The sequence below is a fragment of the Pistacia vera genome, unplaced genomic scaffold (assembly GCF_008641045.1).
Source record: "Pistacia vera cultivar Batoury unplaced genomic scaffold, PisVer_v2 Contig350, whole genome shotgun sequence".
Taxonomy (NCBI): domain Eukaryota; kingdom Viridiplantae; phylum Streptophyta; class Magnoliopsida; order Sapindales; family Anacardiaceae; genus Pistacia; species Pistacia vera.
The window spans coordinates 384,537-528,715 of record NW_022196169.1 but is presented as its reverse complement, the minus strand read 5'-3'; the positions used below and the strand labels follow the sequence as shown (position 1 = coordinate 528,715).

At 35.9% G+C, this 144,179-nt stretch overlaps 10 protein-coding genes and 1 pseudogene across 12 annotated transcripts; 6 read left to right on the top strand and 5 right to left on the bottom strand.

Moving 5' to 3' along the window:
• Positions 1-6,594: 6,594 nt before the first annotated feature.
• LOC116139402 lies at positions 6,595-10,758 on the bottom strand (annotated as a pseudogene).
• Positions 10,759-15,732: 4,974 nt separating this feature from the next.
• On the bottom strand, positions 15,733-16,340 carry LOC116139414 (dirigent protein 22-like). Its single transcript, XM_031425091.1, has one exon. It carries the CDS (start codon positions 16,338-16,340, stop codon positions 15,765-15,767), a length of 576 nt encoding a protein of 191 aa, XP_031280951.1. The 3' UTR covers positions 15,733-15,764.
• A 36,574-nt stretch (positions 16,341-52,914) lies between these two features.
• Positions 52,915-53,769, bottom strand: LOC116139388 (dirigent protein 22-like). The gene has a single exon (XM_031425068.1). It carries the CDS (start codon positions 53,565-53,567, stop codon positions 52,956-52,958), a length of 612 nt encoding a protein of 203 aa, XP_031280928.1. The 5' UTR covers positions 53,568-53,769; the 3' UTR covers positions 52,915-52,955.
• Positions 53,770-59,271: 5,502 nt separating this feature from the next.
• Positions 59,272-60,723, top strand: LOC116139378 (transmembrane protein 45B-like). Its single transcript, XM_031425057.1, has one exon. It carries the CDS (start codon positions 59,433-59,435, stop codon positions 60,378-60,380), a length of 948 nt encoding a protein of 315 aa, XP_031280917.1. The 5' UTR covers positions 59,272-59,432; the 3' UTR covers positions 60,381-60,723.
• A 14,241-nt stretch (positions 60,724-74,964) lies between these two features.
• Positions 74,965-77,216, top strand: LOC116139401 (E3 ubiquitin-protein ligase BRE1-like 2). The gene is made up of 5 exons (XM_031425080.1): positions 74,965-75,173; positions 76,180-76,341; positions 76,446-76,533; positions 76,655-76,885; positions 77,041-77,216. Exons 1-5 carry the CDS (start codon positions 75,060-75,062, stop codon positions 77,214-77,216), a joined length of 771 nt encoding a protein of 256 aa, XP_031280940.1. The 5' UTR covers positions 74,965-75,059.
• A 3,102-nt stretch (positions 77,217-80,318) lies between these two features.
• Positions 80,319-81,210, top strand: LOC116139415 (metallothiol transferase FosB-like). The gene is made up of 3 exons (XM_031425092.1): positions 80,319-80,595; positions 80,696-80,801; positions 80,900-81,210. Exons 1-3 carry the CDS (start codon positions 80,441-80,443, stop codon positions 81,146-81,148), a joined length of 510 nt encoding a protein of 169 aa, XP_031280952.1. The 5' UTR covers positions 80,319-80,440; the 3' UTR covers positions 81,149-81,210.
• Positions 81,211-82,501: 1,291 nt separating this feature from the next.
• On the top strand, positions 82,502-92,292 carry LOC116139400. Its single transcript, XM_031425079.1, has 4 exons — positions 82,502-82,664; positions 85,569-85,666; positions 86,317-86,582; positions 92,109-92,292. Exons 1-4 carry the CDS (start codon positions 82,502-82,504, stop codon positions 92,290-92,292), a joined length of 711 nt encoding a protein of 236 aa, XP_031280939.1.
• An 11,622-nt stretch (positions 92,293-103,914) lies between these two features.
• Positions 103,915-113,104, top strand: LOC116139412 (E3 ubiquitin-protein ligase BRE1-like 2). Of its 3 annotated transcripts, XM_031425088.1 has the most exons (19): positions 103,915-104,102; positions 105,109-105,270; positions 105,375-105,462; positions 105,584-105,814; positions 105,970-106,137; positions 107,037-107,236; positions 107,349-107,432; positions 107,553-107,672; positions 107,757-107,943; positions 108,020-108,180; positions 109,096-109,167; positions 109,688-109,764; positions 110,119-110,313; positions 111,382-111,454; positions 111,651-111,737; positions 111,860-111,997; positions 112,088-112,290; positions 112,592-112,754; positions 112,911-113,104. In XM_031425088.1, exons 1-19 carry the CDS (start codon positions 103,989-103,991, stop codon positions 113,040-113,042), a joined length of 2,655 nt encoding a protein of 884 aa, XP_031280948.1. In that variant the 5' UTR covers positions 103,915-103,988; the 3' UTR covers positions 113,043-113,104. The 3 variants fall into 3 exon arrangements, with proteins under 3 accessions (XP_031280948.1, XP_031280949.1, XP_031280950.1); XM_031425089.1 differs by lacking the exons at positions 103,915-104,102; positions 105,109-105,270; positions 105,375-105,462 and having other exon boundaries at positions 105,679-105,837; XM_031425090.1 differs by lacking the exons at positions 103,915-104,102; positions 105,109-105,270; positions 105,375-105,462 and having other exon boundaries at positions 105,679-105,884.
• Positions 113,105-114,400: 1,296 nt separating this feature from the next.
• LOC116139399 lies at positions 114,401-118,084 on the top strand. The gene is given in 6 exon segments (XM_031425078.1): positions 114,401-114,416; positions 115,444-115,546; positions 115,616-115,653; positions 115,656-115,691; positions 117,335-117,507; positions 117,621-118,084. Coding segments are annotated over 6 exon segments (561 nt in total). The 3' UTR covers positions 117,816-118,084.
• Positions 118,085-118,964: 880 nt separating this feature from the next.
• LOC116139359 (branchpoint-bridging protein) lies at positions 118,965-124,220 on the bottom strand. Its single transcript, XM_031425036.1, is given in 10 exon segments — positions 118,965-120,789; positions 120,941-121,072; positions 121,265-121,318; positions 121,467-121,544; positions 122,264-122,346; positions 122,437-122,476; positions 122,589-122,714; positions 123,882-123,986; positions 123,989-124,050; positions 124,053-124,220. Coding segments are annotated over 10 exon segments (2,373 nt in total). The 5' UTR covers positions 124,150-124,220; the 3' UTR covers positions 118,965-119,193.
• A 1,397-nt stretch (positions 124,221-125,617) lies between these two features.
• LOC116139428 (GPI mannosyltransferase 2) lies at positions 125,618-129,909 on the bottom strand. Its single transcript, XM_031425103.1, has 8 exons — positions 129,454-129,909; positions 128,867-128,972; positions 128,695-128,787; positions 128,190-128,385; positions 127,779-127,957; positions 127,032-127,282; positions 126,733-126,905; positions 125,618-126,185 (listed from the first exon to the last, which is right to left on the bottom strand). The coding sequence occupies exons 1-8, from the start codon at positions 129,776-129,778 to the stop codon at positions 126,018-126,020; spliced, it is 1,491 nt and encodes a 496-aa protein (XP_031280963.1). The 5' UTR covers positions 129,779-129,909; the 3' UTR covers positions 125,618-126,017.
• Positions 129,910-144,179: the final 14,270 nt, after the last annotated feature.

Below are 144,179 nucleotides of genomic sequence, written 5' to 3'. Positions count from 1 at the left end.
AATAACAAACCAAACGCACCCAATATTATATCTTTGGGTGGAATATGACAAAAGTGTTTGTGTAATGAATCATTTAAAATGTGTAATTGTTGCATGCCCCAAACTTTTGATAAAATTACCACATGCACATATAAACTTTTGATAAAATTGTTTATATTCATGCATTTAAATAATTGTTTATTATATTTGGTATGACTGATTTAATATTTATTTATGTGATGGATGGATATTAGATTAGAGGGTTGATCATGAGTGCTATTTAGTTTTCAAAATATTCAAAAGGGTTTGTAATATTCTTCTATTAAATGGCTTATAATAATTAAATTTTATTTATTCATTTATTTTAATCAGGCTTGCGTGCCTAAGATCCAATTTGTAATTGAATCGGTTGGACGGAAACCCGAAGAGCATTTGGATGATGACTCGATTGAAGATATAACATTAGGCTAAATAGTTTACCTTTAGGATGTATTTTCGAAAAGCCCCATGGTCAACCCACATGCTTTAATTTGTGCATATATGTGATATGTATGGCACGTTTGTTAAACATGGCATGTTAAAATTAACTAAAGTTAAATCTAAATCTCCCCAATTAAAATTATTAAATCCAAGTCTCCCATTATGAGATAACTAAATTCTTTAATATAAATTTCAATGTCCCAAGATTTCTATTATGTGAAGAATATGATCTTTACATCATAGAATTAAGTTGATCTTATTCTTGGATGGATAATTTCATTTTGACCAAGATTTCTATTACGTGAGGACATAGTGAAAATGTCATATTAAGAAAGTATAATGATTCGGATTTAACTAGCCTAGGGTACCAAGATTTTCATTATGTGAGGTATTCGAAGCTAGGACAAGGAATATGGATAAAATCTTATATGGTGATATAAAAGGAAAATAGTTTTTTTTTACTTATTAAACTTAATTGACCAAGATTTATATTATGTGAGGTGAATTGAATTTAATAAGAAATTGATTTCCCACTAAGAAATTTAATCCAACAAAAATTTTTGGGTCTTATCTAAGGGAGTGTAGGACTCAAATAAAATAGTGGGAGCTAATTTGATTATACAATAAAAAGTTTTAAAAGATTACAAGACATTAATAAAATTATTTTTATTTGCAGTTTCATCTTAAAATTGTGATATCTAATAAAAAATGGTCAACAAGTGTGAATATGAATCAATAAAAATATTCGCGGAATAAAACTTATCAATACAAGTAAAACAAAATGATGAGTTTATCAAAACAATGTTCAATAAATAAACTCAAAAACAGAAAAATGATAGGGTTAATGTTAATGCAATTGACCAATAAATATACCCAAATGAACAATAAATGCAATCAACTTAAAAGCAATAAATATGAACAATGAATGAATGAACAAGTGTAATAAGTTGAGAGAGAGGAAAAAAAAAAAAGCTCAAAAATTTATAGTGGTTCAGAGCTATATCCACAAGCCTCCTACATCCACTTTTTCAAGGCAACCTCATTGAAGTTCCACTAGAATCGGATTCGCCAAATGCAATAGTTTTATAGGATTTTGTCACACACACTTAGATTTACAAGATTGCATCTAGTTTTACAGGATTTCACCACTAAAGAATGATTCAAAGTGTTTTGTGAATGATTGCCTCTTCAATGTAGGCTTGTACACACAATAACAATAAATGAACTCTCAAAGGTTTACAAGATGAGTACAAGTGAGAGTATAGGATTTGGATCTTGAGCTCTAGGGATTATATGAAAATGTTTTCTGATTTAGTACAACTCTTCTCTCTCATATTACCTAAAAACGTCGAGCTTTTATAACCCTAAAAAGATTAGCAGTTGCAGAATTTAATGCAGTTTTGATAAAGTTTGCAAAACCCATAGGAATAGTCGTTCCTGACACAATGATCATATTTTGTCAGATCTATGTTAACTAGAATGGTTGTTCCACCACACCGTATGATTGTGCAAGGACAATGCATGATCATTCCACCACACCGAACGATCACATCCAAATGCTTTTCCAAATCCACTTAATTTTCCATAAGCGTGAATGGCTTATTGGAATGATGTCGTGCAAAACTCTTCAGATACGAACGGTCATTCCACCATAAGGAACAGTTGTTCCAATTTTGAACTTTGGGTTTTGACTTTGACCTTTGAAACGAAGTCAAGAGTGCAAAGGATTATGAATTTGAATTATCTTGACTTTTTGACTTGAGCGAATGGTCTTGCGGGATGGTCATGCAAATGTCACACATTTTGATGAACGACTATGAGAAACGATGTCGTGCGAAACTGCACATTCATCTAGGCAACTTTCTTCTATAGAACGGTCATGCCATGCTTGCTCACGGTCGTACCATTGCAGAAATTTGCTTATGCATGGTCATACCACCTGATAAACTTGTTTTATTTTGGTTATGGCTTGTGTCATACCTTAACATGTTATGGTTAGTGTTCAATCAATTTTTTGGATAGTTTTGGCACATCAAAGCACATAAGAGGTCAACAATCACAAAAAAAAAAAAAAAAATGGGTACAATTTGTGGTCCCAATGACAATTTCATCTTCCTAAATCCTAACCTATAATTTAACCTTAAACTTTCAAAATAAAAAAAATACAAATATAAAATGTATTAGTATTACCTACCAAATTGAAGAAAAAAAGGGTTTGTTGGTTTGATAGGTGGGAGAAAACTACATTTGTGTGGATTAAGAATTAGAAATTTAGGAAAAAATTTGAAACCTAGGTTGTTGTGTCAGTTATGGGCAATACAGAAAGAACGGGTCTAAGAAGTAGAGAAAGAGGAGTTTAGTTTTGATAGCCTAAAAAGAAAAATTAGAGTTTAACTTATTTGATGGATTAGAGTTTTTTTTTGTAATTTATTTTTCGTTAGTATTTGATGGATTGGAGAAAGAGGAGTTTATTTTAATTAGTATTTAGAAAGTCGTTACGATCTTATATGAAAAGAAATATGTTTAATCTTTGGGTTTATAAAGTTGGTTAAACAATTTTATTAAAAAATTTATTTAGCAAGTATTTTTCCAAACGCAATAATATTTTTTTAATTAATATTTGGAAGAGGATGAAATATTACGACCCCATATTGGAAAGAAATAGGTAGAAATAATAAAGATACGTTGAATAAATATCTAAACCCTAAAAATTTAATAGCAGTTACACTTAGAAAATCGGTGCCTACTTATATTTTATTGGGTGCATGTAGTCTACCACCTAAAACATTTTCATTTGTTTTACCTTAGCACTAAACATAAATATAATGGTAATTAATTATCATTTTTTGAATAATAGGCAAAGACTTTAATATATGGAAAATATATATATTAGTTTACAGCAAAATTTATGAAATTAAGAGAAGTAGGTAAAGAGCTTCTAATCAATCACTTAATTGATAGGCTTTTATTGTGAGTGGACTTAAAAAAAGTCTTGCCAATTAATAGTGGGTGGTAGCGACTTCTAGAATTGGTGACGGATTATTAATTATTATGCCTCACTTCCCTTGAGGTTTGCATTTCCCTGTGACACACCACAAGTTTAAAATAGCATCCCTAACCACCCCTCAGATTTCAAATTTTCTTTTAAACCTTCCCTCTCCATTGTTTACTAACAGAATTTGTTAGGTTTATTGTATTTTGCTTAATATGGGTGGGCAAAAGTGCCCGACCAACCGAAAAAATTTGGGTTGGACCGAGTTCTCGAACAAATCAAGTTAAAGATATATATATTATTTACCCATGATTCCACTAAAATAATAATAACAATAATAAATACGATTTATTTTTAATTTTTTATAAAAAAAACTATACTAAACCTATATCTTTAGGAGTTTTTTATTATCTATATATTTAGGGGGTTTTAGAGTACTTTTACCTTTAGGAAAATACAATAAACTGAATAGATTCTAGGGGTGAGCATGAGTAGCAGGTAGAACCGGAACCTACGGGTAGAACCGAAACTGAAATTGGAACCTACTTGGAACTGACACTGTGCGGGTAGGTTCCCTTTTTTTTTTTTTTTTTTTTAACCGATACTGTGCGGTTCTGGTACCGGTTCCTACATGTGGAGGAACCAGAACCTGGAAAAAAGAACCTGTAGCAGGTACCCGGCTTGGATCCTGCTTGGAACCTGCAGCGGGTATCTTGTTTTGGAACTTGGGCTGAAATTAAATATCTGTAAATAATGGGGGGTCCATGTAATTTTACAAATAAAAAAATTTAAAATGGAAAAAGTTAATTTTTACAATAACCTAATTAAATAAATATACAATTATACTTATTACATATAAACTACACCATATAAAAAACTTTAATATATTAATATTAAAGTTTTAATTAATTAAGTGTATAATTAGAATTAGGACCAATTAAAAGAATTATTTTTGAATAAAATAGTATATTTAATTGAATAATAATTTAATATTTAGTTATTTACTTCAATTATCAAGTTCTAAGTATATCATTATATTATAGTTAAATGATTACTTAATTATTATCATTTATAACATTACATTAGCAATTTAGTATATTACTTAATTAAATAATTAAAATTTTAATTAATTATAACATTACTTTAGATTATAATAATTACTTATTAATTATAACATTACATTATAACAAATGATTACTATTAATTATAACATTTCATTATAAATATTAGTACAATACTTAATTAATGATTAGAAATTTAATTAATTATAATATTACATTAAAGATTTATAATATGTTCTCAAATTTATTGTAACATTAATTTAGTATGATCACATAATTAAATGATTATTATAATTATGACATTATATTATAAACATTAGTAATTTACTACATTAGCACAATACTTGATAAATTATAGAAATTTAATTAATTAAACATTAATTATAAATTTATAGTATGATACTTAATTAGTTATAATATTAGTGTTATAAACAAATGATACTTAATTAAATAATTACTTAATTAATTATAACATTCATTATAAACACTAGTCATACTTAATTAAATTATTGAAATTTAATTAATTATAATTATATTACTTAATTAATAATATTATTTACCCCTAATTCAACTAAAATAAAAATAATAATAAATACAATTTACTTTTATTTTTTATAAAGATAAATATAGTAAACCTATATTCTTAGGGGTTTTTGTTATCTATTAATTAAGTGTTATTACTTTTACCTTAAGGAATACACAATCTAATGATTCTATTAAGCATATGGTGAAGAGGGAGGTCTAAGGGGGTTAGAAATCCCACATTCCCTTCAAGTTGGTGCGTAGATGTCCACAAAGTCTAACTTGTCTAAAATTGTGAGAAATATGTTTGAGATAGCCGCCAGTGTGATCCTTTGATCGAATCTTGGGCATTGACATCTACGCACCAACTTGAGGAAGAGTGTTGAGATTTCTTGTATATTTTTTTAATATTACATAATCTCCTATTTTTGTAGTTTTATGATACTCATAATGTTTATGATATCCTGTAATTTCCTATATGTCAGTTGTTGTAATGAAATAATTAGGAGATTCGTAGATCGTATCTCCCCTATAACTAGCCTATAACCTGTGTAAATCAGTGAATTGAAATATCCAATTCTCAACCAAACATGTTCCTCCCTAGATTAGACGGGTAACCATTATATCCGTTATATTTTCTTATGTAAAAAAAAATTCCTAACCATTAACAATCCAAATTCTTCTCTTGCGCAGCTAATGCATAAAACCCTTAGCCTTCCCCACCAATTTCGAGCTCAATTTGTGACCTTTTGTTAAGGGATCATCAATCATGTTGACTGTGCGAAAAGGGTCAATGAATGCAAAGGCGGCGACACACTTTGACACTTTCACGGCAATGCCAATCCAAGTGAAAATGGCTAAGTTTTTCTTTCTTGAGGTTGAAGAGCTTCATGTCTAGGGTTTTTGCATAACCATAACTCCCTCTGGAGACAAAGGCAATTGCAAAAATTGAAAGGAGTAAGAAGAGGAGATTTGGAAGATGAAATTGGAAGAATTTTGGCCATTCCGAGTTGTGACATTTTTTTTATTAGAATGATAGGGATATAAATAGAGAGAACTATGTAAATTAATAAAAATATAAAACTGCTTGGTGATTATTTATTACTAGTCTTATGAGTCATGAACTTTTTATATAAGTGGTTGAGAAGTTTTTTGAGATTTAGCATATACAATTTATCTAAATAATGAGTATTGTTTTGGAGAAATGAATCTTATTGATTTTCTACAGAGATTTTGACTAAATTAGGGCCGACTTCTAAGTCCAAAAATTAGGTAGAATTTTGTCTGTTAAGTTATTTAAATTTTTTTTTAGAAAATACTTAAAATTAGATTGTATTGGAATAAAACTTTATTATATATTAATAAATCCAAATTCTAAAACATATTTTTTTATTACAAGTTAACAGGTACAGCACAAGGGCTACTTAATTAGCTTATTAAAACAATCAAAGGAAGCTAAAACATAACTCAAAACTAATTGAATAACAATTAATAAATGGAAGCTAGCAATTAAATAATTAAAATTCAAAATTAAGATAGCATCTATAAATAATTAATTAATCAAATGTAACACATATAATTGTACTCAACCACTGCATCTCCGTGTCATATCATTTTGGCTAGTGCTAGCATGAACATAACCTCTAGCATATCGAAAAAGTCCGCTACCTCCGATCACTGGCATCTCTCTAACGTCAGAAAACACCTTATTCCCCTAAAATCGTGATCGTGCTACCATATATTTCCCTTCCATAAAAACAAAATTCATAACCATCATCAATCCAAATTCCTCTTGTGCACGGATGCAATACATCCCTGGAGCCTTCCCCACCAATTTTGAGCTCAATTCGGGCCCTTCCGTTAAGGGATCATCGATCATGCTGATTGCGCCGAAAAGAGTCGAAAATTTGTAGGCGACGACACCACTTTCACCGCGGAAGGGTTCTTGCCACTGTAGGTTCATGCCAGAAGAGGCGAAAAATGGCTAAGCTTTTCTTCTTGAGGTTGTAGAGCTTCCTGTCTAAGGTTCTTGCAAACCATAACTCTCTCCGGCGCACAAAGGTGATTGTAAAAAATGAAAGGATGAAGAAGAGGGAGAGTTGGGAAGATGAAATTGGAAGAACTTGGCCATGGCGATCACTCTAGTTGTGACAATTTTTTACTCTGGCTGGTTATGAATATTTATAGTGGGAAAAGCATGCAAATTAAATTAAAAAAATAATGTTTGTTGATTATTATTTATATATATATAGTGGCCCTAGTAGGTGGAATTTGTTTTTTTTTTTTTTTTTAGTATATATAATAAATTAGAGGCCGACTTCTAAGTCAAAAAATTAGGTAGAATTTTGTCTGTTTAGGTTATTTGAATATTTTTAGAAATCGAATTTTTGCCTCAAATTTATTTTTTTGTATTTATTTATTTTAATTGAACCTTTTTAAAGCTTGGCAGAGTAAATATAAATATATATTTAAAAATACATCAATAGATTTATTAAAAATATATTTTACAGGTAATAGAAAGCATTGAAATAACTATTAAAATTTATATATAAATATCATTCATATATATTACTAGAAGATTATCATATTATCTTATATCTCGACCGTTGGATTTCCCATTAACTAATTGTAAATAACTTTTTATATTATTTAAAAAAGCTTCGTATATAAAATATTTATGCCCTACCAACAAAATTACACTACATTCAATTTGATAAAGGGAAGATTCTCTAATTATTTTTTTAACTTTTTCAATAATTTATTTAAAAAAATTGGCCCATACTGTTTTTTAGGCTTAGGGGTTGTTTGTTTTCTGGTAAGTCTGAATAATCTTGTAATTTATTGAAGCATTGTGGAAAATTCCAAATAGAGTGCGAACCAGTTTATTGGATTTGGTGGCCTAATTCATTAATTTGAGACCCTACTCACTATTTCATTCAACTAATTAAATGCCAATAGGTTGGTTAATCACATCAAATAAAGGGTTTGAGTGGTTCATGTAACAAAGCTTCTTAAATAATTTGGTGAAGAAATAATAAATAATAATAACAATAATTAATAAACATAGGTGCAAATTAATAATATTGAAGAGGACAGGTTAAATTAATAATTTAATGTAATCAATATTTCAATTGGGATTACCTAGCAAAAAAATTGAGTAAAATATTTTTTGTATATGACCAAAGCTCTTTTTTTTTTTTTTTTTTTTAATTTTTTTATTGGGTTTATAAATATGAGGTTTAATAAAACCTTCGTTTTCAAGTTACTTGTTTATTATTCTTTGGAGTATACCTACTCTATTGTTTTTCACTTTTTTGTAATTTATTACTCGAATAGTTTGTCTTTTTCTCGGGTTTTTTATTGTTCTATGCACCTAGTTTTATTTAATAAAATAGTTAGGCCTGCATATAAATTTTTTTTTTTTTTAAATGCTTTTCATAACAAAAGCATAAAATATATATAATTAAAATTGAATAATGATGGGTCAATATTGGAATCTTTGCTTTTTAAAAATGGTATAGGGGATTGTTGTTATTCAATCACACCTCAAGGAAAAAAAATGTTGATTAACTCATTAATAAATTAATTAATAATGCTAAACATAACTCAATTGTTCAATCTCTTGAGGCCGTATCAAACTTATAAGGCTAAGTGTTGGTTTGTGGATCAGAAACGGATGGAATGAAGGTATTATGAATGAAAATCATTGGTATGAAATTATTATGAATTAGTAAAGTGAGATTACTTTGTTTACTTGTAACAAAGAACGTTGATGGAATAGAAAACATTTTGTTACTTTTGGACAAAAATGCCCTTAATTTATTTTATTTAAATATAAAATATAAAATTTCAAAATATTTAAGATGAAAAAAAATAAAATTATTTTTAAAATTTTTAAACCTGTCAATGCCGATCAAAATGGTCGACTGACACATAAACTATTAAAAGCAGCTGATCCGTCGATCTAGGTGATGACCATTATTTATGTATACCATTAAAAAGGATAAACAAAGTAAACAATTAATAGAAGCTACTTTAATTATTTCGAGAAGAAAATAATTATAATATTAGTAGTAGGTTTCCATTTTGTTTAATCTTTACTTTAGTATTATTCGTTTTTTGAAGATTAGAATTAATTGGGCATTCAATCACGTGAATTCCTTATAGCGTGTTCGGAATGTTGTATTGGACAGCACAAAATCACCGTCCAGCACTATTCTTTTTATATCTTTTTAGCTGGTGTTTGGTGGCCTACAGCACTGTTTAATGCTCCGAAGAGCACGGGAAGGCCCAAATGATACCTGTGGTCCAAATAAGACCGGTGGGGCGCAACAAGTCCATTTTAAGACTGCATTTGATGTAACGCACTAAGCAATTATGGTGTAACACCGAATGAAATTTATAATTAATTATAAATAAATATAATTATTTTAATAAATAAATCATTTAAATATTTAAAAAATAGTGATTGTAATAATTATTTAAATAATAAATAAAAAATATCTAAAAGTGTCTCATTGAATGACCAGACGCTTATGGCTGGCAACGATGCCCATTATAATTTTGATGGTGCTTCTAAGGACATCATTAATATAACTAGATAACTCTGTTGGCGATTGCTTGATGATGTTAAGCGGGGAGCCTATCAGCAATCACATTTCGCCCAAAAAGGCTTTTATATATAATTAATTAATTAGATTGATATCAAAATGGAATGTGTGGGGTCAAAACTCACATGGGCCTCTATCAGGCCCAAACCTACATCTTCTATCACTAAGCCCTGAGGATACGGTCCAAAATGGGCTTCATCAACAGCCCACCACAAGCTGAGCCTCAGAAACAAGGTAAGTAGGATTCATCATCTTCGGGTCTATCCTGATCCATCCAAGATTACGTATCTTGGATGAGTTAAGACTCTTGCTACTAATGAGGCAAGTGAATCGAGGTTTTCTTGTTTCACTAGATCTCCTCCTATGTGGATTCTGAATCCTACTGGGATACGAACATCCCACAACTACTATATAAACAGGGGTTATCGCACTGTTTGGGCATCCAACATTACACCTTCTAACCCTATAGTTCCCACACTCTTGAGAGCTATACCCTGACTCTGTGGTCTTAGTCCACTACTAAGCTACTAGTAATCATTCTTTTCCCTTAACCCCTACTAAAAAGCATTCATTATCTCTACTGACTTGAGTGTTGGAGTGCCTATGGCAAACACCACCCTAATGTTTTTTGTTCGCTTCACCCAAGTTCCTTTGTGTGTGTGCAAGTGTAGCAAATTATCGAAGACCTCAACCTCATAGGATTAGGCCATACTTCCGTAACCCGGTAATCGTAGATTTTGACATCTACAGTTTGGGGCCCACCATAGGGCCTTTGGCAATCAACATTCCCTTGACATTCTACTCCACAAGGGAATCAATATGACTGAGACGACAGACAATGCTCTTACAGATCTCTCGGCGAAAATCGAGGCTTTAACAGCCATGATACAATAGAATTCATATAAGGTGGCAGCACTAGAGGCTGAGAATGCAAGCATCCGTGCTAAAAATCAAACTCTACGAGAGCAAGTAAACAAGTTTTACTCACTCGATTTCACTCATGATCAGATGCCCGAGAATCGCTTTCACGTCCCGATGAGCTCCATGCAGAACCTGTCAACCCCAGACCCCAGAAGCTTGAATAGAGATCCGCAATCATCCCACATCCAATCATCTTTAACGGATGGCTCGACCTTGAACGCAACCGACCCATCCTAACAAACACCTTACCCAACTGATCCACCACTCACACTTGACCCTATTGCTTAGACAATCCCAATCCCACAATTGCAAACATCAGCCACCATCAGCAACCCTACCCAATCTGTCATGACTGACAACCCGCACCCGCGAACCTTACTAGGCTCGACTCTCCCTCACGGGTCGAGTGGACAATACCATGCTCAACAAACCCATTCTGGTATGATTCATCTCCACAGCTCGAGCCATCCTCTGAGTACACCCCTAATCATCCATGCCAGCCAAAACAACTGTTCGATCACACTAGGATCGACTAACCCGAAGGGGTGACTGAATACACCAGCCTCCAGCCGAACTACCCTAGAACACATCCCTAATCCACACCCTATAACATGACTCGTCTGGGAGGACCGACTAGATCGCAAGCGCACAATCAGAGTGTCGACTTTCAACTATTAGCCACATGCACCCCTCTTGAGCAAATATTGGCGAATATGGAGGCCATAATGAGGCACATACTGGGAGTGCCCACACCTACCAAAAAGAGCCTACCCTACAATTACGCAGATTCACCTTTTTTGGATTCAATTGCCTTGGCTGAGATGCCACCTAAATTCACTATTCCTAACATGAAGCCATATGATGGGACGATCGACCCAGATGTGTTAATAGGCCGATTTGGCCATGTGTTGTTTATGTGTGAGGACAAGTGATAGTCAAGATTGGATCCGTTGACTTGGTATAGATTGATATCAAGTTCCTATACAAATGTCAAGATACATTTGAAAAGGGAAATCTCTGTCTGTGGTATACAAAATGTTACATGAAAGGTTGTTTCATGGTGACACGTTCCGTATGTATTGTATTAAAATTAAGATAAGGATTTTGACATACCATGAATCCATTCTTAATTGGGATTAGATAACGGAAGGATTTGATTATACAACGTGTATGATTGTAAAAGGTTCGTTGAAGTATATCTTCATTCTAGTTCTTGCAAATCCATAACTCTCTCCGGCACAAAGGTATTGTGAAAAAATGAAAGGATGAGAAGAGGGAGAGTTGGGAAGATGAAATTGGAAGAACTTGGCCATGGCGATCACTCTAGTTGTGACAATTTTTTACTCTGGCTGGTTATGAATATTTATAGTGGGAAAAGCATGCAAATTAAATTAAAAAAATAATGTTTGTTGATTATTATTATATATATATAGTGGCCCTAGTAGTGGAATTGTTTTTTTTTTTTTTTTTTAGTATATATAATAAATTAGGGCCGACTTCTAAGTCAAAAATTAGGTAGAATTTTGTCTGTTTAGGTTATTTTGAATATTTTTAGAAATCGAATTTTTGCCTCAAATTTATTTTTTTGTATTTATTTATTTATTGAACCTTTTTTAAAGCTTGGCAGAGTAAATATAAATATATATATTAAAAATACATCAATAGATTTATTAAAAATATATTTTACAGTAATAGAAAGATTGAAATAATATTAAAATTATATATAAATATCATTCATATATATTACTAGAAGTTAATCATATACTTATATTCTCGACCGTTGGATTTCCCATTAACTAATTGTAATAACTTTTTATATATTATTAAAAAAGCTTCGTATAAAATATTTATGCCCTACCAACACAATTACACTACATTCAATTGTAAAGGGAAATTCCTCTAATTATTTTTTACTTTTTCAATAATTATTTAAAATTGGCCCATACTGTTTTTTAGGCTTAGGGTTGTTTGTTTGCTGGTAAGTCTGAATAATCTTGTAATTTATTGAAGCATTGTGGAAAATTCCATAGAGTGCGAACCAGTTTATTGGTTTTTGGCCTAATTCATTATTTGAGACCCTACTCACTATTCATTCAACTAATAAATGCATAGGTTGGTTAATCACATCAAATAAGGTTTTTGAGTGGTTCATGTAACAAAGCTTCTTAATAATTTGGTGAAGAATATAATAATAAAAAATAACAATATAATAACATAGGTGCAAATTAATAATATTGAAGAGGACAGGTTAATTAAAATTTATGTAATCATATTTCAATGGGATTACCTAGCAAAAAAATGAGTAAAATATTTTTTTGTATATGACCAAAGCTCTTTTTTTTTTTTTTTTTTTTTTTTAATTTTTTTATTGGGTTTATAAATATGAGGTTTAATAAACTTCGTTTTCAATTACTTGTTTATTATTCTTGGAGTATACCTACTCTATTGTTTTTCACTTTTTTGTAATTTATTACTCGAATAGTTTGTCTTTTCTCGGGTTTTTTATGTGTTCTAGCACCTAGTTTTATTTAATAAAATATTTAGGCCTGCATATAATTTTTTTTTTTTTAAATGCTTTCATACAAAAGCATAATATATATAATTAAAATGAATAATGATGGGTCAATATTGGAATCTTGCTTTTTTAAAATGGATAGGGGATTGTTATTCAATCACCGCCTCAAGGAAAAAAATTGTTGATAACTCATTAATAATTAATTAATAATGCTAAACATAACTCAATTGTTCAATCTCTTGAGGCCGTATCAAACTTATAAGCTAAGTGTTGGTTTGTGGATCAGAAACGGATGGAATGAAGGTATTATGAATGAAATCATTGGTATGAAATTATTATGAATTAGTAAAGTGAGATTACTTTGTTTACTTTAACAAGAACGTTGATGGAATAGAAACATTTGTGTACTTTTGGATAAAAATGCTCTTAATTTATTTTATTTAATATAAAATTTCAAAATATTTAAGATGAAAAAAATAAAATTATTTTTAAAAATTTTTAAACCTGTCAATGTCGATCGAAACAGTCGACTGACACTAAATGATTAAAGGCAGCCAATCTGTCAATCCAAGTGATGACCATTATTATTTATACCATTAAAAGGATAATAAAGTAACATTTAATAGAAGCTACTTTAATCATTGGGGAGCAAATAATTATAATATTAGTAGTAGGTTTCCATTTTTGTTTAATCTTTACTTTAGTATTATTCGTTTTTGAAGATTAGAATTATTGGGCATTCAATCACGTGAATCCTTATAGCGTGTTCGGAATGTTTTATTGCCAGCACAAAATCACCGTCCAGCACTATTCTTTTTATATCTTTTTAGCTGGTGTTTGGGTGCCTACGCACTGTTTAATTACTACATTAGCACAATACTTGATTAAATTATTAGAAATTTAATTAATTATAACATTAAATTATAAATTTATAGTATGATTACTTAATTAGTTATAATATTATGTTATAAACAAATGATTACTTAATTAAATAATTACTTAATTAATTATAACATTTCATTATAAACACTAGTACAATACTTAATTAAATTATTAGAAATTTAATTAATTATAATATTATATTACTTAATTAATATATATTATTTACCCCTAATTCAACTAAAATAAAAAATAATAATAAATACAATTTACTTTTAATTTTTATAAAGATAAATATAGTAAACCTATATGCTTTAGGGGTTTTTGTTATCTATATAATTAAGTGTTATTACTTTTACCTTAAGGAAAATACAACAAATCTAATAGATTCTATTAAGCATATGGTGAAGAGGGGAGGTCTAAGGGGAGGTTAGAAATCCCAACATTCCTCTTCAAGTTGGTGCGTAGATGTCACACATGTCTAACTTGTCTAAAAGTTGTGAGAAAATATGTTTGGAGATAGCCGCCAGTGGATCCTTTGATCGAATCTTGGGCAATTGACATCTACGCACCAACTTGAGGAAGAGTGTTGAGATTTCTTGTATATTTTTTTAATATTACATAATCTCCTATTTTTGTTAGTTTTATGATACTCATAATGTTTATGATATCCTGTAATTTCCTAATTATGTCAGTATGTTGTAATTGAAATAATTAGGAGATTCTGTAGATCGTATCTCCCCTATAACTAGCCTATAACTCTGTGTAAATCAGTGAATTGAAATATCCAATTCTTCAACCAAACATGTTCCTCCCTAGAATTATGACGGGTAACCATTATTATTACCGTTATATTTTCCTTATGTAAAAAAAAAATTCATAACCATTAACAATCCAAATTCTTCTTCTTGCGCAGCTAATGCATAAAACCCTTAGCCTTCCCCACCAATTTCGAGCTCAATTTGTGACCTTTTGTTAAGGGATCATCAATCATGTTGACTGTGCGAAAAGGGTCAATGAATGCAAAGGCGGCGACACCACTTTGACACTTTCACGGCAATGCCAATCCAAGTGAAAATGGCTAAGTTTTTTCTTTCTTGAGGTTGAAGAGCTTCATGTCTAGGGTTTTTGCATAACCATAACTCCCTCTGGAGACAAAGGCAATTGCGAAAATTGAAAGGAGTAAGAAGATGGAGATTTGGGAAGATGAAATTGGAAGTATTTTGGCCATTCCGAGTTGTGACATTTTTTTTATATAGAATGATTAGGGATATAAATAGAGAGAACTATGTAAATTAATAAAAATATAAAACTGCTTGGTGATTAATTTATTACATAGTCTTATGAGTCATGACATTTTTATATAAGTGGTTGAGAAGTTGTTTTGAGATTTAGCATATACAATTTATCTAAATAATGAGTATTGTTTTGGAGAAATGAATCTTATTGATTTTTCTACAGAGATTTTGACTAAATTAGAGGCCGACTTCTAAGTCCAAAAATTAGGTAGAATTTTGTCTGTTTAAGTTATTTAAATTTTTTTTTTTTAGAAAAATACTTAAATTAGATTGTATTGGAATAAACGTTTATTATATATTAATAAATCCAAATTCTAAAACATATTTTTTTTATTACAAAGTTAACAGGTAACAGCACAAGGGCTACTTAATTAGCTTATTAAAATCAATCAAAAGGAAGCTAAAACATAACTCAAAACTAATTGAATAACAATTAATAAATTGAAGCTAGCAATTAAATAATTAAAATGTCAAAATTAAGATAGCATCTATTAAATAATTAATTAATCAATAATGTAACACATATATATTGTACTCAACCACTGCATCTCCGGTGGTCATATCATTTTTGCTAGTGCTAGCATGAACATAACCTCTAGCATATCGAAAAAGTCCGCTGCCTCCGATCACTGGCATCTCTCTAACATCGGAAAACACCTTATTCCTCCCTAAAATCGTGATCGTGCTACCATTATATTTCCCTTCCATAAAAACAAAATTCATAACCATCATCAATCCAAATTCCTCTTGTGCAGCTGATGCATACATCCCTTGAGCCTTCCCCACCAATTTTGAGCTCAATTCGGGCCCTTCCGTTAAGGGATCATCGATCATGCTGATTGCGCCGAAAAGAGTCGAAGAATTTGTAGGCGACGACACCACTTTCACCGCGGAAGGGTTCTTGCCACTGTAGGTGTCATGCCAGAAGAGGCGAAAATGGCTAAGCTTTTCTTTCTTGAGGTTGTAGAGCTTCCTGTCTAAGGTTCTTGCAAAGCCATAACTCTCTCCTGACACAAGGTGATTGAAAATGAAAGGATGAAGAAGATGGAGAGTTGGAAGATAAATTGGAAGAACTTTGGCCATGGCGATCACTCTAGTTGTGACAATTTTTTACTTGGCGGGTTATGATTATAGAGAGAAAAGAATGCAAATTAAATTAAAAAATATGTTTGTTGATATATATATATATATATATATATATATATATATCCTTAAGTATGTGGGAATTTGTTTTTTTTTTTTTTAGTAATATAATAAATTAGAGGCCGACTTCTAAGTCAAAAAATTAGGTAGAATTTTGTCTGTTTAAGTTATTTTGAATATTTTAGAAATCGAAGTTTTTGCCTCAATTTTTTATTCTGTATTATTTTATTTTAATTGAACCTTTTTAAAGCTTGGCAGAGTAATATAAATAGATTATTTTAAAAATACACAATAGATTTAATTAAAAAATATTTTACAGTAAATAGAAAGATTGAAATAAAATTAAAATTATATATAAATATCAATATCATTCATATATATTACTAAAGTTATCATATATCTTATATCTCGACCGTTGGATTTCCCCATTAACTAATTGTAAATAACTTTTTATATTATTTAAAAAAGCTTCGTATATAAAATATTTATGTCCTACCAACAAAATTACACTACATTCAATTTGATAAAGGGAAGATTCCCTAATTATTTTTTTAACTTTTTCAATAATTTATTAAAAAAAAATTGGCCCATACTGTCGTTTAGGCTTGGGGGTTGTTTGTTTTCTGGTAAGTCTGAATAATCTTGTAATTTATTGAAGCATTGTGGAAAATTCCAAATAGAGTGTGAGCCAGTTTATTGGATTTGGTGGCCTAATTCATTAATTTGAGACCCTACTCACTATTTCATTCAGCTAATTAAATGCCAATAGGTTGGTTAATCACATCAAATAAAGGGTTTGAGTGGTTCATGTAACAAACTTCTTAAATAAGTTGGTGAAGAAATAACAAATTAATAAAAAAATAATTAATAAACATAGGTGCAAATTAATAATATTGAAGAGGACAGGTTAAATTAATAATTTAATGTAATCAATATTTCAATTGGGATTACCAAGCAGAAAAATTGAGTAAAATATTTTTTATATATGACCAAAGCTCATTTTTTTTTTTTTTTTTTATTGGGTTTATAAATATGAGGTTTAATAAAACCTTCGTTTTCAAGTTACTTGTTTATTATTATTTGGAGTATACCTACCCTATTGTTTTTCACTTTTTTGTAATTTATTACTCGAATAGTTTGTCTTTTTCTCGGGTTTTTTATTGTTCTATGCACCTAGTTTTATTTAATAAAATAGTTAGGCCTGCATATAAATTTTTTTTTTTTTTAAATGCTTTTCATAACAAAAGCATAAAATATATATAATTAAAATTGAATAATGATGGGTCAATATTGGAATCTTTGCTTTTTAAAAATGGTATAGGGGATTGTTGTTATTCAATCACACCTCAAGGAAAAAAAATGTTGATTAACTCATTAATAAATTAATTAATAATGCTAAACATAACTCAATTGTTCAATCTCTTGAGGCCGTATCAAACTTATAAGGCTAAGTGTTGGTTTGTGGATCAGAAACGGATGGAATGAAGGTATTATGAATGAAAATCATTGGTATGAAATTATTATGAATTAGTAAAGTGAGATTACTTTGTTTACTTGTAACAAAGAACGTTGATGGAATAGAAAACATTTTGTTACTTTTGGACAAAAATGCCCTTAATTTATTTTATTTAAATATAAAATATAAAATTTCAAAATATTTAAGATGAAAAAAAATAAAATTATTTTTAAAATTTTTAAACCTGTCAATGCCGATCAAAATGGTCGACTGACACATAAACTATTAAAAGCAGCTGATCCGTCGATCTAGGTGATGACCATTATTTATGTATACCATTAAAAAGGATAAACAAAGTAAACAATTAATAGAAGCTACTTTAATTATTTCGAGAAGAAAATAATTATAATATTAGTAGTAGGTTTCCATTTTGTTTAATCTTTACTTTAGTATTATTCGTTTTTTGAAGATTAGAATTAATTGGGCATTCAATCACGTGAATTCCTTATAGCGTGTTCGGAATGTTGTATTGGACAGCACAAAATCACCGTCCAGCACTATTCTTTTTATATCTTTTTAGCTGGTGTTTGGTGGCCTACAGCACTGTTTAATGCTCCGAAGAGCACGGGAAGGCCCAAATGATACCTGTGGTCCAAATAAGACCGGTGGGGCGCAACAAGTCCATTTTAAGACTGCATTTGATGTAACGCACTAAGCAATTATGGTGTAACACCGAATGAAATTTATAATTAATTATAAATAAATATAATTATTTTAATAAATAAATCATTTAAATGTTTAAAAAATAGTGATTGTAATAATTATTTAAATAATAAATAAAAAATATCTAAAAGTGTCTCATTGAATGACCAGACGCTTATTGCTGGCAACGATGCCCGTTACAATTTTGATGGTGCTTCTAAGGACATCATTAATATAATTAGATAACTCTGTTGGCGATTGCTTGATGATGTTAAGCGGGCAGGCTATCAGCAATTACATTTCGCCAAAAAAGCTTATATATATAATTAATTAATTAGATTGATATCAAAATGGAATGTGTGGGGGTCAAAACTCACCTGGGCCTCTATCAGGCCCAAGCCTACATCTTCTATCACTAAGGCCCGAGGATATGGTCCAACCCTGGTTGGGCCAACGCTGAATTCCATGACTTGGGCCCAAACCCAGCATCCTACCAAAATGGGCTTCGTCAACAGCCCACCACAGGCTGAGCCTCTAAAACAAGGTAAGTAGGATTCATCATCTTCGGGTCTATCCTGATCCATCCAAGATTCTGTATCTTGGATGAGTTAGGACTCTTGCTACTAATGAGGCAAGTGAATCGAGGTTTTCCTGTTTCATTAGATCTCCTCCTATGTGGATTCCGAATCTTACTGGGATACGAGCATCCCACAACTACTATATAAATAGGGGTTATCTGTAACGCCCACTTTGAGGTATGTCATTTATACAAGCTTATTGGCCCTTAATGTTGTTCGTTTGTCCTTGGTTAAGTTTGTATATTGTGAATAATGCATGGTTGCCCTGAATTTGGTGAAGGATTGGTGAAATTAGTGAATTACAGACTTCGCCGGGGCGAAGAATAAGCCTTGCCACAGCGACATACGCTCTGTAATTTTTCACCGAGGCGAAGATGGGCGAAGAGCTGGCTGAATTTCTTGGGAAGTTTCTAGAGGATTTTTCCATAGGGGTAAAGTGACCATTCTACCCCTAATTAGTAGGAAAAGTGGGGAGTGAAAAGTAAGAAAATTTCATAGAGAATGCATTGGAAATGGGGGTGTATTTGTAAAGAATTAAAGGGCAAAGATGAAATTTCTAAGAAAGTATAAAGGTAAAATGGGAAAGAATGTGTATTTATATGAGATATTAAGGGTAGTTTTACAAACCCTCCCATTCTCTACACCCCACACACCACTTCCACTCTCCATTTCTCTCATCTTTTCATCAAATTCCCAAGGAAGATTTAAGGGCTTTTGGTTGGATTTTGACAGAGATTTGATCCTAAGCATCGAAAGGTAATGATTTTTATTATAAATATGAGATTGATTTGTGTAAGTGTTGAATTCTTATAAAGTTTATGCTTAGGGTTTGAGAGAAGGAATAAGTCTACCAAAGATAGAGAGATTCTTGTGGACTTACTCAAGCACAAGGTAAGTAAATTCAACCCAAGCTAAGCTTCAAGTAATCAATTTGTGTAGAGATTTTATATGCATGTATATGCTTATAATTTTGAGATTGATTGTTGAGAATGATGTTTTTGATGAGTAGATGGCTTTTGATGAATAGATTTAAGCCAGAATGAGAAAGAATAAGAAAGAAGAAGAATAAGAATGAGAAAGCATGAGCAAGCAAGAAAAGAAAAGAAAGAAAAGAAAAGAGAGAGCAAGAAAGAAAGGAAGAAACATAGAGGAAGAAAAGAAACATAATAAGAAAAAGAAAAGAAGAAAAGAAAATGCATTTCTTTGCATTACTGCATGTGCGTCTCATCCATGCATGTTACCATGATTTCCATCATGGTTAGTGAGAATAAGAAAGAAAGAAAGAATAGTGAGAATAAAAAAGAATAGAGAGAATTAGAAAGAAAGAAAGAACAAAGAAAGTTAGAATGGAAGAACTGTGAGAAGTAGAAACAGTGAAAGAAAAGAGAAAGAACAAGTAAGAATGAAGAAGAAAAAGAATAAAGTAAGGAAAGAACTCACGAGTAAGTTGTGGGGATGTAAGATTAGAGGATTTACTTACTGAGCAATTAGTGCTCACCCTGTTGTTTCTTCTTGTTTTGCTGGAAATAGGTGAGAACCGGTCGGATGGACGTTGAGAAGCGGAGAGACATGGCATTACTGTCCATTGTTATCAAAGTTCTTGTATATGTTATTTTGCTATGTACAGAATAATATGTTATGAGTAAAGAATTATATGTTAAATAAAGAAAAATTTTGGGCCCATTATTTTTATGTTTTTCATAGTATAATTTCCGAGTATACTAGTTAAGAAAGAAGTTATTACATTATCGCACTGTTTGGGCATCCAACATTACACTTTCTAACCCTATAGTTCCCACACTATTGAGAGCTATACCCCAACTCCGTGGTCTTAGTTCACTACTAAGCTACTGGTAATCCTTCTTTTCCCTTAACCCCCACTAAAAAGCATTCATTATCTCTACTGACTTGAGCGTCGAAGTGCCTACGGCAAACACCACCCCGATGTTTTCCATTCGCTTCACGCTGGTTCTTTTATGTGTGTGCAAGTGCGGCAAATTGTTGGTGGCCTCAACCTCATAGGTCAGACCCTACTTCCGCAACTGTAAATTTTGATGTCTACAGTTTGGCGCCCACCATGGGGCTTTGGCAATCAGCATTCCCTCGACACTCTGCACCACAAGGGAATCAATCATGATTGAGACGACAAACAATGCTCCTACGGATCTCTCGGTGAAAATCGAGGCTTTAACGGCCATGATGCAGCAGAATTCAGATAAGGAGGCAGCACTAGAGGTTGAGAATGCAAGCATCCGTGCTAAAAATCAAACTCTACGAGAGCAAGTAAACCAGTTTTACTCACTCGACTTAACTCATGATCAGATGCCCAGGAATCGTTTTCACTTCCCGATGAGCTCCATGCAGAACCTGTCAACCCCAGACCCCAGAAGCTCGAATAGAGATCCGTAATCATCCCACATCCAGTCATCTTTAACAGATGTCTCGACCTTGAATGCAGTCGACCTATCCTCACAAACACCTTACCCAACTGATCCACCACTCACACTCGACCCCATTGCTCAGACAATCCCAATCCCACAATTGCAAACATCAGCCACCATCAGCAACCCTACCCAATCTGTCATGACCGACAACCCACACCCGAGAAACCTTACTAGGCTCAGCTCTCCCTCACGAGTTGAGTGGACAATACCATGCTTAACAAACCCATCCTGGTATGATTCATCTCCACAGCTTAAGCCATCCTCCGAGTACACCCCTAATCATCCATGCCGGCCAAAATAACCGTTCGGTCACACTAGGATCAACTCAACCGAAGGGGTGACTGAATACCCCAGTGGTGTGCTGTCGTAGGCAACCAAGATTAATAACCTTTCTAACCTAACTACTAAACTGTAAATAGGGTAAGGAAGGGTCGATCCCACGAAGAGTGTCTAGCCGATTTTCGATGATGTGAACAAGGTTGGGGGGGTTTGAGTGAAACAGAAAACAGTCTTAGCAAAAATCAAAACAAAAACAATTTAAATCAAAATCAATTAATATAACAAAACTTGGTCTCAGACAACATCCGCCATCGGAATCTTACAACTGATCATTGATGCAAAATTAAATCAATCCATACCTGAATATTCACCGTTGGAACTAATTTCCTATCTCTCCTTAATTTTAATTAATCAGGAAACAAACTATCCTAATTAATCTTACCCCTAAACAACCCTAGACAAGCGCTCAAGATTTAATCTAGTGGTAGCCTTAAGAATTAGAGAGATCGATGAAGCTAAACAACACAAACACAAGCGGTTGTATTTAATTTAGTTGAATGTTCTTCGAAAGGTTACTAATTCCTGACATAGCAAATTACTAACCCTATTTGCTTCACAAGTTGGAGGGATCAGACAATTACGGATTTGATATCAAACTTAGCAGTAGATTTCAACAAATAATACACTAGTAGGCCTCCTAGTAATTAAATGCATCAATCATGAAAATATGCACAGAATAACATTCAATATTCAACCATGAATTTAACACTAAAAACAGAAAGATCTCACAGTTTATTTGATTCCGAGGTTTCCGTTTCCTTCGACCAAGTTAGAAAAGTTCTAGCCGCTCATGGCCATCACAAAAACTCAAGTGAAAGAAAATTCCAGAGAAGAAAAGAGAGAGAGGCGTGGTCCCTAAAACCTAATCTGATCTCCCTTTTAAAATTCAATTTTAGAATTCGAATCCCACTCAATCTCCTAAAAGAAATATTCTCCTATCCTAAAATAACATTAATCCTAATTTAATTCTAATTGGAAATAAAATAAAATAGAGTCCTAATAAAATAGGAAAGTGGTGTTTCTAGCTGTAATTTTCGTGCAGCATGTATGTCTTCAAAACATGCAATAATAGACTGACTTGCATAACAAGTCAGGACGCTCCAAGACGTCGGCAATGCAGGTGCGTCAACTTCAAGCTCTATTATAACCTTTATTCAGTCAGTATCTCTAAATACTCAAAATATTAAAGTTGTAGATCTCTTTCTTAGTGTTCCACAGCATTTTGAATCATCTCAATCGGAGCTTTGATGAGAGAATTATGCTCAGAATACGAAGTAGTGGTGAAACTGTCCGAATTCCCCTAATTAATTCCGTTTTTCAATTAACACCTCCATTTGCTTCCTAAACCAAAATAAAGTAATAATCAGTACAATTAGGAAACAAATACGTATAAAAGACTAAATATTAAGGGGTTTAAATATGACATTTTGCATTCCCATCACCCAGCCTTTAGCCGAACTACCCTGGAACACATCCCCAATAAACACCCTATAACATGACTCCACTAGGAGGACAGACTGGATCGCAGGCACACAATCAGAGTGTTGACTTTCAACTATTAGCCACAGGCAGCCCTCTCGAGCAAATATTGGCAAAGAAATTGGCGAATATGGAGGCCATAATGAGGCGCACACTAGGAGTGCCCACCACTACCAAAAAGAGCCTACCTTACAGCTACGCAGATTCACCTTTTGTGGATTCAATTGCCCTCGTTGAGATACCACCTAAATTCACCATTCCTAACATGAAGCTATATGATAGGATGATCGACCCAGATGATCACATAGCCTCATATAAACAGCGGATGTTCGCCACCTCTATACCAAGGGATCTTAAGGAAGCCTGCATGTGCAGGAGCTTTGGTTCCAGCCTCTCACAACCGGCCTTATAGTGGTACACAAATATCACCAACAACACCATAAGTTCATTTGCCTAAGCGGTCAAACCTTTGTTGAACAATTTGCCAACAGCAAAAAACTAGAGAAGCTGTCCACCGATTTGTACCGAGTGTACCAAAGGAGGGGCAAGCCATTGCAAGAATATGTTAGCTACTTCAATAAGGAGAAGATCTCAATCCCTTCTTGCAATCCCAAGAGTGCAGTAGACGCGTTTAAGAAAAGGCTCATTCCTAACGAAGAACTATACAAGGAACTCACCAAGCTCAGTTGTAACACAATGGAGGATGCACTAGCTTGGGTGGTGATCTAGATCAAATGGGAAGAAGATGAAGCCAACCGGATGTAGCATAACCGCTACGATGATCGTCACCAGAAGCGCGACGATAGGCACCTAAAAGCTCGCCCTTATGAGTTGCGTAACCCCACTCAACCATGCAGTGCCCCTTACAACAAGAAACCATATGACAGGCGGCCCGCCCGAACAGGCAACCATGTAGTTACGCTCCGTTCAAAGTTTCAGAGTACAACCTCAACATTAAGCCCACCTAGCTGGTAGCAATCATGAAATGTATGGGGTTGACTGTTAAGTGGTCGACGAAGTTAGATCCCGATGCCAAGAGAGACACTACCAAGTGGTGTGAATTCCAGAATAATCATGGACACAACACAGTTGATTGTATCACCTTGAGACTTGAGGTCACGGCATTACTGAAGAGAGGGCACCTGAGAGATCTACTAACTGACAAAGGGAAGTAGACCATGAATCAAAGAAACAACAAAGAGCGATCACCCCCTCCCAAGGATCCAAAACCCAAAGGCTTCTGCAATGTCATATCCAGGGATTCAGTAATTAGCAAAGTTAGCTATTCATTAGCAAAGAGACATGCCCAAGCCATGCACCACTAAGAAGTTCATTCGATTCATCCACCCTTACAGGCTCCATCAAAACAAGTGATCCAGTTTGAAGATGATGACCCTGTCACCCTGACTGCCATGCATCATGATGCCCTAGTGATCAGCCTTCAGATCGCTAAGATCCTCGTCAGGAGAATTTTTGTAGATGGAGGATTGTTGGCCAACATACTCTTCGTAAAAGCAGTGAAGGCGATAGGATTAGATGAAGCTGACATAAACAGGCACCTAACCATCCTGATCAGGTTCAGTTCAAAGCAGAAGCACACTATTGGAGCGATTGTTCTACTAGTATATGCATGTGGTGTGAATTGCCAGACAATCTTCCTGGTCCTTGACTATCCTTCCCCCTACAATATCATCATAGGTCAATGCTAGATCCACAATATGAGAGTTGTTCCATCAGACAATCAGGTTCCCCACCAAATGGGGCATGACTGAAATCAGGGGTGGCGCCAAGGCTTCCAGGGAGTGCTACAAGAATGTCTTCAAAAGTAAGTCCCAAACTTTATAGCAATTACAGTCAGGTCCAACTTCCAGAGCTGATCCAGATGAACCATCAATTGAGGAGTTGGACAAGGTATAGATACATCCAGACCATCCCGAAAGGAAGACTCAAATTGGGTCCCGACTGAGTCTAGCAATTATAGAACAATTGATCGAATTCCTATAACAGAACAACGACTGTTTCGCCTGGTCCTATTCAAATATGGTAGGGATCAATCCTAACGCAATCGTCCACCAACTCCAAGTGGACCCCAATCATCCCCCGATAAAATAAAAGAGAAGGAAATTCGCCCCGGAGAGGAACCAAGTTATCAATAAGGAGGTTGAGAAGCTGTTACCCAATGGGCTGGTATAAGAAGTGCACTATCCATAATGGCTACCAAATGCAGTGGTGGTCAAGAAAAAGAGTGGAAAATGGAGGGTCTGCATAGACTTCACTGACCTAAATAAAGCATGCCCGAAAGACTCATTCCCCCTCCCCCATATCGACATGTTGGTTGATACTATGGCAGGACATGAGCTGCTCAGCTTTATGGATGCCTTCTTGGGCTACAACCAGATCATAATGCATCTAAATGACCAAGATAAGATAGCCTTCATCACCGAGAGAGGACATACTGCTACAAAGTGATGCCTTTCGACTCAAGAAAGTAGGGGCAATCTATCAGCGGCTGGTAAATAAGATGTTTGCCGAATAATTTGGAGACACGATGAAGGTGTACATAGACAATATGCTCATCAAATCCTTAATGGTTGAGCAACATCTTGATCACCTGAGCCAAACATTCTCAGTACTCAGGAAATATAACATGAAGTTCAACCCTGCTAAATGCTTATTCGGGGTCTCATCAAAGAAGTTCTTAGGCTACATGGTGACTCAACGTGGAATAGAGGCAAACCTTGATCAAATCCAAGTTGTGTTGGACATAACTTCTCCCACAAACATCAAAGATGTCCAGCGTCTGGCTAGGTCAGTAGCTACCTTAAGTAGATTCATATCTCGTTTGGCCGAAAAATGCCACTTATTCTTCACCACACTCAAGAAATCAAAAGAGTTTGAATGGATCCCAGCCTGTGAAGAAGCCCTATAACAACTGAAAAGGTACTTAACTTTACCCCCTCTTCTCTCTAAACCCCTCACAGGGGAAACACTTTACACATACTTGGCTGTCTCTGAAATGGCAGTCTTAGCCGTACTAGTCAGAGGGGAGAAGAGGAAGCAATTACCTGTGTATTATGTAAAAAAGTCGCTCCTTGATACGGAGACCCAATATAGCCAACTAGAGAAGTTAGCCTTGTCACTCATCCATGCCTCCAAAAAGCTTCACCCATACTTCTAATGCCACTTCATAGTCGTTCTCACCACCTTCCCACTTAAGAAGATCTTCCACAAATCAGAGCTATCAAGACGGCTCACCCAATGGACGGTTGAGCTAAGCGAATTTGATGTCCTACTAACCTTGAACAGCCGTCAAATCCCAAGCACTGGCCGATTTTATAACGGACTTCACACCCAATAACTCCGTCCAAGCAGAAAAAAAGTTGTTGTGCATGACAAATGTCAGATCCTGTAAGTGGACTCTCTCAGTTGACAAATCCAATAATTCGAACGAGAGCGACCTAGTCATCGTGCTGATCACGCCAAAGGGAAACATCTCAATTGGTGGTTAATTAGCTCCAAGGAACATACCAAGCCCGAGATTCGAAGATGAATACATACCTCAACATAGTAAGAGAGCTTTAGTCTTCCTTCGAAGAATTTGCAATCACGTAGGTATCGAGAACGGAGAATGCCCATGCAGACACCCTAGCCAACCTCGGATCAACTTTTCAAGGATCATCTTCAGTAACCATCCCTCTTCTCTTTCTACAATGGTCAATAGACTAGAAAGATCCCTAGATAGAAGACACTCACACCCTCAGAGATGTGTCAGAAGTGTTAAACATTAGCTTGTTCGATTCATGGATGACTCCAATTGTCCAGTACTTAGTGAATGATGAACTTCCTCCTCACAAGAACGAAGCCCGCCAACTCAGAGCCAAGGCTGCTAGGTTCACAATCTATGAAGGTCAACTGTTGAAAAACTCCTTTTCCAACCCTCATCTCAAATGCTTCACTCTGGAGCAAGCCAAATATGTCTTCAATGAGATACATGAAGGCGAGTGCGGGAATCATGCTAGAGGACGCAGTTTTGCCTACTGCATTGCTAAAGTAGATGCCCTAGAGCCAATCAATTATTGTAGAATTGACTCTTTGTAATAATGTTCATTAATCAATAAAAGACATTTTATTCTATATCGCATAAATCATTATTATTGTAATATGTATTGATATGTGTCCCTAGAATGGTAGAACCGTGACGAGGGTATCAAGTGTTTCAAATCTTGATAGTGAGAACCATATGAGCACATATGGTGGCCATTCTAGAAACATCCGTAGCCCCACTATTATTCTGAAGTAAGGGCACAGATAATACAGTAAGGCTATCATAGTGTTGAATGACCCTGTCGAAAGGCAGTGACTGATCTCACTTGTCAAGGTTGTTTGATGACAGCTTGGTGCAACACATGGGTGCTTGCTGTAGGCAAGTTCACTAGACTGACCCACCAGAGGATTCCATATGGATGGTAACCCTAGTGTCTATGGAACAAATCCTCTAACGAATGGTGGTGTATGTAATCCTTAGACTTGAGATCACCGGAGTGCCTTGTGCACCGATTGATATAGTTTGACACTAGCCTAACGCAATTTTTTTCAAAGCTGTCAATACAGTGGTGATTGGCTGCATCAAGGAGTGTATCAAGACTATGGTGGATAGACAGAGGATTCATCACTCTCGGCTACGGGAGAAGTTATCTCACACGTAATTTAGTAAATGGCAATGATACTAAAATTGTGGCCATAGTGGGATTGAGTTGTTGCTTTATCCAGTTTATAATACAGGTCATTGATCCAGTAACTGAATACACAATATCGAGAGTAACCGAAGGTTGACACTATTTCTATGCCTCGGTCTCGTCGAGATAACAGATGATAAAAGGATCGAATTGTACGGTAACCATATCGTTGACAGGTAGCTACTTTGTTGAATCTGAATCTATCGGGTGGCCATGATGCCTTGCTAGGGGCCAATCTTGGTCTGTGTGCAGTGAGATGATTAATTGGTGTTAATCGCGATACTACACACTGCCGATATGATGAGGAGCCTATGGGTCACACACAGAGAAGATAATTTAAGAGCCAGGAAGTTAGAAGGGTGTTTTTGTCTTTTTGGGCGAAAGGGTGTTTTGGTAATTTCACAGTGCAATTAAATTTACTGAGGTCATAGCCTTTATTTAATTTGTTAGAAAAAATAAATAAGTGAAATTACGTTTAAATATGTGTTCGCATATATTTAATTAAATTATCATTATTGTTAAATGTTAATATATATATTAAATATATATTAATTGATTTTAATTGAGATAATGATGAATTAAAATAAATATCTAATTGGGAGTGTTTGGAAACAAGGGGTGTTTGGCTTGGAGCCAAGCCTATTCCATATGGGAATAGGGCAATTAAACTTTACTATAAAAGAAAAAGGTTATTTGAAAAAGGCAAGAGTTTTTTATTACACTCATTCATTGAAAAGGAGAAAAACCTCCAGCCCCTAAAACATTCTCCCACGCCAGTTTTAGTTTTTTATTGAAAATCAAATACTCTTCATTTCCTTCTTTGTTCTTAAGGCTAAAGAGGATCTAGCAAATCCCTCTTTAGTTTCTTGCGATTATCTTCGTGTGGACTATGTCGGTTCGACCCTACACTTGGGTCGGTAGCAAAATACGTTCAGATACAAAGTTAAAGGAGCCTCCAAACGTGCATATGATTCCTTAAAACTCTAAACTATTTTCTGTAGATTCTTGTTTTGATATAAACTGTAAATTTGTGCCCTGATCTTGGTTCTATGGAACAATCCGTTTTGTTATTAATTTTTGTTTTCCGCTGCCTCAATAGATCATTTCCTAATAGTGGTATCAGAGCTTAGGGTACCAGATTTTACAGTTTTATGTGGATGGTTGAATACATGTATTTGATTGATAATATGTTGCCATAAAGAATCTGCATAAAATCTGTCTTAAAAGCATGTTTTAAGAAATCAATTAATCGATTAATTTTAATTTGTTGATGATCTTCAAGTTTGGTATATTGGGTGATGGATTTTTGTTGAAATCAGTGTGTATGATTGATTGCAAAATCCGTTTGGTGTGTTTTTGGTTACTGTTTGAACTGATCCGGAGCTACAGATCAGTGCACGCTCGCCGCAGCGATATAACCCATCATCGCAGTGTGTGTGTGTGGTGTTCACGCTGATTACGAAATCAGCGCTCGGTGCGCCAATATAAACCATCGCTGCAGCAATCGTCCTTAGGACGAGCGCTGTGCAAAATCAACGCTAGCCGCAACGATATAACCCATCGCCGCGGCGATCGCACATAGAGCATGAACGTCAAGTTAACTAGCACACGCTGTGGCGATCTAACTCATCACAGTAGCGAGCGCACTTCCGAGTGTGTAGGGGCCATATTGTAAAGTTTTCAAAACTTTTGGACCAAATTATAAATCTGTAAATTGTCAAGGGGTAATTATAATTAACCCACCAATTTCAAAAATTGATTGTTTTTTAAATGTATGCTATGTACTTGTTTGTATATTGTATGGTGCCCGGTACATGAGCCTTAGACCTATGGTGAATGTTTTAAAATTTTTGGGTATGTATGGTTGTAATTTATTAAATAGGGCCTGCGTGTCCTGCCTTTCTCCTCTTCTCAATGTACATTCTCTTCTCATCTCACTCCCCTCGAATGTAAATCGAGGTTTCTAAATTTATTGATGTAAATAATTTTGTATAATTATTCTTATTGTAAATTTAGAATGATGTTTTTGTAATGTACTTAAAAACGAAGCAAAGGACGAGGCAACCATACTTGAAGACTCAAGATATTTATTACAGGACCCCTAGGTGACCCACCGATTCCTCTAAGCTCGAGGAAATCAGTTTTAGTTAGGCCATGTACTGGCACGTTTTAATATTTTGTTTAGAATGCATGATAAGGTTGAATGTTCAATAACATGCCAAACAATGTCATTCTAACAAAGATAATAATTTGGTGAGACATTAAATAACAAACCCTCAATTAAAGGATATTAAGTTACGTAAGCCTTCCATCACCATGGTTTTAATCAAACCACTGTTCGTCGAAACCTTGTTTGCCAAAGCGAAGGGTACAGTTCTACCAGTGGCAGGTTAAAATGCATTGGAGTTTTCCTTAATGGGGATGGGTCGACTTAAAATGACGGTTTTGCTTGTTCATCAAAGCAAAGGTTGATAAATGCGTCATAGGCATAGTAGAGCAGTACACATATTGTGTGTACATAGTGATATGTAGTGTCCACTCTACTGATACTGAGAATCACACTTGAAGACGATGGCATGTAGTGTCCATTGGACTGTGTGATTGGCTTGTTGGCTTTTTTACATTTGAGGTTGATAGTAGGAGCTATCAACTGGTGTGGATTAAGTTTGTTGGCCTACCTAATCAACTCATTTTGGCTTGTTTGCCAAAGTGAAGGTTTGAAATGTGCAGGATCTCGGTCCACTAGGAAAGTCAACGGGCTTTCTCAAGTTAATAGTGAGGGCTATTAACTTGAGTAAAATAGTGGGAGCATCATTTAATAAAAGACCATATTAAATAATAATGAACATGGTAATAACGGTTACTTATTTTGCACTTGTAGATTCACTTAAAATTGAGCAAAATAACCCCAACATCGCTGTGACAAATCATCGAACTGGGAGAAAAATGGAATGGTGAAGATTTCGTTGACTGGTATAGAAGTATGAACAATATACTTTAGTCAAGCGATAGATTATACACCATTGAGCAAGCTCTATCACCAGAGTCTGCTGATAGTTCTATCCATGAGACTAGGTATGTATATATGAAGCATACACATGATGCAAAAGCAGAAATGACTAGATACATTGTGCTTGCATCAATGGCACCATTACTGCGACAACAGTGGCAAAAAATGGATTTAGCTTCTATTCTTCATTTTCTTCATAGAAATGAGAAGCATATGGTGTCTCGGTCGTTATTCAGATGTAGGATGGAAGAGGGTACCAAAATTGGCGATCATATACTCAAGTTGACCGAGTATATGAATAAGCTTGAGATTTTGGGATGTGGACTTAATGAAGGTTTAATGATAAACCTGATATTACAGTCTTTGCCAAATTCTTATTCTCAATTTGTCTATGACTTTATTGAGGAAGATAAGAAGAACACCCTTTCCGAGCTTCTGGATTTGTTGAAGGCTACTGAGTCAGGCATGAAAATGTCTAAAACATTGACGCTGGTTGAAGCTAGCTCAAGTGAAAAGGAAAGGGCTCAGAAGTCATTGGAAAGAATTGTTACAGAAAGGAAAGGCGTTTGTCCTCACTGTGGGAATCCCAACCACTGGAGGAAACATTACAAGGCATTCCTAGCAAGTGGCAAGAAGAATGTTACTTCTTCGTCAGGTAAGTTTTTTAGATCAACTTATCATGTTAACATCTTGGGTTATTAACACAAGATATGGTTCTCACATTTGATTGATGTGTAGGGACTAAGACAGAGTAAATTGCTAGCTGAGGGAGAGGTGGACCTACCAGTTGGAAATGATGCACGTGCTACTACATTTGCTGTAGGATCTTATCGTCTGATTTAGCCGATGGGCTTGTTTCTTAGAACTCGTGGATTATTATGATTTTTCTTCAATTTCTAGAAATTATATTTCTATGTCCACTTAGGATAAATGAGAGTATTAGTTTATTAATGGATAATTGTCCTTAAGTGTAAATAATATTCTTTATAGAAATGTTTCATAATAATATGTTCTAAAGAAAGACAATAAGGATAATCTCAAAATAACAATTATGCCAACTTTGGCAAGTTGAGCTAAACATACCTGAAGGAATGTGCGATAATATTACAACTCACCCCTCCTTATACACCCCAACACAATGGAGTGTCAGAAAGGAGGAACATGACCTTACTTGACATGGTTAGGTCCATGATGAGTTTTAGTGATTTACCTGCATCGTTTTGGGGTTATGCCCTAGAGACTGCGACTCACGTTTTGAACTGTGTGACATCAAAGTCTGTAGATAAGACTCCATATGAACTATGGAGTGGGCGAAAGCCCAACTTGTCTTATCTAAGGATTTAGGGTTACGAAGCTTATGTTAAGAAATTGATTTGAACAAGCTGGGCCCAAAATCCTGTAAATGTATATTTGTGGGGTATCCAAAGGAGACCAAAGGATACTATTTCTACCACCTAGAAGAGTGCAAAATTTTTATTGCTTGATCTGGTGTCTTCCTAGAAAAGGAATATTTTCTAAGAAATACTAGTGGGAGAAAAGTATAACTTGATGAAGTTTTAGAACCACAAGATATATTAGACGAAGGACGGGATGATGTGCCACTAAAGGTGGTTGAACATCAAAATGAGGTTACTCCACAACTTGTGGATCAAAGTGAACCACCTCAGGTAGCACAGGAGCTACGTAGATCTGGGAGAGTACGCCATGAGCCCCGAGAGATACGATTATCTTGTGACTCAATATGGTGATGTACTAGTCTACCAAGACGATGAACCTAGAACCTACGAAGACGCTATATCGGATCCAGATTCTGTTAAATGGCTTGAAACCATGAAATCTGAGATGGACTCCATGTACCAGAACCAAGTGTGGTCTCTGGTGGAACCACTTGAAGGGGTAAAACCCATAGGGTGTAAATGGGTCTTCAAGAAGAAGACTGACATGGATGGCAATGTGTATACTTATAAAGCACGACTAGTTGCCAAAGGTTTCAAACAAATTCATGGCATTGACTATGAAAAAACCTTTTTGTCGGTTGCCATGATTAAATCCATCTGGATTGTGCTTGCGACTGCTACATATCATGACTATGAGATTTGGTAAATGGATGTCAAAACAGCTTTCCTGAATGAAAACCTTGAGGAGGATGTGTATATGACATAACTTGATGGTTTCATTCTTGATAGGCAAGCTAATAGGGTATGCAAGTTGCAGAGATCCATTTATGGACTCAAGTAAGCTTCAAGGAGCTAGAACATTCATTTTGATGAAGCCGTAAAAGAATTCGGTTTTATCAAGAATAAGATGAGCCTTGTGTTTACAAGAAAGTGAGCGAAAGCGTAATAGTATTCCTAGTGTTGTATGTCGATGACATACTTCTGATCGGGAATGATATACCGAAATTGTAGTCGGTAAAGACTTGGTTATCCAAGTGCTTCTCCATGAAGGACTTAGGGGAAGTAGCCTACATCCTTGGAATAAAGATCTATCATGATAGATCACGTAGGTTGCTTGGCCTAAGTCAGAGTACATATATTGACAAGGTACTAAAAAGATTCAGTATGGAAGAATCCAAGAAGAGATTTCTTTTAATGTCACATGGTGTTTATCTCTCTAAGGAATTGTGTCCTAGAACACAAGATGAGAGAGATAGGATGAAAAGGATCTCATATGCATTAGTAATTGGATCCATCATGTATGTCATGCTATGTACTCAGATTGATGTCTCATGTGCTTTAAGCACTTGTAGTAGATATCAATCGGATCCAAGTGAGCGTCATTGGATGGCTGTCAAGAATATTCTTAAGTACCTGAAGAGGACTAAGGATATGTTCTTGGTTTATAGAGGGGAAGATGAGCTCACTGTAAGAGGATAAAGTGATGCTAGTTTCCAAACAGACAAAGATGATTATCGATCGCAATCAGGTTTTGTATTTTGTCTCAATGGTGGTGCAATGAGTTGGAAGAGCTCTAAGCAAAGCATTATAGCATACTCTACAATGGAGGCTGAGTATATTGCATTGTTAGTTGCGGCCAAGGAGGCATTCTAGATTAAGAAGTTTGTTACTGAACTTGGTGTGGTTCCACGATTGTTGATCCTATAGAAACCTATTATGACAACAATGGAGCAATTGCTCAAGCCAGGGAACCACGGTCTCATCAGAAGTCTAGACACATACTCAGACGATTCCATCTCATCAGAGAGATGGTTGAGAGGAAAGACGTGCAGATTAGTAAAGTGCATACTAACGACAATCTCGCAGATCCACTGACAAAGCCTCTGTCGCAGCCGAAGCATGAAAGACACTTGAGATCATTTGGTATTAAATACATGAATGATTGGCTATAGTGCAAGTGGGAGATTGTTAGAGTAGATGCCCTAGAGCTAATCAATTATTGTAGAATTGACTCTTTATAATAATGTTCATTAATCAATAAAAGGCATTTTATTCTATATCGCGTAAATCATTATTATTGCAATATGTATTGATATATGTCCTTAGAATGGTAGAACCGTGACAAGGGTATCAAGTATTTCAAATCTTGATAGTGAGAACCCTATGAGCACATATGGTGGCCATTCTAGAAACGTCCGTAGCCCCAGTATTATTCTGAAGTAAGGGCACAGATAATACGGTAAGGCTATCATAGTGTTGAACGACCCTGTCGAAAGGCAGTGACTGATCTCACTTGTCAAGGTTGTTTGGTGACAACCTGGTGCAACACATGGGTGCTTGTTGTAGGCGATTACACCACAGCAAGTTCACTGGACTGACCCACCAGAGGATTCCATATGGATGGTAACCCCAGTGTCTATGGAACAAATCCTCTAACGAATGGTGGTGCATGTGATCCTTAGACTTGAGATCACCGGAGCGCCTTGTGCACCGATTGGTGTAGTTTGACACTAGCCTAACGCAGTTCTTTTCAGAGCTGTCAATACGGTGGTGATTGGCTGCATCAAGGAGTGTATCAAGACTATGGTGGATTGACAGAGGATTCATCACTCCCGGGTACGGGAGAAAGTTATCTCACGGCGCAATTCAGTATATGGCAATGACACTAAAACTGTGGCCACAGTGGGATTGAGTTGTTGCTCTATCCAGTTTATAATACGGGTCATTGGTCCAGAAACTGAATAAATAATATCGAGAGTAACCGAAGGTTGACACTATTTCTATGCCTTCGTCTCGTCGAGATAACGTATGATGAAAGGATCGAATTGCACGGTAACCATATCGTTGACAGGTAGCTACTTTGCTGAATCCGAATCTATCGGGTGGCCATGATGCCTTGCTAGGGGCCAATCTTGGTCTGTGTATTAGTGAGACGATTAATTGGTGTTAATCGCAATACTATACACTGCCGATATGATGAGGAGCCTAAGGGTCACACACATAGAAGACAATTTAAGATGCAAGAAGAAAGAAGGGCGTTTTCGTCTTTTAAGGCGAAAGGGTATTTTGGTAATTTCACAGTGCAATTAAATTTGCTGAGGTCGTAGCCTTTATTTAATTTGTTAGAAAAATTAAATAAGTGAAATTACGTTTAAATATGTGTTCGCATATATTTAAATAAATTATCATTATTGTTAAATGTTAATATATATATTAAATATATATTAATTGATTTTAATTGAGATAATGATGAATTAAAATAAATATCTAATTGGGAGTGTTTGGAAACAAGGGGTGTTTGGCTTGGAGCCAAGCTTATTCCATATGGGAATAAGGCAATTAAACTTTACTATAAAAGAAAAAGGTTAATTGAAAAAGGCAAGAGTTTTTCATTACACTCATTCATTGAAAAGGAGAAAAACCTCCAGCCCCTAAAACATTCTCCCACGCCAGTTTTAGTTTTTTATTGAAAATCAAATACTCTTCATTTCCTTCTTTGTTCTTAAGGCTAAAGAGGATCTAGCAAATCCCTCTTTAGTTCCTTGCGATTATCTTCGTGTGGACTACGTCGGTTCGACCCTACACTTGGGTCGGTAGCAAAATACGTTCAGATACAAAGTTAGAGGAGCCTTCAAACGTGCATATGATTCCTTAAAACTCTAAACTATTTTCTATAGATTCTTGTTTTGATATAAACTGTAAATTTGTGCCCTGATCTTGGTTCTATGGAACGATCTGTGTTGTTATTAATTTTTGTTTTCCGTTGCCTCAATGGATCATTTCCTAACACGCTTGATCACAACCAGTTATTACTGGCCTACCATAAGAGCTGATTCAACAGCCTACATCAAAGAGTGTGATAGCTACCAAAGGTTTACCAATGTCTCACACCTCCCTCCCGAAAGACTTAATTCAATCCTTACTCCCTGGTCGTTCATGAAGTGGGGTATAGACATAGTCGGTAAACTCCCAACCGCACCGGGGCAACGAGTATACATGCTGGCGATCACCGACTACTTTACCAAGTGGATAGAAGCCAAAACATTCGCCCAGGTGTAAGACAGAGAAGTGAAGGGATTCATCTGGAAGAACGCGATATGTTGATTCGACATACTGAAGGAGTTGGTTACTAATAATGGGTCCCAGTTCATCGGTTTAAGGTTCAGGGATTTCTGTGATGTGTGGGGCACAAAGTTGAGCTTTTTAACACCCTGCAATCCTCAATCAAACGGGCAAGCAGAGTCTTCAAACAAAACGATTATTCAGACACTCAAGAAGCGCCTCCAGAAAGCTAAGGGAGCCTAGGCAGATAACTACCTAGAGTGTTATGGTCTTAACGAACTACTACCCGCTTATCCATTAGAAAGACCCCCTTTTCACTGACATACGGCTCTGAGGCTGTCATCCTGGCCGAGGTGTCTATCCCCTCAACTAGGCTCCAATGGACATATTAGTAAACCAATGATGAGAATCTTTGTCATAACCTAGACACCATTGACGAACTTAGGGAGCAGGCTCGAATCAAGACCGTCATATATCAACAACGAGTTGCTCAACATTACAACCGAAATGTCTGAGTGAGAACTTTCAAAGAAGGGGACCGGGTGCTTTGAAAAGTTTTTCAAACACCAGGGAAATCAACCCCAGGAAGCTCGGCCCCAATTGGGAATGCCCCTACAAGATAACCAAAGCAGTGGGCAAAGGCATCGACAAACTTTAAAATCCTGAGGGTAAAGACATCAGCAATAGTTGGAATGTCGTCCATCTCAAACGATACTACTTTTAACATTCTGTTTTTATGTTCCCTTTTTGTTTAGTTAGTTTTTTTTTTTTTTTTTTTTTTTTTTTTTTTTAAAGTGAGTGGGTCTATCCACCTCCTATCCAGTCATTCAACCTTTCAGCCAGTATCAATAAAAGTGCTATTCAGCGTGCAAATTTATTCAAGTCCAATGGATTTAAATCAACTCAGTTGCGAGGCCCGATTTACATTGATAGTCAGTCACACCGATAAGGCCTCGGCACTTACATCGACAAATCTGTTCAACTCCAATGGATTTACATCGATTTGGTTGCAAGGCCTGATTTATATCGACAGTCGGTCACACCAATAGGGCCTTAGCACTTACATCGAGAAATTCATTCAACTCCAATGGATTTACATCAACTCGGTTGCGAGACCCAGTTTACATCGACAGTTGGTCACACCAACAAGGCCTCGGCACTATGCATCTACAAATTTATTCAACTCTAATGGATTTACATCGACTCGGTTATGAGGCTCGGTTTATATCAACGGTCAGTCACACCAACAAGGCCTCGGCACTTCAACAAATCTATTTAACATCAATGGATTTACATCGACTTGGCTGCAAGGCCCGTTTTACGTTGACAGTTGGTCACACCGATAGGGCTCGGCACTTACATCGACAAATCCATTTAACTTCGATGGATTCAAATTAACTCGGATGCGAGGCCTGGATCACATTGATGGTCGGTCACACCAACAGGGCCTTGGCACTTAACATCTACAATTTTTTTCTACAAATGATTTGTATTGACTCGCTCGAGAGGCTTGAACTACATTAGCAGTCAGACACGCCGACCAGGCCTCACACACGTAGCACCAACTAAGTTATTAGACTCAAATCAGTACCCAGCCGACCATGCTGACCAAGCCTCATAACAATTATGTTCATGTCTATTAATTTACATCTATGGAGCCGTAATGGCTTTCATAAATGGTCGACATGGTTAACCAAAGTTCGAAACACGAATTGCATTGACTTACAACAACAGGCAGCCAGGCTAACCCAATCTTTGGGCACATACACCAAGGTATTCGGGCACTCACCCCAATCATTCAGATTCCTAAAAAATCAAAAATATTCTAAGCATGCAAAAAAACATGGTAATATAAGGAAACCAGAACACTCAATAAAAAGATGAACAAAAACCAGTCTATTTAAAGTTCGGAGCTTGATCGGCAAAGATTTACATAAACAAAAGTAAACAAGGTGCCACACACCCGAAAAGTCTCAAGACAATTGGAAATTACACAAAAACTAAGGGTCAACATGACCCGTTTGATCCTCTTGGGTCGACTGATCTCATGTCGGCCTGACTTCTTTTTCCTCATCAGTCGATCCACCGACAATGGCCGCACCTTTGGTAGACTCAATCAAACCCCCCAAAGTCTTCTTCTGATCTTGAAAAACTTATGTTTGCTCTTTCGGATCGGAGTTGACTTGACCACCATCTATTCAGTCATCAGCATCGGCTACTCTAACTTCTATCTCCTCCCAAAGCTCGATGTTGCCATCAGAATCCCAATACGAGGTGTTCCCGTCCTTATATTCTTTCATCAACTCGGCACGGGCCTTGATCATAACATCATTTGCAATGGATTTGCAACACTTTCATACTATGGCCGACTCTTCCTCCTTTCAGACAGCTCTTTCCTCGCATCGGAGAGCGCCTTCTCAGCTTCAGCTAATGCCCTCTTCAATTCAGGTGAGTCTGACTCGATCTGCTTCTACTTGGCTAGACTCTCCTTAGCACTCTTCAATGCCTGAGCCTCCTAGTTCCTTAAACCAGTGTTCGACTTGGTTAACTCCTAGATCCGCATGTCCTGAGCGACTGCGACCTTCTTCAAATAAAGTATATCGCTTAGCGCCTGCAAGAAATCCTGGGTGTTAGTTCCATAACTTAGCAGAAAAATGATAGAAATTGGAAGGTACATGAAGCTTTTGAGTCACTGCCCACTCGGTCGCAACAGTCCCCCCCATCTGGTTCAGTCGAGCCTCGTTGGCCGACAATAGGAATGACTCAGCCAGGCTACACATCCTAACTGCATCGGAGTAAACTGAGGCCATATTGGGAAGGGTGATTGTGACCTTTTCATCTTCATCAAAAAGAACTCTCTTAGACGATCCGGCTCTAGCCAACAACTAACCCACTATAGGAGTCAATTTGGTATGCTAACCTTGAGTCTACTCAAGGCCGACTGCCTCTTCCTCTTCCTCTTGGCCTTACATCGCGTAGCCACATCATTCACATCTGGGATATCCCCTCCAGGTTCCTCATCAGCCTCTCTATAATGGCAAACTCCTCATGTGTTAATAAATGAATAAACGAGTGGCCGAATAAAATATGATTGTTGTAGCTGGTCAATCGCATGTGCCAATATTACTTCGACGAGGGGAAGGGGTTACCTCTTTGAATAGCTTCCACTCCAGCCCACAGGTGACTCATCTTTAGGTTGGACTCTTTTAAGATCACCCTCCAATCCCTCTGTTCCTTTGGAATGGTAAGGACTTGTCTTGTCATCACATCAAGGCTGTTTGCGCTCTGTTTAGCTCGATTGAAGTCGGGATCTATAAAAGACAAAGAGAATAAGACTTAATAATCACAAGTATCAAGCAAGAATCAGTCTCTCACCCGTGGCTTTCCATGTGTACGAGATCTCCCCCAGGACCTTTCGCCGAATATAGCCTCGCCTTTCATGAAGAAGAACTACTCCTTCTTGTTTTTATTGCTCGATCTCAAGTTTGTCACCAAGTGGAGTCGGTCATACCTAAGGGTGATTGAGTATCTACCATTCTCTCAGTCATGCTCTTTCAGATAATAGGAGTATAAGAATTCATGCAGACCAAACATGACTCGGTTCTAGACGCACAAAACCTCCAAGCATAACAGCGGCCTCTAAGAGTTCGGCATGATCTATTTTGGCATGAGCATAAAGTGGTTCAATACTTCCCACTTAAGACGAGGTATGGGTAAATGCAATCCTTCATGGAACCATATCTCATACGCACTCACCCATCCCTTAGCTTCCCAGTTGACACGTTCATAACTCTTTGGGATCCTGATCTCCACTGAACTAAGGATGTAGTATTGCATCCGAATCTGCCACTGGTCATTCTCCTTAAGCAAAGACGGATAGTCAACACCTAGGATCCCACTGCCCTGTTAACTAGGCTCCTCTACCGAGCCACTGCTGATTGAAACATCACTCTCAAAGCCTCTTGACTTATCCTCCATTCCCCACTCGTCCTTTGCCAATCCAAATTGTCGCCATTCAACTTAGCAGCATCACCCGGTTAAGAGATGGCTACGTTCACCCCTCTAGGAATACCTACTAGGACATCGTTTGCTTCTAGAATTACGACCATGGTGGGGGCCTGCTCGTACTCGCCTCTCGCGTCCATCTCCATATAAGCCTCCTCACTCGACTCAAATTGCGGCATCGAGTGATGATTCAAACAACTCCCAATGTTCGACTCGGTCTAGGAGACCGACAGGATGACCAAAGAAAACTTAATGACACCCAACTAACGTTTCACTCTGCTAAAAAAATGACACCAAGATGAGCTGAATGGATTCTTAAGTAAGTCGACTTCGTCTCCCCGCACCCGATGAAAACTAAAAAATCTGGGAATCACAAGAAAAAACTAATTTCGCCAGAAATTACGAATTCACCAAACGTTGACCAAAAAACTCACCAAATCCCACACTGTTTGTTACACTCCTAGGGCCTATTAGACTCAGTTCCTTGAGAAAATAAAAAACCAAAGAACTGGAGAAGAACACGAAATCTCAAAACTTCTCCAAAAACTATCCTAAACAAGCCAAAGTTTTTCCCCAAGAACACAAGGAATTGAAAAAACAGGAGAACAAACTTAGATTTGAAGAGGAATAGAGATTTTACCGTGAACCGAGGAAGGATTCGCCTGAAGTGCTATCGCGATGAAATTTTTTTGAGTAAGCTGAAAAGGAAAAAAATTCAAATGCTGAAAACAAAATGAAAAAAATGAAAGGGCATCTGAGGGATTTATCCCTCGTCTGCACACCCATCCTACTAGAGTAATCACGTGGTTCCTAGCCATTGGGCGCGTCCTTTTGTATTCCCTCTCAAAAAATGAGAAACTGATTTCTATCATACACGTGTCGCATGGCAGAGTTGCCCCAAGATCCGTGATCTTCATTCTCCCACTCAAACTCGGTGAAACCCTACAGTATACACGTCCCGCTACCAAAGTGCCACCAAATCACTCAAGCAAGACTTCCCTTATCCAGACGAACCGATCCCACCTCAATACCTTATGCACAAACTATACAAACATTCGATCCTACTAGCCAGCTGAATACTATCAAGGGACGCATCTCGTGCCCTATCACTCGACCCAGTCAGCTGAATGAGCGCAGCTACTAGGACCGCACCCCATATCCTAACACTCGATTCAGTCAGCCGAATGGAGTCAATTGCACCAACGCATGAGGTTAAAACTAGTGGAAGCATTCTACATCTCGCCAAGGCGCCACACACCCGCTTGATAAAGAGAGCACTCATTCACCCAGACAAACTTCCTATCAGCATGATTAACCTTCTACTGGACCAACTACTCTTTAAGCTAAACACTTTTTAGCTTAGAGAGTGAGGGGTTAACTATGGGGGTCAAAACTCACCTAGGCCTCTATCATGCCCAGGCCTACATCTTCTATCACTAAGGCCCAAGGATACGGTCCAACCCTGGTTAGGCCAACGCCGAATTTCGTGACTTAGGCCCAAACCCAACATCTTTCTAGAATGGGCTTCGTCAACAGCCCACCACAGGCTGAGCCTCCGAAACAAGGTAAGTAGGATTCATCTGTTAGAATATGTGCCCTAGAGCCAATCAATTATTGAGGAATTGACCCTTCGTAATAATGTTTATTAATCAATAAAATGCATTATCTACTATATCATGTAAACCATAGTTGTATGTGTTGATATATGTCATTAGAATGATAGACCCATGACAAGGGTATCAAGTGTTTCAAATCTTCATAGTGAGAACCCTATGAGGACATATGGTGGTCATTCTAGAAACTTCTATAGCCCTAGTATTGATCTAACCAAGGGCACAAATAATACGATAAGGCTATCATAGTGTTAAACAACCCTGTCGAAAGGCAGTGACTGATCTCACTTGTCAAGGTTGTTTGGTGACAACCAGGTGCAACAATGGGTGCTTGCAATAGGCAAGTTCACTAGACTGACCCACCAGAGGATTCCATATAAATGGTAACCCTAGTGTCTATAAAACAAATCCTCTAACGAATAGTGGTGCATGTGATCCTTAGACTTGAGATCATCGAAGAACCTTTTGCACCGATTGATGTAGTTTGACACTGGCTACATCGAGGAGTGTATCAAGACCATGGTGGATCGACAGAGGATTCATCACTCCCTGGTACAGGAGAAATTATCTCACGGCGCAATTTAGTTAATGACAATGATAGTAATTATGTGATCACGGTGGGATTGAGTTGTTGCTCAATCCAATTCATTATTCTGGTCATTGGTCTAGTAACTGAATACAAATATATCGAGAGTAACTGAGGTTGACACTATTTATATGCCACAGTCTCGATGAGATAACAGATGATGAAAGGATTTGATTGTACGGTAACCATATCGTTGACAGGTAGCTGCTTCACTGAATCCGAATCTATCGGGTGGCCATGATGTCTTGCTAGGGGCCAATCTTAGTATATGTGTAGTGAGATGATTAATTTGTGTTAATCGCGATACTACACACTATTGGTATGATGAGGAGCCTACGGGTCACACACATAGAAGATAATTTAAGAATCGGTTTGTGAGAAAGGCGTTTTCGTCTTTTTAAGCGAAGGGTATTTTGGTAATTTCATAGTGCAATTAAATTTGCTGAGGTTGTTGCCTTTATTTAATTTGATATTAAAATTAAATAAGTGAGATTATATTTAAATATGTGTACGCATATATTTAAATGAATTATTGTTATTGTTAAATGTTAATATATTTTATATATATATTAATTGAATTTAATTGAAATAATAATAATAAAACTAAAAATATCTAAATGGGGTTGTTTGGACGTGAGGGCAGTTTGGGTTGTTGCCTAAGCGTATTCCTAACTGGAATAAGGTTTCACGTGCATTATATAAGTGCATGTGTTCTATGAATTAAAGAACACTTTTCATTAAGTCATTTGATATTCATTGATTGAAAAGCTCCAGCTCCTTTCTCTCTACCCCACGCCACTTTATTTTTATTGAATCAAATTTATTTCATTCTTGTTCTTGATTCTTAAGTCTAAAAAGGATTTAGCAAATCCTTCTTTAGTTCTTCGGGTTATCTTCGTGTGGACTACCGCTGGTTCAATTCTACTTTGAATTGGTAGCGAACCCAATTAGAGACAAGTTCGAAGGAGCCTCCAAACATGCGTGTGAACTCTAATCTTTACTCTGATCGTTCATATTACTGCAGAATGTTTGATTTAACATATTATCTGTAATATATGTATCCTGATCTTGGCTAAAAATGGAATCGATCACTGTTTTATTTTTGTTTTCCGCTACCATGGCTTTAGATCGTTTCCTAACAGTGGTATCAAAGCCTAGGATACCAGATTTACAATATGATGTTTATTCGATAACATGTATTTGATTGATAACATGTTGATTTGTTAAATCTGTATAAATTATGCTCAGAGAGCATGTTCTGAGAAATCAATTGATTCAATATACTTGATTAATTAATTTGTTGATGATCTAAAAGATTGGTAAATTAGGAATTGGACTTTTGTTAAGATCAGATCATGAGATTGATTGCAAAATCTGTTTGGCGTATTTTTATGTTGCTAGTTGAACTGATTCGTTACAAATCAGTGCACACTCGCCATAGTGATATAGCCCATCACCGCGATGATCATTGTTTCGTCGTACGCGTTGATTGATAAATCAACGCTCGCCGCGGTGATATAACCCAACTTGAGGACTGACGAAATGCGCGCCTGCCACGGCGATATAACACATCGTCGTGGTGATCGCACATTGACGCGTGTGTGGCAATGACCAACGCATGCCGCGGCAATATAACCTATCGCCGCAACTAGCATACTTTCAAGTGTGCTGAGGCCAAAGTGAAAAGTTTTAGAAATTTTGGACCAAACGTAGGTCTGCAAATTGTCAGAGGGTAATTAATAATTCACCCACCCAATTCAAAAATTGATTGTTTTTTAATGTATGCCATATACTTGTTTGTATATTGCATGGTGTCCGGTACATGAGCCTTAGACCTATGGTGAATGTTTTAAAATTTTTGGGTATGTATGGTTGTAATTTTTAAATAGGGTCTGCATGTCCTTCCTTTCTCCCCTTCTCGATGTACATTCTTTTCTCATCTCATTCCCCTCGAATGTAAATCGAGGTTTCTAAATTTATTGATGTAAAGATTTTTTGTATAATTACTTTCACTGTAAATTTAGAATGATGCTTTGTAATTACTTGAAGATGGATCAAGGAAGAGACAATCATACTTGAAGACTCAAGATTTTATTATAGGATCCCTAGGTGACCTACCGATTCCTCTAGGCTCGAGGAAATCGGTTTTAGTTGGGCCATGTACAAGCACGTTTAATATTTTGTTTAGAATGCATGCTAAGGTTGAATGTTCAATAACATGTCAAACAATGTCATTCTAACAAATATAATAATCTGGTGAGACATTAAATAAAACCCTCAATTAAAGTATATTAAGTCACGTATGCCTTCTATCACCATGGTTTTAATCAAACCACTGTTTGTCAGAACCTTGTTTGCCAAAGCGAAGGGTACATTTCTACCAGTAGGAAGTTAAAATTCATTGGAGTTTTCCTTAATAGTAATGGGTCGACTTAAAATGACTATTTTACTTGTTCACCAAAGCGAAGGTTGATAAACGAGTCATAGGCAAAGTAGAGAAGTACACTTAATAAGTGTACGTGGAGACATGGAGTGTCCACTCTACTGATACTGAGAATCACACTTGAGGACAATGGCTAAGCCATTGGATTGTGTGATTGGCTTGTTGACTTCTTCACATTTAAGGTTGATAGTGGGAGCTATCAACTAGTGTGGATTAAGTTTGTTGGCCTACCTAATCAACCCATTTTGGCTTGTTCGCCAAAGCGAAGGTTTGAAATGAGCTAGATGGGATCTCAGTTCACTAGGAAAGCCAATGTGCTTTCCCAAGTTAATAAGGAGGGCTATTGACTTGAGGAAAATAGTGGGAGCGATTGTTTAATAAAATGCCTTATTAAATAATAAAAATAAACATTGTAATAACGGTTACTTATTTTGCACTTTTAGATTCACTTAAAATTAAGCAAAATGATCCCAACATCACTACAACAAATCATCAAACTGGGAGAGAAATGGAATGGTGGGAATTTTGTTGACTAGTATAGAAGTATAAGTGATATACGTCAGTCAAGCGATAGATTATACACCATGGAGTAGGCCTTGTCTCCAAAGTATGCTGATAGTTCTATCCATGAGACTAGGTATGTATATGTGAAGCATACACACGATGTGAAAGCATAAATGACAAGATACATTATGCTTGCATCAATGACACCATTACTAAGACAACAGTGCCATAAAATGGATTTAGCTTCTATTCTTCATTTTCTTTAATGAAACGAAAGTATATGGTGTCTCAGTCGTTATTTAGATGTAGGATGGAAGAGGGTACCAAAATTGGCTATCATATACTCAAATTGACTGAGTATATGAACAAGCTTGAGATTTTGGGATGTGGACTAAATGAGGGTTCAGCGATAAACCTCATATTACAGTCTTTTCTTATTCTCAATTTATCTATGATTTCATTAAGGATGATAAGAAGAACACCCTTTTTGAGCTTCTAGATATGTTAAAGGCTACTGAGTTAGGCATTAAAATGTCAAACGTTGACATTGGTTGAAGCCAGCTCAAGTGAGAAGGTAAGGGCTTAGAAGTCATTGGAAAGAACTGTTGCAGAAAGGAAAAGAGTCTGTCCTCACTGCGAGAATCCCAGCTACTAGAGGAAACATTGCAAGGCCTTCCTAGCAAAAGGGAAAAAGAATATTACTTCTTTATCATGAATGTTTTTTAGATTAACTTCTCTTGTTAACATCTTGGGTTATTGACACAAGATGTGGTACTCACATTTGATTGATGTGCGGGGACTACAGTAGAGTAGATTGATGGATCAAAGTGAACCACCTCAGGTAGCACAGGAGCTATATAGATCTAGGAGAATACGTCATGAGTTTGACAGATATGATTTTCTCGTTACTCAACGTAGTGATGTATTGGTCTACTAAGACAATGAACCCAGAACCTACGATAAAGCTGTATTAAATCTAGATTCCATTAAATGGTTTAAAGCCATAAAATCTGAGATGGACTTCATGTACCAGAACCAGTCATGGTTTTCTAGTGGATTCACCTGAAGGGGTAAAACTCATAGGTTGTAAATGGGTCTTCAAGAAGAAGATTGACATGGATGGCAAGGTGCATACATATAAAGCACAACTGGTTGCCAAAGGTTTCAAACAAATTCATGATATTGACTATGAAGAAACCTTTTGCTGGTAGCCATGATTAGATCCATCTAGATTATGCTTGCGATTGTTGCATATTATGACTGTGAGATTTGACAAATGAATGTCATAGATGCTTTCCTGAATGGAAACCTTGAAAAGGATGTGTATATGATATAACCCAATGATTTCATTCGTGATGGAAAGGCTAATAAGATATGCAAGTTGCAGAGGTCCATATATGGACTCAAGCAAGCTTCAAGAAACTGGAAAATTCGTTTTGATGAAGCCATAAAAGGTTCGGTTTTGATGAGCGATGATGTGTTTGCATGCTCGGAATGATATCTTATGTGCATTAAGCACTTGTAGAAGATATCAATAGGATCTAAGTGAGCAATATGTTATGTACTTACATTGATGTCTCATGTGCATTCAACACTAGTAAAAGATATCAATCAAATCCAAGTGAGTGACACTGGATGAGTGTCAATAGACATCCTTAAGTACTTGAAAAGGCTTAAGAATATGTTCTTGGATTATGGAGGGGAAGATGAGCTCATTGTAAGAGGAAACAGTGATGCTATTTTCAAACGGATAAAGATGAGTATAGTTCACAATTTGGGATTGTATATTTTGTCTCAATGTAGCTACAGTGAGCTGGAAGAGCTCGAATTGGTGTACTGCAGTGGATTCTACAATTGATGCTAAGTATATTGCATTATTTGATGCAGCTGTGTAGGCGGTTTGGATCAAGAAGTTCATTACTGAACTTGATGTGGTTTCAAGCATTGCTAATCCAGTAAAGTTCTACTACGATAACAATGGTGCCACTGTTATGGCTAAGGAATCATGATCTCACTAGTAATCCAAACACATACTGAGTTGATTCAATCTGATCTCAAAGATCGATCAGAAAGGGAATGTGAAGATTTGCAGAATGCCTACTAACCAGCTATTGAAGTTTCTGTTGTAGCAGAAGCATGATGGGCACTTAGGTCATTCAATGTTGAGTGCATGAATGATTGGCTATAGTGCAAGTGTGAGATTGTTGGAGTAGGTGCCCTAGAGCCAATCAATTATTGTGGAATTGACTCTTTGTAATAATGTTTATTAATCAATAAAAGGCATTATCTACTATAACATGTAAACCATAGTTCGAGGGTATCAAGTATTTCAAATCTTGATTGTGAGAACCCTATGAGCACATATGGTGGCCATTCTAGAAACATCCGTAGCCCTAGTATTGTTCTGACCAAAGGCATAGATAATACGGTAAGGCTATCATAGTGTTGAACGACCTTGTCAAAAGGCAGTGACTGATCTCACTTGTCAAGGCTGTTTGGTGACAACCTGGTGCAACACATAGATGCTTGCTATAGGCAAGTTCACTAGACTTACCCACCAGAGGATTCCATATAGATGGTAACCCTAGTGTCTATGGAACAAATCCTCTAACGAATGGTGGTGTATGTGATCCTTAGACTTGAGATCACTGGAGCACTTTGTGCAACGATTGGTGTAGTTTGACACTAGTCTAACACAGTTCTATTCAGAGCTGTCAATACGGTAGTGATTGGCTGCATCGAGAAGTGTATCAAGACTATGGTGGATCGACAGAGGATTCATCACTCCCGGGTATAGGAGAAGTTATCTCATGGCGCAATTCAGTTAATGATAATGACAGTAAATCTATGATCACAGTGGGATTGAGTTGTTGTTCAATCCAATTCATTATTCTAGTCATTGGTCTAGTAAATGAATATAAATATATTGAAAGTAACTGAGGTTGACACTATTTATGTGCCACAGTCTCGATGAGATAATAGATGATGAAAGGGTTTGATTGTATGGTAACCATATCGTTGACAGGTAGCTATTTCGCTAAATCCGAATCTATCGGGTGGCCATGATGCCTTGCTAGGGGCCAATCTTAGTATGTATATAGTGAAACGATTAATTTGTGTTAATCACGATACTACACACTGCCAGTATGATGAGGAGCCTACCGGTCACACACATAGAAAATAATTTAAGAATTAGTTTGTGAGAAGGGTGTTTTCGTCTTTTTAGATGAAAGGGTATTTTGATAATTTTACAGTACAATTAAATTTGCTGAGGTTGGTGCCTTTATTTAATTTGATATTAAAATTAAATATGTGAGATTATATTTAAATATGTGTACGCATATATTTAAATGAATTATTGTTATTGTTAAATGTTAATATATTAAATATATATCTTAATTTAATTTAATTGAAATAATAATAATATAATTAAAATAAAAATATCTAAATGGGGTTGTTTGGACATAGGGGCAGTTTGGGTTGGTGCCTAAGCCTATTCCTAACTGGAATAGGGTTTCACATGCACTATATAAGTGCATGTGTTCTAAGAATTAAAGAACATTTTTCATTAAGTCATTTTATATTCATTGATTGAAAAGCTTCAGCCCTTTTCTCTCTACCCCACGCCACTTTATTTTGATTGAATCACATTTATTTGATTCTTGTTCTTTATTCTTGAGGCTAAAGAGGATTTAGCAAATCCATTTTTAGCTCTTCAGGTTATCTTCGTGTGGACTACCGCTGGTTCGATTCTACTTTGAATCGATAGCGAACCCATTTAAAGACAAGTTTGAAGGAGCCTCCAAATGTGCATATGAACTCTAATATTCACTCTGATCGTTCATATTACTGCAGAATGTTTGATTTAACATATTATCTGTAATATGTGTATCCTAATCTTGGCTTAAAAAGGAATCGATCGCTGTTTTATTTTTGTTTTTCGCTGCCATGGGTTTAGATCATTTCCTAACATCATCATCTTCAGGTCTATCCTGATCCATCCAAGATTTTGTATCCAAAATCTTGGATGAGTTAGGACTCTTGCTACTAATGAGGCAAGTGAATCAAGGTTTTCCTGTTTCACAGGATCTCCTCCTTTTTGGATTCCGAATCCTACTGGGATACAAACATCTCACAACTAATATATAAATAGCGGTTATCCCACTATTTGGGCATCCAACATTACACCTTCTAACCCTATAGTTCCCACACTCTTGAGAGCTATACCCCTACTTCGTGGTCTTAGTTCACTACTAAACTATTGGTAATCCTTCTTTTCCCTTAACCCCCACTAAAAAGCCTCCATTATCTCTACTGACTTGAGCGTCAGAGTGCCTATGGCAAACACCACCCTGGTGTTTTCCGTTCGCTTCACGCTGGTTTCTTTGTGTATGTGCAGGTGCAGCAGATTGTCAGTGGCTTCAACCTCACAAGATCATACCTTACTTCTGCAACTATAGATTTTGACGTCTACAGAATGTAATACATCCTATAATTTATAAAGAGTCTATAATCTCCTTAGAGTAAACATGTTCCCACCCCAAGTATAACGAAATAAGTTCCCACCCTTGGTTTCATAAATTCTAGATTCTCACAATTAAATTAACACCTTTTTTTTTTAACAGTTCAAGGTTAAAATGGTTATTCACTATTTTAATATTTTCTCTTTTGAAAAAACATCTCTCTCTCTCACCCACTGTCTAACCGACACCACCACACCCTCTTGTTTAATGTAAGCCAACAGTAACGCCACCACCTAGCCATTACCACCACCACCAAACTTCATACCCTGAAATCAAAACACCCCATATCCAAAAACTAAAATAGTTTGAGAATCCAATAACACAGAACTCAAAATACATGTTAATAATAGATTGGATCTAGAGTTGGAGTGCCAATAGCCGCACATGGTTGGGGCAATTTATCGAGCAAGTGGGGGGTGTTGTGCAGGCTTGAGTGGTGGCCAAAAGGGAGATTGGTGAGGTTGCTAGCAGTGAGGGAAGCTACGCAAACAATCACAAACAAATCACACTCCCAAATAGAAATCAAATTCAACCAAACTCTGATTCAATCAAACAACCAACTCAATTAAAATTCAAAGCAACATAACTGGGGGTGAGCATGGGTAAAGGGTAGAACCAGAACCAACCCCATTAGGGTTCAATTCTAGTTTTGGAAAATTAAAACCAACAATCCCCAAGTCCGATTTTGATTCTGATTACTATAGTGTTGGAACCAGGAACTAGAATCGGAATCAAAACCGAGGTCCTGGTATCCAGGTTGGAATCGAGACTAAATCATAATTTTTGTAAATTGTTGGGGTGTATTTGTCATTTTTAGGGGTGTATTTGTCATTTTTAAAAAGTAGGGAGTAATTATAATTTACCCGAGTAATCGAAATCGAAATCAGGACCTATGTTTCAGGTTTTGGTTCCAGATTTTTAGGAACCAGAATCGACCGGTATTGATTCTGATTCATTCAAAAAATGCAGGGTAACCCAGGTGGCGCGTGACAAGCAGTTGGGTGACAAGGTTCAACCGGTAGGCTTGATAGTTGCAATGTGCAATGGCTCGGGGGTTGTTAAGTCACAACATGGGGTCGCGCAACGTGAAAGAGAGAAGACCGCTAGGTGATGGATGGCAAGTGGTGTAGCTAGCTGGTATCGAGGTTTTGGTGGGGAATGCGAGGGGAAGCAGTTGGTGGTGTCAAGTAGGGCGATCAGCGTTGAGGGCTAGCCAGGTGAATGCGCACTGGCTAGGGGCAAAGAGTCATGTGCGAAAGGTGGGAGGGCAATTTGGTAATAGCAGAGGAGGGGAGATGAAAAAGAAGAAGATGAGAGGGCAGTTTGGTAATAGAACCCTCTGCATATGTGTCAAAACCTAACAATTACTAACGGTGTTACTTTAAATATGAGAATCTGGAATTTATGAAACCAAGGGTGGGAAGTTGCCATTTCGCTAAACCTTGGGTGGGAACATTTCGTTTTCTCATCTCCTTATCTTAAAAATAAATAAATTGTCACTATTTTTAAGATTGAACCTATTTTTGAGTATGTTACAAACAATGCACAAGGGAAAAGATGCAGAAGATTAGAGTCCATTATTGAGTATGTCTTGAACCTAGGCGTTAATCAACAATTCTTAGGACTTGGAACCAAAAAATTACGAAATAAAATTTTCTAATAAAGTAATTTGCATTTACATTAATAGAAATTCTGAATTTAATTCATCCTCACAGATTAACAAAATTGATTGGATAAATAATTTAAATCCCGCAGTGGATTTTATTAGATAAGTAAATAGATCAATTTTTTAATGTTAGATGTACAACATTCGTATTTTTTTAAATCCAAACTTAAATTTATAAACATTTTTAATATGCAAAATTTTGATTGAATTTTTATTTAATGTTTATGAACACAGGTAAACCCAAATAGGTTAATTCTACAAACTATCTTTATAGAGTTTCGTATAATTATGATGGCACGTCAGTTATAAGGGTTTTCAACACTTGACTCTCAGCACTACTTAAATTTTTAGTACTTATCATCCTTATGCCATCATATGGGTTTTCAACCGATAGAGGTTATGACCTTTCGTATATTTTAATGTTTAAAGAACCTATCAACCTAAACTGATTATTAAGAAAAAAATCTTCCATATAATATAATACAATACAACAAGCCTACGAGAGCGGAGAGTAAATATACTCTACTTGTGCTAATATGACATTTTTTTTTTTTTTTTTAATGAACCAAATTGTTCAAGCCAGTTTACACACACCTTAATTAATTTCTCAGAACCTTAAAACTATTGACTGGAAAAGAGTTCCAGTGTCTACCCCTATTAGCAACTGAGGCGAGAAAAAATTTATGACATTTTTTTATTGGTTGGTTGAATTGCAATATATTATATGGAAGATTTTCTCATTTATGAATGTCATTGTAAGAAAAATACCTTCTATCAATATGATTGATCATTTAGTGGAAAGTTAATATCTCTATTATTGATCAATATTTTTCAAGACATAAGAGCACAATTCTAGCAATATCTTCAGACAAACACCAACCCCACTATGCTTTAAAGCTACAATCAAACAAAAATGTGCCCACCAAAATTAAGTGTCATCAACCACCAAATCATACTACAATAACTTATTGGTCATCAAATTCAATTCAAAACCTTCATCATCTTCAACTAATTAATAATGTAAAACATAAACATTATACTCAACTGTTGCATCTCCAGTTTTGACATCAAATTTATGAGTTCTAGCCTGCACATAACCTCGAGCAAACCTGAACAGTCCACTCCCTCCGATCACCGGCATCTCTCTCACCTTCGAAAACACCGTGTTCCTTCCCATGATTGTTATGCTACTCCCGTTGTATTTCCCTTCAATGAACGCAAAGTTCATCGCCATTAGTAAACCGACTTCTTCTAGCGAAGCAAGCGCATAAAACCCTTGTGCTCTACCCACCATTTTCGACGTCATTTCTGGCCCTTCGGTCAAGGGATCGTCGATCATGCTGACCATGCCAAAGCCGGTGGGCGATGTCTTGTTGGAAGATGGGGTTACTACGGGAACTGCAGTGGGGTTTCGTCCGCCGACAATGTCGTGCCAATATATGCGAAAGTGTGTTAGCTTTTCTTTGCCGAACCCCGATAGGGGTTTGTCTAGGGTTTTCGCGAAGCTTGATTGGTTGGATTTTGCTGCAGTGGATGAGGAAAGGAGGAGGAGGAGGAGGAAGAAGAAGAGAAAGAGGGAGTGGGTAGTAAAGATTGGGAGAGTTTTTGTAAGTGGTGCTGCCATGGCTGAAATTGATCAGAATTGAGTGGTTTTGTGTAAGTAGTGAAGTGATGAGGTTTTTTATAGAGGAAATGTTTATGAAAATGGGATCTGAAGAATTTGGTTGGTGGAATAGAGCTGGACTTTTGGAAGCTAGAATGACCATAAATTCACATAATGTTAATAACTTGGTGCCTTCCTCTCAAAAATATATTGACTTAATTTAAATTTCTAAATGACATTTGTCGACGGATAATCACGCGTAATGTTATGTAAAATCTTTCAACGTGTTGATTCCTTATATATATAGTGAAATTAACTGATTTATTATTTGATTGTGAAGAGAAGAAAGAACGAAGCAAGATGTCAAAAGGGAAACTTATATTATGGGTTGTTGGATCGTTACATTGAATTAATGAAAATATATCCCCTTTAACAAGAAGATAATACTATATTCGATATGTGAAAGATTTTCTCGTATCATTATTAAGTGTTGTTTACGCGTCACTGGCATCATAAATCAAGTCAATGAATTTATTCTATATGGAAAATTGATTTATAAGAAAAGTGGGAACATGTCAAAAAGGAAACTTGATGGGTTGTTGGGACCAAGGTTTGGCGACATGTTACACGATTCAGAGTTGGTCATCATTTATCCCACTTTACCAGGACCCCGCATGGCTTTTTCAGCCAAGAATTCCTGACAATTAATGGTAATTTATTTTGGCGTAGAAAGGACGCAAAGCAATTGCAAAGATCACATCGATCATCTCCTTAAACCTCAACAAAACCTGACATTATAATACTCTTTTGGTTTTGTGATTGAATGAATGTACGCATATTTGTCTCATCTCCTTATAAGTTTTCTTCAGATTTTGATTTGGAACTTAATAATATTTAAAATTATTTATTGGATGAAAAAAATCCTTGGCATCACAAATGTTAGATTTAAAGAAAATTCTTTCGTGAGATGGATAACGATATATACGGTTAAATAATAAAACGTATTTTGTAATATTATGTCTATATGTTCCTAGGTGAGATAATTTGTTAACTGGGGTCCAACAAATTTTTTATTTAGATGAGAAATTCAATGGAGGAAAGTAAAACCCTAACCCTAGCGTACAATGTGGGCTTGGTCATAATTTGAATTGTTTGGAAAGATTGATTATTTAATTTAAAGTTGGAAGTAGAAAAGCTAAAGTTGAGTGAGCTCCATCATTGCTCTTGTTGGCATTCATATGAACATGGTCAAGCGTGAAAAATATGAGGCAGTCCAAAAGTACAAGCAAAATACCACTTACTTCCCTCTGATTTTAGGCACTAGTGTGCAAGAAACATATTACTATTCTATGATTAATCCATATATATCAGTTCAATGAGTATGTCTACATGGTTCAGACAAATTAAAATCAAAACATCTTAACTAAATAATTATTTTATGTAAGAAATTTTTTAATGAAATTCCATCAATAAAAGTTGAGTTTTGCGTACAAATAAGAGGTTACAAAATTATACCTTTTTCTATTACCAAAAAAAAAAATTCTATAAATTCTACCAAATCTTGTTAACAAAAGTTATGTAAGAGTTAACTCTTTCAATGAAAATTAATATCCTTATTCTAAAAGGTTAAAGGACACTAACAAAAGAGATGGACTATACATATAAGATACTGATTTGAAATTGCAACCGTTAATTTAATGTTAACAATATGTTAACTGTTAACCCAAAGTTTTATTTGATTAGTGAAATTTTTATTTGATTCTAATCTTTAGTTACTAATCATATAGTATTTTTATTTTGGAAAAACTCATATGAGGAGAGGATTATCCATCGTTATCGAGGATAAATAATACAATCAAGTAAATTCCCTTAAAAAAATTTAATCATCCCTTTCATAAATCTTTTTTTTTTTTTTTTAATTTTTTTCAAACAATTAATTTTTTATTCAAGGTTTATGGGCCGTGGATGTTGGACTTGCTCTATTTACGGGTTATTGGGCTTATCATTAAAGGTTTGTACCACTAATGGGCTTGAAGTTGTCACAATGGGCCCATCTGGTGAGGGAGGCCTCGAATCTAATGGGCTTATCATTAGGAGTTGTACCACGAATGGGCTTCAGTTGTTACAGTAGGCCCATCTAGTGAGGGAGGCCGAGAATCTAATGGGCTTAAAGTTATCTCTTTGCATGATATTTTTAGGGATTGTGCCGGTTAGGTAAAAGCTTGAAGTATTTTGGTAGTTTCATATATTTTGTAATATTAAAATTAAAAATACTTTTACAACTTTATACTTGTAACATAAAACTTACATTGGTATACATTGCAAATCTTGTTTTCTAGAAACCACAATGGACACATCACACATCCACGAGACCTAACTTTTGATGGTACTAGTGATGTAGCTTAACTCCTCGCCAATCGACTATCAAATTTTCAACGAGTAACAACATTATCAAGATTATGTCGACTTATTTTTCAGGCATAATCATATCATAAACTATTTATGCTAGTACGATCTTGATGGGGTCGATGGTTGACAATTTAAATAACTAAAATAACTATATTTATTTAACTTTTTACCATTAAACATATCGTTTAGTTAATGTATCTCATGCTTCTTAATGTTATGATCCCCGCCGTTCACTTAAAAATAAAAAGTATTTTCAATGATTTTATTTTATTATTAAATAATTGTGCCCATAGTATTACACTAATAATGTTGGATTGAGCCCACAGCCACAATTTCCACGTTTCTAATATTGGTATCTCCAAATTTTTCAAAGAACATATACATATACAAAGTTTAATAGAATCTCCGAGTAATTACTAGAGTGGTGATTCTGAAAATTTAAAGGTCAAAGTATCAAAGTACAATTTTAATCCTTAAAGTTTCTCTAAAGTCTTAATCAAATATTCGTAGTCCAATTTAATTTTATTAATTTAGTATATGATCATAATCAAATTTTCAACTTTTATTCATCATCCCATAGTTTTATTTTGGAATTTTTCAAATCAAAACTCATCTTATTAAGAAGTTAATTAAATATATTAATCCAAAAATTATCACACCTTGTTTGAAAAACTCTAAAATTTTCTATAATTTTATTTTTAACAATAATTTTAGAATCTATAACAAAATTCTTATTAAAAAATTTAAAAATATATCTTTCTTGAAAAAAATATTTTATCTTTATCATAAACTTCATAGTATATAATTTTTATTAAGATCCAATTGGGAAACACATGCAAAGTCTAGAATCTAAGCTATGACAACTAAATCTGATTAATACAAATCCAATTATTTAACATTATATAAATAAAATATTCAAATTCAACCTAATGATGATGCATAGAATCATAGCACAATCAAAAAATATTACGCAATCAGAAAACGTGACATTTTAAATTATCTTTTCCAATTTGGATAACACATTGTTATGTCACCAGTGACTTAAATTTGAATGAGGTTTCTTGTTGACCAATTAATTATGACTTTAATTTTATCTACTTTTTTTTTTTTTTTTTTTTAAATTTCTAGAAGAGGACTATTGGTTATTAATTAATTATTCTCATTAAACCAATGGCAAACATATAATGTATTCTCTTTATTACACTTCAATTTGATTTTGACTGTTATCGGCATAAAGTATCGGATAATAACATTATTGATCATATTATAAAATATTAAATTGAAGTTGGTAACACTATCCGTATAACACTTTAATTTTAAGTATAATATTTTTTAATTATCTCGAATGTACTCTTTGTTGGGTTTAAAAATAATGGGATTTATATTATTTTGTAAAATTAATGATACATTAAGTGGGTTAATAGTTTTAATTGCAAACTAAACTAATTATTAGTTTAATATATAGTTAATTTTCTCGTTCGATCTTATCAAATCTTCTTGATTAGGTGAATTTAATATTTTGATAAATTGAATTAGATTCATCTATTAAAGTTTTGACTTGATTAGTTTATTTAATGTGTTTTTTTTTTTATTTAAAGAATATTTTTATTTAATAAATCTAGAAATAAAAAAATAAAAAGTATTAAGCTGACTCTAATATAGGTTTGGATACCTCAATTATTGTACCTAAAAAATAAAAAAATAAAAAGGCTATGCATATCATGTTTTGACGTTGGAAGGAATCCTTAAGCTAAGCTTATTACTAATTAATTAATTAATTAAGCAATGAAATTGCGTGAAGGAAGAGCAAATTTGAACAGTTAGTTAAAGTTATATTGGAAAAGGAATCAACTGGTAAATTCCAAATATTAGATTAATTTTCTAATTAGCAGACTTTAGGAAACCATTAATTAATTAACTAATTATAAAATTAATCTAGTCACTTGCTTAAACAAAAGAACAACTCAAGAAATATTTTTCTTCATCAATTTGAAATTATTAAAAACTATCCATCACCATCGAATGTTTGAAATATGATTAAATTTATGGATGATCATTCATTAACCAAGAAATATTTAATTAAAAATGCAAGTCCTTTTCATTTTGACAAGGATAAATTTGTTTATTTTAATAAGAAGAATCTTGGTGTACTGTTTGGACTGCATTGACTGAAATTTTAGGTGTAATTTCCTAATATTAATGGTAAAATTTAGTGTTTTAGTGTATTGGACAATAGTAATGAGGTAAGAATGTCTCGTTTAGACCCAATTCAATGGTCGGAACTCTCGATTTGAGATTATACGTTTAAATATGATCTAATTATTCATATATTATTATTGTTATTTCGATATATAACATCTTTGCTTTAAAGATATAAGATAGCAAAGGGTGATTGACAGAGTTGATTTAAACAACTTTTGAATATCCACAAACAATATAATGTCAAATGCAAAAAAACATCATATTACAATTATGGATCCTTATACGTTCAAATCACAAAAACATCATATTACGATTATGGATCCTTATACGTTCAAATCACTAAAACATCGTGTTACGAGTTGGGTATTACCGATGATATAAACGAATTTTGAATATTCACAAACGATACGACGTAAAATTGTTTGAACATTCCAACTGAATTTTTACAACCTATAAACTAGGTTAATTATAAAGGGCGTTGTTCTCAATTATTCATGAATTCTGGATTCTACTATACTCCAACAATTATCACAGAAAAATTGTGTTAAAGCACTTTCAACCCAATTTCATGAACTTACCAAAAAACATTTAAAAATAAATCACTTTCTTTAATGATAGTAGCTGGTCCAGAAACTTTACATCTATAACCACCCAGAAAAATTCCCAAATCAATACATAAAAGCTAGATGCAAAAGCAAATTAATTATATTAATCAATTAACTAACCAAGATATATATTATAATTAAAGATGATGAAGATTGAAGATCATCCTTTCTTTTGATATGGAGGCAGGTATATTTTGCTTAAAACGCCAAACTTTTATAAATGAAGAATTGCATGTAGCACATGTTTATGTTAAATATTTGGTGAATTAATTATTTAAAAAAAAAAATAGAACCACGCCCAATTTTTAAACCAAAAATGGGATAATTTTTGTGTCATTGGTGACAAAACTTTTGGACCAGTGAAGATTGAATTTGATTTCTTAATTAATTAATTTTGCTTCTAGAGAAAAAAAAAAGGTTACAAAATTAAAAGCTTCATTGGGTCAACTCCCGCTCCTTTATTCTTCTTCTTCAAGCCAACCAAACATGTAATTAATTTCTTATTCAAACTTCAATTCAAAACACCTTATAGAAGCCTCTAGACTCCCCCCAATTCCTCCCTTAAATCCCCATCTTCCCCACAAAATTTTCTCACCATAGTTCCTCTCCAAATCACAAACCCTAATCTACAATTCTCTCTCAATCACAAATCCTAATTTTTTTTTTTTTAATGGGTACTTTAGTGGGACATGTTGCACCGGGATTTGCCTTCTTGGCACTTGGGTTGTGGCATCTTCTGAACCACATCAAGCTCTATTCTCTCCACCCAAATTCGTATACTTCAACTCCATGGTTTCCCTCTTCAAAAATAAAATACATAGAGCTCTACTTAATCATGCTTGGAAGCTCCATTTCCGTGGCCATGGAGCTCTTCATTGGCCCTGAAAAACACCAGCCTTTCGACGCCGATGGAACCATTCCTTCCAACCATCTCCACAACTTCGAACACGCGACAATCTCCCTTACTTTCTTCACCTATGCAGCTTTCGCGATTCTCCTCGATCGAATTCACTGCAAAAGAAATACCCGAGATGCATTAACGCAACTCCTCGGCGCCGTAGCCTTTTCCCAGCAGCTTCTCCTGTTTCATCTTCATTCGGCTGACCACATGGGAGTCGAGGGACAGTACCATTTGCTTCTGCAAATCGTCATTCTCGTTTCTTTAGCCACAACCCTAATCGGAATCGCACTCCCGGGGAGTTTCTTGACCAGTTTTGTTAGGTCAGCTAGTATTCTTTTCCAGGGAGTGTGGCTTATTTTGATGGGGTACATGCTGTGGACTCCTGAATTTATCCCAAAAGGGTGTTTCATTAATGTTGAGGAAGGTCACGAAGTGGTGAGATGCCATGGAGAGGAGGCTTTACATAGAGCTAAATCACTTGTGAACATTGAATTCAGCTGGTTTTTAGTGGGAATTACCATATTTTCAGTGGGTTTATATGTGATTTTGGGTAAAATTATTGGAGAAAAGATTGAGTATGCAACACTGAGTAGAGAAGATGAGTATACTTCTGATGATGTTGAGTCACAAGAGGACACAAAAGATGGTGCCACAAAGAGTAATTTTATTGGTATGGGGAAAGGAGGATTTATTGCATCAATTGACATTGAAAGATAGAGAGGGTGATCATTATTCAAGATGATGAAGTAGATTTGTTGATTATGTGCACAAATTTGATTTAATTAAGGAGGGTTGGTGAAATCCCATATGCCATTTTAGTTATCTTTTTTAGTCCACGTTGATGGAAAAGGTGTTGGCTTAAAGATATTGAAGCAATTGATGATGGCTTGTGGAAAACATTAATTAAAAGTGGTATGCTTTCTAGATGGGACTTATTAATTGGTGTGGAATTGTTTGGTGCATTGTATTGATGGATTTTAGGTTATTTCGTGGCTGTTTGTATAGAAAAAAAATTGAAGTTAGTAAAAGCAACAAGCTAGCTAGCTATTTTTATAATTAATTTCTTCCATTATTTGCTTCTATTTTATCAAATTCTTTATTATTTTGCTTGCAAAAATGATCACCTTATTCAACTTCTTGACATATATTAGTGTTTAGTTTATTGAACTAAATAAACATGATTTATATGAAGAACATTTGTGTGAAACCGAAAAGAAATTTGCATGGAAAATGAAAATAAACATCATCAATTCTACTTGATTGGATTCAAGCTCTTGCGCATTATGAGATGGGTATTTAATAGTAATTCAATTTGTATGCAAAAAGGGTTGGATTTAGACCATGAAATTTAAAGAATAATTTTTGTTCCCATTTAGTAATATTGTAGAGTTATGAAAATAATTAGATGAATTCTTGTCCATGCAGAAAGAACAGATATATTTGTTTCTCCATCAAGAAAGGTGGCTGCTTCTGCCACCTTGCCATAAACTCAAAATATATATTCATAATTCATGAATTTATAATTTCAAGGCAATCTCTAACTTTGAAAATGACTCTGGCTGCGCAGTCTTAATAATATTATTTAACAATAATAATAATAATGAATAATCAATTTTCATTCCTTATTAATTTATTATGATTATTATTTTATTTAATATTTAAAGAATAATTGTTAGGTTGTAAATTAAATAATGAATATTGGGATTTATGGTCTGACAAGAAAGTGTGGGCAGCTCTCAGGGCCACAAGATTAGGATAAGAAATATTTGTGTAGGCCATATGCCTTTTTGTTTTTTATGTTAAAGGTGATTGAAAGCCTTCAAAGAGTACTATCTGATTAGGTGAATGAACAAACAACCATGGATATAATTCTATAAGGAAAGAAAAAGAAAAAGGAAAAGAAATATAAAATACAAAGATTAATTTATTTATTCGTTTAGATAAAAAAAAATTATGACATATTTAAGGAAATTATCAAAGACCTTCTTATAAATATAAATATAAAAAAAAAAAATTGTACAAATATAGAAGAAAACCCCTTAAAATGGTATAAAACCTAGTAATAGAAGGATTTTTACTAGTTTTTTTAAATTGTTAGGCGCTTGAGATTTTTACGGTATATAAGGTTGAACGAAATTAACCTATAATTTTCTTGATCCATATATAATTTTCAAGTTTTGAAACTCTTTTAAAAAATAATATATTATAACAGCCTCTATAACATTCAAGTTTTGAAACTCTTTTTTGACCCATATATAATTTTCTTGATCTTGGTTGATTTTGTATATTTTTACGCTTTGAATATGGAATTTTGAATTGTAAAAGAATAATTTATGAAATTACTTTTAGTGTTATATAATTTGAATAACATGCATAGCATAGTTCTGAGATTATTTTTAATTCGTATAAAAATAGACATATAATATAAGATCTTCAAAATCTCTTGGGCAATAGATTTCAAGATACACATTTGTCTTTTGTTGTGTGTCTTATTGAAAATAAAAATCAAATAGAGGAATCTCCCCTCCCCCAAATCCTCTCTCCACTATAATTTAAAAAATTAGTTAACATGCACTTTAAGGTAACATATTAATTAATTTTATATAAATAATATGTTAAATGATAAATATTATTTCTCTAATTAATATAAATATACTAATTTTCATCTATCTACAATTCTTCATCGATATTTAATTAATTTTTAAAGAGAATCAAGTTCTTAAAAATGAAAGAGGTAATTGAAATAAATCTAAAAATTAAAAATCAATAATAAAACAAATTATAGAAGTGGATAGAATTTTAATTTTTTTTTTTTTTTTTTTTACATTAATCATTTTATTTTTAGCTTGACAAAATTTTCTCTAATAATTATTTATACATATACCCAAAGCATGCATGAATGAATTATCAATAAAAACAATATTAAACATGTTGTAATTATAATAATACATAAGAAAAAAGCTTCATCGCAGATGCAAAGTATCAAATGCTTAGCAACAAAGTCTAATCAATATAATTGTTTAATTAGCTTCTCTCATCATATTACAAAATGTATCAATCACAAAGATTTTGATTCACAAATAAACCACGTAAATTCAAAAAAACATTTACCTCATTGGTTCTTCATATATTAATATATAAAAAATTAATTAATTAATCAATCAACAAACATAATCTTCGAGCATTGTGTTGATTGTCATGTTATATGAGGCAATTCCAAGACATATATCCCCACCACCATCACCACCTTTTTCTCCAAAAATGAAAGCTCCCCAATTGGCATTTCTTTGCTTTCTCGTTATATTATCATTCATTTCTTATTTCTTTCACGCAAGCCATGGAAATAATGTAATGTGACTCACGCTAAAGCTTTTATCTAAGCACACGCCATTCCCCAAATTGTGTTACCAGAATATTTGGATGTATATAAAGGTTTGTCTTTTAAATCTTCATTCAGCATAGAGCCATATTGATGATGATGATAAATGTATAAAAATTGTAAGATATTATTTTGTTTCTTGATAACATATATGTGTATGTGTATGTATTTTGCGTGCAAGATATTATTGTTCATCTACGACGATATTATGTTTGTATACGTAGTGAAAGTATTGTGAAGCCAAAAAGGGAGCGTTTCACTTAAGTATATTCAAGTCAAAATGGGGTCGTTTTGTTTAAGACCATTACCAAGTTTCAGCCGTCAGATCAAGACACGATCCAAGGGCTGAGAATTACTGATGCAGAAGTATATAAGAAGAGCAACAGTGATAAAATTAAGAAGAACGCGTGTTTTGTTAATCTGTGTATTAGGGTTTGCAGAAGAGGGATAAACACTCGGGCTGGGTTGTGTGCTGAATCTTTCTGGGTTAATCGGGTTGAGTGAGAGAGGGTTGCTGTTCCTTCTAGAGGCTGGTATTTGTCTTGTTCTTGCAGATTATGAGAGGTTTTGAGTGTTTAGGCCTTGGTGGGGTTAGTCTGTTTTAGGCAGATTTGTAGTCTTGTTCTTCTTGTAATTGTTTAAATCTTCATAGTGCTGTGGGCTCCATATTTCGGAGCTCAACGTGGATGTAGTCTATCCAAGATTGGATAAGCGAACCACGGTAAAACTGTGCCTTGTGTTGTGTGTGTGTGATTCTCTTGATTTTAACCTTGTGTGTGTTGTTTGTGTTGCGATTTTGCTTATTAGGCTTAGGTTATAACAGTGGTATCAGAGCTGAAAAGTTCATAGGGATTTAGGGTTAGTAATCGTCTGGTCTTGTACAAATTCTAAAATTAGGGTTTGTCAGATTTGGGGGTTTTTCGATTTCAAGATTCTAGACCGTTAGGACTTCAGATCTTGCTAAGTCTTGGGGCTAATTCGTGAGATTAAGTTACAACACAAGGGATCGACGAAATTCGTACAAATTCTAAAATTAAGGTTTGTCAGATTTGGGGGTTTTCGGATTAAAGGCTTATAGGGTTAGGGGTGTCGAATAGTCCTTGAATCAGGTCGAATTGGTTAGTCTGAGTCACAAACACAAGTCAGAGGAGAAATCTGGGTATTGTCTAAGGGGCTGTAGTAGTCTTGTCACTCAGTCTTGTTTGTGTCTTGCCTTGTGTGATACAGTTTAAGGGGATTTAGGCTGGAACACCAGTAAATGCCTTAAAAACTGCCTGGCAGTAATTGGCGAATTCTGGTATAACAACGCCACGTACCCTTTGACTGTTCTGTTCTGGTACTATAATACAATGAGCACTACTCGTATGGGATCACCAATATGATGGGAAGATCGATTTAATACATGGAAAAAGGAGTGAAAGCCCTTCTTTCGCATAATAAAGTCGGGCTTGCCCTAGAAAAGGATGCCACAAGTGGTCTGAAGAGAAACTGAAAAAGAAGGCTGAAGTGGATGAGGAGGCCTACAATCTTATCATAATGAATCTGTTCGATGCAGTCCTGCGAAAGGTTGATGGCATGGAAACACCACTCACACTCTGGGGTAAACTCGAATCCCTTTATTCCTTACAGTCGCACCAAAACTTAGCATTCTTAAAGGAGCCTATTTTCTATTAAGATGGATGTTACTAAGCTGTTAGAAGAAACCTTGATGAGTTTCTTAAGATGACATTAGTATTGAAAGGTACAGATCCGGAGTTGGGTGACTCAGTTTAGCAATGATATTGTTAAATTCACTGCCTGATGAGTACTTGGTGGTGAAGAATGCTTACAATACACTGGGACAGTTCCCAATGTTGACCTGATATAGGGTCTAAATCTAGGGAATTGGAGTTGAAAATACAGAAAAGGAATGTAATGACCTGTTTGTCAAAGGTAGATCAGATCCAGGGCAATCAGGAAGGGATAGCAATAAGAATTTTCAACAACACATAAACCCTAGGGCTAAGAAAAAGGGGAAGAATAACAAGTCTAAGGAGGAAACTAGGAAGTGTTTCACTGTAATAAACTAGCCACCTTAAGAAGAATTGCTAGATTTGATAAGAACAAAACAGCAAAATACAGAGAGTAACCTAGCTAGCACTAGCACTGGCATTGAAGTTTTAGAAGCCCTCACTATCTCAAACCATGCTAGCAGTAAGGAATGGGTCTAGATTCAGGGGCACTTTTCATATGAGTCCAACATCAATGGTTCCAGAACTTTAGGAGGGAGAGTTAGAAACTGTCTTCATGGGCAATAATCACTCTTGTAAGGTTCAAGGCATAGGAAACATAACCATTAGGTTGAATAATGGCAAAATCATAATGTTAACCAGAGTGAGGTATATACCTGACCTCAAAAGAAACTGGTCTCCTTGGGAACTTTGGATGAAGCTGGATGTAGTTATAAGGCAGAAAAGGGATCTATAGTGGTGTACAAGAATAATGAAATATACTTGAAGGGGGCAAACAAAATGGGCTGTACATTCTGTGTGGTCAACATGTGCACTCACTGTAAAGTCTGCATTATCATCTACAAATCTGACTGCTGCAGAGAAATGGCATTTGAGACTGGCCACATAGGCCAAAAAGGTATGACAGTGTTAAGCAACATGGGTACTTTGGTAAGGAATCAATATCTGATTAAATTTTGTGAAGTTTGTGTGTTGGGAAAACAGCACAGAATGAGTTTCCAAAGGGGATCTCTGGCTTGAAAAAGGGTTAGACTATGTTCATGCAGATCTGTGGGGTCCTGAAAGAGTTAGAACACATGGAGGGAATTGTTATTTCCTCTCCATTGTGGATGATATAGCAGAAAGGTATGGGTGTACCACTTAGGTCTAAAGATGAAGCCTTAACCAAGTTTAAAGGCTGGAAAAACTTGGTTGAAAACCAAGTTAACAGGAAGGTAAAACCTTTAGGACTGATAATGGCCTGGAATTTGTAATCAGGAGTTTGACTCTTATTGTGTAGAAGAGGGAATCTTGAGGCAAGGATGTTAGGGGAACCTCAGTAAAATGGAGTTGCTGAGAGAATGAACAGAAACCCTTCTTGAAAGGGTTAGATGTCTCTTATTCACAGTTGGTCTACCAAAAACTTTTTGGGGGGAAGCCTTAGGCACAGCAGCTTACCTTATAAATAGGAGCCCTTTAGCTCAATAGACTTTAAGTGCCCTGAAGAGAAGTGGTCGAAAGGAGACCATCTCTTGAACACCTAAGAGTCTTTGGATGTGCAGCATATGCACATACCAGAGATGGAAAGTTGAACAAAGATCCCTCAAGTGTGTCTTCTTAGGATATCAAGAGGGAAATAAGGCATAGGCTGTGGGAAAGGGATGCCCCAGGGGTCAGGGTAATTGTTAGTAGGGATGTGATTTTCAATGAAACAGGTTTCCTTGCAAATCTGGTACTAACAGTGCAGGTAGCTCACAAGAAGAGTCTGAAACTCAGGACAAAAGGGACAACTAGTTTGAGGTGGAGCCTGAAACTAACCCTGATCAATACACCCAAACAAATGATCCTGACCCTGTTGAAGATCAACCACAACACAATCAAGAGCAGGAGGGTGGCAGATTACCCTACTGACAATGCTGAAGAGGATATCAGCAGGACAACCTGGCCCAATATCAGTTAGCAGGGACAGAGTCAGAAGGGAAATCAGACCCCCTGCAAGATACAGCTATGCTGACCTGATTTATACAGCACTCCTAGCTGGGAGAAATACATCGATCAGAAACAATACCTATGATGAAACTGAGTTCAAGGGATAGAAAAGAATGGTTGGCTGCTATGAGGAGAGAGATGGAGTCATTGCACTCAAACAAAACCTGGACACTAGTTCCAAAGCCAAAGAATCAAAATGGTGGAATGCAGATGGTTGTACAAACTGAAAGAAGGGATAAATGAGTCTGACCCACCAAGATTCAAAGCAAGGTTAGTGGCTAAGGGCTACACTCAAGAGCAGGTATTGATTTCACTGAAATATTTTCTCCAGTAGTTAAATTTAAAACAATTAGAATCATGCTAGCAATTGTAGTGTCAAACGATTTAGAGATAGAACAACTGGATGTTAAAACTGCTTTCTTGCATGGTGAGTTGGATGAGAAAATATTCATGAGTTAACCTGGAGGTTTTAAAGACAAAAAACTGCTGATTATGTATGCTTGGAATAAATCTCTGTATGGACTTAAACAGTCCCCTAGAACGTGGTACAAGAGATTTGATGCATTCATAATAGGAAATGGATTCACTAGAAGCATGTATGATAACTATTCTATTTTGCCTGTATGAATAACATGCCAATCTACCTTTTGCTATAGTAGATGACATGTTAATAATTAGCAAGTCCATGGCTAAATTAATGCATTAAAGGCCAAATTGAATACTGAATTTGATATGAAGGACTTAGGGAAGGCAAAGAAATACTAGGAATGATGATTGATAGAAATAGAAGTGCACATACTCTAAACTGCATCAGTCCTCATACTTACAAAAACTAGTGTTAAAATTTGGACGAATGATCCAAGGCAGTGACTGCCCTAGAAACCATTTCATACTTAGTAAGTCACAGTCCCCAAAAACAGAGTCAGAAAGATTGAAAATGGAGAATGTCCCTTATTCTAATGCCATAGGTTCTGTAATATGTTCCATGATATCCATCGACTGATTTAGCATATGCAATATCATATAAGCAGATTCATGTCAAACCCTGGAAATGAACACTGGAATGCATTAAAATGGTTGATGAGAATATTAATGGTACTGTTCAAATTGGTTTAATGTTCTATAAAAGATATGCATCACTTGATCTGGGGGGGTATGTAGATGCAGACTTTGCAGGGATAGAGACTCTAGGAAGTCACAACTGCCTATAACTTCACTGGGAGGCAACTGTGTTAGGTGGAAAGCTCAGTTGCAACCTCTGGTTGCATTATCCACTACTGAAGGGAGTATGTAGCAGTTTCAGATGCATTCAAGGAAGCAACATGGTTGCAAGAGATCCTTAAAGAAGCTAATCTGTTGAATGGCATAGCAACAGTCTACTCTGATAGTCAAAGTGCCATCACTTGAGCAAGAACCCAGTGTATCACCAACGAACTAAACATGGGGATGTAAGGCATCACATGTCAGAGACCTGATTGCAAAGGGAGAGATAAATCTGTTGAAGGTACCCACTGAAGACAATCCAGCGGACATGGGAACAAAAGTGGTGACACAAGCCAAGTTCAAGCATTGCTTAAACCTGCTTCATATTAAGTAAATACTGCCTTCAAGAGTGAGAAGAAATACAGGATAAGCTCATTGCACTAAAAGGAATGAAGTGGCTTCAAGGTGGAGAATGAAAGTATTGTGAAGCCAAAAAGGGAAGCCGTAGAGCCGTTTCACTTAAGTATATTCAAGTCAAAACGGGGTCGTTTTGTTTAAGACCATTACCAAGTTTCAGCCGTCAGATCAAGACAGATCCAAGGGCTGAGAATTACTGATGCAGACGTATATAAAGAAGAGCAACAGTGATAAAATTAAGAAGAACGCGTGTTTTGTTAATCTGTGTATTAGGGTTTGCAGAAGAGGGATAAACACTCGGGCTGGGTTTGTTGCTGAATCTTTCTGGGTTAATCTGGGTTGAGTGAGAGAGGGTTGCGTTTCCTTCTAGAGGCTGGTATTTGTCCTCTGTTTCTTGCAGATTATTGAGAGGTTCTTGAGTGTTTAGGCCTTGGTGGGCGTTAGTCTGTTTTAGGCAGATTTGTAGTCTTGTTCTTCTTGTAATTGTTTAATATCTTCATAGTGCTGTGGGCTTCCATATTTCGGAGCTCAACGTGGATGTAGTCTATCCAAGATTGGATAGACGAACCACGGTAAAACTGTGCCTTGTGTTGTGTGTGTGTGATTCTCTTGATCTTTAACCTTGTGTGTGTTGTTTGTGTTGCGATTTTGCTTATTAGGCTTAGGTTATAACACGTAGATATATTATAAACTTTATAGATATATCACTCACTAGTTTTTGTTTATACTTAATAGTATATTATATATTTGTTTGCACATTCATCCTCTACTACAATATAAAAATCCTCAAAAGTGAGTGTTAAAAATGTACACGGATCATGAGTGTTGCGACGGTTATCATAAGAAAAGAAAGAGTAAAACTATGAATATTATTGATTAAACAAAATTAGAAGGAAAACCAATTAATGGCCAAATGATGGATGAAAAACAAAGTGTTAAATTAAAGAAGTGGGTGTTCATGAGGTACTACTTGAAATGAAAATTTTGAACTGAAATTTCTTTAAAAAGTTATATTTATATATGGGATTGGGCTGCTTTTAAATTCGAATAATTTCTCCTTTGATGAAATTAAATTGCGTACAAGAATTTATAATTAATTAGGTTAATTAATTCTTATTAATTTTTTTGTCCTTTTATTCTGCATAGGAAAGTTATTGAAGTGGGATGTACACGAATAGATGTATCATATTGACCAAGTATTTTTTTCTTGGTGACAAAGGAAAACGTGAGAAATGAGAAGGAATTTGTAACTCACAAGTCCTAACAATTCAACTTTTCACACACAAAAGGTACAAATAATCAATAATTCATGAATACAGCTTCTTGGTCAAGTTAGATAATTAATTTCTCTAAGACAACATATAACTAGACAAACTTCAAGCTCTTTCTTCGAAATATACAAGCCCTTGTTCTCATTCTTATACCTCAAGCAGTATCAAGGAAGTTTCATGAAAAAAAATCTAAATTTGCACATATAAGTAAAAGTGAAGCATTCGAGTAATTAGTTATATGTACAAATTGATCATTTTCTCTCGAAAAACTTATAACATTGTCATATCGACAACTTAGAAGACTCCATGTTGTTGCATTGCACCTTGTTATTTCAACATCATTTCAATTTTACTTGTAAAATCTTAATCAGTGAGGTTCATTGAAGTAGTAACAACCAAGCATTTGAGTAATTAGCTATATGTACAAAACGATCATTGTCAATTGAAAAACTTACAACATTATTGAACTGACAACTTCATTATAATATGATATATGTATATTTATATTAGAAAACTCCATTTTGTTGTATAGTGTATTGTTATTTCAGTGTCATTCCAATTTCACTTATATATATTCTTAACTAGTAAGATCCTTGGAGTAGTAACGATAAAGCTGGCATTTGGCCAACCAACGATATATATGTACTAGACTATCATTGTCTATCGAGAAACTTACGACATTATTGAACTGCTAACTTGTAATATATATTGTATACATATTTATATTAAAAAGGTTAACTCGATGATATCGAATAACCCAAATGTGAAATGTAATGATTTTAACAGAAGTACTTATCCCTATCCCTATCAATATTAAGAGCCTCTCATTAATAATGTGTTACATGACCATACGCAAAATTAATGAATAGCTTTATATCCATAATAGCTTGAAAATCATGGATGCATAGTAGTACAAAATTAGGTGAACATATGAAATTAAGACATAAATTTATATGCAGAGGGAATGTTTTGGTGCCTTTTTTTAAGTTTGACACAAATTAAAAGCACTTCTTCATAGTCAAAGTGCTTTACTTTGAACATTATCTAGAGTTTGAAGGGTTTCTAGAAGTAGAGAAATTCTTGATATAATTTTTGAAGAACAGTTTATGCAAGTAGAATTTTTTTTTTTGGTGGCCACCCCTTGACCTTGTTATAACTTGAACCCAAGACTGCTGGATCTTTTAATTCTTTGAACCATCCTTCGCTCCATCACGCCACAAGGGATGGTTTATGCAAGTAGAATTTTTAAAGAATAGTTATTAGAGTAGAGTTTATGAAAATTTAAAATTTTTTGTGAAATATTTGTTGGTTACCAAAATGTAGAACTATAAAATAACTTTTCTAGTATTAATTTATCAAAAAAGGTTCTAGAATATAGGAATAGATTAAATCATTATAAAATGAAACAATAGTATTTTTGAATTTTTAGCACTTTAAATAAGCTAAAAAAGAGCTTACTTTGAGCTTCTCCCGTAAACTATAAAATTGCTTATTTAAAATTCTATAAACACTCAACCAAATAACTTTAATATTTAAAAGTGTTTATAACTTTAAATAAGCTTTTTTGACCGGTAAATAAATTCAAAGGTTGTTAACCCTTTTTATAAATAAACATTCCTTCTTATAGGTGAAATAGTAATGCGGACCATTGTTTTAAAACCCGACCTGTTGTGAGACCCGGTAAGGTGATCGGGTCATGAGTTGACCGATTCAACCAGTTGGACTGGCGATGTCAACAATAATTTTATTTTTTTTAAATTATAAATTAATCTCTTAAATTTTAGTATATAACGAAACATCCCTAAAATTTTTATTTATTTAAAAAATGTCCCAAAAAATCACCAATTAATCCCTAAACGTTTGACATATCTCCAAAACGTCACTAGAATATTACAATAAATTTGAAATATTACAAAAACCCCTAAAACCTGAACCGGACCGGAGAAGCTGCTGGGTCCCGATCAGACCGATCGGCCCAGACCGAGTTTAAAACAGAGTGGGTACTTGAAGAGTTCAAATTGTGTTTTGAAAGTGAGATGTGTAGTGAGATGAAAAGTTGGACCATCTATTGTGGGCCGGCTTGGGCCCATTTAGTTTGGTTATTGGACCAAGGCCAAGTTGGGCTTTAGATTGAATCATGTCCAAAGTCAAATTAGCTTCAATCTATGAACCAAAAAAAGAGTAAATTTGGGTTTAATTATAAATTTTAATTACTAAAAAAAATTACAGAAATTAAAAATACATGTATTGATATATCTATTCCATAATTAATAGTAAAATTTATCTCATAAATTCTACTTATTATTTTATATAATCTCAAATTATGAAGGACAAATTTTGGTTTTATTCAATTTTTCTTCATAATTTTTTATTTAATTCAAAATACAATTTTTACAAAGAGTGGTTCTATTGTCCCACTTTTTAATTTATTTTTATAACTACAAATTTATCCTTAAATTAAATTACTAAATTTATATTTAATTTCTTCTTCTTTACGAAACACTCTTTACACCCTCTTATTTATATATAAAACCTAATCATTTATATTTCATATTCAACTCTGCTTTGATAGATTTAAAACAATTTTGATAATTAAAAGAGCGTATTTAGATCGAGAAAGAAGTTTTCTAGGAGATATATTGGGTTTTTAATTGTATAAAATTATAAGTTTGTAATTGCTTCTTAATTTTTCTTTTTTATTAAGTTGTGTCCTTAATTTTTATTCATCAATGACAAAAATATATTTCATTTTTTAAACTTATGTTTGCAATATACTTTTTTATAATGCTACAATTTTTTACTTGATTTCTATAATGTGGGTAAATTATTTTTTTAGTTAAGTTCTAGTGAATCTCAAATTAAATGCTTGAAATTCTCTTTTAAGAAGAAAAAAATTGAAGGAAAATAGCATGAGTAAAGATTATAAAGTAGTTAGTTTTTTTTTTTTTTTAATAAATTGGATAAATGACATTAAGGTACCGTTTGGTTTCATGAATGTTTTATTAATGAAAAAATAAGATTACCTTGAAGATAGATTACCTTAAAAGAGTAAGAGGAATATTATGTTATATACGTTTGATTAAATTGGTAGGTATAAATAATTAATATGTTTGATTGTGGGAACGAAAGAATTGTGGAAGATGCTTTTACTGAATTATCCTTCTTTATAAATAGTATTATTATTATGTAGATTATTCCTTTTAACCCCCATACATTTAAAAATTTAACTAAAACACCGCAATCATAATAAAAGTTTAAAATTTAACAAAATGCCCCCAACCACCGGCCACCACCGCTAGTCACCACTGACATTCATCGGAACGATGCATGAACAGCTGGATATGGCTAGTCGTGTGCCGATCTGGCCATTTCCAGCTAGATTGATGCTCGGCCAACCAGATTCAGTCTATCGTGCGCCGTTCAGGCGATTGTCAGCGACGGTTGGCAGTGGCAGCCAGTAGTCATCCTGGGTGGTTGGGGTGTTTTGGATAGTATTCATATAATAACTTTTCAAAATAAGAGCATTATTATCCAAAAAATTAATTATTTAGGGGTAAAATGGTAACATGTATTGTGGGGCATTTCTGTCCAAAAAATTAATTTATGAGATTACAAAAGTCATTTCACACAGTTGAACTAATTGTTATTTGATAGATATATGAGGACATTTGTGTTTGAAATGTTTATTAATTAATAGTAAAATGGAAACAAAATTTAGATTACCTCAATAATAAAAGAATAACACCCCTTGAGAAGGTAATCTGATTACCTCCTATATCACTGGGTGTGTTTAGTTCGGGGAATGTTTTATTACTCAAAAGATAGTTTTACCTCCGAGATAAATAACTTTAAAGATTACTAGAGAATATTATACCAATATGTTTGGTTAGATAAGTGTGTATAAATAATTAAGATGCTTGATTGGGAAGAATAAAATATTATCAACAGAAGCTTTTACTAAATTACCCTTCCTATTTAATATAATAATAATAATAATAATAATAATAATAATAATAATATTATTATTATTATTATTATTATTATTATTATTATTTAAATAAATTCCTTTAACCCCCTATATTTGAGAATTTAGCTAAAACACCCTCTAAAAATAAATTTTAAATTAAAAAAAAAAAAAAACCTCCAGCCACCCAAGACCACCGCCGGCCATCGGCGTCAGTCACTAAAACGGTAGCCGTGCGTCGTTTTGATTGTTTTCGACTAAATCGAAGGTCGAAAATAGCTAGATCACCATGGATCTAGCCGAAAACAGCCAGATAGATTCACAGAAATCAGGCTGTTTTCAACCAGATCCACATTGATCTGGCCGTTTTCAGCTAGATCGAAGGCCCAAAATAGCCAAGTCACCGTGACTGGTTGAAAACGGCCACAAATGGTTGATCTATTCTGGTCGTTTCCAGCCAAATCCATGGCGATTTGGCCGTTTTTGGCCTTCGATCTAGCCGAAAACAATCAGATCGATGCACGGCCAGTCAGATCCCGTCGGGCGTGTTTCAATATGGTGACTATTTTTGGTGGCCGACGGTGGTGGCTAGTGGTGGTCTTTGGTTGCTGGGGGTATTTTGTTAACTTTTAAACTTTTTGTGGCTTGGGTGTTTTAGTAAATTCTAAAATGTAAGGGGTCTGGGCTTATTGTTATTTGATAGACATTTGAGGGCAATTGTGTCCAAAATGGTATTTAATTAAGGGCAAAATGGGTATAAAATTAAGAGACCCCGATAATCTTAAATACCACCCCTTGAGGAGGTAATATGATTACCCTCTATTTAACCCACAGTAATCACTATTGGTATTAAAAGATTACCAAAATATTTTATTACTTAACAACCAAACAAGGGAATGTCCGGAATTAAAGATAGATTACCGGAATTATCTTTCCAAAGCCCTAACTAATCACACCCTTAGTAATTGCTATTGTATTGAAAGATTATCGAAGTTTTTTATTACTTGATGACCAAACAAGGGAATGTCCGAAATCAAAGATAGATTAGCAGAATAATCTTCCTAGGTCCCTAACCAAACGCACACCGTAATAGAATTTGTGGGGTGTTGTAAGAAAAGAAAATCTTAATGGGGTATTGGGGTGTTAAAGAGAAAAAATTCTTAAAACTTTAAATGGGGTGCATTAAGAAGTGGGGTTTCCTTAGTTTGATAGTGGGAGCCCAGTAGAACTACTCTTTTACAAAAGTAATAAACTCTGGGCCGAGTGCTCTACCCAAGTCGGCCTAATTCGCTTCTTCAAAACAGCGTCGTTTAATGTAGATTGCTACGACATCGTTTTAGTCACACAAACTCACCCTCTCTCTCGCTTCTCTTCGAATCAAAACCTCTCTCCTCTCTCACGCTCTCGCAACACGCACAAACTCTCTCTTCTTCTAGGGTTTTCAGAGGCCTCTAGATGTTGTAAATGGAAAACGAAGGGCCGAAAGAGCCAGACAAGAAGAAGCCGCACTTGAATTCTCACCCTCTTTCTCCCTCCATGGCTCGCAACTCTGCCACTTCTCCTTCGAATAACAAAACCGTAATCTCTCTCTAGCTCGCTTTGTTTTATTCGTTCTTATAGTTGTTATCTGAATCGTCTCGTTTTATGATTACAATATTTGCATATTCAAAATAATTTAATTTTAGGTTTCCTTTTTTAGTTATTTTCTTTTATGAAAATTACGTTGCATTAATAGGTGTAATACGCAATATGAAACGAGAACTTAGCCGAATTTTATGTTTAACTTAGCTCGAAGAAATTAAAATAAAAGGATTACGAGGAATAGTTGTTTCTAGGGTATGCTACTGTGCTGTTATAAGTTTTATGTTCGCGTGATAGTAATTGTAAGTGAGCCTTTTATTTGTTTGACATTTCTATCTGGAGGCATTTGTTGATTGACATGGTTAATTTGTCAATTCGCGAACAAACAATCTGATTATGTGCGGATACACAACCCTGGACAGACGCATGCAGTATTCGCTAGGCTTTGGTTGTTCAGTGCAATTTAGAGTTCATAGATATGGAGGATTATTGATATTGCTCTTATAGGAATTCTTTTTCAGTAGTTTATTTGTTTGTGTTTACATTAATATAAAATTTATGAAGTTACTAGCATTTGTTGCTATATATGATTCAAAAATTTATTTGTATTTTATGTTTAATTGGAGCTCAAATAAATGATAACAAAGATAAAAAAAATTTATTTGGAATAGTTGTTTCTTGGGTTAGACTTCAGTAGTGTTATAAGTTTTAGGTTTGTGAGATAGAACTTAAGAGTGTCACTTTTTATTTGTTTGACGATTTATCCAGAGGCAATAGTTGATTAGCATGGTTAGTTTGTCAACAGAGCAAACATATAGGTTCATGAACAAACAAACTGAACTCAGTGTCAGCTAGGTTTCTGTTGTTTAGGGCATGATAGAGTTTGTAGATACGGAGAATATTGTTATTTATATTAACTCTTTTCAAGTTGCTCATTCGTATGAGTTACATTAATGTAAAACTGTAAAGGGGAGAAACTTTTAACATGATTTTAATTCTCCAGGTTGATGCGGCAGTTCTTCAGTATCAGAATCAAAAACTTGTACAGCAACTAGATGCTCAGAAGCATCAGTTGCATGATCTTGAAGCCAAAATTAAGGAATTTAAAGATAAACAAACTTCGTATGATGACATGTTAATTACAGTGAATCAACTTTGGAATCAGGTGAAGTGTCTTTTCTTTTTTGATATGTATCCTTTTTCTTGTCATTTTTACCCTCTTATGTAGTTTTGATCTAATGTGTTTAGTGCTGTCGTTTTGCTGTGTAGTTGGTTGATGATTTGATCTTGCTTGGGGTACGAGCCGGTGGAGGCCCTAATGCTTTACGAAACTTGGATTGCAAAGACCAGCCACGAGGTCTTTTAGCATTTTAGCCTTTTTGTTTACTAGATGAATAAATTAGTCTTATAATCTTATATATTGCATTAACCTTGACTTTCACATCTGATTAAGTTTACTGACTTGAGCTATACTTTAGATCCTGTTCCATCTTGTCCTCCGGAGGATATGTTTCTTGGTAGACTGCTACGAGTAAATTGCATTGAAAATACTGGTAATGAGGGGATTGCCAATTACGTTGAAGAAGCCCTTGCTCCACGTCATTCATCTACTAAGGAGTTGATGAAGTTTCTGGAAGATGTCATTGAAGCACAGAGGGTGAAAACTGAGAGTGTAGCTCAGACTTTGCAAGGAAAGCTATCTGCAGAAGGTCAGAAGATATCTTGATGTCAGGTCCAATTGTTAATTCATCATTCTTCGTATATATTTCCTATGATTAGGTTAGTCCATTTCATTGTTGATCTTCAAAGTAGTATTCAATTCGGAACTTTGAATTGATTATTGTCATACATTTGGGGTTTTCAGATGCCATTATCCAATTGTCAAAGATGGATGATATGATGAAAGAAGAGGCTAAAAATCTGCATGAGGTGATTGAAAATCTCCATTTGAAGCATAAGGAATATGCTAATTGGATTCAAACTTATATATGCAACCATTCAGTTGATCAGTCTGAGATTAAACGCGTCGCAGGTCTGTGATAAAATTCTGACTGAAGATATTTTTATTTTTCTTGCCCATGTTTTGACCTAGATGCATAACTCTCTGCAGTCATGCCAAAATGCCATGTTCTTATTTATTTATCTTTTTTTAGAAGAAACATATTAATATTGTTGATTGAAACTTGCCAAAATNCTAAGTCACATAGTCAAGTACAATAATTGGTGACAAATAAAAAAATCTAAACTATAAAAATAACTTTGTCTTGTAAAGAAATTGACAAAATATTCAAGGAGAAATCAGAAATCACATGGACATATCACATATGCAATTAATAACTCCAAATATCACATTATTGATAGCAATTTAAGTCATCAGCTTAACTAATTTTCATGTGTTCTATTTTTAAATCGGATCCCAAAATTGGTTTCACATGTTGCAGAGACTTAGATATAAACAAGGCATGTGCAAGCTTTAGTGTCTAATTATCTTTGCTTTCAATTCAACAGCGGATGCTTTCAGCTCTTAATTAATTTATTTATTAAACGATAATTAAAATATAATATTGATCGTTTTCAGTCACGAGATACTTCCATAGTTTGTAAACTCTAAACCAGACAAAAATTAATCATAGAGCAGCAAGCTTTATATAATTAGCACATTTGGTCGTCGTCAAATTTTATTATATGCCCATGAACAGAGATTACAAATGTGTTGATTTTTTATTAATCAAGTTAGCAATCAAATTAATTATTATGAATAATATGGAGTTTTGAACGTGCACACCGACAATAATGATTCAATAAAGATAGGTTGGTAAACGAATTATACAAACTTTCTCTCACTAACCAAATGTAATGGCTGATAATTGGTTTATGATGAATTGATTATATGGGGAAATTATTAGAGTAAATGTATTGTATTACTTATTTATCAAGTTAGCAATCAAATTAATTATTAGAGTAAACGACTTTTTTCCCACCCAAATAATAGTTTAATGACACTTTCTCATCCACGGATATTTGAAATACTATTTTACTACCTAAATTTATATTCTGTTTCTGATTTCGGTATCATTGCGATCCTACACCACCAATATTCTTTTCCCCGATCATCACTCACCGAAACCCTTCAAACCTTACTCTCGTCGACCTTGACAATCGCGTGATTAGGGTTTGCACAACTACTCCTCCCAACTCAAATTCTGATCAATTTCAACCACCAAAAGACTCATTGACTCCCCTCTTCAAAAACCACAACAGCTTGTACCGAGTTTGCTATTTGTTTATCGTCAGAATATAAATTTAGATAATAAAAATAGTATCTTAAAAATCTGTAAGTGAAAAAGTGTCATTAAATCATTATTTAGGTGAGAAAAAGTCGTGAACTCTTAGTTATTATAAATAATTTAGAGTTTTTGAAGTGCAAAGTGACAATAGTGATTGATCACTTATTTTATTTTTTTTATATTTGTGAAGTCAATAACTGATCCCTAATCTTTTGTTAAAAACTTTAAAATAGTACTCATTAATTGTGGTCTAAGAGAACACATAAACAAATCTTATTAATTTGCTTAATCTTGATGTGTTTAGCTGTTAAATGAAGTTTTAACGAGTTAAATCGATTTATTTAATTAGAGAAAATTTGAATAAACAACAGCTGTTTGCCATGATAATCTCAACTGCTCCATTCCTCTTTAAGCATCAGCAATAATTTTCTCAAATTATTATGGATTTTTTTTTAATAAAATATTTACCATATATATTATTACATCTATTTTGTTAGTTTCGATACTCAACTTACCATATTTAGCCAAAAATGGATGAGAAATAATTAAAGTCATGTTTAATCATAAATAATAATCCTCTGGATTAAGAACCTATTAATTAATAAAAGGTCATTTTAAGTACAAAAAAATATTATCTTTAATGTGATTGACAATATCTATATATTTATGTTTCTTAAATTTATGAAAGAAAAAGAAAATTGAAGGTATGGTTTAATAATGTAGGAATTTATCCACATATCATGTTAAAATTTCAAAATCAAAATTCCTCATTTTTTTTTTTTTTTTTTATGGTCGTATGTGTTTAAGCCAGTTTACGCACACCTTAACTAATCATTCGGAATACTGAAATTACACGAGTGATAAGAACTTCAGTGGCTATTCCTATTAACAATCGAGAAGGGACTTAAACTCAAGATCTCTTGAGTAATACATCTAAGAGTTGCTATCGAATCACTCCATCATGTTGCGGTTCATCAATCAATAATGAGTCTTACAATCCTTCATGATACAAAATATTTACATGATTATGTTAATCTGACTCGTTAATTAGACTCTACCTCACTCTAAATTATATATTCCCTTTATTTCCAATTTAATTAAATTACAAATATCATGTATCACATTATTCAATAATTTATACTCCATTATTAGATTTTGCCAACATTACTTACTCGATTTTATCAATTGGATGAGAATCAAAAGAGATCAATCAATTTTTTTTTTTTTTCTTTTTAATCTGGGTGCTCGGGTCAATATACTTACCTCAACTAATTTTTCGAGATTGTAAAACTATTGGACGAATAAAAATTTCAATAGTCGGCTCTAATTAACAACCATAAGTACTCGAACTTGAAAGATTATATTAAGTTATCCTTTTGTTCTTTTATTATTAAGAGACTTCAACTCGAAAGATCATGTTAGATTCTTATTTACTGTTTTACCATCATATTACAATAGTGATTAATCAAATTCAATGTTGTCCTAATATAATTTCTCCCAAAATTTTATCCAATTAATAAGTAGTAAAATATTTTTTATTTCCCGAAAGCTCTAGAAAGGTCTGGCCAACAACGCACTTCCCTCTCTCATCGAATTACAATTACATTGAATCATGAAATTCCGCAAAACGCAAGAGTCCAAAACTGAAAACGGTGGCGTAGCTCTGAACCAACCATTTGCTTGGAGCGGGTAGTGTGCTTTGCTGGCGCATGCAGCATAACTGAGTCAGCAAACGTGGAGTCTACGTGTCAAAGTCATCTATATCCGACACGATGCATGAACTGGAGACTGGACACGTGTCGCGCATGAACCATCCTTTTATTTCTCTATATAGTCACCCTTCTTCATCTCTCTCTCTCCATTCATTCATTCACTGCCGTGACTAAATTCACCCACTTTTTTCTTAATCTCCTCGCTCAATTTTCCCCATCTTTAAACAGAAAAAACTCTCTCTTGCTTTCCCGGGAAAAAAAAAATATGAAGGAATCCGTGGGAAACCCTTTGCATCTTAAGTCTTTGAACCATGTCTCACTCGTTTGTCGATCGGTTGAAGAGTCCATTGATTTCTACCAGAATGTTCTCGGTTTTGTCCCCATAAGGCGGCCCGGTTCTTTCGACTTTGATGGCGCATGGTGATTGATTAGTTTAATTTTTATGGATTAACATCAATTTAACACGTAATTCATTTTTCTATCTTGAAGTAATGAAAATGTCTTGTGTTTCATTTCATAGGCTGTTTGGCTACGGAATTGGGATTCATTTGTTGCAATCAGAGGATCCTGAGATTTTGCCGAAGAAAAGCGAGATTAATCCCAAGGATAATCATATCTCTTTCCAGGTTACTTTTTTTGTTTGTTTATCTTCCTTGATTAAACTATTCATAGAGTTTGATTTTGTTACGACTCTTTGACTTTTTAATAATTTTAATGAGTGCAGTGTGAGAGCATGGGAGCGGTGGAGATGAAACTGAAGGAAATGGGAATCAAGTACCTGAGATCGATGGTGCAGGAAGGAGGGATCGATGTGGAACAGATGTTTTTCCATGACCCGGATGGCTTCATGATCGAAATATGCGACTGCGATAATCTTCCGGTGATTCCGCTCGTCGGTGAGATGGCTCGCTCTTGTTCCCGGGTGAACCTCCAAATAATGCAGCCACCGCAGCTACGAGTGGTGCAGCAGTGATATATAATTATATAGAACAATCTGTCTGTTTTCTTTATTATTAATATTAATATTATTATTATTATTATGTCGTTGTTCTTTTTTTTTTTTTTTTTGTTTTTATGTTGTGTGGTTTAGGTTTTTGTAATAAGACATTTAAAGGAATGTAATCCAGCACCAAAGGGAAATGATCATTTCGTTATTTACTTGAACTGTAAATTTTAAAGAGACTTTGTGTTAAATTGTTTATGATTAATTAAAACTTGTTTAATTATGGCCGGTTTAGTATGTAAACTATGCAAATAATTCCAATTATTTGGGCAAATGGATGCATTTATGGAGTTGACAGATGGGCCAGTCACCAGAAAAATATACTTCCAAAAACAAAGTGGCTTCACAGTAAGCATGCAGTAACTGTTTTTTGTTTTTGGGTCAAAAGACTGGGAAATTATAGGGTTTGATGGAATTATATTTTTGTGCCCAAGTCAAATCAATTTAATTATCTTTGGATGATCGACTGATTTGATAAAGACTCTTGAGAGTTATTACTCAAGAAGTCTTGAGTTCAAATCCCTCCTCAATTGCTAATAGGGTAATCACTAGAACTCTTACTTGGTTGGTAGTTTCAAATTATTAAAGGATTAGTTGAAGTACGTGTAAGCTGGTTCGGATACACTAGGTTATAAAAAAAAAAAAAAAAATCCCAAACAATTTAGCTAAATTAACAAATGGATGAAGTTAAAAAATATTTTAAATATTTTAAGAAAATGTTTGCCAATATTATACCAAATATATTTTCAGAATTCAATCATATCCTATTCAAAATAAGATTTTAAAAAAGTGTACCAGAGGCAACCACTAGGAACTATAAAGATTAATGTCCTCCTAACCCGTTGTAATTTAGATTTTTAGATTTTTCTTTTAAACAGGAAAAATAAAATTTAGAGAAGTATAAAAAATCCACCTGGAAAGTGATGGGATAATAGAATATCATATTGTATTCTAGATTTTTTTTTTTTTTTTTTTTCTTTTAAGACCAATCCTTTGATTTGATTTAGGAGTGAGTACTCAGTAGTGCTCTGCTGGTGCATGCAACTCCGTTGAGTCAGCAACGTGGAGTCTACGTGTCAAAGTCATCAATATCATTATCAGACACGATGCATGAAATCACTGAAATGGACGCGTCAATGAGTCATGCACGAAACAGACTTTTGTTATTTGTTTCCATAAATCTTTCTGTCTCTTGAGTCTTAGACTGATTCAATCAGTGTCGTGACTCGTTCACCAATTTTTTCTCCCTATCTTTAGATAACAATCGATGTTTTAAAAGGGTTCAAATTTTACTTGTTGAGAGCAAGGCTTAGGATTAGGAAAATGAACGATATTGTGGAAAACCCTTTACGACTTAGGTCTCTAAACTATGTCTCATTTGTTTGTAGGTCACTTGAGAAGTCCCTCAATTTCTACCAAAATGTTCTTGGTTTTGTTCGTATAAAGAGGCCTGGTTCTTTTGACTTCACTGGGGCATGCGTGGTATATTTTATACTACTCAATTTTCTTATCTTCCTTTCATGTGAGGTGAACTGTTATTGTTTCATTATAGGCTGGATGGTCATGGAATTGCCGTAGGGGTAAGCACGAGTAGCGGGTAGAATCGGAACCGGGGGATAGAACCGGAATCGGAATTGGTACTGTGCGGGTAGGTTCCGGTTCTAGTTTTTTGGAATCGATACTATGCGGTTCCGGTTCCGGTTCTTGTGTGTGGAGGAAACGAAACTAGAACCGAAACCTGTAAAAAGGGTACCCTGTTTGGAACCTGTAGGGGGTACCTGGTTTGGAACCAATTTTTGGAACCTGTTTTGGAACTTGATTTGGAACCTGTTTGGAACCTATTTTGGAACCTGGACTACAATGAAATATTTGTAAAATGTGAATAATGGAGGGTTTCTATTATTTTACATATACAAAAATTTAAAATAGAAAAAGTTAAAATTTTAAAATAACCTAATTAAATAAGTATACGAATTCAATTATACTTATTACATATAAATTACACCATATTAAAAGCTTTAGTATATTATAATACATTAATATTAAAGTTTTGATTAATTAAGTGAATAATTGGAATTATGATCTAATTAAAAGTGTTTTACATTTTTAATGTTATTAAAAGAATTATTTTTGAATAAAATAGTATATTTGATTGAGTAATAATATATTTAGTTATTTACTTCAATTATCAAGTTCTAAGTATATCTATAATAAATTAGTAATTAATTAATTATATATGATAAATTGATAAACATTAATAAATTTACATATAGTACACATATCTACTAATCAATTATAATATACATTATAGTTAAATGATTACTTAATTAATTATTATTTATAACATACTTAATGATTTATATGTATAATTAGTTATGCATTACCTTAATTGATTTAACTTAATAATTGACATATAAGTTATAAAATTTAGTATATTACTTAATTAAATAATAAAACTTAATTAATTATAGTATTAGATTATAGATTTTATGATTTACTTAGTTAATTATAACATATTATAAAACATTAATACACACTTAATTAAATGATTACAAATTAATTAATTATAATATTCATTAAAAATTTATAGTATGATTTACTTAATAATTAATTCACTAAACATACATTATATGATTATTAATAATTATTATAACACTTACCTAATTAAATAATTACTTAATTGATTTGATATTATATTTTAAATATAGTAATTACTAATTTATTCATAAACATTAGCATAATACTTAATCAAATTATAGAATTTAATTAATTACAACATTACATTATAAATTTATAGACGATTATGTAATTAATTGTAATATTACATTAAATTAAATGATTACTTAATTAATTATATATTCTATTGTAAACAAATTAATTATAATATTATATAAGACTATAGTATATTATTTAATCATTGTAACATTTCACTATTCATATAGTCTGATTAGTGATTACATAATTAATATAACATTACATAATTAGAGATTATTTGATATTATATTAAACCTTAATTAAACATTACATATAAACAAATGATTACTTAATTAAATGATTAGAATTAATTAATTAAATATTACATTATAGTTAAATAATTACTTAATTAAATTATAACATTATACATTCATTTATTATGATACACTAATTATTATAGTATTACATAGTTAATTTTACTTAATAGTTATAATTTATAACATCACATTATAAACATTAGTAATTTACTATTATTATTTAATACATATTAATTAAATGATTAAAGTTTAATTAATTATAATATAACATTAAAGATTATAATCTGATTACTAATTCACTATAACATTACATTATAGTATGATCACATATTAATTATAACATTATATAATTAAATGATTACTAACTGAATGAGTTATGATATAATGTTTTAAACATTAGTAATTACTAATTTACTACAAATATTAGCACAATATTAATTAAATGATTAGAAATTTAATTAATTATAATTTACCTTATAAACCTCATTTAAACATAATTAAGATTACTCTATAGTAAATAATTATTCAATTAAATTATAACATTATTATATTACATTATATATGATCACCTACTTAATATAGCATTACGTAGTAAATGATTACATAATTATTATAAATTTATAACATTACTTATAAACATTAGAAATTTACTATTATTACATTTTAATTAAACGATTAAAATTTAATTAATTATAACACTACCTTATATATTTATAGAGTACTTAATCAATTATAACATTCCATTATAAACATTATATTAATTAAATGATTTGAAATTTAATTAATTATAATATTAAATATAGATTTATAGTATGATTACTTAAATCATTATCATTATATTATATTATATATAGATCATATAATTAATATAACATTACATAATTAAATGTAACTAATTGATTATGACAATATTATTATAAACATTAGTAATTACTAATTTACAAATACTTAATTAAATGATTAGAATTTTATTAATTTATAACATTACATTATAAATTTATTGGTATGATTACTTAATTAATTATTAATATTCTATTATAAACAATATTACAATACTTAATTAAATGATTAAAAATTTAATTAATTATAATATTACATTATAATTAAACCCTAAACCCAAATAGTATATTTGTTAGGAGTGTATTTGTAAACTTTTAAGGTATTTTTGTCATTTTTTAAACTAATAGGGGGGTAATTGATTTTTACAGGGTATGTTGGAAAGGAACCGAAACCTTCATTTTAGGTTCCGGTTCCTTGAATTGAAGAACCTGCACTTTGTGGTTCCGGTTCCGGTTCTTTTTTTTTGAGAACCTGCACTGTACGGTTCCGGTTCCGGTTCCGGTTCCCCAGGAAAATGGAAGGTACTCGGAACCGCTCACCCCTAGGAATTGGGATTCATTTGTTACAGTCAGATCGTCCAAAAAACATGCCTAGGAAAAAAGAGATTAATCCGAAGGATAATCATATCTCTTTCCACGTAGGGGTGGGCAAAAAAATATGGTAAAACCGGAACCGGCAGGTACCTAAGGTTTTGGTTCCAATTCCTACCCGAAACCAGCCCTTATAGGGTCGTTTTCAGTTCTAAAAAATCAGAATGGGTACTATACGATTCTAGTTTTGGTTCCACCACTACGGGAATAAAAATCAGAACTGGAACTAAGACCCCGGTACTCGGATAGGAACCGAGATTGAACTATAATTTTGTAAATTTTGGAATGTATTTGTAATTTTTGTGAATAATAGGGGCAATCATAATTTTTTTGGGTACTTGGAACCGGAACTTGAAACACAAGTTCTAGTTCCAAGCTTTTAGGAACCAGAACCAGCTGGTTCCAGTTCCAAATCCCAGGAACTGATCGATTCTGGTTTCGATTCCATGGGATTTGGGCGGATACCCGAACTCGCTCACCCCTATTTCCAGGTAATAAATTTTCAACCAGATTTTCTATTGAATGGAACAATCTTTTAAGCTTTTTAGGTAGTATCATAACCAAACGTCTAAAGTTAAAAAATGTTACGTTAGGGCCTATTTCACAAATAAAATATTGAGTCCTAGTTAACTTATAAAACTTTTAGGTGGGATAAGAATTTAACAAATGAAATGTTGCTTAATTTGTTGAATGGCAGTGTGAGTGCATGTTGTCATTGGAGAAGAAACTGAATGAACTGGGGATTAAGTACGTACGAGCAGTGGTGCAAGAAGGAGGGATTGAAGTGCACCAGTTGTTCTTCCATGATCCAGATGGGCTCATGATTGAAATGTGTGATTGTAATAATCTTCCTGTGGTTCCTCTGGTTGGAGACTGTTTAGTGGCCAAAAATCGTCCTTGGCCCAATAGGGAAATGGACAATAGCGAAGACGGACCAGGCCCAGTCCTGCAAAGGCCCACCAGGTTAGTTCTATTTTGACTGAGGTTAAAACCGGCCCAAATCACGCGCACGAGCCTCTCAAACCAGTACATTTCCTAGGTCCACGGACGAATCCAAGCCCACAGCCCTTTCATAGTATTTCCTACTCCTAATCAACCTCCATTCAAGGACGCCTCTATTCTGATCACTTTCCCACTTAGCGAATTCTCCTAAACGGGTTACCTTCCTATTTGGACACTGTAAGACAACTCACCACGACCCTATTCTTCTAGGGTTTACATCGGAGTCACATTAGGACTCCTGCTCCCACCAGGATTGGAGACCAGACGACCACTATAAAGCAAGGCCAGCCCTCTCACAAGGCACTCACATTACACCTTCACACCCAAGCCTTTACTCGAGTCGTTTATTCGCCGTAGTCACAGTCCCCGACTAGACTTCCGATATCTCTCATTCCCTAGCCCTCACTATATTGCCTTCGCCTTGCTGACTTGAGCTCGGAGTGCTATGGCAAACACCACCCTGGTGTTTCCCGTTCGCTTCACGCGTGTTTCTCTACTGTGCAGGTCAGCAGATCGCTAGTGGCCTCAACCTCCGGGATCAGACCCCCTTTTCCGTACAGGTAGATTTTTACGTCTTAGTTTGGCGCCCACCGGGGCCTCTAGCAATCATTCGGCGTGACGAACCTTGCTACGGATGGAATATTCCATGCTGACAATCCACGACGTTAACTTAGGCCTCGAGGCCAGACTGGAGCGTTTGACCGCCCTCATGCACAAAACTTAGACAAGGTGGCCGCACTGGAAGCCGAAAACACATCCATCAGTTCGAAACCAGTCGCTAAAGAGAAAATAAGTCGATTCTATGAACTCGAGTTTCTGCCCGACCAAGCACACCCCCAATCGATTCCGCACCATTTCCATCCATGCAACCCCTCTCCACACCAGAGCATCAACCCTCGGATTCTGGTAAAGGGCCGCGTCCGCTTAACGATTGGCGCTCGACTACTCCGTTCTAACTAACGGAGATAAAGATACAACAGGGCGGGCCAGTCGACCCATCCCGCCTCATGATCAAAACGATCCAACATAGAAACCCAAAGACAACCCATCTCACCATACCACTTCCCCTCTAGTCAACCCAAACACAACCCCCTCCTGCCTGGCTCACCCTCGCGGGGTGAACGCCAAACCAAACCAACTCCACTCTTGAGCCCGTCCATCCCGAAAGACCGAACGACTACCAGACAACTCCCCTGACCGTTCATATAGGGAAGAACAACAGAACAGTGACATGGGAGTCATCCAACCAGAAGGGATGAACGAAGACACATGCTACCAAGGAGCGCACAGGACTAATCTATCAGTCTACCCCGAGGGATGACCCCACGAGAACTACAGACCCGTAAGAGGGACCCGATAGTATCCCCTCCCCTTGGAACAGTTACTGCCAAGAGACTGCCGACGTTGAGGCAGTAATGAGGCGTACCCATAGAATGCCGACTCCCACCAGAAGAGCAGACCGAATTGTTACGCATTCACCTTTTGCGGACGAGATCGCCCTGCTGACATGCCCCAACCATATGACGGTAACCAACTACCCGACGACCACATAGCCTCGTACAGACGGATGTTCACTGTTTCCATACCCCAACCGCTTAGAGAAGCCTGCATGTGCAAAAGTTTCGGTTCTATTTTGTCCGCCCCGGCTCCAATGGTACACACCTCCCGAAGGTCCATCGATTCATTCGCTAAGCTTCTGACACCTTTGTGGAACAGTTTCGCCAGAGCAAAAGCTAGAGAGTTGTCGGCCGACTTGTACCGAGTATACCAACGAAGGGGGGAACCATAAGAGAGTAGTTAGCAGATTCAACAAAGAGAAATCTCTATTCCTCTTGTAACCCCGAACTGCTGTGGACGCTTTCAGAAAAGCGCCCTCCCAGATGAGAACATACAAAGAGCTACAAGCTGGGCTGCACTACATGGAAGACGCTCTGGCCCGAGCGTGATCCAGATAAGGTTGGGGGAGAATGAGATGAACCGAGCCGCCCATTCCAGATACAACCAAGGCGGAACGACAGGAGCCAGAGCCTACCGGTAGAACACCGCTACCAACCCCCCGCACGAAGAATGCAGACCAGAAGACCATACGACCAGCCAACTGAGAAGTAATAACAGGAATTTGGATCGACCAGTTCAAAATACCAGAATACAGTCTCACTCGAACCAACCCAGGTGTGAAATAATGAAAGGAATGGGATCTGCGGTCAAGTGGCCTGGTAAGCTCAATCCCAGGCAAGAGAGACACAACCAAGTGGTGGAGTTCCACAACGATCATGGGCAAAACACCGAGACTGCATCGCCTTCGGCTCGAGGTTGCCGCACCTTCTGAGAGAGACATCTCCGTGATCTACTCACTGACAAGGAAGAACACCATTAGCCAGAAAAGCTCCAAACAACATCGCCCCCGCCCCCCCCGCGAGAACCCACACCGAGGGATTCTGCTCGCTATCTCCGGAGATCAGAATCAGTAGGGTAGTTACTCATCAGCGAAACGGCATGCTAGAACTAACCATCATGAAGTCCAGTCCATCCACCCGTCTCGAGGTCATACCCCATCAGGTAATTCAGTTTGAGGATGACGAACCAACACCCTAGCCGCTCCTCACCACGACGCTTTAGTCCTCCCCTGCAAATAGCCAACATCCTAGTGAAAGAGTGTTCGTAGATGGGTTCGTCAGCAAATATTCTATTCCTCGAACGGTCAAGCAATGGGACTGGAAGAAGAAATACAATAGCGACCGACACTCTAGTTGGATCAGTTCGGAGCAGAAATCACTTGGGGATATCATCCTTCTATCTATGCCGCGGAGTAAACACACAGTCTTCCTGGTGATCGACTGCCCATCCCCTTAACGCATTTTAGCCGCCCCTGGATCCATGACATGGCGGCAGTCCCATCTGCTTCCACCAAGATCAGATTTCCACCAGTGGGGAGTACGGGAGATCAAGGGTGACCCTAAAGCTCCAGACTGCTACAAAAACGCCTTCAAAGGCAGGAAACTCTTCATAGCAATTACAGTCTCGTCCAACCCCTCGAGCAAGCCCGACCAACCGACCATGGAGGAGTGGATAAGTGCAATCCATCGATGACCCGAGAGAAAGACACACATAGGCTCCCGTCTCCCCGAGAAAGAGAAGCTGTAATAGTTTTCTAAAACGGAACGAAGATGTTTCGCTGGTCCCATGCCGACATGACCGGAATCAATCCAGACGCAATGGTCCCCCAGCTCAAGGCATCCGGATCACCCGCCAGTCAAGCAGAAGAGGAGGAAATTCGACCTGAACGGAACCAGATCATCAATGAGAGATCGAAAAACTCCTAACAACGCATGATCAGAGAGGTCCACCTCCCGAATGGCTGGCAAACGTCGTAGTCGTAAAGAAAAGAACGGAAGTGGAGTCTGCATCGACTTCACTAACTTGAACAAACCTGCCCCAAGGACTTTCCCCTCCCACTATCGAATGATGGTAGACGGACCGCAAGGCACGAACTCCTCAGTTTCATGAGCTTTCTCATATACAATCAGATTCTGATGCATGCAGACGACCAGAGAAGACAGCTTCATCACAGGAGGGAACCTTGTTACAAAGTAATGCCGTTTGGACTGAAAAACCCGGCCCACCTACCAACGCCTGGTCAACAAATGTTCTCTGACCACTTAGGGAAACCATGGAAGTTTACATCGATGACAGCTCTCGTCAAATCCCTATTGCCGAACAACACCTCGACCACCTTAGCGCCATTCGCCATCTCCAATACAACATGAAACTGAACCCAGAAAGTGCTCATTCGCGTCTCATCAGGTAAATTCTTAGGCTATATGGTTACTCAGGAGGAATAGAAGCAAACCCCGACCCAATCAGAGCGGTCCTAGCATACCTCACCCCGACTTGCTCGAGATGTCCAACGTCTTGCAGGACGAGTGCCGCCCTGAGCCGTTCATCTCCAGGTCCGCTGACAAGTCCACCCCTCTTCTTCCACGCCCTCAAAAAATCCAACAAGTTGATTGGACCCCCTCATGAAGAAGCCCTACAACACTGAGAGGTATTTGACTACCCCCCCCCCGCTGCTGTCCAAACCCATGACGGGAAAGCTTACACTTACCTAGCGGTCTCAGAGACGGCCATATCAGCGTGCTAGTTCGGAAGAAGAAACAAGCAGTCACCGTCTACTACGCATTAGCAAGTCGCTCCTCGACGCAGAAACTCGATACAACCCATTGGAAAAGCTTGCCCTTGCCCTCATCCATGCATCCAGGAAGCTCAGACCGTATTCCGTGCCATCCTAAGTTGTATGTACACCTCATTCCCGCTCAGAAATATTGCACAAACCAGAGTATCAGGCCGACCACAATGGACAGTAGAACTTAGCGAGTACAACGTATCATACCAACCACGCCACCGCCGTCAAGTCCCAGGCACTAAGATTTATTCCGCTTCACACCAAGCAAACCACCCAGGCCGAAAAATTACTATGCATGAACGGCACCACCTTCAAAGTGGACTCTCTAGTACGATCGAGTAATGTCATGGAAGCGACTCGGAATAGTACTGATCACCAGAGGGAGACGTCATCCACGCAGTCCGCTTGGGTTCAAGTGCACGAATAACGAGGCCGAATAGAAGCCCTCCTAGCGGACTTACCTTGGCCAGAGAAATTGGCGCAAGAGACTAAATGAAGTCGACTTCCCAACCGTGGTCAATCACTACAAGGTACGTACCAAGCACTGGACTCAAAAATGACATCCTATCTAAGCATGGTCAAAGAGTTGCAGGCCGAATTCGAAGAGTTCTCGATAGTACAGTCCCCGATTAAGAACAACCATCGACGCCCTCGCCGCCTTGGCTCAGCACTCTCATGTCCTCTCAGTCATCCATCCCCCTCCTATTCATGCAGTGGCCACAACTGAAAGAACCGCCACCACACAGTCTCCTATAGAACATGGGCATGCTCAGCCGACTGTTGGATGACCCCGATTGAAGTACCTGGAAGACGACGAGCTCCCGCTGGCAAGAACGAACACGCCGATTGAAAGCAAAAGCCGCCAAGTCCACCCTACATGAGGGTCAACTCTCAGAAAGTCGTTCTCAGGCCCCTACCTCAAATGCATAAGCCTAGAAGCCCAAAGTGTTCTAGCCGAACTCCATGAAGGCGAATGCGGCAACCATGAGGGGGCGTATTCTTGCTCACCGGGTGTCACCGCGGTTACTACTCGGCCGACATCGCACCACTCGATCGCTACGCAAAGAGATGCGACAGTGTCAGGTTTGCTCACGTCTCACACCTCCCACCGAAACACTCCATTCCATCTACAACCGTGGCCATTCATGAAGTGGGAATGGACATCGTGGGAAAGCTACCTACTGAACCGGGGCAACAGTCTTCATGTTGGCAGTGACAACTACTTCACCAAGTGGATCGAGCCGAAGCCTTCGCCCAAGTCAGAGACCGAGAAGTCAAAGCTTTATCTGGAAAATGATCTGCAGGTTCGGAATACCAAAGAAAATTGTCACCGATAATGGGTCCCAGTTCATTAGTTCAGCTTCAGGGATTTCTGTGACATTGGGGAATAAAGTTAAGCTTCTCAACACCCCGCACCCCCAGTCTAACGGCCAGGCCGGTCGTAAACAAAACAATCATGACACTGAAAAAGCGATTACAGAAAGCTAAGGGCGCTGGGCGGACAGCTACCGGAGTCCTCGGTCATACCGAACCACGGCTCGATCATCAATGGGAAACACCTTCTCCCTGACATATGGTTCAGAAGCAGTCATTCCGCCGAAATATTTCCGTCCACCAGCTCCGTGGCGGGAGAAATCAAATACCAAACCTTTGCCAGAACCTAGACACTGGACGAGCTACGGAACAGCAGCAGCCCGCAACGCAGTCTACCAGCAACAGCCGCCGACATTATAACCGCAGCGTGAGGATCCGCACTTGAGATAGCGATTGGGTCCTCTGAAGGTTTTCCAAAACACCAAGGAGATTAACTTTGCAAACTCGACCCACCTGGGAAGGCCCCTACAAGATAATCAAAGAAGCAGAAGGCCCTACAAACTCCAGACCCCCGAGGGCAAAACATCAACAACATTTGGAATGCCGTTCACCTCAAACGTTACTACTCGTAGGTGAACCCCGTCCTGTGGGAATTTTGTTTTTTTTCATTTTTTCTTGTTAAAAAAAGGATGATGTGGCCATCCACCTCCTCTTAGACAGTCGCCTCAGGCCAGATATTCTATGAAGTATATTCCATAATTCCCATCTTCGAATCAGTTACTTACCCTTCAAATCGCCATGCCTATTACGTAAACACCTTCAAATCGGCCATGCCCGATGTACGTACGAACAACCTTCATCGCCATGCCGATTACGTACGACACTTCAAATCGTCCCTGCCCGATATACACAAACACCTTCAATCGGCCATGCCCGATAACGTACGACACCTTCAATCGCCATCCCGTGAACGTACGGACCACTTCAATCGGCCCTGCCCGATAACGTAACACCTTCAAATCGGCATGCCCTATGTACGATGACACCTTCAAATCGGCCATGCCCTATGTACGTCGACACCTCAGTCGGCATGCGAATACGGACACCCTCAGTGACGATGAATTCTCCACCTCGAATCCACCCGCTCGACTCTCAGAAACACCTTAGATCGGCCTGCCCGATCCAAAACTTGGCACCTTGGGCCGGCCCCATCCAACCCAGAAACTGAATAAGATGCACCCACTCATCACGGGGACTACCACTCGGTCAACCCGACGAAAAGATGTCCTAACCGTTGCACACCAACCAGCCCCATAAGGCCTACTGCCTTAGCCATCAGCCACGTAAAGTAACATGCACAAAAAGGAAAAACAAAAGAACAGTCATTCATCCAAGGACAACATAAGACACAACAGTCAAAAGTAATATAATGAGCGCATCCGCCCAGTTCAGAATACAAAAAACGGCACAGACGCCAGACAAAGGGCATCGCAGGCCCTAAAACAAAAAAAAAAGGGGAGAGGCACTAAGCTCCTCGGACCGAGTCTCATCCCCATCAATCAGTCCCCACGCAAGCACCACTAGTGCTCGCCCCGACCAGTGTCGCTCACTCCAACACCCCGCTAGCTCAGCGCCTGCTCCTCTGCCCGTCCCACAACTCGTATGACAGAATATCTTATCCGGATCCCAATGAAGGTCCGCCCTTCTTTAAACTCAAGCATAGCTCGCCTCGGGCCTTAATGATGGCGTCATCAGCATAAGATGCACTGCTCCCTAGGGACTCACCTCCGGGTCCTCTCGCTAACTCGCGCCGTACTCTCGACCTCGCCTCACTATCCCAGGCGCGCTGACTCGACTCTCCTGTTCCTTCCGGGATGCTGCCTCCTTCTGGCCGAACCAGCGTTGGCCTTGGAATCCTGTATCCTTTCTCCTGCGCCAGACAACCTCCTTAATGGAGACTGCTAGTGAGTACTGTACAACAAAACTGACAATGAGACACAGTCAAACAAGAAAAATAAAAGTACTCCATACCTGAACGCGCGGATACACCCCAATCACGACAGCACCGCACCCATCTGTTCAAGCGCGCCTCGTCCGCTGGAACAAAAAAGTCAGCTTACTCATAGATGTAGCGTCAGAGTAAGTCGACGCAGTAGCCGTAGTAATGTAATAGTCCCGCCTCCTCATCCACAACCAGCCTGGGACGACCCGACTCGCCGAAGGCTGCTGACTCGTGCTGCCGACTGGGCGGTGCCAATACATCTCAACCCTCAATCCCTACCAACGACTCCCTCTTCCTTTTCTCTCGACGCCTGCGATGGATTCGCTCGCGCTTGGACAGTCAATTCTTCATCAGACTTGCAAGTGCAACTCTCTCAACGTTAGTGGGTTCAGCCGGATCACACAAAATGATATGGTTGCAGTATCGACTCAGGAGCACATCCCAAGTCTGCTTCAGCGGGGAGGGAGTACCTCTCTGAATGCCTCTACTCCGGCCCAAAGAATACTGCTCCTCAGATTAGACTCTGCAGCACCACTCGCCAATCCTCTGCTCCAAGGGATGGCAACACCCTCTGGTAGCTACGTCCAAACCGTCCCGCTCTGCCCAGCCGATTGAAATCCGCTCTCAAACAAAAAACACAATCAGATTTAGTAATCAAAAGTACGAAAGAAACGACAAGTTCTCACCAGTGGCCGCCAGCCGTCGGGTCTCGCCCTGCCCTTCTCCGAAAACGCCTGACCCTTCAAGAAAAAGTAACGGTCTTTCCAGTTTTTATCACTAGACCGCAGGTTGTCACAGAGGAGACCGGTCGTGCCTCAAGTTTAGCAATATCGGCCCTTCTCCTTATGTCTCTTTTCAGAAGTAAGTACAACAGCTCTGCAACCGAACACAATTTGATGCCGAACACACAGATCCTCCAAGGCCATCAACAGCTCCAGGCGCGGCATAAGTTGGGAAGGGCGAATATGAAGTGATTCAGCACCTCCCAGACAGGAGGCACAGGCAACCTCACCCATCTGAAACCTTTCTCTACATGACACCAACCTTGCTTCCCAATCAACCCGCTCGTACGACCGCGGGTCCAGACTTATACAGAACGGGGATATGATAAGGTACGGATACGCCACACGTCACTTCCCTTCAGCACGGGCGATAATCCCTGGTCAGAATCCCACTGCCCTGCTGCTCGGCTCTTCCTCAAGCTACTACCGATGAAAGGGACTGCAGCCCCTCCGGAGTCTTCCCCACTCCACCATACCCCGACCACTCGGCCCACTCCACTCGACCCTGGAGCAGCAACACTAACTGCGGTCGGCACGCCGACCGGAACGCTCCCTTCAGGCATCATCACCATAGTCGGGCCCGCTCATACTCGTCCCCACATCACCACCTCTCGACCCGACTCCGAGGACATATCGTCAGAATAGCGATGACTCGCCGTCTGAACCGACCGACCCGTTTTTTGGAGACAACAACTCAAAATGTAACCCCTACCAGTTGCCCCTTCAACACCGACCGACACCCGCGAAAATCAATCTTCAATCTTAGTCGCCCCGCCTAACTGACCGAATGAAGAGACGCTACTACCCGACCTGTCTGATAACTAGGTCAACCTACCCTTGGTCGACCCCTCCGACCGACCGACCTTTAAACCTTCAGTACAGTAGTTTGCTCGCCCCAGGCAACCGACTCACCTCCAAGTCCAACCAAGTCACCTGCTAACCTCGCTCACTCCCACGAACCTGAAAACCCCCGCTCACCCTGGATGACCGATCCAGTAGTCCACACCACACGACCACTCACCACTCGGTCAGACGTACCGACCGACCCAAACAACGCCTAAGTCGACTTTGTCTTCCAGGCCCAATCCAAAAAACCCAGAAAATATTCGAAACTGCCGGATTCTTCCCCAATACCCACCGGAAAATTCAAACCTACATCTATTCTCCAAAATCTTAACACCAAAACACTCGAAAATCCAGTTTAAACCCGCTCAAAAACTCAAAACACCTTTATCCTACCTCCCAAAAATTTCAACAAAAGTGAAATCTACATACAGAACAGCAAAACGACCTGAAAAGAAGAAATTACCTTGGATGATTGGAGAAAAAACCACCTTCGCTAAAGAACCTGGGACAGAAACGCAGAAAAAAAGGGGGAGAGATTTTTTGGATGAAAACGCAAAACCAACGTGAATGGAAGATGAACAGTCTGCTCCCCAATTTTGTAAAGAAAAATGCAGACATGTGGCAGGCTGTGATTGGCCAGTTGTCAGGAGTCTCTTCGTTTTCCCGCTCTCGAAACGATGAATCAATCACCACCATACACGTGGCAGCGATCCTGACCACCTGGGAAACCGTGGACCTATACGGATTCCTCATCTCGGTCGCCCGACCCCCTGGCTGACTCAGCTTGAACATCCAGAAGTATGTTCGGCACGCGTCCAACATTCGCCCCAACAGTATACTAGGCCATTCGATCCGTCCCACCGACAAAGCTTCTCAGGTCAGGAGCCTTCCCAGGCATCTCTCACTCAGCCATCCCGGAAGGCCCGGTCGATCGACGTATGAGCTTGGGGTAGCCCGGGTTAAACTCTTCAGAAGGCTATCAAGCCTCGTCCATTCGTCCGTCCGAGGCGAACGAGTGGTCAACATGTTCTGTCACCCCACCTACCTTGTCGTCCCAACAGCCCGACCGAATGGAGCTCCTTGGTGAACTTCCTAAACTTCGCCCGATTCAGCAGGACGAATAATTGCCCCTTGCGCGGTTTCCTTGATAATCGCGCTGATGTACCGAGCGACCTTACCTAGCTTTCTGCTCTTCGGCTCGTCGAACCGATCAGGCACACTGCGTGGTGGCGTGCTCTTGTTCAGGAATGGATACCGACCAAGATCCAATCAAATCACTTGCGGCGGTCAGCTCTCTCCAATGATCGCTCGTCCATGAGGAAAGAACGAGCTCGCCTTGAGCGCAACCTATTCTCTGACTTGAGATACTCTCAACTCAGAGAGTGGGGGACAAACTGTTAGGGCCAAAAATCGTCCTTGGCCCAAATAGGGAAATGGGACCATTAGCAAAGACGGACCAGGCCCAGTCCTGCAAAGGCCCAAGCCAGGTTAGTTCTATTTTGACATAAGGTATAAACCGGCCCAAATCACGCGGGCACGAGCCTCTCAAACCTAGTCCATTTCCTAGGTCCACGGACGAATCCAGAGCCCACAGCCCTTTCATAGTATTTTCCTACTCCTAATCAACCTCCTATTCAAGGACGCCTTCCTATTCTTGATCACTTTCCCACTTAGCGAATTCTCCTAAACAGGGTTACCTTCCTATTTGGACACTGGTAAGACAACTCACCACGACCCTAATTCTTCTAGGGTTTACATCGGAGTCACATTAGGACTCCTGCTCCCACCAGGATTGGGAGACCAGACGACCACTATATAAGCATAGGCCAGCCCTCTCACAATGGACATCGACATTACACCTTCACACCCGAGACCCTTTACTCGAGAGTTTCACTTATTCGCCGTAGTCACAGTCCCCGACTAGACTTCCGGTAATCTCTTATTCCCTAGCCCTCACTATATTAGCCTTTCAGCCTTGCTGACTTGAGCGTCGGAGTGCTTACGGCAAACACCACCCTGGTGTTTCCCGTTCGCTTCACGCGTGTGTTTCTCTACTTGTGCAGGTACAGCAGATCGCTAGTGGCCTCAACCTCCCGGGATCAGACCCCTCTTTCTGTACAGGTAGATTTTTACGTCTACAAACTTGATGATATAGAATAACCCAAATGTGAAATATAATGATTTTAACAGAAGTACTTATCCCTATCCCTATCCCTATCAATATTAAGAGCCTCTCATTTTTTTGTTTTTTTTTTTTAATAATGTGTTACATGACCATACGCAAAATTAATGAATAGCTTTCTATCCATAATAGCTTGGAAAATCATGGATGCATAGTAGTACTGTACAAAATTAGGTGAACATATGAAATTGAGACATAAATTTATATGCAGAGGGAATGTTTTGGTGCCTTTTTTTAAGTTTGACATAAATTAAAAGCACTTCTTCATAGTCAACCCAAGATTCCTGAATATTTTAATTCTTTGATACATCATTCACTCCATCACACCACAAGGGATGGTTTATGCAAGTAGAATTTTTAAAGAATAGTTTATTAGAGTAGAGTTTATGAAAATATTTGTTGGTTACCAAAATGTAGAACTATAAGATAACTTTTTCTAGTATTAATTTATCAAAAAAGGTTTTAGAATATAAGAATAGATTAAATCAAAATTTATAAAATGAAACAGTAGTATTTTTGAATTTTTAGCACTTTAAATAAGCTAAAAAGGAGCTTACTTTGAGCTTCTCCCATAAACTATAAAATTGCTTATTTAAAATTATATAAACACTTTTAAAATATAACCAAATATCTTAAATATTTAAAAGTGTATATAACTTTAAATAAGCTTTTTTGACCGGTAAATAAATTCAAAGGTTGTTAGCCCTTTTTATAAATAAACATTCCTTCTTATAGGTGAAATAGTAATGAGGACCATTGTTTTAAAACCCGACCTGTTGTGAGACTCGATAAGGTGATCGGGTCATGAGTTGACCGATTCAACTGGTTGGACCGGTGATGTCAGCAATAATTTTATTTTTAAAAAAATATAAATTAATCCCTAAAATTTTAGTTTATTACAAAAACACCCCTAAAATTTTTTATTAGTCCCTAAAATTTTTATTTATTTAAAAAATGTCCCAAAAAATTACCAATTAATCCCTAAACGTTTGACATATCTCCAAAATGCCACTAGAAAATTATAAATTAGTCCCTATAAATTTGAAATATTACAAAAACCCCTAAAACTTGAATCGAACGAGAGAAGCTGCTGAGTCCCGATCGGACGGACCAGGTTTTAAAACAAAGTGGGGACTTGAAGAGTTCAAATTGTGTTTTGAAAGTGGGATGTGTAATGAGATGAAAAGTTGGACCGTCCATTGTGGGCCGGCTTGGGCCCATTTAGTTTGGTTATTGGACCAAAGGCCAAGTTGGGCTTTAGATTGAATCATGTCCAAAGTCAAATTAGCTTCAATCTATGAACCAAAAAAAGAGTAAATTTGGGTTTAATTATAAATTTTAATTACTAAAAAAAATTACAGAAATGAAAAATACATGTATTGATATATCTATTCCATAATTAATAGTAAAATTTATCTCATAAATTCTACTTATTATTTTATATAATCTCAAATTATGAAGGACCAATTTTGGTTTTATTCAATTTTTCTTCATAATTTTTTATTTAATTCAAAATACAATTTTTACAAAGAGTGGTTCTATTGTCCCACTTTTTAATTTATTTTTATAACTACAAATTTATCCTTAAATTAAATTACTAAATTTATATTTAATTTCTTCTTCTTTACGAAACACTCTTTACACCCTCTTATTTATATATAAAACCTAATCATTTATATTTCATATTCAACTCTGCTTTGATAGATTTAAAACAATTTTGATAATTAAAAGAGCGTATTTAGATCGAGAAAGAAGTTTTCTAGGAGATATATTGGGTTTTTAATTGTATAAAATTATAAGTTTGTAATTGCTTCTTAAGTTTTCCTTTTTATTAAGTTGTGTCCTTAATTTTTATTCATCAATGACAAAAATATATTTCATTTTTTAAACTTATGTTTGCAATATACTTTTTTATAATGCTACAATTTTTTACTTGATTTCTATAATGTGGGTAAATTATTTTTTTAGTTAAGTTCTAGTGAATCTCAAATTAAATGCTTGAAATTCTGTCTCAAGAAGAAAAAAATTGAAGGAAAACAGCATGAGTAAAATTATAAAGTAGTTATTTTTTTTTTTTAAATAAATTGGATAAATGACATTAAGGTAGTGTTTGGTTTCAGGAATGTTTTATTAATGAAAAAATAAGATTACCTTGAAGATAGATTATCTTAAAAGAGTAAGAGGAATGTTATGTTATATACATTTGGTTAAATTGGTGGGTATAAATAATTAATATATTTGTTTGGTGGAACGAAAGAATTGTGGGAGAGCCTTCTACTAAATTATCATTCTTTATAAATAGTATTATTATTATGTAGATTATTTAACCCCCTTACATTTAAAAATTTAGCTAAAACACCGCAATCATAATAAAAGTTTAAAATTTAACAAAATGCCCCCAACCATCGGTTACCACCGCCAGCCGCCACTGACATTCATCGGAATGATGCACGAATAGTTGGATATGGCTGGATGTGTGCCGATTTGGCCATTTCCGGCCAGATCGACATGCGACCAACCAGATTCGGCCTATCATGCGCTGTTCAGGTGATTGTTGGCGGCGGTTGGCGGTGGCGACCAATAGTCATCTTAGGTGGTTGGGGTGTTTTGGATAGTATTCATGCAATAAATTTTCAAAATAAGGGTATTATTATCCAAAAAATTAATTATTTAGGGGTAAAATGGTAACATGTATTGTGGGGTATTTTTGTCCAAAAACTTAATTTATGAGATTACAAAAGTCATTTCGCACAGTTGGACTAATTATTATTTGATAGACATATGAGGGTAGGGGTGTTCAAAAAAACGCAAAAACTGAACCAAATCGAATTTTCAATTAGCCGAAAAACCGATTCAATTTCGGTTCAAAGAAATTAAAAAACCATATTTTCGATTTGGTTACCGGTTTGGGAGAAAATGGAAACCGGTTAACCGAAACCAGTTTTATTAATCGGTTTACTATAAATAATTAAATATATTAAATTAAAAAAAAAAAACCTAAACCGAAATCCCCTTTTCGTTTTCAGCTTTCATTTTCAGTTTTCAGTCTTTATTCTCTCTGGTCTCCACTCTCCAGTCTCCACCGTCCACCCACAACCCACATTACACTATTACAGCCACAGAGCACTGCCGCAGCAACTTCGTCGATTCTCTCTAGCTTCGATTTTCCTTCAAAACAGCTTCATTCTCACCTCCGGCAGTAGGAGCAGCTTCGTTGTTCTTCATTCTCACCTCCAACAATAGCTTCGTCTTTCTTCAGCTCAGTCACTCATCTTCTTCAGCTTCGTCCCTCTCCAGATTCGTCACAGAGACACAAACAATCAGATATTCTTTTCCTCTCCACAATCTAAACCTCCCATTAGAGTTGAAATCTTCTCTAAAATTTTTGAATTAAAACGGTTTATGGGATTATCAATATTTTATTTGGTTATCATTTTGAGTTGTCAACAACACAATAATCATATGGATTGCTCTTTGTTAACATTACTGTGTTTGACTTTAAAGCTTTTCTTCGTAAGTAATGAAATCTTGGAATTTAAGTGGAAGTTATGAGTGGAATTTAAGTGGATTATCAATTTTGGACTTTATAGCTTTTCTTCGTATTAGTCTTGGAATTGGAGTTTGAATCTTCTCTAAAATCTTCAGGCATGATTGATTTTAGGTGTAACACCAAAAACAAAAGAGTATTGTTTGATTGTAATTTTTAGAATAAGAGAATTGATTATTAAGATTTCAGTGTAAGGAAAACTAAGATTTTACAGATGTGTAGTAGATGATATTACAATTCTATACTTTAACGGTTTGAATCAGGGAAAATTAAAAAAAACAAATAATAATAAGTTTAAGGGGAAAACCGGTTCGGTTTCGGTTCAGTTAAATTCCTGAATCGAAAAACCGGTTCGGTTCAGGAAATCGGTTAACCGATTTTAAACACCCCTATATGAGGGCATTTGTGTTTGAAATGTTTATTAATTAAGAGTAAAATGGAAACAAAATTTAGATTACCTCAATAATAAAAGAATAACACCCCTTGAGAAAGTAATCTGATTACCTCCTATATCATTAGGTGCGTTTAGTTCGGGGAATGTTTTATTGCTCAAAAGGTAGTATTACCTCCGAGATAGATGACCTCAAAGATTACTGGAGAATGTTACACCAATATGTTTGGTTAGATTAGTGGGTATAAATAATTAAGATGATTGATTGGAAATAATAAAATATTATCGATAGAAGCTTTTACTAAACTGTCATCCTTTTTAATATAATAATAATAATAATAATAATAATATATTATTATTATTATTATTTTTAAATAAATTCCTTTAACCCCCTATATTTGAAAATTTAACTAAAACACCCCCAACAACAGAGTTTAAATTTAAAAAAAATACCCACAGTCACCCAAGAAACCCACAGCCATCCAAGACCACCGCTGGCAACCGGCATCAATCACCAAAATGGTAGCCATGCATCGTTTTGGCTATTTTCGGCCAAATCCAAGGTCGAAAACAGCTAGATCACTATGGATCTGGCTAAAAACGACCAGATAGATCCACGAAAATCTAGCTGTTTTTAGCCAAATCCACGTTGATATGGCTGTTTTTAGCTAGATCAAAAATAGCTAGGTCGTCGTGGATTTGGTTGAAAACGGCCACAAATAGTTGATCAATTATGGTCGTTTCTGGCCAGATTCATGTCTATCTAGCCGTTTTCAACCTTCGATCTAGCAGGAAACAGTTAGATCGATGCACAGCTAGCCAGATCCCACTGGGCATGTTTCAATATGGTGACTATTTTCGATGGTCGACAGTGGTGGCTGGTGGCCGGTGGTGCTCTTTGGTTGCTGGGAGTATTTTGTTAACTTTTAAACTTTTTGTGATTGTGGTGTTTTAGTAAATTCTAAAATGTAAGGGGTCTAAGTTTATTGTTATTTGGTAGACATTTAAGGGCAATTGTGTCCAGAATGATATTTAATTAAAGGCAAGATAGGTATAAAATTAAGAGACCCTAGTAATCTTTAAGAAAAATGCTATCCTTACAAAGACTTATACAAAGAAGGCTACAAAGTGAAGGAAAAAACAAAGAAAAAAGGGATAAAGAGAAAGAGAGAGAGAGAAATCATGAAGATCAAGGGTAGGGGTTGTCTTTGTATGCCCCATTTGTATTTGTCTTTGTAAGACTAGCACTTCTCAATCTTTAAATACCACCCCTTGAGAAAGTAATCTGATTACCCTCTATTAACCCACAGTAATCACTATTGGTATTGAAAGATTACCGAAGTATTTTATTACTTGACAACCAAACAAGGGAATGTCCGGAATTAAAGATAGATTACCGAAGTTATATTTCCAAAGCTCTAACCAATCACACCCTTAGTAATTGCTATTGTATTGGAAGATTATTGAAATTTTTTATTATTTGATAACCAAACAAGGGAATGTCCGGAATCAAAAATAGATTAGCGGAGTAATCTTCTTAGATCCCTAACCAAACGCACACCCTAATAGAATTTGTGGGGTGTTATAAGAAAAGAAAATCTTAAAGGGGTATTCGGGTGTTAAAGAAAAAAAATTCTTGAAACTTTAAGTGGGGTGTATTAAGAAGGGAAAATGATAGAGTTACCGAAAAGTTTTCATCGAATTTGTGCACCGAATGACGTGATAAAATCCTGACTGTTGATTAATATTAACTGATAATAAATCAACGGTTAGAATTTTATCATGTTATTCGATGCATAAATTCGGTGCACACCCGTCGATAAGTATAGCATTACTCATTAAGAAGTGGGGTTTCCTTAGTTTGAGAGCGGGGGCCCAGTAGAAGTGCTCTTTTACAAAAGTAATAAACTCTGGGCCGAGTGCTCTACCCAACTGGGCCTAATTCGTTTCATCAAAACAGCGTCGTTTAATGTAGATTGCTACGACATCGTTTTAGTGACACAAACTCACACTCTCTCTCGCTTCTCTTCGAATCAAAGCCTCTCTCCTCTCTCACGCTCTCGCAACACGCACAAACTCTCTCTTCTTCTAGGGTTTTCAGAGGCCTCTAGATGTTGTAAATGGAAAACGAAGGGCCGAAAGAGCCAGACAAGAAGAAGCCGCACTTGAATTCTCACCCTCTTTCTCCCTCCATGGCTCGCAACTCTGCCACTTCTCCTTCGAATAACAAAACCGTAATCTCTCTCTAGCTCGCTTTGTTTTATTTGTTCTTATAGTTATTATCGGAATCGTCTCGTTTTATGATTACAATATTTGCATATTCAAAATAATTTAATGTTAGGTTTCCTTTTTTAGTTATTTTCTTTTATGAAAATTACGTTGCATTAATAGGTGTAATACGCAATATGAAACGCGAACTTAGCCGAATTTTATGTTTAACTTAGCTCGAAGAAATTAAAATAAAAGGATTACGAGGAATAGTTGTTTCTAGGGTATGCTACTGTGCTGTTATAAGTTTTATGTTCACGTGATAGTAATTGTAAGTGAGCCTTTTATTTGTTTGACATTTCTATCTGGAGGCATTTGTTGATTGACATGGTTAATTTGTCAATTCGCGAACAAACAATCTGATTATGTGCGGAAGCACAACCCTGGACAGACGCATGCAGTATTCGCTAGGCTTTGGTTGTTCGGTGCAATTTAGAGTTCATAGATATGGAGGATTATTGATATTGCTTATATAGGAATTCTTTTTCAGTAGTTTATTTGTTTGTGTTTACATTAATGTAAAATTTATGAAGTTACTAGCATTTGTTGCTATATATGATTCAAAAATTTATTTGTATTTTATGTTTAATTGGAGCTCAAATAAATGATAACAAAGATAAAAAAAATTTATTTGGAATAGTTGTTTCTTGGGTTAGACTTCAGTAGTGTTATAAGTTTTAGGTTTGTGAGATAGAACTTAAGAGTGTCACTTTTTATTTGTTTGACGATTTATCCAGAGGCAATAGTTGATTAGCATGGTTAGTTTGTCAACAGAGCAAACATATAGGTTCATGAACAAACAAACTGAACTCAGTGTCAGCTAGGTTTCTGTTGTTTAGGGCATGATAGAGTTTGTAGATACGGAGAATATTGTTATTTATATTAACTCTTTTCAAGTTGCTCATTCGTATGAGTTACATTAATGTAAAACTGTAAAGGGGAGAAACTTTTAACATGATTTTAATTCTCCAGGTTGATGCGGCAGTTCTTCAGTATCAGAATCAAAAACTTGTACAGCAACTAGATGCTCAGAAGCATCAGTTGCATGATCTTGAAGCCAAAATTAAGGAATTTAAAGATAAACAAACTTCGTATGATGACATGTTAATTACAGTGAATCAACTTTGGAATCAGGTGAAGTGTCTTTTCTTTTTTGATATGTATCCTTTTTCTTGTCATTTTTACCCTCTTATGTAGTTTTGATCTAATGTGTTTAGTGCTGTCGTTTTGCTGTGTAGTTGGTTGATGATTTGATCTTGCTTGGGGTACGAGCCGGTGGAGGCCCTAATGCTTTACGAAACTTGGATTGCAAAGACCAGCCACGAGGTCTTTTAGCATTTTAGCCTTTTTGTTTACTAGATGAATAAATTAGTCTTATAATCTTATATATTGCATTAACCTTGACTTTCACATCTGATTAAGTTTACTGACTTGAGCTATACTTTAGATCCTGTTCCATCTTGTCCTCCGGAGGATATGTTTCTTGGTAGACTGCTACGAGTAAATTGCATTGAAAATACTGGTAATGAGGGGATTGCCAATTACGTTGAAGAAGCCCTTGCTCCACGTCATTCATCTACTAAGGAGTTGATGAAGTTTCTGGAAGATGTCATTGAAGCACAGAGGGTGAAAACTGAGAGTGTAGCTCAGACTTTGCAAGGAAAGCTATCTGCAGAAGGTCAGAAGATATCTTGATGTCAGGTCCAATTGTTAATTCATCATTCTTCGTATATATTTCCTATGATTAGGTTAGTCCATTTCATTGTTGATCTTCAAAGTAGTATTCAATTCAGAACTTTGAATTGATTATTGTCATACATTTGGGGTTTTCAGATGCCATTATCCAATTGTCAAAGATGGATGATATGATGAAAGAAGAGGCTAAAAATCTGCATGAGGTGATTGAAATTCTCCATTTGAAGCATAAGGAATATGCTAATTGGATTCAAACATATATATGCAACCATTCAGTTGATCAGTCTGAGATTAAACGCGTCGCAGGTCTGTGATAAAATTCTGACTGAAGATATTTTTATTTTTCTTGCACATGTTTTGACCTAGATGCATAACTCTCTGCAGTCATGCCAAAATGCCATGTTCTTATTTATTTATCTTTTTTTAGAAGAAACATATTAATATTGTTGATTGAAACTTGCCAAAATGTTAGGCTCCGTTTGGTTCACTATTCTAATGCTTTTAGAATAGTATTTTGAAAAAAGTAAAGTTGAGTTGAGTTGGGTTATATATACGAGAAAGGTAATTATTAATGTTTTGAGTTGAATAAAGTAGAATTGATTTTTTAGAATATTGAAACAAATGCATTTTTGGGGTTTTAGGATAGGATGGTGGAATAGGATAGGATAAAAATAGTGAACCAAAGGGGCCCTTATTGACATGTAATTATTCAGAAGAATGTTAGCAACCTGGAAAATACTTAGCTGTTCTATGGGTACCATTTCTCAATTTTTTTTTTCCATTTACAGATCCAAAAATAGATAGAATATATGTTTAATATTTTTTATGAATAACTTGAGTTAGAAAACACAAAATTTGTTTTCCAAGATTTAGTGATAAACTCAAAAACAACTTCAAAATGGTTATTTATTAAAAAAAAAAGGGTTCTGGAAACACCTACAACTCTTTTCTATACTTATTCAAAATACTATTACCAGATGTGTTTTCATGGTTTTGGTTCTCAAAACCTAATTTCTGAATGTGGGTCCTTGGCTATATCAAAATTGTATTTGATGCAGCCGTGTATAAATTAATTCTGTTGCTTATGTTTAAGGTTTAACAAATTAGGTTTTTATTTGTGGGTTCTCTTACACATTCAATCCACATTTGATGTGGAACCTCATGATTGTTTACTAACCATATGTATATATTGTTTATGTTCTTAGGTGAGCTCGAAGAGAGCATGGCTGAACTTGAAGAAAGTAGAAGAAAGCTGGTCAATCTGAAGATGCAAAAAGATGTGGCATCTGGCATGCCTTTGCGGACTCCAGGTGCAGTAACTGCTAATGGAAGTGTTTCACCAGAGAAGTCTGCTGATAGGACAATGGACATGCAGGAATTGAAGGATTCCATTGAGGAAACAAAGGTATCAATTATGTGATACTCTCTCTCTCTCTCTCTCTCTCTCTCCCCAGTTTGTTTGTATGGTCTAACTTGTATCTAACTGAGTGGAAGATATTATTGAACAAGTACTGCAGATAGTTGCTGCTGATCGTCTTTCTGAGCTCGAAGATGCACAGCAGGACAACATCAACTTGTCAAAACAATTGCAAAATCTTCAGGTTTTTTAATTAGAATTACGCGCATGAGTTTGATTTTTTCTTTTTGTCTCAAACACTTGTCTTATTGTTTTTATTTTTGGTACATTTTATAATCTAACTTTTGATATTGTGTTTGTACAGAATGATGTGAATGACGACAAATATATATACTCGTCTCGACAGTATAATTTAATCAATGATCAACTCCAACATTGGAATGTTGAGTTGGAACGATACAAAGCATTCACAGATTCTTTGCAGGTTAAACTGCTATGTTTTGGTTTCCATTATTTTGGCATGCTGTGTTTTGGTACTGGCTTCTCGTCGCTAAAAGTTTGATTTCAGATTGACAGGTCTTTTGTTGTAAGAAGGGAGAAGGAATTGAATGTAAGAGTAGAGTCAGCAGATGCTGCTAGGAGCACCATTGATGATTCTGAATCTAGAATTGAACAGCTAGAGCATCAGCTGCAGAAGTGTATGATTGAAAAAAATGATCTTGAGATGAAAATGGAAGAAGCTGTTCAGGATTCAGGTATTTGTTTTGCTAGTTTCTCTTTCAGGTGCATTCTAGTAGAGCTTCTGGTTTTTCAATGCTTTTATTATTCCAGGGAGAAACGATATTAAAATGGAGTTTCGTGTAATGGCGTCGGCTTTGTCTAAGGAAATGGGGATGATGGAAGCTCAGCTGAATCGATGGAAGGAAACTGCCGATGAAGCCCTTTCCTTGCGTGATGAAGCACAATCACTAAAAGCTTCCTTAAGTACTAAGGTTGCTTCTCATCCCTTTCATATATATATATATATATATATAAGTAGTAATCCTCACGTTTGTTATTCCTATCGTTAGTCATTTTTGTTTACTTAGTAAATTACATCAACCCTTTGAGGAACTATTTTTAAATGATTGATATGCTTAATGGTTTTCTAATTTGTTACTTGACTCCATTTTCGAGGTTATGACGTGTTTCCCCCAAGGNTAGTAATCCTCACGTTTGTTATTCCTATCGTTAGTCATTCTTATTTACTTAGTAAATTACATCAACCCTTTGACGAACTATTTTTAAATGATTGATATGCTCAATGGTTTTCTAATTTGTTACTTCACTCCATTTTCGAGGTTAAGTTATGATATGTTTCCCCCAAGGCTAATTCCAATTTTGTTACAAAAACCATGCTGTCATTAAATTTTTTGTTCAAAAACTGTCTCACCTCTATAAATCAAATCACAGGTAAATATAAAAGATATTCATAAAACAAACTCAAAAGTTAAAAAATAAATGAGGAAAAAAAAAAAAACCTAATCTTGTCATCAAAACTTCTCTTCTCCTTCTTGTCTTCTTTTTCATCTCTATGGCTGTGTCTTTATCTCCCAGAATCCTGTGCAAATGAACTGTAAATCATCACACTTGAAAGCCCAAAAGCTAAATATTAAAGAAGCAAAACCCACCAGCCATTATTCGTTATCACACCCGTTCAAACTACCACCATTTCTTTTGTCACTGTTTCTCTTTAACTTTAACCCTTCTAAAATGCATTCTTTTTTCGTTCAAGTCAACAAAGTGAAAGTTTGCAATGCTGCTTGTTAATTTTAAATTTACTAATAGTACATCTCCATATTTGTTATGAGACTACAACGAGTGAATTCTGCTTGCTGATATTTGCCAGTTTTTTGTTGTTGGTATAGACGCATGAGCAGAGGTGTTTGGAAGACAAATGTGCAGAGCAGATGGTAGAAATCAAATCTCTGAAGGCTCTGGTAAGTTTGTCTCTTCTTATGTTAATTTTAATTGTCTTGACTTCCTACGCATTAGATGTAGGTTCCTTTCATGAATATTTGAAAATAGGATTGTCAGACCTTTTTTCAGATTGCTTGGATCTGAATACCTAGGTCAATTTAAACCCTGTGAAGTGTTTATCATCTAGTTTGGTTCAAATTTTGTCACGTTTAATTTTTCTTCTTCCTCTTGAGAAAGGAAAATTCCGTAATAAAAAACAAGAAAGCATAAATGACTAATGTTCTTGATTGCTATCATCCAATTTTTTGTGGAACACATGTAAAAGGACAGCCGGAACTTAGGGCCCATATATTAGTTGAAGAATCCATGTAAAAATAAGTTAACAAATATAACAATTGAAAGCTTGAGATATATTTTAAACATGTCAGAACTTAGGGCCCATAATGTCTAGTGACCCTGTTCCACATGAAATATGATAACTTTGAAGCTCTTATGATTATCACTTAGTATTTGTTGCTGACTGGGATTTTTGTCTTGCAGATTGAAAAGTTGCAAAAGGAAAAACTGGAATTGCAAATTATCTTGGACATGTATGGCCAGGAAGGTTATGATAACAGGTAAATTGATCTGAGGGCCCCATGCTATGAGGAAAAAAAGACGGAAAGTAAAAAATAGAGGAGAAAGAAGAAATAATTTGACCATTATATATTTGTTGCGTTGCATTCTAATTTCTGATTTTGTACAAGAGTAGAACACTGGAAAGACTTATGAAACTAACAATATGATAGTTTACTAGTCTGTCAAGGGATTTTGGGATGTGTTTCATTAGAATCTTACTATTAATTGAATTTTTTGGGCCATTTTAATTTAGTAATTTGTTTATGTTTTTCCACTTGTTGCCTTGTTTTGCATATGGTTGCTTAAGGCTTTTTGTCTCTTATTATACTTAACTTTCAAACTTTGAACTTCAGAGATGTGGCTGAGATAAAAGAATCTGAACGTCGAGCTAATTCACAAGCTGAAGTCTTAAAAAGTGCCTTGGATGAACATAGTCTGGAATTGAGGGTGAAAGCTGCTAATGAGGCTGAGGCTGCTTGCCAACAAAGGCTTTCAGTTGCTGAAGCTGAAATAGCTGAACTAAGGGCTAAACTGGATGTTTCTGAGAGGTTCATCTTCACTCTTGTTTCTTTATAAATAATCATGCACATCTGTTAGCTTTTGGGTTTTCCATGGTAATAGCTGAATTGAGAAGAAAAATGGGAACTCGTCTGCTTCTATTGTCAATTTATTATATGTATATTTCTTGTAAATATATAAAAATAGTGACAGTAGTTAGAAACTTCATTATCATTTAAGAACGCATTGTTTTCAATTTCTTGAGAGAGACATGCTTTATTCCACTGAGAGTCATGAATTTCTCCTTTATGATGGCTGAGAAAGGGGATTGATTTTCCTTCCATCTCCCAAGAATTTAAATATGTATTTAATTTAGACAATGTAATGTCTACTGCACCTAGTTCAGAGCCTGTAAATACAAAGATATACAAATTTTGCATCAATTAAAATTTAAGCAAGTGTGTACGTTTTTCAGTTAAGGTGGACTTGATAATTCATTTCTGTGATTTATCTGGGTAATGTAATTGCTCCTTGCTCTGAGGGTTATCTAGTTGTTTTTGACATTAAAATCAGTTCATGGCACTCAATTACTTTTGGAATGTATGCATTGATGGTAAAACGACTTGGTGCCTACTTAAGCTGGATTAGTGCACAAGTAATATTGAGATAACTGTAATGAATTATAGGTTTATCATTTAGTACCTCTATTGCTCTAAGTGCTATTGCACTGGCCGTGGGCTTGTGTGATACCTATGCAAGTGTCCACACTGGATAGTTGATTCAGTCTAACCTATGAGAAGTTTTATTCTCTTAAAGTGATCAATAAAAAAATTTCCTTCTGCCTGTTAGCATCTGATTGTGGCCAAGTAGCCAAATGTCACACAAACTTTTGGCATTCACCTCTTTCCCATCTTTGGAAAATCCCATATGTCCTCCCTAAGTGGCATCATTCGATAAATCATTATAAAAGTGGATGAAAAACATGGCTGCAAAGGTCTTCTTGTATTTGTTTGAGTTAGTTCAACTTCAATTGTATTTTTGCATGTTTTAAACAATTGAAGGACATATGGAAGCCACTTTTCCTCTTAACAACGAAATTCTATCTCTCTCCCTTGCAGGGATGTTATGGAGCTTACAGAGGCTATTAAAAGCAAAGATAAGGAAGCAGAGGCATACATTTCTGAAATTGAGGTTATTACTTTTCAAAACACTTGCCCCCTTTTTTATATGGAGAAGGGTTTTTCCTGGTGTCGGGGGGAGGGGTGTATTTACTGCAGCTTTGGTTCCTTGGTGGCACTTGCCACCATTTTTTATTTTTTATTTTTTTTTTTTAAAATCAAAATATATGTATTCTTTCTGCTCAATGACTGGATTCTTTTATTTCCAGACCATTGGTCAAGCATATGAAGACATGCAGACCCAGAACCAGCATTTGCTGCTGCAGGTGACTGAAAGGGATGACTACAACATCAAGGTCTGACCTATGCCGTGATTTTGTTCTACAATCTTCATTCTTTGTTTTTTGTTACATTTTTTGATGTTTCAACTGGTTGTCCTGATTTAAATGGCTCATGGGCTATGTGATTTATGATGCAGCTTGTTTCTGAGAGCGTCAAAACAAAGCAGGCACAAGGCTTTCTAATCTCTGAGAAGCAGGCATCAGTGAAGCAACTTCAACAAGTTAATGGACTTGTAGAATCTTTAAAATTAAGGATTCTCCACAGTGAAGAGCAGGTTTACTTTCTTTACACTCTGCGGAAAAGTGTGCTGTTTGGTTATTTTGTTCCCTTCTTATCTTTTGTGAACTGATTTCAAATCTTTCAGATGAAAGCCTGTCTGACAGAGGCTCTGAAATCTACTCAAGAAGACAGACATCTTACAATCAGCCTTGAAACAGCAAGGTGGGAATTGGCTGATGCTGAGAAGGATTTGAAGTGGCTGAAATCTGCTGTTACTTCTTCTGAGAAGGAACATGAGCAGATCCAGCGGAAGTTAAATGACATCCAAAAAGAACTGGATGAAGAAAGGTGAGTTTTTTCCTTAATATTGATTGTCATATGTCATGCGTATGTCATGTATCGTTAAGCAAATTGTATTTACATTTGTAGTTAGATTGTAGGATAAAGATAAGGACAAAGGTAAAAAATTTGTGACATTGATTTTGTGATGCCATTTGTTGAGAAGTGTGATTTTTTATCCCCACAATAGATACCAAATTCCAATTCGGCTGCTCATGAAGTTATTTGTGCTTCCCTAAAATACTGTTGCGGTAGAATTAACATGGCAGATATATTTTTTTTTTTTTGCTTGCCATTTTGTGTTCACCAGAAGAGAGAGGATGAAGCTTGAGGAAGATCTCATGGAATTGAATAACAAGGTTGACGAATTGACTTCTGAAACTGGAGAGGCAGCAATACAGAAACTTAGGGATGAAATAAAAGATTGCAAAGCTATTCTCAAGTGTGGTGTGTGTTTTGACCGCCCGAAGGAGGTTAGTATGCATGCAAGCTTGTACATAATTCCTTGTTGCAGTTGAACATTATATTCTTATTCATTGCTATGATTCTAATAAAAATATTAGAGTCACCATTTTTCTGGTTTTGTATCGATGAACTGATGGATGTGTACTTGTGCTAATATTTATCAGGTCGTGATTGTGAAATGCTATCACCTCTTCTGCAATCCATGTATCCAAAGAAACTTAGAGATACGGCATCGGAAGTGCCCCGGGTGTGGAACTGCTTTCGGTCAGAATGATGTCCGGCTTGTAAAGATATGACTTAACTTTCCCATGTGTTTTGTAGTTTAACTTTGGTCATAGCTAGCTCCGCATTTTGTTATCACCTTTAGCCCGAGCTTGGCATGTCCTTTGATGTTAGGCTCCCTTGTACAATAGAAATAATATTCTTTTTTTNCGTGATTGTGAAATGCTATCACCTCTTCTGCAATCCATGTATCCAAAGAAACTTAGAGATACGGCATCGGAAGTGCCCCGGGTGTGGAACTGCTTTCGGTCAGAATGATGTCCGGCTTGTAAAGATATGACTTAACTTTCCCATGTGTTTTGTAGTTAACTTTGGTCATAGCTAGCTCCGCATTTTGTTATTACCTTAGCCCGAGCTTGGCATGTCCTTTGATGTTAGGCTCCCTTGTACAATAGAAATAATATTCTTTTTTTTCTTTTTGGTCGTTTTTATGTAACTACGCTTCTTGTATTTATAAACAAAATAAGAAATTTATTTTACAAAAAAACTAGCATCTTTAGAAATTTGGCCATATTTGGTTGTTTGTACTTTGTTGTACAAGAATGTTCAATTTGTGAATAGGTTACTGGTTTGTAATGTGCTGTGTTCTTTGTTCAACCTCTTATTTGTAACTTTTATAGATAGACTTGTAAAGTGCAACATTTCAAGAGTTAATATATTGATTGCATTGTTTTAAAACTCCAATCGGAGGGCAACCTGTTTTGCTGCCCGGATCACGAGTCAAATGGTCCAACCGGTTGGACCGATGAAACAGCGACAATTTTGAGTCCGTTTGGTTCATTATTCTGATAGTTTTTGGAATAATATTTTGAAAAAAGTTAAATGTGGCGGATATTATGATGTAGGATTTGAAAATTAGCAAAAATATATTTTATGTTTGTTTATTTACTAAACACCCCTATAATAAAATATTAGAAGTTAATAAAAACACCCCCAATCCACCCATTAAATACAGACAGTCGGCCACCACCGTCGGAGGGTGGTCGAAGTGTTTTTACAATTTCTAAAAAAAATATTTGGGAGTATTTATTTAAATTAACAAATTTAGAGGGGTTTAAAAGAAAATAAAAAATATAGAATAATATTTTGGGAATAATGACATTTTACTGTTTTAACTTTTTTGGGAATAGCATAATAAACAAGGCTTTATTTTTAAAAAATTACATATTAATCCTTTAAATTTAATATATTACAAAAAATTTCCTAAAAAGTTCAATTAGTCCCTATAATTTTTATTTATTTAAAAATACCCTAAAAAATTACCAATTAATCCCTAAACTTTTGATATATATCCAAAACACCCTTATAAAATTACAAGTTAACCCTTATAATTTTGAAATATTATAAAAACTCCCCTAAGACCTGAACCAGGATGGAGAAGCTGTCAGGTCCTGGTCCGGTCCAGTTTTTAAAACAGAGATCGATCGTTGAAGTTCTCGAAAGAACACAAATTTAGTAAGCCGATAGAGCTTGCCCTATCATGAGTTGAAGAATACTAACCAAATTGTCCATATGGTGTAATGGTAGGGAGAGTTGTGTTATTTCTCTTAATGATAGAATTAATATGTAAAAATTGTCATTATGGGTTGATTTTTATATGAAGAAAGAAGCAAAATGGTTGATTCCCATGTCCCACCAGAAGATATTACTTGGAATGGATAAGATGATGGAGCAGAAGATTTCACTATTATAACACTTGTCTATCCATTAATGTTTTTAAATATTTGGAGTGGGCTCTTATCCTTTTCAAATCCTCATTTTGTGACAATTGATTGAATTTCAGCGAACAGATTATTGCAATAAAGTGATAAAACATGCTCAAAACTTTTTTCTTATTCAAAATTAGTACATTTTGGTAGACTTTGGTCATTGTATATATGACAATTCGTAATTAATTTTAATTAAATGATTATATCATGTTAGAGGAATATAACATTTTTGTTAAGTTATATAAAAATAATATATTTTTAGAACTAAAAATTATATATCTAACTTGCAACGACGGAAGACATACTCTTATATATTTATTTTTTTTTTAAATGAAGATAGAACTATTTATCTAAATTATATATTTTCGTTATCTTCTCTTTTCTTGCTTATTCTAAACGAAGTCGTTTAATCCTTTAGTCCTGACATAAACTCATCTCTTGTTCAGCCTTTCACTCACTTTCTCCCACATTCATTTTCCGAGCAAAACAAAGCAATGCAAATGCAAGTCATAACCAATCTAATCACTTCTTCTTCCCCATTTCAACACCAGAGCCACTTCAACAATCTCCTCCCCAAATCTCTTTTCCCCTCTCAGCCTCCAAACCCTCCGAAAATTACTCTTTTACCCCCACAAAACACCCCAGAAAACCAGCCCAAAAACCTCACAAAAACAACCACCATCATGCTTCTTTGCTTGAAGCTCAGTCTTGTGGGTCGGTAGACTTTGTGTCTACTATGCTCTCTTGAAGGCTGGCTTAGCTGGATCTCAAGATAACCCTTTTGTTTTGGTAGGTTGGATCATTCTTCAGTCTAAGTTCTTTTTTTTTTTTTTTTTTTTTTTTAATGTTTGATTGTTGATTTTTTTTTTAAGGGTTAGAAGTGGTGGTGTTACTGTCAGTGAATCTGGTGATTTGGGGTCTCTAAGTGGTTAGAGAACATACAAGGCAAACCAGGTTTGTGGCTTTCTTTACTTGTGTATTTAGTTGATTGATCATTTTAAATGCTGCGTTCCGGGTGGGAATCGCCGGTATTGTTACTGTAAGTAGGCTGATTTAGCATTGCTGAGTAATAATAGAAACATTCAATGTCAAGTAGGAATAAAATAGAATTTTACTTCTTTACTTGTGTATTATTTTAGGTAGCGTGAGTGCCATGGTACCGGTACAGGAATAGCGGGTATGTACTGTAAGTAGCTGATTTAAGCATTATTAAGATTGTAATGGTAACATCAATGTCAAAGTTGTGATAAAATATGATTTTTACTTCTACCTGCATATCTTCTTCAACCATTGTGAATGCTATGGTTCTGGGATGGGATGGCTGGTATTGTAAATGTAAGTTGGTGGTTTTAGCACTTTTAACATTATATTAGTAACATTCAATGTCAAAGTTGTAACAGAATATGAAATTTCCTTCTTTAGTTGCTCATTTACTTTAATCATGTAAATGGTTTGGTATTGGGATGAGAATCCCTGTTATCGTTACTGTAACTGGTTTTAGTCAATTTAACATTATAAGAGTAACATTATATGTCAAAGTAGTAGCACTATGGAATTTATACACACGTGATTGGTAAATATTACTTTTTTCGTGTTTTAACTGGCCTGATAATGCTACTTTTTTGTTGACTTTGATTTAATGAATTGTTGTCTGAAAATCGTTGTGGAGCTTGTTGCTAATCTATACCCTATGTTACATATGCGAGCTTTTTTTTTTTTAGTTTGCTGCAATTTGTTAGCTTTTAAAGTGACTAAAAGTAATTTCTAACCTAGAAGTAATGGCTTTGCAATAGTGGCATTGAAGAGGTTTAAAGAAATAGGTTTGAGTAAATCTCTGTGATATTGTATTTGCAAAGATTTTTAGTTGATTTCTAGATTCTTCTGATGTTTAATGTGGAATATATGTTATTGGTTGATAACTTTTTAAGCATAACATTTAAATGGGTATTTCCGTTGAACTTGTTTCTAACTTTTTATATTAACGGATTGCAAATTTTGAAAATAGAATGTTGTTGATACCTAAAACATTGAATTGTGACAATCAACAAAGATGTGATTTTGAAGTGCCTTACACATTAAAGAAATGTTGCAATCCTAGTTCTTGAGCTCAATGATTTTTGGATTGCCGGCTACCTTAGATAATCTGGATTATCATCACAATGTAACCGAGTATGTTCGCTTATCTATTGTTTTGTTCTTGGCCTGTTATCTACAATGAGGAGCATTTTTAAATTCCCGATGTTGAATCTTTTAATTCAAACATTATCTGGTCAGTCATTGTGGTGCTTATGACTTTGCCTCTGTTATGTGCTTCTTTTCATATTCTTTCCTGATTTGTGTTCAATCACAAAGACAGAAGAGAAACCATATATATTAGATAGTTATCTTCATATCAGAGGTTCACACTTCAAATCATTAATAACTTGTTCTGGGTCAAGCAATTCCTCTGAATTGAAGTTGTACTAATTAATTTTGGTTTTCTTAAGTCTTTCTAAGCATTTTTATTTCATCCACTCTCAACAAATTTGTTAATGATTTACATTTTGGTTGAAAGTATATATTTCTCTTTAATGGGATTGTTCTTTCTGTTTCATCAGACAAGGAAGCAGCTGACAAAAGGAAATTGGTGAGTAAATGGCATCCTACAACAAAGGGTACATTAAGAAGGAACTACAGGGTGCCTTCCAAATCTGAGGGACGCCGCCTTCTCAAAGCTATTGCATCCTTACTATCCGATGATGATCACTTCACAGAAAGCACTTCTCACAAAGTAATAAGACCTCAGATAACTGACATATACCTTTTCTGAATCCATTGGGAATAAAAATTATAAGAATGGCTTACAATGGGCATTAGCTCACAGAATTTCTTTGCTGTTTGTAGGGTTGTCAAATTCGGAGGGAGAGTGCTCACGGTGAAAGCTTGTGCTGCCACAATGTGAGGGCTCTTTTTGATGAACTCCCAACTCCTCATCTTATTGTTGAAATTACAGCATTTCCAGCTGGACCTCTCACAGAAAGGGATTACGTCAAGGCTGAGAAACTAGAAACGGTGCTCAGGTCTGGTCCTTCGATTTGAATCATCTGAAAATCTAATGGTCAACTTTTGTATGTATCCAATGCACTTGTACAGATTAGAATCAGAGACAGAAACTTCTTATGTTGTTCTCTTGCTTCGACAATTCAGCTTCATTCTTACTGGGGTATTTTTTCCTTGTCTGTTTGATGTGAGTGTGTGATATGGTTAAAACTCAACACATGTTTGAGAATGTTTGATTTGGGAAAAGCCCCAAGCTTGAGGAAAAATAAAGATGGAATGGACTGAATACAACATCATTGATTGAAAAACTCAATAGTAAGTTGATATATGTTTGCTCAACTATATCTAGATGTTTTAGTTCGAATTTTCGGATTGGGGTTGCTATTCTTTCATTGCATGATTAACAACAGGCTGGCTAGAGGGCATTTGATTGAATGATTTTACTGTCTCACCGATCATCAACTGTGTAGAAGTCATTATAGATAGTATAACATAGAACAAACCGTGTTATGTTCATTGGCCATGATGATTGTGCAGATATCTCTTCTATGCTATATGCATTACCTCAAGAATGTGGTTTCTCCCCTAGGCCCTATCCTGTGTATGCATCTCCTGAACTTGTGCCCCCCAAACCGTGTTCATGGTGCGGCGGTCGTTTCACTTGCAACAGGAAACATCAGCAGATCAGCACAAATTCGGCAGCTCCAAATTGTGCTCATAAGATCATATCATATGCCATTTTCTAGTTTGATAATGAAAATCATTTTGCACTTTTGAGTGATGTTTAAACAAATGCCTAGAAATGTGATGCCAAATGGAGGGAAAACAGAAGAAATACACAAAAGGAACATGAGATAAAAGACACGCAAAGATTGGCACAATGTGCTTACTAATTTCAATTTCTTGTTCTATCATAGAGGACATGACAGTTGCCTAAATCTAACTAGGACATTTGATTGATTTTTATAATGTTTATATGAACATTTGAAACATACAAGAAAAATGGATATGGCCATTCATGATGGAGTCTTTATTTTAGATGGGGCAAATTTAAACGCCCAAGGATTTGGTTTCATTGAAATGGGGTTTCAGCTGCTTTGTTCATATAAATTATTTATCTCATCATTTCACCATTACAAGGTTAACAAATCAACTGCCGTATCATTGGAGACAAGATTGAAACAAATTTTGTATTTGTAATATTATAGTTAAAAACAAAACGCAAGCTTCCCATAGGATAATCAGCATATGCAAACTATTGAGAATCAGTAATCGAGGATGAAATATGTATTAAATCTACTAAAAGAAACCACAACTTCCGAAACATGCAAGTAATTAATAGAGCACTACAAAATATGATTTAGCTGACTCTTGTGGGTTCTATCAATCAATTCAGTTTAGCCAACGCAATACCATATCATTTCACTCCAACTGAAGCCATCAGATCTTCGTACTCTGGATCATTCTCCTGTTTTCTGGCCATTGCTGGATTCGCTCCCTGCTGTTGAGGTGGAATAGACGCAGTAGGAGAAAATGGATCATAAATCTGCGGTCCACGAGGACTTGGTGCCAGCTTATCGGATGTAAAGGGGCGATCGTTTCCAAACTGTTGAATTAGACCTATGTGATTCTGATGTCGATTTGCTGGTGCTGGATAATTCTGCTGAAGCTGCAAAGGATTTCCTGGCCTAGGAGGGAAAGGACCAGCCAAATTGGGCACTTGCAGACCGGTACCAAAGTTCCTTGGTCTCATTTGAGAAACTGGAGTTGTAGGAGCAACAGGACTTACATTTGCAAATGCTGCATTTGGGTTTCTGGCAAACATAGGAGCCTGAGGTTGACCCATCTGGTTGCCAACCTGTGGCCGAGGAAAACCTTGCATGACAGGTTGAGCAGTCGCACTAGGACCAGTCAACCGAAAAGATGGAGCTTGAGGGCTTGGCAGTTGCATCATTGGTCTATGGGGTGGAGTATTCATCATCATTGGCTGACTGCTTGGCCTGGGAACTGTTAAAGGGGCTAGATTCTGTGGCTGGTGAGGTAGAAAAGTAAAATCACCAGAACCTGGGAGTTGAGGTCTTGAAGGTGTTCCGGAGGCTTGATTTATAGTAGAAAAGTTTGGTGGTGATATTGATGGCCCTGATGAAGCTGCCATTGGCACCAATGGTGAAGATTGCATAGGACCAGAAGCAGGAAATGCCGGAGAAGATCCCACTCGTGGCGGAGGACCAGAAGGAAAAAATGGTCCTGCAGGACGATTTAGGGCTGTGCTGGATGGCCCAGATGGAAAAGAAGGAGAAGCCATATTGCGTGCTGACATATTTGGAAGAGCATTAGCTGCAACACCTGGTCGTGAAACTCCGGGACGAAGACCCTGGGGAGGAACCATTACTGGAGCCATTTGTCCCATGTTGCTTGAACCTAAAGATGCTGCAGCACCTGCAGGAACTCCTGACCATCCAGATGAGCTCCCTGTAGGAGTCAATAGCCTGTCAGGTAGTGGTCTTGGTGGAATACTTGACACAGCTTGAGGCAATGAAGGGATTAAAGATCTTCCTTGTAGTTGAGCAGATGAAGGCTGAGATGGCATTGGAAAACTACTAGATGGACCAGCATGACCCAAAGGATGGATCTGACGCATATATGGATGGGGAGGAACTTGCATTGGCGGTAGTGAATTTTGGGGGACAAGAGGCAAATTTGGGAAAGTTGAAGTGAAACCAGCTGGTCGAGGCCCAAATAGTGAAGGCATGTTCACAGGATTGGTGGAAATGGGTGCTGAAGAATTCAGAGGATGCATTGGAGTTTGAGGTGGACCTGATGGGAACCATGGACTTTGGTATTGAAACTGACCTTGTACAGGAGTTTGCATAGGTCCAATCACAGGTGCTAATCCCTGATTTACAGCAGCACTAGGGATCACAAATGGGTTACCTTCATCCTGCCCTTGACTAAGAGCATTGGCATTTTCCCTCGAAACCAAAGTAGATGTTGAAATAGCAGCTAAATTTTCCTGCATAAAGGTTATAATAATATTCATAAAAAGAAGAGTGACTGTAGTACAATAACAACAGCAACATAACCAAGATACGAGAAAACTTGCTATGAAATCTAACTGAACAATCATAAGTAAATAGATTTCTTCTCCTAAGGAATGCACTTACTGATACTGAATTGACTAGCAATTCAATAAGGTCAGCTGCTGCATCAACTTTTTCATATGTGTCAGCTGAGATATTAATATACAACTCTTCAAATGTACTCTGGACATTCCCATCAGATGGTGATATTTCAACCTGGAATGAAGAAGGTAAAGAACAGAGAAACACAAGATTCCATGCCAACATTCTCCTAAATCCAGAAGCATCTATTTCAACCTCATTTTTGTTTTGAACACAATAAATTTAAAATATTACTATGAGAATTAGGAAATAAAATGTTCAAGAGTGTTTAGATAGTGATATCCTCCTAAAAGATGAGTAAATTACCTTCTCTCCTGTATCTGCCTTGGTGCCATAAACTTGTATTATTGTTCCAGTTTCCTAATTTGCAAAAAGATACATACATGATTCAGAAAATATATATATAAAACCCTAACATAGAAATTACTAGTTTGATCATTTAAGCAGTATTGCAAACTGATAACTCACCAGTGCAGGGACACATAGTAGTATGAGCAAAACTATTTACCTTTTCTAATCGCTTCTGAGTATCACTTGCAGGTCCAAATATTAGACCAAGAAAATTGTATCCTTGATATTCTTTTACCTGCTTTGGTAAAAACCGACAGAGTTGCATCAGAAACCATTACTTTATGACTCATGCACATTCATCACACACACTCTATATTATTAAACAACTTGTACAAGCACACTTAGATTTGTTACAGCTAGTATTGTAATTATACATCATATCAGGTTCTGCAATGATAAAATATAACAAGGATGAAAAAATTTCGGGCATTTGAATTTTCCAAACAAAGCAACCATGCATAATAGGAACAAATATTTACATGTGTAAATCATTTTGAATAACTAAAAACCTCCAACAAGAATATAAAAACCTATTTATATTCTAACCCTTCAACCCAAATAGGATCCAAGTTTGGCATGCCAAAAGTGTACATCTTCTAATGTCTTGTTTAAGGTACACGACTTTCATTCTTTCCCAAGGGTAATTTTGGTTAAGTAGTAATGGACAAACTAGCACCTTTTGTTTCACCCACTTTGAAACAGCTATGCTTTAAAATTTTCTCACACAACTTTTCTTCTTTCTAATATTTTTTTTATAAAATCCAGCTCCACTTATTAAAACTATACCTTAACCTAATGCTACAGACGGCATAATTGCTTTTTCAGAAATATTCCATTTCATGCTCAGAAAATTTTCAGTAAAATGTTAGCCGATGAGCATTTCATTCTTGAAATTAATATATGAAAATGATTAAATCAAGCACAGAATGAATGTCGACATCACACTTGACTTACAGGGATGGGAACTATTGCCTCTTTCAACAAAGGTTTATAATCTGGTGGGATCTTGTAGCTTGGATTCAATCTTAGAATCTCACCTGGAAATTTAAGCAAAAAGATAACGACTTCATACAGAAAAAGGAAAAAAAGAAAAAGAATGTATTATATGGAAAAGCTGTTAAACATACCAATAACTTCCTGCTTCTCGATTTCCAAAAGTTTTAACTTCTACATTGATAAATATTGTTGCAAGTTCAGAAAACCAGATAATAATTAAAATGAAAATAATGAAACCCAAATCTAGCAATAAGGTAGAATGCAGTATCAACTATAATTGTACCTCACTATCAGCTTGAGGATTTGAAGACTTTTGATCATCATGCTGGTCAGCTAATTGTAAATCTTGATTGTCCTCTACATCTGGAACTCCCAATTTCAGCTGTTGCGCAATTTGATCAACCCGAGTCTGCCCAAGGCAGTAATATCACTTAGTGGCACCTGGAACGGGAAGCCTCCATGTGAATGTGACCCATTCACATGGAAGACACTGACATTTTAGCACCCAATGGGAAAAGGGAAATCTTTAATTGCCACCAGCTGAGCAATATACAAATTCCTCCCACAGAGCGGGGCTCTTAATGCCCCCAACCCACTAAATTTTCACTACATTTAACTCTAATGGAAAAGAAAATCCTACAAATTTGACATTTCAAAGACCAAATTCAAAAGAGTGCAGCATATGAGCAAAGATATTCTGATTAAACTTAACATCAACAATCTAAGGAAGTCAAAGAGTATCAATTACAATAAGAAATAACTAGAGAGTCTTAGGATCCTTTTGAAGGTTCTTAAGATAAAAATATCATCTAGCAGCGTTTCTCTAAACTCAAAAAAAGCCCTACTCTAAATGTCAGAAAAAAAGATAGCCAAAAGCTCGCTTTTGAACCTGAACTACCACCATAATTACTACCAAATTTATAACTTAATTATCCCATGTTCAATACCAAAAATATATGAAAAAATAAATATAGCATCTTGTGATGTGCTTGACACTACTACTTTGCATCCTAACCTCTCAGTTCAATGGTACATTTCCATGAAGCACTTCCAAGTACTTCACCAAACTTAAAAAAAAAAAAAAAAAAAAAACAAGCACTAGCATTTAACATTTATAACTAAAATAAGGCCGTGTCCAGACGCCACTATTTTACCGGGAGCTTTAACAACCAGGCAATTCAAAGCTAATCACCTCCCGGAAATATCCCTTGAAAATCGTGTACCCAGTACTAATTTCACTTTCACAAATACAACCTGATCGTCACTGAAGCCGTGAGTAACAAAATATCACCAATTCCTATAACGGTACCAGGATTCACTCCCGGTAAAATGCGCATTTTTTTTTTCCTATAACATTACCGGCCCAGTAACATACCCATCCCCACAAAATCATATCCAATTACTAATTTCATTTCTAAAAACATGCCTCTATCATTAGCAACACCATCAGTTAACAAAAAAAAATAAAAAATTCCAGTAATAATACCGCGATTCACATACCGGCAACGTAACATTCTTCTTAAAAGACCAATTTTTTCTTTTTTCTAAAAAATTCCCAAACACGGCCTTAAAATACCTGATAAGCCAACAATCTTCCCCTTCTAACGCCGGCGTCCTCCGTTAGATCAGGTACCCATTTGGTCTTTCTCTGAGCCTTGCTCACACTTTTTTCTTCATGACCGTACTGTCGACATCGTTGCTTCCCGGTTTTTTCGCTCCTTTGAAGACTGGAACCAACGAACCGGCAACTTGTTCTTCGGAATCACGAAGCCGGCCTTCGCCCGCCGCCGCGAACTTCGAGACCTTCGCCGGAGCGGAGGAGGAGCTGTTGTAGTAGAAGACATGGTAGAGTAGGAGTGAGACTGGATGAGTGAGGAGAAAAGCTAGGGTTTTGTAGGTGACGAGTTAAAACGGTGACGTTGGCCGAGACAGATGCGTATTTGTTGAAAAAAAAGGAGCCAAGGCGAATAAAAAAATTTTGAAATGTGGTGTTGATTGGCCCAAAATTGGCCTTTGTAACTTTCTTAGATTCAACATCTCTCTTCTCTCTCTCTCTTTCTCTTTTTTTTTTTTTTTTTTTTATTTTGAAATAAGTTAATTATTATTAGACTTATATATTTAAGTAACTAAAATAAAAAAATTAAAAAGAATTTAATTGTCTTTTTCAACATGTATTACTTTTGTATGTTAGACCGAGTTTCAACCATCAAAGTATGTGAATCTGATAGCTAAATGAAAAATGATATCCTTACAAAAATAATACAAAGAGAGCTATAAAGTGACGTTAACAAGAAGGAAAAAACAAAAAAAAAAAGAGAGAGGGAGAGAGAAATCATGAAGATCAAGGATAGTAATTATCTTTATATGCCCCATTTGTATTTGTCTTTGTAAGACTAATATTGCTCTCTAAATTCTCATGTTAAAATTTGGATACAAAAAATGATACCTGGAAGTCTGGAACCATCCTTTAATTGTCACACACAAATTTGAAATTATAAAAAGAGTAAACAACTTTTTTCCACTAAATAATGTCTTAATGACACTTTCTTACCCACAGGCTTTTAAAATATTATTTTACTATCTAAATTTATATTCCGTTTCTGATTCTAATATTGTTACAACCTCACACCATCATCATTCTCTTTTTTTATCATCACTCACCAAGACCCCTCAAACCTCACTCCTGTCGACCCCGCCAATCGTCAATAATTAGGCGATTAGAGTTTGTACAACCGTCTCTCCCAAGTCAAATTCTGATTAATTTCAACCACCAAAATCCAACCTTCCACCACTAAAAGACTTATCGGCCTCCCCTCTTCAAAAACCCTATCAGTTTGGATCGAATTTGTTCTATATTTGTTGCCAGAATATAAATTTGAGAAGTAAAGTGGTATTTTAAAACTCTATGAGTGAGAAAGTGTAATTAAGACATTTTTTGGGTGAGAAAAAGTCCTTAACTCTTTATAAAAATAGATAAAAAAAAAATTGTTCATTACCAAAAAAAAAAAAAAAAAAAAAAAATTGAACTAATTATTAAGCCCCTTGATTAATATATTTAAATGGTTAAATCTTATCTCAATTGTGACATTTAAATTATGAATAAGGATAGTATGATAAACACTTCTCATAAACGCATCATGACACCTTACAAGTGGCTTGATTAAACAAGACCCATTGTTGGACAAACAGGACTCATATGAGCTGACCAATTACAAACTGACATACCGTATTTGTGAGAAAAGGTTAGTTAAACATGTTTGTCAGGATAGTATTATTCTTAAATTATGCATTAATTAAGCAAATAGCGTCCAAAATATCTTGATCATATAACTTTGTATCTGTAACATTACTCGCTTAAACAGTTAAATCACTCAGTTGCTCAATTGAAATTAATAAAGGGACACAAAATATTATACACATTCAAAGCTTTCACTGCCAAAAAAATGAATCAAAAGAATGAAAGATGACAAAACTAGGACCATTTTTTCTTCTTGGCTTGCTTCCTTCAGCCACCACTTCAAAATTTTTTACCAGGAAAGCAACCAGTGAGTTGCATTTGTGTTTTAGACGTAATCCTCTCGAAGAATTTTAGGGCAGCTCCCATGTTCAATAGTCTGTAGTCTGCCCGGGGGTGGCAAAAACAGGGAGAACTTGTTGGCAAGAGAGAAGTTCTCAGTTGGCACATCAAAAAGAGCTACCATTGAAGCTTTTATCAAGTAAAAGGGTAGAAGTTTGAAAAGAGTAAACTGCCAAGGAGGATGTAACCTGTACAATATGCCCAGATCAAATATCCCCATCTCTTACCTGTTCCAGGAGATACCATTAAATATGAAGCAAACCAGTAAAGCGAAGGGCTGGCTGACAAGAACCGCGTAGCAACCTGTCAATTTATAAAACATCAGAAATTTTGATACATAATAGCCATGTTTAACCATGTCTATGGCAAAACAGTAACAACCAAAGCAATTTTAACTAGCTCACTTCTAATTGATAATTGTTGTGGAAGAACCTTCCCATGCCACAAAAGTTTTGAGAATTTAGGAAGTCGTTCACTTTTCAAAAACCAAACAGTAGCATGTTCATTCTTAATATGGTAAGGTGAAACTATATTTTGTTTCACAAGCTTTTTCTTCTTTAAAGGGAATTGAGAATATAAAGAGCATTTAACCAACTACTTTGTTACTTCACAGTAACGAGTATAAGAATACATTAGTTGGCTGATAGCGATTTTTCTCCTACTTTAACATGAAAATCTGCACACTGTGTCTAACATTAAGTAATGCAGATTTAAATCCCTCCAATACAAAGCAATTGCTACCAGCAAATTCCTCATAAGGTTGACAATTTACGGAACAGAAATGAAATTTATAACCTTCTCATAAAGAAGAAAATGATAAGCCAATAAATGGACAAATGACAAGTCTCACCTGTACATGCATAACAAAAAACGCAGTGGCTACCATAAAACTCAATTGTAGAATAAATGGGAGAACGTAGACAGACAAATATCCTGAATTCACTGATGATCCATATTCTAGTGGAAGTACTGCAGGATTCCCTTCTCTATGAATTTGCTTTCTCTGTCTGAAATTCTGATTCCCTGCTCAAGATGGACAATTTGCTTAAAGAAAGTATCATTGTATTGCAATTGAAATGAAAAAAATAAAGACAGCTGTAAACACATCAACTAGTAAATCACAAGCCAATATCTGCTTGAAAGTAACACCTGTCTTAGAAGAGGGTTTCTCTGGAATGGTGGCACTTGCACTGTTTGATTGTGGGACTGTCTCTAAAGGAAAAGGCACAGGTGCAAAATCTTTTCCCTCTTTAAAAGCTTGAAATCCTAACAAGTAAACAAGCTTGGGCTGCGCCGTCACGTAATAGATAATTGAGCAAAGTGCCAAAGACAATATTGGTGATGCAAGAAGAAAGTTTGGCAGCTGTTTTAATTGGAAGTATTTCAAGAAACCTACTCCCCTGGCATCAAAGTGACCATCAACATAAGTAGAAAATCAACTTCTTTCATATATAAGAAAACAAATAGCAACATATGTGGTATTGGCAATATGGCCTGTAAGAAGAAAGTCCTAACATATACTGAAAGCTGGAAATGCAAAATCACTGAAACTGAGCAGATAATACAGCGCTCACCCTCTTCTGGATCAGAATCAACTCTTACATCCCATAAAAAAGGATTAAAGAAAAAAGAATCAAGCATGCTAGGAATCAGCTATTGATGATAAATATCAATGATGCTCCAAAAATACCACAACAAAAACATATTCTTAATATTTCCCTGAAGCAAGTATTCACAGGTAAAATGGTAACACATTAATCTATTAATACCAGTATGAAACCCAAAGTACAAGTATATATGATTGCTAAGTATAGCTTTTATCTAGAGCCATTAATACAAGAGAAAGGGATTAGGAGTTTAATAGATAGAAAACTGTTTTGAATAGTGAAAGATTACCAATAGTGGCTTTGAATAAAATTATAAAGCAAAGGTATTCTAGCTCTGCACCAAGGCCTCATTTCTTCTGGAGAACGGCCAAGACAGAGATTGTGGTAGCCGTATACTTGAAATGCAATGAACGGAATAAAGATACATACGCAACGTAATGCTCCACATATAAGAATCTGCATTGCCAACTGCCATCGAAAAAATAAATTACTAAAGAAATAATATCGTATTCTTAGATTGAATGCCTGTTATTCAACCCAAGATAGTAGGCAAAATGCATTGTCACATTGAATCAAACAACAAAATGAGATCAACTGCCAGGTGTTTGATACACGGGTTCTGACAAAACCACTTTTCTCCACAACTTTTTGTTATAAGCATCATAACCAAAACATGCCAAGAAGAAAATAAGATACTTACATAACCACGTTTTTTCACGAATAGAGCATCATAAGCCCAATACATGGTCTGAAAACAGAAATAGCCAGCATTAACCACTCCATTAGACCTTGCACAACTAGAGACAGCAAGGCAAATAACGGCAATATTGTTTGCACCAGACATTAAGTAGTACAATCCCCCAACTGAAAATAGAGCATATAAACTCTCTGAATATCTGCAATGCAGAAACAAGACAATTTTCAGATACAACTCATTTTGGACATCATATTTCTTTCCTTTTTCTACCAAGAAACTTCAACCTATCTTCAATAGCATCACAGTAAGCCCCAAACATTTGTCAACACCAATAAATAACACATATAACTACAGCTTATGAGTGTTGCATCACGTGCTAATCAAAAGCAGGATCTGAACTTAAAACTCATGCTATATTCAGTTTTTTATCACCATGTTCAGGCTTCTTTTTTCCTTTTTCTCTTTTCATTTCATCATTTTAGCATGGAAGCAAAGATGAGAACATTACATAGATGAATAAAATATGGAAGCTGGATTGAAGCAAAACAATATCGAAGCCCGCAATGCAACTTCAGGGTCCTTCAAGATCATAACTGAAAGCCTGTTAGAATCAGGAAGTAATTAAAACATAAATCATAAATTCTAAGCCAAAACCATCTTTCAAACTTAGAGTAATTTACCTGTAAAAGTAAACAGCAGCCAACAAGAAAGCAACATTACTAACAACATAACCAGATAGTGCCAACACTGCTCTGTATCCGAAAACACTGACCAAAGGTGCCAAAACTGTAACAAAACAACAATGTCATCCAACCCACCTAAGAAACAAATTTAAATACTACTATACCTACATGCAGATCCCGGTAACATTACAGGAATCAACTGTTTCAATAACTCAGGATTTTACCAGCGAAACATAAACTTTACACAGCATCATTGTGGTAACAACACTACACTACGGGCTGGCAACTTTAACAACACCATTATTAAATGTCACTACTTTCAAATATTAACTTCCCAGTAACGTTACCAACATGATTATTAAATGTCACTACTTTCAAACATTAACTGCCCAGTAACGTTAAAGGACTAGTACCCATCTCTGAACCAACAAGGGAAATGTCAGTATCATTACCGGGATCACCGTTTCAAGCAACACACAAAATCATTTTAGTACTGGGCACCAAAACATTAAATTCCCAAGTTTGAAACTTTATTACTGTGCGAAAGTAACTTAAACGAAACGAAAGAGACGGCATCCTTTTACCAGTGTGAGACAAGAGACGGATGCAAAGAGGTAGGAGGGGGAGGAAGGCGAAGGACTGTTCGTACTCGTAGCCACATTGGGCAATGCGGACGAAGTAGACGCTGTCCCAGACGACGCCGTTTTCGATGGCGGAACTGATTGGATTGTTTCTGGAGTGTTGCGGGGCCCCAGGATCGGCGAGGCAGTCGGGATTTAGAGAGGCGGAGGTGTCGTAGGGAGACAAAAGGGCGCGCCAAAGGATGGTTAGGGTCAAGAGGAGAAGTCTTGAGAGTGTTGCAAGCTTTAGGATTTGAGTTTCATGGTTGACTTTTACTGTTTTTGTCATTTTTTTATGAATTAGGGTTTGAGTTAGGGGATTGAATCGAAGAAGAAGAAACTAAAATGGAGTTTTTGGTTGTGTGAAGTCGAGGGTTCAGTTTGCGGGTTTGGTGTGAAACCGCTGGTTGATTTTGCGGGTTTATGTTTTGTGGAAATACTTTTACACCCCAAGGTTGTAAAATATAAGTGGCTCAATTTGATTTACATATTGGAAAACTAGAATAGTTTTCCCAAAAAAGTTAACACAAAATTTGTGTTTGTTTCACCTATTTTCAAAATAGTTTTTTAAATTATTCAATTTCCTTTAATCCTCCTAAATTTATTAATTTAATTAAACAATCCCTATGAAGAATTTTAAAAATTGACAAAAACACCCCAACAACCCAAATTTACGAGATTCCGACCACCACTGCCGAAAGCTGGTCAGAATCTGGTGTAATGGCACACTATCGGTTGAATATGGCCAGTAGTGCGTCGATCTAGCCTTTTCCGACCAGATTCACGTTGGATTTGACCAAAAAATGCCAGATCTACGGCTAAAGATCTGGCCATCAACGACCAGATCTTTGGCAGTAGACAGTCGTCAATGACAGCCAAGATATGGTCGTCGTTGACCATCAACCTTTGGCCGTCGTTGACAACCAAATGTGGTCAAATCTGGCTGCGATGGCCAGATCTAGCCGTAAATCTAGCCTTTTTCGATCAGATCCACGATGGATTTGGCTGGAAAAGGCCATATCGGCGCACGACCGACAAGATCGAGCCGGTCATACGCCGATACGGCAACTCCGGCCACCCTTCGACAGTGGTGGCCGCCTATCCGTATTTATGAGTGGATTGGAGGTATTTTTGTTAACTTTGAATATTTTATTATAGGGGTGTTTAGTAAATAAATAAATATAAGGGGTATTTATGTTAATTTTCAAAATTCTACATCGTAATACCTATCCAATTTAACTTTTTTCAAAAGATTATTCTAAAAACTACCCAATAATAAACCAAACGGAGCCTAAATCTCTCTTAAAGGGTTAATCCTGGTTCACAATGAAGTGATGAATTAATGGAAAATGTTGAAGTGATTATGGATCGAAAATCTTGAAAAAAAAATGTAAGAAAAACAACTAAAGAATTCCTAAATATTGTTGGTCATCGTTTCGTTGCAAGTTAATTGACTCTATCTCACTAATAGAATATAACGATAATCATAAACGATTTACTTACGGCGGACAATAAATTGGTTAACAATGTCATCGGCACTATAAAACTCAAGGTCCGTCGATTTATAAATTTAATATTATAGTGAGCTAGTTCAGTAATTTTACAATTTAATGACTTGTTCAGATGTATCAAGGCAATACCCATATGAAAAGTGAAAACTATATCCTTGTGATAATTTGATTTGATTGGATTGATAATGTTAATTAGTTTATAAAGTCTCAAATTAACCCAATTGCAAATATCACTAAAGCCTCTTTCTCCCTTTCTCCCAATAAATGCATGCAAATTACTCTAAAATGTCAACTTTATCCCTAAGGTTGTGTTTGGTTCGGGGTGATATAAGATTAATAATGTAATCTTTGTTTAATTTTTAAGATTCCCTCGTAATTTTTTATTACAAATAGTGTTTACTGTTGGTAATATTGAGGGTAATCAGATTACATTCCCAAGGGATGTTAATATAAGATTACCGAGATAATCTTAATTTTGATATTATTTTGTCCTTAATCTTTTATCATTTCGGACATATTTGCCCTCATATGTCTACCACATAATAATTACCCCAGACCCCCTACATTTGAGAATTTAGCTAAAACAACTCAGCCACAAAAAAGTTTAAAAGTTAACAAAATACCCTCAGTCACCCAAGATCACCGCCGACCGCTAGCCACTACCGCTGGCCGCCAGCAAAAGTGATCCCGTTGGTCTTACGCCGGTAAGGATGTTTTCGACCATGGATTTGTGATCTATGGCCGAAAACGACCAAATCTGGCAGTTTCACGGCCAAAGATGTGGGCGTGAAACGGCCATTATCACGACCAGATCTAGCCGTTTTTGGCCATGGATCTCGGATTAGGCCTTAACGACGTATGACCAGTTAGATCCAGCTGATCATGCACCATTATAGCGACTATCGGCAGTGGTGGCTGGTTGCCGACAGTGGCTTGGGGTGGATGGGGGTGATTTTGCTATAATTTAAAGTTTTATATGGCTGAGGTATTTTAGCAAAATTTCAAATATAGGGGTTAAAAGAAATAATTTAAAAAATAATAGAATAATATTATTATATTATTAATTTTATTGGAGGGTAATTTAGTAATCTACATAACATACCCATTCATTTTTTCTTAACCAAACATATTATTATAACATACCCACTAATTAATTTCAACAAACTAAACACATTTCTCTAAAGATTCTCTAATAATCTATCTTTCCAGTAATACAACATTCTCCAATAATACAACATTTTTTGAACTAAATGCAAGGTGAATTACATTGCAATAGGAAAAATATAATAAAAGATGTCATAACTTTTACTAGTTAAAAGTATTATCATGTGGCATTTAAGGGCAATACTACACTTACCAATCAAGCTACTGATTTTTACATACCGACTCACCTGCCCAATTACCCAAATCTCAAAATTTAACTCAATTCACATGAGTCAGTATGTCAAATCGGTAGTTTAATCGGTAACTCAAGCATTATTGGACATTTAATATGGCACAGATACTGCCATGCATGAATCCAATATTAAAAGTTGTACCAATATAACCTACCATAATATATAACATTTAATTTAAAGTTGTACCAATATTAAAAGTAGAGGACCCCATCTATTCCAATAGTTTAAAAACATTTTTTTATCAGCAATTCAGTATTCCAATAATCCTGATTTTAAACCTCTCTTAAGTTTTGTGTTAAGTGATTTAATTACGTTAAGCATAGAAATCGCAAGAATTTAACGATGTCGTGAACCAATTTAGGTTTGGGTTTCTCTTTTATTTGGTGGGATTTGCTTCCTCCTAAAATTGTTTTTTTTTTCTTGGTAACCGGGAGTGTCCAGACCAGCTTACATGCACCTCGACTAATCCTACCCAGAAGTTAACAATTAGGTAAACCTTCTAGTGATCACCCCTATTAGCAACCGAGTAAAATTGAACTCAAGATATCTTGAGTAATACACCCAAGAACAGTGTTTTGAAACCTGACCGGAGGTGTCACCCAACCAAGGGGCCAAGTCTTGTGTTGATCAGTCCCGATTAAACCGACGGTCTAACTGATGATCCAGCAATTTGAAATCTTGCAAACACACCCCTAAGAATCTTAGCAGTCCCTAAAAGTTTGAAATCTAGCAAATACACCCCTATAATCTGACCCAAATTTGATTTTTCCAACCAAATTCTGGCTAATTTCGATGTCCAAAATTCAATTCGACACCACCACCTAAACCACCATCCTCTTGTCTACAAAACCCTTCTAACCCCGAAACTTGGTAGCCCCCCGTTCGTCGGTCGTGACTCACGAATATCACCACGATTGAGTTGATTTTTTTGGCCAAATTCCGGCTGATTTTGACGTCCAAAATTCAATTCGATACCACCACATGAACCACCGTCCTCCCATCTACAAAACCCCTCTAACCCCGAAACTTGGTAGCCCCCTGTTTGCCGGTCATGACTCGCGAACACTGCTGTGATTGGGTTAATTTTTTCGAAATCTGGCTAATTTTGACGTCCAAAATTCAATCCGATATCACCACCTGAACCACCGACCTCTACTCTACAAAACCGATCCAACCTTGGCACTTGGTAGTCCCCCATTAGTCAGTCGTGACTTGTGCATTGGGTTGATTTTTCTGGCCAAATTCCGGTTGATTTCGGCATCCAAAATTCAATTCGACACCATCCCTTGGACCATCGGCCTTTATTCTACAAAACCCTCATTCGCTGACGGTCAGATTAGGGATTTTGTAAATAGTTAAAAATGGTAACCTGAACTGGAGAGGGTGTCGATCACCGGTTCAGTCACATTTTCAAAACACTGTCCAAGATTCCCTATCGCTCCACCCGACCACCTAGGGGTGATTCCTTCTCAAACTATTACCTTAGTTAGAAATGATTTTTTGGGTTTTTGAAATTTACTTTTCTTGTTCAATATAAATATAGATGATCAGAACAAAATTTAGAGGTGATATAAATTCATTAGTTAATACAAGTGATACGATACTCCCGTTATATTTTAAATTTTTTTTTTTTCTCTCTTTTTATATTATTTCTCTACATATTGATCACTTTCATTGAAGAAAAACAAATAATATTAAATTAAAATTTATTATTACATTTAATTTTTTTTTCTCAATAGTAAATTGAAAAACACTTTTACTTTGACCCAACATTAGTTAAAATGAACGAGAAAGGGATTGAGATATAACAAAGAGAAAATGAACCCTAAAGGGAGAACAATGAGCAATTAATATAACATAATTTTATCATCTAGATTCAAGAGTAGTTGGCCCCAAAAGAGTATTACTTATCATATTGTAGCATTTAAAGCTTTAATTTCCACCTGATCTTAAGCATAGATCCCAAAAGGAATTCATTATATCTAGGAAATATATTGTTATTTTTCTGGAAAAATCTTTGGTCCAATAGACAGATGAATGTAGTAAATGAGAGGACGACACATCAACACACGTTTTATATATTGTATGTATAGTCATTTTTTTAATTTTTTTTGGGTCGGAGTATCCGGGCAAGTTTGTGCGCACCTCAACTAATCCCCGAGTCCATTATATGTGTAGTGGTTTTCATTGGTCATTTATATGTATTTCTCTATATAACCAAATAGTTTTTTTATTATTTTATTTTTGAAAGCACTAAATGTAAGGGTGTTCAAAAGAGGTTAACAGAACTAGTTAACCGCTTTCTTGAACCTAACCGGTTTTTTGGTTCAGGAAAATTCGTAAACCAAAACCGAACCAATTAACCTCTTTGAAAAAACTGATTAACCGATTTTGAACCGGTTTTCCCCTTAAATTGGATTAAACTTATATCCATTGACCATAATTAATAATACATAAAAAAAAATTGATACAAATAAAAGTCCGTGATGAAACGTCCATAATAAAACAACAAAATAAGTCTCAATGGAAAACAACAAAAGAAATTGTGCAAATACAACTCCACAAGTGGAAAACGGATACCAACATTAAGTCAGTACGAGTAGCTCTCCCAATTTCTGCCCAAATAAAAATTAAATGTTAGAAGTTTATAAAAATTAAATCATTTTTTTTAATTGCCTACAATAACAGTTAAAGAAATCAAACATCAATTAAATGTTGCAAAACCTTCAATCATCAAGATGAATACGAGTAGTATGTCCCATTGCCAAAGACACAAATTATATAAAAAATAGGTCATATAAAAAATGGTTAAATTCAAAATAAAGTCACTAAATCCAACAAAGACAACATAATAACTAATATTTGAAACTAAAACAAAAAATTTACCTGACTCAAGCTTTGATATCTCTTCAAAGCTCTCCTCAATCATGAATGGTTCACGTGTAGCCCGTATCCAATCTTGTGTACAAATAAGAGTCTCCACCATCTTAGGAGTGAGGAAGCTACGAAATGGATCTAATACATGACCCCTAGTGCTAAACGCCGACTCAGATGCAACAGTAGAAACCGACATAGCCATTACCTCTCATGCTATCGAAGAGAGAACTAGATATCTATTTGAATTGACCTTCCACCAACTCAAGATATCAAACATCTTGTCCTTGTGATGTTGCTCACATTCATCCTCTAAATATTTATCCATCTCAGATTTGGTCACCAAAACTTCCTGTCAAACCATTGCCTCATCGTACATACAATACATTAATTCTTTAGGATCAACATTTACATTTTTAACATTAACCTGGCTTGCTTGTTGAGATTATTGACTAGATTGCCCACTAGGAGAAACATAAATGAGCTTGTATCGGTCAAATAAAGAGTAAAAAGTTGTATGCACTTTTGTCTTCAAAAGTTCAGCATTAACATCATCATAGGAATTACTAATAACCCAATTCACATATCCTAACTTGAATCTAGGATCCAACACCACTGCAATGAGTAACATTAAGTTGATGTTATCAATATTTGACCAATATTTGTCATGTTTTCCCTTCATTCTCCTAGCCATAGTACTTAAGCCAACATCATTACTTCTACACCATGTTGAAATCTTCATTCCAATGGCAAAGATCTCGAGCATGTATGCATTACTGGTAACAAAAAGTAAGCCCGACACACGTAGAGTAGCATCATAAAAAACTTTCAAAAAAGGTAACAAGTAATGGACATACTCCCAATCACTAGGCGTAGGCAAAGGCCTTGACTGTTCGCCTCAAGTAAGTTCATCTCTATACTTAACGTCTTGGATTTCCATCAACTCAAATGCTTTCTGAAATTTTAAAGCCACATCCAACATTAAGTACGTAGAGTTGCCCCTTGTTTCTACATCAAGAACCAAAAGATTTTGTTCAATCTTCTCTTGCTCTACACACTCCTTAAACCTTTGTAACCCCGTTGGAGAAGACCTCACATACCTCACTATAGAGCAAATTCTAAAAATTGAGTCCTCCATGTCTTTTAAACTCTTTTTTTATAGTAAGACTCAATATATGTGCACAACATCTTATATGCAGAAAGTCACCATTCAAAACACCTCCCTTCCAATTTTCTAATTGATTCTGGAGATATCTTATTCCAACATCATTAGAACTTGAATTGTTCACGGTAACGGTGAAAACCTTAGAAATGCCCCAATTGAGCAAACATCTCTCAATTGCCTTGCTAATCAATAAACATTTGTGACTAGCAATTGGACAAAAGTTTAAGATTGTTTTGTGTAATTTCTAATCATCATCAATGAAGTGAGCCATCAAACATATATAGGTTTTGGCAAGATGTCCATGTATCCATGGTAAGACTTACTCTTTGACTAAACTCACTAAAAAGGGCCTTCAACTTATTTCTCTCCTCAACATAAATATTAAAACAATCTCTAGCCACAGTAACATGAGAGGGAACTTGAAATAGAGGTTGTGCATCCTTCATCATATCACAGAACCCCTCATGCTCTACATGCTTAAAGGGCAACTCATCACAATGATCATTCTAGCTAGAGACCGTCTAAGCTTATCTGGATTGAATTTCCAAGCTGTAAGCAAAGATTGTGTGACGGTGGCAACAGTACCGCTTGATTGGTCATGTGATTGTGTCTGTTGAAAAACTAAGATCCTTTGTTTCTTATCCATCACATTCAAATGATACTTTTTATATCGACTTAAGTGATTCCGTAAACAACTAGTACCAATTTTACTTGGACATGCAAGCACATTCCCACAATAATCACACGTTGTTGTCCTATCATCCATATTCTCACAAGGATTTACAGTAAAGTGATCGTACATATCAGAAGTATTCTTTCGAGTATTAGAACTTACACGTTTGGAGACTCATGGTGGTCATGGTCGTGGATCCATAGAAGGCTATATGGGGCTACCAATGAGTTTGGAGTTGGATTTCTACTAGTCGGTGTCTTAGGACTCTCATCAGTATTAGAATGGTCAATGGCCATGGGATTGGATTTGGACATATGCAACATCAACACGAAGCATATGTGAAAATGATTTATTAAACAACACTAAGCTGTAAAGTTAAAGAGGAATTTATACGTAATTAACATGATTAATCTTTATTATGTAGCACCTTCAAATGAACATGTATAGCTAATAATCAAAAGATTTAATTTAGACATTATAAAAGATATAATTTAGACATTATGGTGAGTGAACTACCATAATGATTTTTCTCTGAAAAAGCAATGATATAATGCTTCAAGTGAAGATAAACTTCCTCATTTTAATTGATTAAAACTCTTATCTCTACCTTAAAACATCTTTAAAAGAGTATACTGTTGTCCTAAAACATTCTCAAGGAAATGAGGGATGACTATTTATCACAAAGATGTTACTTGTGCACAAATATGCGTCTTTAAGATGCTAATTAGCATAAACATATTATATAATGACCATTTATAAGTGTGCATCATTGCATAAGGTATATACCTGGATACTACCCATTACTCTAAACAAGGATAAATGACAAAGTTAATGGTTGTGTCATATAAATTCGCAATCATTTTTCCCTCTAATTAACCTTGATGTTAATGTCTTCATTCTTCAGCCTTGACGTAATTAGTTCTCCTCCTCCATATATAATTTTTATTAAGCATATTATTGGTCAAATAAAATTTATAATTGGTATCATGCTTGAGTAGAACATAACTTAAATGGTTTTCCATCCGCATCAATTGCCACAACCACTATAATGATAACTGTAGGAGGATGGTTTTCAACATAGTCCTTCAACTACCATTATACAGAGTCGAGCATATTACTTCCAGATGTCTAGGCTCTAGTATCTCTTTGAATTTTTTTTAAATAAAAAAAAAAAAAAGCAAAATCGATAAAAGTTCAGATAGAGTAATTGTGACAGGAGAAGAGATACCTGATCGTTTGTGTGATGAATTTGGAGAGAAGACGAAGTTGAAGAAGATTAGGGACGGAGCTGCTCTTGTTGCTGGCAAATCAAAGTTGCTCTTGCTTGCTGGAAAACTGGAGAGACTGGTGTGACGAAAATGAAGCTGATATTGTGATGAAGTGGTCAAGTAGAGAATTGTTATTACAGCAGTGGTTACGTTTGAAGGTGAATATTGTGATATAAAAGAGTCTCTGTTTTGCAGTTTAGTCTATGCTCTACAGTTTTTGTTTTGTTAGTTCTGTACTCTGCAGTTTCTGTTTTGTTAGTTCTGTAGAACCTGGGGTGTAGTTGTAATATTGTAAAAGATGTCTTGGGTTATTTTGTAAATTCTGAAGAGTTGTGTAAACGGTGCGTTTTAGTGTACACCATGCTTATAAGTGTATCACGCGTACTTTCAAACAATTAAGGAAAAACACTTTACCAAAAGCAAAAATCTGTTACAGCAACTTACACTTTTCTAGTTAAAAGTATTATATGTGGCATTAAGGGCAATACTACACTTACCATCAAGCTACTGATTTTACATACCGTCACCTGCCCAATTACCCAATTCAAAATTTAACTCAATTCACAAGTCAGTATGTCAAATCGGTGTTTCATCGTAACTCAAGCATATTGGACATTTAATATGGCACAGATACTGCCCGCATGAATCAATATAAAAGTGTGACCAAATAACCTACCAAATATATACATTTAATTTAAAGTTGTACCAATATTAAAAGTAGAGGACCCCATCTTCCAATAGTTTAAAAACATTTTTTTATCAGCAATTCAGTATTCCAATAATCCTGATTTTAAACCTTCTTAAGTTTTGTGTTAAGTGGATTTAATTACGTTAAGCATAGAAATCGCAAGAATTTAACGATGTCGTGGAACCAATTTAGGTTTGGGTTTCTCTTTTATTTGGTGGGATTGCTTCCTCCTAAAATTGTTTTTTTTTTTGGTAACGGGAGTGTCCAGACCAGCTTACATGCACCTCGACTAATCTACTCCAGAAGTAACAATTAGGTAAACCTTCTAGTGATCACCCCTATTAGCAACCGAGTAAAATTGAACTCAAGATATCTGAGTAATACACCCAAGAACAGTGTTTTGAAACTGACGGAGGGTGTCACCCAACCAAGGGCCAAGTCTTGTGTGATAGTCCCGATTAAACCGACGGTCTAACTGATGACCAGCAATTTGAAATCTTGCAACACACCCCTAAGAATCTTAGCAGTCCCTAAAAGTTTGAAATTAGCAAATACACCCCTATAATCTGACCCAAATTTGATTTTTCAACCAAATTCTGGCTATTTCGATGTCCAAATTCAAGACACACACCACCAACCACATCCTCTGTCTACAAAACCCTTCTAACCCGAAACTTGGTAGCCCCCGTTCGCGGTCGTGACTCACGAATATCACCACGATTGGTTGAATTTTTTGGCCAAATTCCGCGATTTTGACGTCCAAAATTCAATTCGATACCACCACATGAACCACCGTCCTCCATCTACAAAACCCCTTAACCCGAAACTTGGTAGCCCCTGTGCCGTCATGACTCGCGAACACTGCGTGATTGGGTTAATTTTTTCGAAATCTGGCTAATTTTGACGTCCAAAATTCAATCCGATATACACACTGAACCACCGACTCTACTCTACAAAAACCGATCCAACCTTGGCACTTGGTAGTCCCCCATTAGTCAGTCGTGACTTGTGCATTGGGTTGATTTTTGGCAAATTCCGGTTGATTTCGGCATCCAAAATTCAATTGACACCATCCCTTGGACCATCGGCCTTATTACAAAACCCTCATCGTGACGGTCAGATTAGGGATTTTGTAAATAGTTAAAATGGTAACCTGAACTGGAGAGGGTGTCGATCACGGTTCAGTCACATTTTCAAAACACTGTCAAGATTCCCTTCGCTCCACCGACCACAGGGGTGATCCTTCTAAACTATTACCTTAGTTAGAAATGATTTTTTGGGTTTTTGAAATTTACTTTTCTTGTTCAATAAAATATAGATGATCAGAACAAAATTTAGAGGTGATATAAATTCATTAGTTAATACAAGTGATACGATACTCCCGTTATATTTTAAATTTTTTTTTTTTCTCTTTTATATTATTTCTCACATATTGACACTTTCATTGAAGAAAAACAAATAATATTAAATAAAATTTATATTACATTTAATTTTTTTTCTAATAGTAAATTGAAAAACCTTTACTTGACCCAACATTAGTTTAAATGAACGAGAAAGGGATTGAGATATAACAAAGAGAAAATGAACCCTAAAGGGAGACAATGAGCAATAATATAACATAATTTTATCATCTAGATTCAAGAGTAGTTGGCCCCAAAAGAGTATTACTTATCATATTGTAGCATTTAAAGCTTTAATTTCCACCAGATCTTAGCATAGATCCCAAAGGAATTCATTATATCTAGGAAATATATGTTTTTTTCTGGAAAAATCTTTGGTCAATAGACAGATGAATGTAGTAAATGAGAGGACGACACATCAACACAGTTTTATATATTGTATGTATAGTCATTTTTTTAATTTTTTTTGGGGACGGAGTATCCGGGCAAGTTGTGCGCACCTCAACTAATCCCGAGTCCATTATATGTGTAGTGGTTTTCATTGGTCATTTATATGTATTTCTCTATATAACCAATAGTTTTATTATTATTTTTGAAAGCACTAAATGTAAGGGTGTTCAAAAGAGGTTAACAGAACTAGTAACCGCTTTCTTGAACCTAACCGGTTTTTTGGTTCAGGAAAATTCGTAAACCAAAACCGAACCAATAACCTCTTTGAAAAAACTGATTACCGATTTTGAACGGTTTCCCCTAAATTGGATTAAACTATATCCATTGACCATAATTAATAATACATAAAAAAAATGATACAAAAAAGTCCGTGATGAAATCCATAATAAAACAACAAAATAAGTCTCAATGGAAAACAACAAAAGAAATTGTGCAATAACAACCACAAGTGGAAAACGGTACCAACTTAAGTCAGACGAGTAGCTCTCCCAATTTCTGCCCAAAAAAAATTAAATGTTAGAAGTTTAAAAAATTAAATCATTTTTTAATTGCCTACAATAACAGTTAAAGAAATCAAACATCAATAAATGTTGACAAACCTTCAATCATCAAGATGAATACGAGTGTATGTCCCATTGCCAAAGACACACATTATATAAAAAAAGGTCATATAAAAATGGTTAAATTCAAAATAAAGTCACTAATCCAACAAAGACAACATAATAACTAATATTGAAACTAAAACAAAAAATTTACCTGACTCAAGCTTGATATCTCTTCAAAGCTCTCCTCAATCATGAATGGTTCAGTGTAGCCCGTATCCAATTTGTGTACAAATAAGAGCTCCACCATCTTAGGAGGTGAGGAGCTACGAAATGGATCTAATACATGACCCCTAGTGCTAAACGCCGACTCAGATGCAACAGTAGAAACCGACATAGCCATTACCTCTCATGCTATCGAAGAGAGAACTGATATCTATTTGAATTGAATTCCACCCTCAAGATATCAAACATCTTGTCCTTGTGATGTTGCTCACATTCATCCTTAAATATTTATCCATCTCAGATTTGGTCACCAAAACTTCCTGTCAAACATTGCCTATCGTACATACAATACATTAATTCTTTAGGATCAACATTTACATTTTTAACATTACCTGGCTTGCTTGTTGAGATATTGACTAGATTGCCCACTAGGAGAAACATAAATGAGCTTGTATCGGTCAAATAAAGAGTAAAAAGTTGTATGCACTTGTCTTCAAAAGTTCAGCATTAACATCATCATAGGAATTACTAATAACCCAATTACATATCCTACTTGAATCTAGGATCCAACACCACTGCAATGAGTAACATTAAGTTGATGTTATCAATATTGACCAATATTTGTCATGTTTTCCCTTCATTCTCCAGCCATAGTACTTAAGCCACATCATTACTTTACACATGTTGAAATCTTCATTCCAAGGCAAAGATCTCGAGCATGTATGCATTACTGGTAACAAAAAGTAAGCCCGACACACGTAGAGTAGCATCATAAAAAACTTTCAAAAAAGGTAACAAGTAATGGACATACTCCCAATCACTAGGCGTAGGCAAAGGCCTTGAATGTTCGCCTCAAGTAAGTTCATCTCTATACTTAACGTCTTGGATTTCCATCAACTCAAATGCTTTCTGAAATTTTAAAGCCACATCCAACATTAAGTAGTAGAGTTGCCCCTTGTTTCTACATCAAGAACCAAAGATTTTGTTCACTTCTCGTGCTTACGTCGATTTATAATTATATTGAGCTAGTTCAGTAATTTTACAATTTAATGACTTGTTCAGATGTATCAAGGCAATACCCATATGAAAACTACATCCTTATAATAATTTTATTTGATTGGATTGATAATGTTAATTAGTTTATAAAGTCTCAAATTAACCCAATTGAAAGCCTCTTTCTCCCAATAAATGCATGCAAATTACTCTAAAATGTCAACTTTATCCCTAAGGTTGTGTTTGGTTCGGGGTGATATAAGATTAATCATGTAATCTTTGTTTAATTTTCAAGATTCCCTTGTTTGATTGTCAAGTAATAAAATATTACGTAATTTTTTATTGCAAATAATATTTACTGTTGGTAATATTGGAAGTAATCAGATTACATTCCCAAGGGGTGTTAATATAAGATTATTGAGGAAATCATAATTTTGACCCTATTTTGCCCTTAATCTTTTATCATTTCGGACACATTTGCCCTCATATGTCTACCACATAACAATTAACCCATACCTCCTACATTTGAGAATTTAGCTAAAACACTCCAGCCACAAAAAAGTTTAAAAGTTAACAAAATACCCTCAGTCACCCAAGACCACCGCTGACCGCTAGCCACCACCGTTGGCCGCCAGCAAAAGTGATCCCGCCGGTAAGGACGTTTCCGACCATGGATTTGTGATCCATGGCTGAAAACAACCAGATCTGGCCATTTCCCAACCAAAGTTGTGGCCGTGAAATGCCATAGATCTGGCCTTTTCATGGCGTTTCACAGCCACATCTTTGGCCGTGAAACGGCCATATCACGACTAGATCTAGCCGTTTTTTGCCATGGATCTTGGATTAGGCCTTAACGACGTATGACCAGTTAGATCCAGCTGATCGTGCACTATTACAACGGCTATCGGCAGTGGTGGCTGGTTGCCAACAGTGGCTTGGGGTGGGTGGGGGTGATTTTGGTATAATTTAAAGTTTTACATGGCTGGGGTATTTTAGCAAAATTTCAAATAGAGGGGTTAAAAGAAATAATTTAAAAAATAATAGAATAAAATAATAATATATTATTATTTTTTATTAGAGGTTAATTTAGTAATCTACATAAGATACCCACTCATTTTTCCTTCCAATCAAACATATTATTATAACATACCTACCAATTAATTCCAACTAATTAAACACATTTCTCTAAAGATTCTCTAATAATCTATCTTTCTAGGAATACAACATTCTCCAGTAATATAACATTCTTTGAACTAAATGCACGTAAATTACATTGCAATAGGACAAATATAATAAAAGATGTCATAACTTTTACGGAGAATGATTTTTCACCCCCAAGGTTAGGCAAAACGACACTTTCCCACCCATTAAGTTTCAAAACAACATTTTCCCACCCTCCGTTAGGTTCTGTTAGTGTTTTCTGTTAATATTTGACTGAAAAGACAAAAATGCCCTTACATATTTGACTTTATTATTTTTTTTTATTTTTTTAATATCAACAAGT

Bases quoted from the DNA above. Each gene is read 5' to 3' on its own strand.
- LOC116139388 (XM_031425068.1), bottom strand. From the start codon at position 53,567: ATGGCAGCACCACTTACAAAAACTCTCCCAATCTTTACTACCCACTCC.
- LOC116139414 (XM_031425091.1), bottom strand. From the start codon at position 16,340: ATGGCCAAAGTTCTTCCAATTTATCTTCCAACTCTCCATCTTCTTCAT.
- LOC116139412 (XM_031425088.1), top strand. From the start codon at position 103,989: ATGGAAAACGAAGGGCCGAAAGAGCCAGACAAGAAGAAGCCGCACTTG. The intron at 105,463-105,583 runs GTCTTTTAGCAT...GCTATACTTTAG, and splicing joins TTGCAAAGACCAGCCACGAG to ATCCTGTTCCATCTTGTCCT. The intron at 105,815-105,969 runs GTCAGAAGATAT...TGGGGTTTTCAG, and splicing joins AGGAAAGCTATCTGCAGAAG to ATGCCATTATCCAATTGTCA.
- LOC116139401 (XM_031425080.1), top strand. From the start codon at position 75,060: ATGGAAAACGAAGGGCCGAAAGAGCCAGACAAGAAGAAGCCGCACTTG. The intron at 75,174-76,179 runs GTAATCTCTCTC...TTAATTCTCCAG, and splicing joins CTCCTTCGAATAACAAAACC to GTTGATGCGGCAGTTCTTCA. The intron at 76,886-77,040 runs GTCAGAAGATAT...TGGGGTTTTCAG, and splicing joins AGGAAAGCTATCTGCAGAAG to ATGCCATTATCCAATTGTCA.
- LOC116139428 (XM_031425103.1), bottom strand. From the start codon at position 129,778: ATGACAAAAACAGTAAAAGTCAACCATGAAACTCAAATCCTAAAGCTT. The intron at 128,788-128,866 runs GTAAATTACTCT...TGATTCTAACAG, and splicing joins GCTGCTGTTTACTTTTACAG to GCTTTCAGTTATGATCTTGA. The intron at 127,958-128,189 runs GTAAGTATCTTA...TTTCGATGGCAG, and splicing joins TCGTGAAAAAACGTGGTTAT to TTGGCAATGCAGATTCTTAT.
- LOC116139378 (XM_031425057.1), top strand. From the start codon at position 59,433: ATGGGTACTTTAGTGGGACATGTTGCACCGGGATTTGCCTTCTTGGCA.
- LOC116139415 (XM_031425092.1), top strand. From the start codon at position 80,441: ATGAAGGAATCCGTGGGAAACCCTTTGCATCTTAAGTCTTTGAACCAT. The intron at 80,596-80,695 runs GTGATTGATTAG...TTCATTTCATAG, and splicing joins TTCGACTTTGATGGCGCATG to GCTGTTTGGCTACGGAATTG. The intron at 80,802-80,899 runs GTTACTTTTTTT...TAATGAGTGCAG, and splicing joins ATAATCATATCTCTTTCCAG to TGTGAGAGCATGGGAGCGGT.
- LOC116139400 (XM_031425079.1), top strand. From the start codon at position 82,502: ATGAACGATATTGTGGAAAACCCTTTACGACTTAGGTCTCTAAACTAT. The intron at 85,667-86,316 runs GTAGGGGTGGGC...GTTGAATGGCAG, and splicing joins ATAATCATATCTCTTTCCAC to TGTGAGTGCATGTTGTCATT. The intron at 86,583-92,108 runs GTTAGTTCTATT...AATGATCTGCAG, and splicing joins GTCCTGCAAAGGCCCACCAG to GTTCGGAATACCAAAGAAAA.